Source organism: Scyliorhinus canicula, chromosome 23 (assembly GCF_902713615.1).
Source record: "Scyliorhinus canicula chromosome 23, sScyCan1.1, whole genome shotgun sequence".
Taxonomy (NCBI): Eukaryota; Metazoa; Chordata; class Chondrichthyes; order Carcharhiniformes; family Scyliorhinidae; genus Scyliorhinus; species Scyliorhinus canicula.
This window is the reverse complement of record NC_052168.1, coordinates 10,566,482-10,709,844: the sequence shown is the minus strand read 5'-3', so window position 1 is coordinate 10,709,844 and position 143,363 is coordinate 10,566,482. Positions and strand designations below refer to the sequence as shown.

The 143,363-nt window shown below is 49.3% G+C and overlaps 4 protein-coding genes across 7 annotated transcripts in view; 3 read left to right on the top strand and 1 right to left on the bottom strand.

The window, feature by feature from the left end:
* LOC119956628 (transient receptor potential cation channel subfamily M member 4-like) overlaps nucleotides 1-1,595 on the top strand; it is an 85,057-nt gene extending 83,462 nt beyond the window's left edge. Inside the window, exons 25-26 of the mRNA XM_038783968.1 lie at nucleotides 503-596; nucleotides 1,307-1,595. Of these exons, the coding sequence (XP_038639896.1) occupies nucleotides 503-596; nucleotides 1,307-1,338 (126 nt within the window). The 3' untranslated portion in view covers nucleotides 1,339-1,595. The remainder of the gene's footprint in view (nucleotides 1-502; nucleotides 597-1,306) is intronic.
* A 9,149-nt stretch (nucleotides 1,596-10,744) lies between these two features.
* Nucleotides 10,745-35,390, top strand: LOC119956456. 2 transcript variants are annotated; one of them, XM_038783723.1, is made up of 9 exons: nucleotides 10,745-11,233; nucleotides 12,876-13,092; nucleotides 13,843-13,920; nucleotides 15,443-15,526; nucleotides 16,087-16,158; nucleotides 16,887-17,188; nucleotides 18,727-18,921; nucleotides 22,462-22,593; nucleotides 35,187-35,390. In XM_038783723.1, the coding sequence occupies exons 1-9, from the start codon at nucleotides 11,058-11,060 to the stop codon at nucleotides 35,338-35,340; spliced, it is 1,410 nt and encodes a 469-aa protein (XP_038639651.1). In that variant the 5' UTR covers nucleotides 10,745-11,057; the 3' UTR covers nucleotides 35,341-35,390. The 2 variants fall into 2 exon arrangements, with proteins under 2 accessions (XP_038639651.1, XP_038639650.1); XM_038783722.1 differs by having other exon boundaries at nucleotides 10,746-11,233; nucleotides 22,462-22,602.
* Nucleotides 35,391-55,140: 19,750 nt separating this feature from the next.
* On the top strand, nucleotides 55,141-67,840 carry LOC119956299 (ras-related and estrogen-regulated growth inhibitor-like). The gene is made up of 4 exons (XM_038783383.1): nucleotides 55,141-55,617; nucleotides 62,319-62,375; nucleotides 64,091-64,164; nucleotides 64,438-67,840. Exons 1-4 carry the CDS (start codon nucleotides 55,509-55,511, stop codon nucleotides 64,915-64,917), a joined length of 720 nt encoding a protein of 239 aa, XP_038639311.1. The 5' UTR covers nucleotides 55,141-55,508; the 3' UTR covers nucleotides 64,918-67,840.
* Nucleotides 66,437-137,547, bottom strand: LOC119956298 (transportin-3-like). Of its 3 annotated transcripts, none has more exons than XM_038783381.1 (24): nucleotides 137,471-137,547; nucleotides 132,074-132,198; nucleotides 128,935-129,135; nucleotides 127,518-127,591; nucleotides 123,219-123,375; nucleotides 119,237-119,380; nucleotides 115,098-115,273; nucleotides 112,726-112,864; nucleotides 111,235-111,381; nucleotides 109,190-109,297; nucleotides 107,252-107,343; nucleotides 104,541-104,680; nucleotides 100,568-100,759; nucleotides 97,126-97,217; nucleotides 95,553-95,629; nucleotides 93,417-93,477; nucleotides 89,918-90,058; nucleotides 87,509-87,625; nucleotides 85,698-85,792; nucleotides 81,140-81,296; nucleotides 78,748-78,915; nucleotides 76,517-76,629; nucleotides 74,743-74,831; nucleotides 66,437-68,557 (listed from the first exon to the last, which is right to left on the bottom strand). In XM_038783381.1, the coding sequence occupies exons 2-23, from the start codon at nucleotides 132,188-132,190 to the stop codon at nucleotides 74,771-74,773; spliced, it is 2,769 nt and encodes a 922-aa protein (XP_038639309.1). In that variant the 5' UTR covers nucleotides 132,191-132,198; nucleotides 137,471-137,547; the 3' UTR covers nucleotides 66,437-68,557; nucleotides 74,743-74,770. The 3 variants fall into 3 exon arrangements, with proteins under 3 accessions (XP_038639309.1, XP_038639308.1, XP_038639310.1); XM_038783380.1 differs by lacking the exon at nucleotides 137,471-137,547 and adding an exon at nucleotides 137,344-137,456; XM_038783382.1 differs by lacking the exons at nucleotides 78,748-78,915; nucleotides 137,471-137,547 and adding an exon at nucleotides 137,344-137,456.
* Nucleotides 137,548-143,363: the final 5,816 nt, after the last annotated feature.

Here is a 143,363-nt window from a genome sequence, read left to right as displayed (position 1 = left end):
GCCCAACGGCCCATAAAGTCTACATCAATCCTTCGAAAGAGGACCCTACCTAGGCCCACATCCCTGTACCTGTAACCTGACAATTTATCACGGCCAATCCACCTAACCTGCACATCTTTGGACTGTGGGAGGAAACCAGAGCACCCGGAGGAAACGCACGCAGACACGGGGAGGAATGTGCAGACTCCGCACAGTCGCCCGAGATCGGAATCGAACCCGGGTTCCTGGCGCTGTGGGGCAGCAGTGCTAATCACCTTGCCGCCCTTCTCACGGAGGGGTATTTGCTTTCAGGCTTAGCGAAGGCGTTCCGCAAAGCGGTCACCCAATCTGCGTTTATTCCCCCCCCCCCCCCCCCCCCACCCCACAATGTGGTGGAGACCCCAGTGGGGGCAGCGAATACAGCACCTCTCTACCCGGCTCAGTGCCCTCACTTTGTTTGGTCATGGCCTCGGAATGTTTTGTTCTGCCCAAGGCGCTGTGTCAATGCGAGTTGTTGTTGTAGGTGGATTATTGCACCGAGGCCTTGAAGTGGCTGGCGGAATCCTTGCTGCAGAGTGACGTCATCAGGAACAGCAGAGCCCCGCCCACATTTGCAGGTACCGTAAATATCATAAGAAACACCGCTTTGCCGAATAGACCCGGTGAGATTTAGTTGCGTCGGTTTTATAATGATTTTGCCGGTGCGCGTCCGGGAATGAAAGTTTAATGTCCACATGACTGCCACGAGGAACACCCAGAAGAACAGCATGATAAGGATCCCATGCGCAAATTTGGGAAAAATATTTAAAATACGGAAGTCAAGATTAATCGAATTGGATTACCAAGTGTCCCTTCCCTTTACGATTGGCCGGGGGCAGACAGTGGCACCTAGCGGATGGGCCAATGGCACGAGTGTGGGGGGGGGGGGGAGTCACCGGCAGAGGTCATGCGGTAAAGACTCCGGGAGCGATGCAGCAAGGGAGTAGACATTCCGGAGAGGGCGCCGTGCTGCCCACACGGACAAGCAGAAATGCTTTGTCCATGCCCGTGCCACTGGGCACAGGCGGTTTAGCCTCTCCAATCTCACAATGCTGATGTGACATCCATAGAACAGCCTGCAATGCACCCGTGGGAAGCAGAGGAGGCCATTCAACCCCTCAAGTCTGTTCCGTCAGCCTGGCCCGCATCTTGTATATCTTTACAACTTCACCTGCCCCCGGTTGGCTCTGTCAACCTCACCGACCACAAGAACACATCAAGCGTAGTCGACGATTCTTTTGAATCATTCATTCACTGATTTAATGATTTTTTTTCCCCCCCCCGACAGGCCCTTCATCTGCGAAGGATAGTAAGCCGTAACGATTCGATCATGTAAATCGCCTCGCCAACGTTGCACTGTGAGCACCTGGATCCTCAAATTCGTCCTCCGATCACGCGCAACAAACTAAGGCTAAGTTTGAAACCCATGGGAGCGAGTTTGGAATTCACGATCCGAATATGATACTTTTCTTTCCCGAGTTGGAAACTGAAGTTCACAGCAGTTGCAAAGATTTCTGTGTGTGTGTGTGCTTGTGTGTGTACATGTGTGTGTGTACGTGTGCACATGTACGTGTGTGTGTGTACGTGTGTGCTTGTACATGTGCTTGTGTAGGTGTGTGTGTATACATGTGTACGTGTGTGCTTGTACATGTGCTTGTGTACGTGTGTGTGTATGTGTGTGTGTCTATGTGTCCGTGTGTGTGTGTGTACGTGTGTGTGTGTGCGGTGTGTGTGTGCGTGTGTGTGTGCGTGTATGTGTGTGTGCGTGTATGTGTGTGTGTGTGTGTACGTGTATGTGTGTGTGTGTGTGTGTGTGTGTACGTGTATGTGTGTGTGTGTGTACGTGTATGTGTGTGTGCGTGTGTGTACGTGTATGTGTGTGTGTGTACGTGTACGTGCGTGTGTGTGTGTACGTGTATGTGCGTGTGTGTGTGTGTGTGTGTGTACGTGTATGTGTGTGTGTGTACGTGTATGTGTGTGTGTGTGTACGTGTACGTGTGTGTGTACGTGTGTGTGTGTACATGTGTGTGTATAAACTGCTTTATAAACTGCAGACTCTGTGTAAAGGTGCTAAGTCCTGGTATTTTCATTTGAACAAGTAGAATGATTAATCTTTAAGGTCTTCACAATTTACTCCTCAGAGTGAAGACGAGTAGGTTGAGGGAATTTCCAGAATCCCCGGGACGTCTAGTTTTGTTTGTTCTTTTATTTTTGGCCTCCAGCCCCGTCGATGGTGACCCCTCCCATTCCCACCCCTGTGGCGGGTTCCCAGGCGGTAGAGGGTTTGGGGCAGCCCCATAGACATCTGCAGGACCAGGACAGCCCCACCGGCAGCCAATGGTGGGCCACCTCAGCGGCCATGGCCTGGGTGGGTGGCGGGGGGTGATCCCACCTTTTTGTTACATATGTGAGTTTCATACGATTGTTATGTTTTATGTTACATCTTTTGGTTTATCAGATTATCGTAGTTTTGCACTGTATCTGTAAAAGCGAGCATACGAATTGGGAGCACGAGGAGGGCCACTCGGCCCCTCGAGCCTGCTCCCCCGATTCAATAAGATCCTGGCTGATCTGATTGCAACCTCAGCCCCACATTCCTGCCTAAACCAGCCCCCCCCCCCCCCCGCCCCCCCGCCCCCCCCCCCCCGATAACCTTTCACCCTCCCCTTGTTTTTTTAAATAAAATTAAAGTACCCAATTCATTTTTCCAATTAAGGAGCAATTTAGCGTGGGGCCAATCCACCTACCCTGCACATCTTTTGGGTTGTGGGGGCGAAACCCACACAAACACAGGGAGAATGTGCAAACTCCACACGGACCCAGAGCCGGGATCGAACCTGGGACCTCGGCGCCGTGAAGCAGCAGTGCTAACCACCGCACCACCGTGCTGTCCCTTCACCCTCCCCTTGTTAATCAAGAATCTTTCGAGCTCTACCTCAAAATTATTCAAAGACTCTGCTTCCACTCTGAGAGAAAAAACTGTCCTTGTCTCTGTCTTCAATGGGCAACCCCTTATTTTTAAACAGTGACCCCTATTTCCAGATTCTCACATCAGAGGAAACATCCTCTCCACACCCACCCTGTCAATCCCCCTCCGGATCTTATGTGAGGCGAAATGACAGTAAACGTGGGCTGGGGCTGATCTGTTAAAGATATGAAGAAGGCTCAAATTGTGTTGATAGAAAGGGAAGTGCCAAATGTTTACTCGGGGACAATGACAGCTTTTTCTAAGTCCACAATGGAACTCCACAAGTCTCCTAAGACCCAGAAATGTGTTATCCATGTCAAGCTGTAAACACTTGTGTTGGAGTCTGTCCCTTTGATTCCAAGATGAAAAGCAGTGGTGATCAGAGATAGCGGATTAATGTTTCTACTTAGATACAAGACGCGTGTGCTTTTGTTGTCATGGAGAGGAGGGTAGAGGAAGCCATTTTGAGATCAGGTTACAGGCTTCCCTAAAAACACAGATATTAGAGACAAAGTGGAAGGTGCAATTTTTCTTGGGGAAGCTTCTGTACACCGGGAGATGGGGAACAAAAATAAATGGATGTCAGTCAGGCTTGTACATTAGACCGAGAAAATGCTGACTCTACCATGCAGCACACGGAATGCGGGTGGGAGCTCGGACTCTGTTTGCCGAGCAACTCATATGAGGAGTTAAAACAAGGCTGGAGGATTTGCCCAGCTGAAACTTGAGGGAGAATTCCCTGGAAAACTCTCACTGTGGAATATACTACTAGGAAAGAAAAATAACAGAATCTGGGCAACACTTTGGATTTATTCCCGGAGGTTAGATATCCACTTAAGAGACTGACTAACGTAACATAATTGGGGTTTTTGATTGTCATTAAAAGCAGAAAAGGGTAAACTGGTCAGTAGTTTAAAGTTTAAGTTGCCTATAAAAAGGATGTGTTTAATTAGTAGTGTCCCCCTTTAGTCATGGAAACAGCGAAAGCTATGTTATATCATGAAGTCTTGATTTGTCATTTCTCAGCTAAGAACTGGAAGTTTGAATTTGTTTTTAACCTGTTATCAAATCATAACAAAGTTCAATACACTGACATTAGTCATTCACTAACATTACACTAACATTACAGTCATAAATTAACACTACACTAGCATTATAGTCATAAACTAATATTAGTCATTCATTAACATTACACTAACATTACAGTCCTAAACTACCATTACACTAACATTACAGTCATTCATTAACATTAGTCATAAGCTAACATTACAGTCTTACACTAACATTACAATCATAAGCTAACATTACACTGACATTAAAGCCATTCATTAACATTACACTAACTTTACAGTCATCCGTTAACATTGCACGAACAAAGGGCAGCACGGTGGCCTAGTGGTTAGCACAACCGCCTCACGGCGCTGAGGTCCCAGGTTCGATCCCGGCTCTGGGTCACTGTCCGTGTGGAGTTTGCACATTCTCCCCGTGTCTGCGTGGGTTTCGCCCCCACAACCCAAAAATGTGCAGAGTAGGTGGATTGGCCACGCTAAATTGCCCCTTAATTAGAAAAAATAATTGGCTAATCTAAAATTTATTAAAAAAAATAAATAAAAAAAAAAACATTGCACGAACATTACAATCATAAACTAACATTTCAGTCATTAATTAACATTACATTAACATTACAGTCATAAATTAACATTACACTAACATTTCAATCATTAATTAACATTACATTAGCATTACAATCATTCATTAACATTACACTAACATTACAGTCATAAATTAACATTACAATAATTAATTAACATTCCACTAACATTACAGTCATAAACTAATATTACAGTCATTCATTAACATTACAATAATTAATTAACATTACACTAACATTAGTCATAAACTAACATTACAGTCCTAAACTACCATTACACTAACATTACAGTCATTCATTAACATTACAGTCATAAGCTAACATTACAGTCTTACACTAACATTACAATCATAAACTAACATTACACTGACGTTACAGTCCTAAACTATTACACTAACATTTCAGTTATTAATTAACATTACATTAACATTACAATTATTCATTAATATTACACTAACATTGTAGTCATATACTAACATTGCAGTAACATTACAATCATTAATTAATATTACACTAACGTTACAGTCATAAACTAACATTGCAGTGACATCACTGTAATAAAGGCACTCAAACAATAGAAACAAGCCTGAAATGTCAGCCAGATAGAACAATAAAACATAACTTAAATAAAAGCATATGACTAATTGGAAAACCTGCCAAAGAAAGTCATGAAAGAGTGAACAGACTAATCTCCAGAAAAGAGAATGTTAAGGGGTGTCCTAGACGTCGAGATAATTATGAAAGGTTTGATAAGATTTGTGTAGAGAAGATATTTTCAAATGTGGGGGGAGACCAAAATTATGGCCATAATTATGGAGAATTCAGGAACAACCTCTTTACCCAGGGAATGGTGTAAATGTGGACACCCGTGACTGTGGGACTGGTTGAGGTGAATAGTATTGACACAGTTAATGGAAAACTAGATAAAGACTATGCTGATAGGGTGAGGTGAAGTAGAATAGAAGGAGCAGAAACACCAGCATGGGGCCTTTTGGGCCAAATGGCCTGTTTCTGTGTTGTCCAGTTGTTCTCATCAAAGTTCAATTCAGATATGCAGCATATACGTTTCAGTTTCCCAGCAGGAGTTGAACCCAGAGAACAAGATCCTCATTTGACTCATGTTTCATTCTGGATTAACTGATCTCAGGTGGGATGTTGTTGGGAGAATTCCATTGGCCTCAGTAGCCCTGGACTAGCATGAAGCAAAATACATTGGTCAGGGGTCTCATCCTCTCATCGTGGTGAACCGACTTCTGGAAAGTTGTTTGTGTGTGGATAGCAGCTGAGGATATTGTCAGGTACTGAAAATTGCATTGTGCATTTTGTCCACCATACCACCATGTACCAGCAGAGAGAGTCTGCTTGGAAGAGAAAATAAAGAATCCATGTCTAACAGCTAACTCTAAAGGTGTCTGGCTGAATATATAACTGTTTCTGTCTCAAGAACTTCACAACTAAGTATTCCCCCAATGTAATAAGTAATCTGAGAGACACAAAGTAAAGGTTAAACCAAATGTAATTTAACTCTCCAGTAACGCCCCAGCTGGGGCTAACAACATTAGTGCCTCAGCTCGGGGACTAACAGGAGCTCCAGGCTGGGTCTGGGACGGGATTTAAGATGCTCAATAACAAATCCCAGCTGGACGGGCCTCCTCCGCCCATCACCATGGGAACCCATACTCCGCGAGCCTGACAGGGAGATCCATGAGTGATCCCTCCTTTTTTTTGGAAATGTTTTTTATTGAGTTTTCATATTTTATATCCAACAAATTACAAATGATTAGAAAAAACACGCAAAAATTAACATGTATATTTACAGGCAAGCATCTTCATAATAACAACTGTGGCCACCCCCTTTAACCGGCATACATATTTTACATTCCCCAATATGGCCGAGGCACATGTTTATAGGCATTTGTTTACAATTTGGTTTTGGGCCTTAGCTTGCCATCAGACTGTCGCTTGCGGCTTTGTCCTTCCTTTCTTTTTGGAATAATTTTTATTCAAGTTTTCAACAACAAATTTTATCACAACAGAGAAAAACAGTAACCGTTCCCCTCCAATACAAAAACAATAAATTAACAAGAAAAAGAAATAAGCATAAAACCATGAGAACAAACCCCCATAACGAACCCGTAGCCTCCCTCCCCCCCCCCCCCCCCCCCCCCCCCCGCTACCTTCCCCCGATTCCCGTCCATTTTCCCGATTCTTGGCCACCCAACTATTCTTCCTCTTGTTCGTTGGCCACAAACAGGTCCCGGAACAATTGCATGAATGGCTCCCACGTTCTGTGGAAGCCGTCGTCTGACCCTCGGATGGCGAATTTGATTTCTCCATTTGGAGAGATTCCGAGAGGTCGGACAGCCAGTCTGCAGCTCTGGGCGGTGCTGCTGACCGCCAGCCAAACAGGATTCTACGGCGGGCGATCAGGGAGGCAAAGGCAAGGGCGTCCGCCCTCCTCCCCAGGAATAGATCTGGCTGGTCCGAGACCCCGAAGACCGCCACTATCGGGCATGGCTCCACCCTCACCCCCGCCACTTTGGACATAGCCTCGAAGAAGGCTGTCCAGTACTCCACAAGTCTGGGGCAAGACCAGAACAGGTGGGCGTGGTTGGCCGGGCCTCTTTGGCACCGTTCATATCTGTCCTCCACCTCCCAGAAGAACCTATTCATACGGGTTCTTGTTAAGTGGGCTCTATGTACCACTTTTAGTTGCGTCAGGCTGAGCCTTGCGCACGTGGAGGCGGAGTTGACCCTATGCAGTGCTTCGCTCCAGAGTCCCCACCCTATCTCAATCCCCAGGTCATCCTCCCATTTCTTTCTTGTTGCATCCAGTACGGTGTCGGCCCTTTCTACCAGTCGGTCATACATGTCGCTACAGTTCCCTTTGTCTAGGATACTTGCGTCCAGTAGGTCTTCCAGTAGTGTCTGTCGTGGGTATGTCCTTGTCTCCTTTCGTAAGAAGTTTTTGAGCTCACCTCCACCCTATCCCCGTAACCCAATGACCCCTCCTAACCCTTTTGGTCTCTAAGGGGCAATTTATCATGGCCAATCCACCTACCCTGCAAGTCTTTGGACTGTGGGAGGAAACCGGAGCCCCCGGAGGAAACCCACGCAGACATGGGGAGAACGTGCAGACTCCGCACAGACAGTGACCCAGCCGGGAATCGAACCTGGGACCCTGGCGCTGTGAAGCCACAGTGCTATCCACTTGTGCTACCGTGCTGCCCTGGGTCTAGGCTACCCTGCCGAGGGATGATGTGAATTCACGGTTGCACTTTTTTTGCTGTTTGATGCAAACTTCTATGTCCTCAAACACCAGCGCCCAGTATGTTCTTGAACGCCCTATTGAACCGGCCGATGCCACCATTCGATCGTGGGCTGTATCAGAATGTCAGCTGGTGACGAATTCTGTCGTTTGCTCGGAGCTCCTCGTGCTGGCTGGAAACAGACTGCAGTCCATTGTCTGTAGCAATCGCCTCCGGCAAATCCCAGTTCGTGATCGACCTTGTGCAGAATGTCATTGAGTGAAGGTTATGGTTATGGAATGTGTTGTTACAATTTCTGGCTATTTGCCATGGAGATGGTGAAGCAAAAGATTCCCAAGGGGCCGATTGCATTTCTCCACATGTGGGAACTTGGTTTTGTTGGCCATGAGGTCAGTTGTAGAGGTAGGGGACACAGTCTAACAGATTTCTCACTGAGCCGACAAACTCACTTTGCAGTGAACTCTTCAATGGGGGTCTATTAGCCGGCCAGCAGTCTGATTGACGGGATTCTTGTTTCATCCGAAGAACGGCCAGATGTCCTTTGTAGCCAAATTGGAACGCGCGTGGGGGGTTTCAATGGGAAATCCCAATGGCAAACGACGGGAAGAGAGAATTCCACCTCCAGCGAACGGTGTGGTGGCCAGAAATCCATGGCTGGGGGACTGTGGAATCCAGGCCTGTATGCCTTAGATTGTGTGGACTGGTGAGGTCTTTGAGTTTAAAACCCATCTTATCAAAAACGTTTCTGTCCACGAGGCTTCTGCCTGGGGCCATGTGGAATATGAACCTGTCTAAAACCGGAATTACTGGGTTTGAAGAGAGTCTTCCACAGGAGTGAGGCATATTTGTAAAAGATACCCGTGGTAGAGTTTGTCGCTCAATGTAGATACTTCTGCACCAACCTCCACAAGGAGTGACACAGAGATGCTGGTCTCGCACACTGGGCTAAATCGCTGGCTTTGAAAGCAGACCCAGGCAGGCCAGCAGCACGGTACCAGCCTCCCCGAACAGGCGCCGGAATGTGGCGACTAGGGGCTTTTCACTGTAGCTTCATTTGAAGCCTACTTGTGACAATAGCGATTATCATTACATGCCCACAATCCCTACTACGCATTTCTCAGGATAACCTGGGGCGGGATTCTCCGTCTCGCTGCGCCCGTTTTCCTGCGCCGGCAGCCGGCCAATGGGGTTTCCCATTGCGCCCCCCCCCCCACCCCGCGCCGTGGGGGAATCCGCTGGAATTGGTGCGCCGCCGGAGAAGCGGAGAATCCCGCTGACAGAGAATCCCGCCCCTGATGTTTTACCATCTGCAATGGTTTATAGATGCCATACCTCACCCTCCTGAAGGGACTCCTCCACATGTCGAGGCGATGACGTCCTCTTCTTTGATGGCCCGCACACCTTTGCGAAGTGACTCCACTTTAAGGACGAGTTACATTTTGTTCCTCCAGCTGGGCGGGGTGCAGCGAATTCAAAAGGGTCCTTCCTCAATTGGGGCACATTTCTGTGGCTACCTGCCCAGGACGAGCTCTCTGGCATCTCTGATGGAATCAATATCATTGGAGCGTCACATTCATTTTCGGCCCAAGCGTTTTCCGAGAGTATTTGTTGCTGTATCGAATGTCGATATGTCACCTGTGAGCTGTTCCGATACTCAGTTGCCTTCAGTTCCAAAGCAATGTACAAGTACCACCTTCTAGTGGGTTAATTCTTGTGGACTATCCGCCCCTGAGCAAGCTAATAGGTGTTGAGCCCCGAAATCCATTGATCCCATGGCACACTGCCTATCTCTATGTTTAGCCAGGATTTTTAAACATATTACTGCAACAGATATATACACATTAACCCAGGCGTTTAATAACATTACTTCAACGGATATATATAAAATACAACCTATATAAAAATTTCCTCCATTCATCATGCATATGTGGTGGTTCGGTCACATGCGCAGTGACATCATCACGCCCTGTTTTTGGGTCCCAATCTACCGCACCTGCTGCAGGCAGAGAAAGGAAAATACACGGACTAAGGTAAGAGGGATAAGGGTCAAAACAGATGTGAAGCCGTTTGGGAAGAGGCAGTGGCCAGACAGGTTAAAATTGGACTGTCCACTACAAAACCAGAGGTCAGGCCACCCTAGCCACTTCATTTCCTGTGTTCTATACGCTATTGTAACACATCACTTCCTGTGTTCTATATGTGATTGTGACATATCACTTCCTGAGTTCTATATGCTATTGTGACACGTCACTTCCTGTGTTCTATATGCTATTGTGACATCACTTCCTGTGTTCTATAGGTTATTGTAACACATCACTTCCTGTGTTCTATATGCGATTGTGACAGATCACTTCCTGAGTTCTTTACGCTATTGTTACACCACGTTATGTATTCTACACGCTATTGGGACATATCACTTCCCGTGTTCTATATGACACATCACTTCCCGTATATTCTTTACGGTATTGTGACACCACTTCCTGTGTTCTATGCTATTGTGACACATCACTTGCTGTGTTCTTTATGCTATTGTGACACATCACTTCCTGTGCTTTATACGCTATTGTGACACATCACTTCCTGTGTTCTGTACACTATTGTGACACATCACTTCCTGTGTTCTATATGCTATTGTGACACATCACTTCCTGTGTTCTATACGCTATTGTGACACATCACTTCCTGTGTTCTATACGCTATTGTGACACATCACTTCCTGTGTTCTATATGCTATTGTGACACATCACTTCCTGTGTTCTATACGCTATTGTGACACATCACTTCCTGTGTTCTATATGCTATTGTGAAACATCACTTCCTGTGTTCTATACGCTATTGTGACACTCAGTTCCTGTGTTCTCTCAGCCATTATGGTACTTGAGTATCTTTCTATTCTTATGAGACTTGCTTCTGCTACTGTGAGCCATAGCTCTCCGTGTTGCTTGCCTTCCTGTGAGAAAGGGATCTTCCTGCGCTGTTGATGGAGGCATCCTTTACCAGAGCAAGTGCAGAAGATGTGAGGCAAGTTCATCCCCTGGTTAAATCGAGCGGATCTCTTCCGGGGCCACAGCCATCCCAACGCACAGCCTTGACGCGCCGGCCACCTCCACGCGCATCTGCTTCCTGCATCGTGCCCGCGAGACATTGAAGAATGACGGACATTGTCTTCAAAACGATCTGGCAATCAGACGAGCTGAGCCAGGTGCGGAATACCAGTCAGGAGCAGATCAGGTGCAAGGGGGACATGTCAGGGGTCAACCTCGAGCACACAAAGAAGGAAAAAAAATGGCTCTTCACCAAGAAGAAAAAGTCTGTCTCCTTCCACGGGTATTAAGCAGTTTATCGACTTACTCTGTTTGTTTGCTGTGCTCTGATTAATCTGAAGGACATTTGTGCAGGGCGAATAAAATACTCTTTTCACCATTACACCCAGCAGACATATGAAGTTCCTGCCATCACATTTCGATCGGTGGAGCAGGAATTCTGCGGAAACCGGACAATTCCACCCCTCGTTATTAAATCTCCATGTGTCCGAATAGCTGGTATAATGCACACCTGCCCCATAGCACAGGGCTAAAGAGCTGGCTTTGAAAGCAGACCAAGGCAGGCCAGCAGCACGGTTCAATTCCCGTACCAGCCTCCCCCAACAGGCACTGTAATGTGGCGACTAGGGGCTTTTCACAGTAATTTCATTTGAAGCCTACTTGTGACAATAAGCGATTTTCATTTCATTTCATTTCACCCTGCTTTCTTTTTTTTTGTTTTTTTTTTATAAATTTAGATTAGCCAATTATTTTTTCCAATTAAGGGGCAATTTAGCATGGCTAATCCACCTACTCTGCACATTTTTGGGTTGTGGGGGCGAAACCCACGCAGACACGGGGAGAATGTGCAAACTCCACACGGACAGTGACCCAGAGCCGGGATCAAACCTGGGACCTCAGCGCCGTGAGGCGGTTGTGCTAACCACTAGGCCACCGTGCTGCCCTCACCCTGCTTTCTTGAGGTCTCTGACAATCATTCCACTCAGGCAGGAGCCAATCACTACCCCTTGCTGGGCAGAATACGGCCTTTTGGGTCAATGAGTGTATGAGGTGGGAGGGGGTGATGGGTGGCAGGGAGGCTAGGGCACCAGCTCTCTAGGGTTGGTGAGGTTAGGTCATGTTGGGTCACAAGAGGGGGGGAAGCTGGAAGATTGAGTCAGTCAGAGAGTCGTATGAGGGGGGGGGGTGGAGTCAGAGGGCCGTTTGGGGAACCAAAGGGTTGGGGGGGGGGGGGAAGAGTCGGATGATTGGATGGGGAGTTGGAGGGTCATGGGGAATTGAAAGCTCGGGCGAGTCAGAAAGGTTGGGGGGGGGTGGCATTTGGAGGTCTGGGGTAATTGGAGAGTCAGTGGTAGTCAGAGCGTTACAGGGGGAATAAGAGGGTTGGAGGTATTGGGGGGGAGGTCAAAGGGTCAGGGGGAATTGTACGGTCCTGGGATGTCAGTAACTTTGAAGGGGAAAGGAGAGTTTGGTGGGGACGGGAATCAGAAATCAGAGGGATAATCTTCTGGAGCCTGTCTGCAGACTGGAAGACCTGGCCCCAATCTGTTTTAGGGATGTTGACTGTGGGATAACTATTGGCTGGGACACTGGGAAGAACTCCCTTGCTCATTTTCAAAATAATCTCACGGGACCCTTTACATCCACATGAACAGGCAAACAGGGCTTCTAATGACTCAACCAAGACTGCATTAGAATGTTAGCCTAGAATTTAGCTTCAGGTTCCTGGAGAAGGATTCGAACCCCATACCTTCTGACTCTTAGAGGTAAGCACTTTACCCTCACTGAACCATAGCTCTACCCTTACAACTGGTAGAATCTTGATCTCTTGCCCATTCTCTCACGACTGATAAGGGGGCGAGGGCCAAATTTGAAGGCGGTAATCTTCCGCAAACTATTAGCTGCCTTCATTTCTTTCTCCCTAGGACCGAGCGCAATAAGATAATTGATGATGCTCAGATCTCCTGTCCAGAGCTGAGGCGATCGGCTGCATCCACCAATGTGTCCGCCCTCAACTTATCCTGCGACAAGGAATCTACCGATAGTGCTGAGAGTTTAGATTTCAGGAAATGCCAGTCTCCAGTTGTGGGAGCGGATGGTGTGAAGGTTCATTTGGCCAGCAAGCAGCTCAATGTCAGTCCGGTAGGTGCTTTAACCTCACAGAAACAATTAAGAAGACCCAGAAATGGTGCCAGGGAAAGGCAGGTGGAAATGGAAAATATAGCATGAGGTACAAGCTTTAGATCGGGCCTTTGCGGGCCTCACCGTCAGACCCATTGCTGCAGACCTCACCATGTGTTTGTGAGGGTCTCGCAGTGATATCTGTACATGTAAGTAAGGTCCCAGGCGTGTATCTGAAGACTTGAGATCTGAACTGTGAAGACCTCAAACTGAGCCCAGAACACGTGAAAGCCTCACAGTGAGGTCTGTGTCTGAAGGCCTCGCGATGGGGTCCGTGCCTGAAGGCCTCGTGTTGGGTTCTGTGCCTGAAGGCCTCACAGTGAAGTCTGAGCCTGAAGGCCTCGCAGTGAGGGATGTGTCAATAGTGAAGGCCTCACAGTGAGGGATGTGTCAATAGTGAAGGCCTCACAGTGAGGGATGTGTCAATAGTGAAGGCCTCACAGTGAGGTCTGTGCCTGAAGGCCTCGCGATGGGGTCTGTGCCTGAAGGCCTCACAGTGAAGTCTGAGTCTGAAGGCCTCACAGTGAGGGATGTGTCAATAGTGAAGGCCTCACAGTGAGGGATGTGTCAATAGTGAAGGCCTCACAGTGGGGAGCGGGCAGGAGAGTGGGGTCGAGGCTTACGATCAACCATTGAATAACGGAGTAAGCTGGCGGGGCGACTGGTCTGCTCAGGCTCCTCTCTCTTATGTTCTTTCCTTGCGATTTGCAGTGCGCAATCTTCCTGCAGACGGTTCAGAAGAATAAAAACGCTACCAACTGCTTGAAGGAATACACCCGAAAACTAGAGGTAAGCAATAAACCTGAGCGAAACAGACCCAAAGCGGACACTTCAGTAAATACCCCGGAGTGACGACTGAGGGATACAAAGGCAGGTCTGGTAGGGAATTCAAAATCAGACAATTTATTTTAATTTATTCCAATGGAATCCTGGTTCGACCACACTTGGAGTAATGTGCTCGGATCGCAACGCCACGTTGCAAAGCAGAATAAAGAGACGTTGGAAAAGGGTGCAGAAACAGATTGACAATGGAACTGGTCATGGTCACGGCGTGCCGGTACAACAACAACTTGTATTTTTACAACACCATGGCACTTCACGGGAACACGATCAAATAGAATTTGAGATTGTGTCACATGGGGATTCAGCAGGATTCCGAGCCACGAAGCTTAATCACAGAGATCGGTTTGAAGGAGAATCTTAAAGGCAGAGAGAACGGTTGAGGGTCAGAGGGCGGGGATTCACGAGCTCCTAGGGCCTCGGAGGCTAAAGGCACGGGGACCGATTGAGGAACAATGATAATCGGGGACGTGTAAGGGTCCAGGATTGGAGGACAGCAGAGTGTGGCTTCCGAGAGCCACTGTAGATCAGCAAGCACATGGTGAGGGCGAGTGGTTGAATGGGACTTAGTGCCAGTAAAGGTAGCTGAGCATTATCAGAGGCTAGAAGACGAGTGGCCTCTGTGTGCTAATTCTCTCAGGAGCGGGCACATTATCTAACCTCAAAGAATGACCACGAAAATGGGGATGAGACGTAGGCTCAACAGAACGAGCAACCACAGTGTAGAGAAAGAGAGGATGGAGGGATATGGGAAGAGTTGGCAGTCAAAATTAATCAAAGAGGGATGGATTTGTTGGATCAAGTAGTCTCTTTACAAGATCTCCTTTCTTCCTAGGAGATGGATGCACAGATCATTCCAGACGGGAGAGTAGATGGGTGGGCAGTGTAAATGACTGGGTGGTCAGTGTAGTGTTCAATGGTTCAATTGTTCTGTGTTCGACCAAGCGAGTCTGCTAACTGATCTGTGCTCACTGTGCTTGATTGATTAAGTCTGGGTGTGAACTCAGAGAAAAGTAAACAGAAACCCAGAAGCCACCAGAATCGGAGCTGGAGCATGGAGCAGACATTTTAAAGCATTGTATAAACCTCTGTAGATAAACTTCCTGCACACCTAGTGTCATCTCTGCATTCATCTCAAGAGTATTAAATTCATAAAAGAGGCAGTGCAATAGGGTCAGTTAAGGGGAATGATAAACATTGAAATACAAAGCAGAAAGTTTTGTTAATAGAGTTAGTTCCCGGGTAGTATTTACATTGTAGCCTCAATGGTTTAGTCGGTAAATGAGTTGCCTCGTGTGGCATTGGGCTTCACAGCTCCTGGTTTGCCCTGGGATAATTGACGTCAACCAAATTGGTTTCTTTGCCTTAGAAATAAAGGAAGGGGGGAGTTCAGCCAGGAGATAGAAAGAAAGGAGTGAAGGGAGGGAATGATTGGTGCTTACTTAACTTGACATCTAATCATTGTCCATAGGGGAAACACAAGAAGCTGGAGAACTTACTGAACAAGCTGGAGTGTGACAGAAGAACCATCCTGTGTACTTCATTATTCCTCGAGGTACGGTGATGCAGCTAAAGAAAAAGACATGCATTTACGTAGCACCTGTCACAGTCGGCGGGCATCCCAAAGCACTTTGCCAGCAGTGAAACACTTTCAAAGTGTAGTCCTGTATCAAACCTCGGCCTGCTGGATTTACAGACGTATTCGGGCGGCCAAGTGACGCCTACGTCTGAAATAATTGGCACGTTCTGTTAACAACAAGTTGTATTTGCGTGGCTCCATCGCGGTCAAAGTCGACTCGCCAACCAATCAGCGGCCTTTTTCTTCTGTGATATAAAGTGTCGTGACCCGTTGAAGTTTGGCATTCTTGCATTTGCCCTGGTGAGTGCAAGATTGAAAACTTTGACGGTATGCCCCTCTTTTCAGCGACACTCGAACTCTGTGCTGGCAAGCGACCGAGCGAGATTGCTCGTTGTTGTTGCATCATTCAACTAGCAGCAACGCCGGAGATAACCGGCCGAGCTGGTTACTTGGTTGACAGGTCAGCTCGTCGGCTCACGGACCGGTTAGTTAAAGGTTTGATTGGCTGCCTAACCTGTTCCTGATTTTGTCACCAGGAAAATTGCAAACAGAAGGCCACGTTGGAAGTCGAGAAAGACATCTTGCAGCAGAGGCCACTGGCAGTTGAGGTACGTGAGAGGAAGTTGCTGGGCTCCGTACGTCCTATCTGTAAATGTATTCTGTCCGTAAAGGCAGATAGAGAGCCTGTTGTGACAGATGCCTGTCAGGAATGGCGGCCGTAATTTTCTGGTTGTTCTCGCTGGTGGGATCTTCAGGTTCCGCTGATGCGCCCCCCCCCCCCCCCCCCCCCCCCCCCCACACCCCCACTCAACCCCACGACGAGCGGCGTGGGTCGCTCCAGTGCAGCGCAGGCTCCCTGTCGGGGTTAGAATTCCTGCTCCTGAGGCCATGTTGACGCTGTCGAGAAACACGACGGCGTCAACACTTAGCCTCAGGATCAGAGAATCCCGCCCGGGGTCTTCCCTTTAAAACAGAGGTGAGGAGAACTTTACTCTTTAATGTCTAGCATTTGCTCCCCGCTCCCCCTCAAAGAACCGTGGAGACTGGGTCTGAAGATATTCCAGGCTGATTCAGACAGGTTTTTGATCTCTAAGGGGGTCCAGGATTGTGGGGGAATCGGACAGGAAAGCGGAATAAAGGCCACAGTCAAGTCAGACGCAATCTTATTGAATGGTGGAGCTGGCTCTTGGGGGCAAATGGCCTACTCCAACTACTATTTCTTATAGTCTTATGAGAAGAGGTGTTAAATAGCCTTTTACAGACGTACAGGCCATCCCATGTACCATGTAACGCTGTGAACATTTACCGAAAGTAAAGTCGCCTTCCTCTGTCCCAGGAGAAACTGATGAATCTGTGTCAGAAGGTGAGGGAGGATAACACGCAATGGCATGACATCCTGAGGAAAGAGTCGGAGGATAGGCTCACTGGAACATCCGAGAGGAAAGCGGGAAGACAACAAGGTCCGGGCAACCCGTCACTGCAAATGCTAGAACAGATTACACGGTCAATGAGTGACTTGAGACAGGTGCTCACATCACAGTTAAATGAAATAAAGGAAACGGGTAACTTGCCTGGCACCTCGTCCAATCTCGGGGAGAAAGAGTCAAACATCTCACCAATTATGCTGGAGAGTGTGAGGTAGGCCTTGTAGTGTTCAATGGTTTGATTGTTCTGTGTTTGACTATGTGAGCCCGGTAACTGATCTATACTCACTGTGTCTGATTTGTTAAGCCTGGGTGTGGTCTCTAAGCAAAGTTACCCAGTACCACAGAAGCTACTAGAAGGTGAGCTGTAAGCACGAATATTTTGTGTTTGCAGAGATATTTTAAAGCACTGTAAATAAATCTGTTGCGCACTTAAAAATGTCAATTCTGCATTACTCTGAGATATAACATTTTGATTTGCGGGGACACTGAGAGAGGTGGAGAGCCTGCAAGGGAGGTCAGAGTCAGAGGGACCGCAAAGGAGGCTTGTGTTGTAAGTGTGTAAGGGAGGCCTCAACTGGGAGTGCGAGGGAGGCCTGTGCTGGGAACTTGTGAGGGAGGCCTGTGCTGGGAACGGGTGAGGGAGGCCTGTGCTGGGAACGTGTGAGGGAGGCCTGTGCTGAGAACTTGTGAGGGAGGCCTGTGCTGGGAGTGTGTGAGGGAGGCCTGTGCTGGGAGTGTGTGAAGGAGGCCTGTGCTGGGAACGTGTGAGGGAGGCCTGTGCTGGGAACGTGTGAGGGAGGCCTGTGCTGGGAACGGGTGAGGGAGGCCTGTGCTGGGAACGGGTGAGGGAGGCCTGTGCTGGGAACGGGTGAGGGAGGCCTGTGCTGGGAACGTATGAGGGAGGCCTGTGCTGGGAACGTGTGAGGGAGGCCTGTGCTGTGAGTGTGTGAAGGAGGCCTGTGCTGGGAACGTGTGAGGGAGGCCTGTGCTGAGAACGTATGAGGGAGGCCTGTGCTGGGAGTGTGTGAGGGAGGCCTGTGCTGGGAACGTGTGAGGGAGGCCTGTGCTGTGAGTGTGCGAGGGAGGCCTGTGCTGGGAACGGGTGAGGGAGGCCTGTGCTGGGAACGTATGAGGGAGGCCTGTGCTGGGAACGTGTGAGGGAGGCCTGTGCTGGGAACGTGTGAGGGAGGCCTGTGCTGTGAGTGTGTGAGGGAGGCCTGTGCTGGGAACGTGTGAGGGAGGCCTGTGCTGGGAACGTGTGAGGGAGACCTGTGCTGGGAACGTGTGAGGGAGGCCTGTGCTGGGAACGTGTGAGGGAGACCTGTGCTGGGAACGTGTGAGGGAGACCTGTGCTGGGAGTGTGAGGGAGGCCTGTGCTGGGAACGTGTGAAGGAGGCCTGTGCTGGGAATGTTTGAAGGAAGCCTGTGCTGGAGCATTGTTAGACCGAGATTGTTAGATATTTTAGGTACTGTAATATTGTAAGTGGAGTTGAGATACAGATCAGTCATGATCTCATAGACACTTGAGCAAGCTCGAGGGGCTGAATGGTTCCTCATAAAAGACTGTGAGCGATAGAGGACTGCGCTGATATTCCTCCATGTGGAGAAGGGTGAAACCCTGAAGTCAGGACGGTTCGAGGACTATTGACAATGGAATCGCTGTATCTGAGATTTTATTGCTGGTGGGGCAAGTCCCCGGCCAAGCTCTGCTTCAGAATAATAAAACCACGCGGCCCTGTTTGTCCACAGGGAGAGTTTGGGCAATGTCATTGACAAGTATCAAAGCAAAACCGCCCATCAGCGAGACAGGCTGAAGATGCTGAGCCAGTTTGATGGCAAATTTGAAGCCTTTAACCAGCAGTGGGAACGTACCCAGCGGGAGCATCAACGCACAACACAGATGATCCACGAGCTGAAAAGAGAGGTGGACAGTATCGCCAACACGTGAGTTATTTCTTTCTTTCTATGTCAAGCTTTTCACCCTCTCTCCCCTCCGGTGCTGTTATATTGGCTTCTCCTGGACTAACACTTCCCAGTTCCTGTGGGTTCCAGTTAACAACCTCCCTTCCAGTCGGCAGTACATTGCTGAAAAAGGAGACAGGCTGTCAAAGATTTTCAGCTTGCACTCATCAGGTTGGACTTGCAAGAACACCAAATCTTAACATAAGGACACAGGACATAGCAGCAGGAGTAGGCCATTCGGCCCTTTGAGTCTGCTCTTTTCGGAGACTCCCTCGGACTCCCTCTTTGACCAGGTGTTTGGTCACCTGTCTTGATATCCTCCTTTCTCAATTGTGGGCCTCGCAGTGAGGCACTGGGAGCAGTATTGCACAGTTGACGATCACGTCCGGGTTTCCCGCGAGCCTTGCCAGCGAGGACGGGAAATTTGGCGCTCGGTTAAATCTCCCATTCACGGCAGCGGGAATGGAGAATCCATCTGCCGTGAACCGACGGCGAATCGTGCCGTGCAACCGACCCAGTCTGCCGAAAAAACACCCTTCTGTAACAGCCCTCGCCACCACCCCCCCCCCCCCCCCCCCCCCCCCCCCCCCCGGACCCACCCCCACCGGAGCCACCCCGCTGCCAGCGGAATGGTGCCCCACCCTCTCCCATCTGTGGCGGCGCTGGACGCAGCCAGCACGCGAGGTCCCCATAAGTTGAGAGGACACGTGTCCCACGCCGCCGGGGACGTGGCCCATCGGGGGGGGGGGCGAAGCATCGGGGGAGGGGCCTGAGGTGACGTCCTGAGGCCGCCCATACGGCGTGCGGCGTACACCCCGATTACGCTACTTTTGAGGAGGGGGAAGCATCGCGAAAAACCGGCGCCGCCTCCGATTCCCGGCAAAGAAGTGGATTCTCCAGCCAGTCGGCAAACGCAATTTCAGCGTCGGCAATCGGAGAATCCCGTCCACCCCGGTGGGCAGTTCCCCACCGTTAGAAATTCTGAGTTAGAATCGAAGATTCCAGATGGTTCTGACTAACTTAGCAGAACGGCTACCCGGGAAAAACTGGAAGGATTAAAACCAGCTCCAACTCCTGGATAGATACACTAACACCCTTGCCTCCCAACTCGACCCTCCAATTAATCTCTTGACCATCCAACCACCCTCCTGAACACCCCAAACTACCTTCCTGGCCTGACCCACCCTACTCCCTTACTCACTTACCTGCCACCCTTTCACCCCACTTACCCACCAGCACCCCACCCCCTCAGCTACCTACCGCCCTCACCCCCGTACATGCTCTCTGCAGTTTTTGGGACCTTTAAACCTATCAGAATAACATAGCACCATAAGATACAGGAGCAGAATTAGGCCATTCGGCCCATCGATTCTGCTCCACCATTCGATCATGGATGATATGTTCCTCATTCCCCATTCTCCTGCCTTCTCTCCGTAACCCCTGATCCCCTTACTCATCAACAACACCAGGGGGTGGATTCACCGATTCTGGTGCTATGTCCCCCACGCCGGCGTTGGGAACGGTGGCGTTTTACACCAGGATAGAATGCCCCCACAGTGCCCCCAGTCCCTAATAAAGTCCCCCTCCCCTTGCCTACGGATCGGCCCTCCCCTGACTGTAGCGGTTCTGGACTGACTGAAATATAAAAGTAGGAATGCTGCAGATTATTGGTGACCACATCTGGAGTAGAGTGTAAAATTCCGGCCTCATAATTGCATGAGAAGGAGCTCAGAGAAGGTTTACAGGATTAATTCCCAAGATGAGGGGCTTATCTTATGAGGAAAGGTTTTGAGCAAGTTGGGCCTCTGTCCATCGGAGGTTAGAAGAATGAGATGTCGACAGCACGGTGGCCTAGTGGTTAGCACAACCGCCTCACGGCGCTGACGTCCCAGGTTCGATCCCGGCTCTGGGTCACTGTCCGTGTGGAGTTTGCACATTTTCCCCGTGTCTGCGTGGGTTTCGCCCCCACAACCCAAAAATGTGCAGAGTAGGTGGATTGGCCACGCTAAATTGCCCCCTAATCTAAAATTTAAAAAAAAAGAATGAGATGTGATCTTATTGAAACATATAAGATCCTGAGGAGGGCTTGACAGGGTGGATATCGAGAGGTTGTTTCTCCTTGTGCGAGAGACGAGAAGCAGGGGACACAGTTTAAAAATAACCGGTCCTCGGGGCAGCACGGTGGCACAGTGGTTAGCACTGTGGCCTCACGGGGCTGAAGTCCCGGGTTCGATTCTGGGTCACTGTCCGTGTGGGGTTTGCACATTCTCCCCGTGTCTGCGTGGGTTTCACCCCCCCACAACCCAAAGATGTGCAGGTCAGGTGGATTGGCCACGCTAAATTGCCCCTTAATTGGAAAGAATGAATTGGACATTCTAAATTCATTATAAAAATAAAAAAATAACCGGTCCTCAATTTAAATCGGGGGCAAGGAGAATTTTTTTCTCTGAGGGCTGTGAGTATGGAATTCTCTACCCCAGACAGCAGTAGAGACGGTGACAATTAATATATATTTTTAAATATTTTTATAAATTTAGTGTACCCAATTCATTTTTTCCAATTTAGCCTGGCCAATCCACCTACCCTGCACATCTATTGGGTTGTGGGGGTGAAACCCACGCAGACACGGGGAGAATGTGCAAACTCCACACGGACAGTGACCCAGAGATGGGATCGAACCTGGGACCTCGGCGCCGAGACAATTGACATTTTTGAGGTAGTGGTAGATAGATCTTCAACAAAGAGGGGGGGGGGGGGGGGGGGGGCGGCGGCACAGTGGTTAGCACTGCTGCTGTACTGCAGCAGGAACCCCGGGTCAATCCTGGCCTTGGGTGACTGTCTATGTGGAGTTTGAACGTTCTCCGTGTGTCTGTGTGGGTTTCCTCCTGCAGTCCAAAGATGTGCAGGTCAGGTGGATTGGCCATGATCAATTGTCCCTTAGTGCACAGGGATGTGCGGGTTAAGTGGGGTTACAAGTTGCAGGGAGGAAACAGGAGCCTGGTGTTCTTTCAGAGGGTCGGAGCCGGCCCGATGGGCTGAATGGCCTCCTTCTGCACTGTAGTGATTCTATGAAATGAAATGAAAATCGCTTATTGTCACGAGTAGGCTTCAAATGAAGTTACTGTGAAAAGCCCCTAGTCGCCACATTCCGGCGCCTGTTCGGGGAGGCTGTTACGGGAATCGAACCGTGCTGCTGGCCTGCTTGGTCTGCTTTCGAAGCCAGCGGTTTAGCCCTGTGCTAAACAGCCCAGGGAGTCAAAGGTTACTGGTGGGGTTTGGCCATAATCAGATCAGACATGATTTTATTGAATGGTGTAGCAGGCTTGAGGGGCTGAATGGACTCCTCCTGTTCCTAATTCATATGTGTGGTCACGTATACAATAAAATATTATATCGGTGAGTGGCCAACTGTGCCCACACCTCAAGGAGAGGAAGTAAATGAATTTTACAAAGGTTTACACTGTGGTAACAGGTCAGCGAAGCTCATCACTGTCCCCCTTTCACATCTCTCCCTGGCATTAGCTCAAGGCGGATGTTTTCGGCCTTTGATCAGATCCAGGAAAACATCCACAATCTGGGCCACATCAAGCCGCTGATTGAGAATATTCAGAAGCTCCTGGAGCGGAGAAAAAACCAGCAGAGCATCGAGGAAAGGTACTTGAGGTCAGTCAAGCAGAACAATTGACAAATAAACTCGGTGACCTTCGTAATGCCTGAATCTTCTGTTTAAAAACTCGCTCCGCGTTCCACTGGAAGGGGCTAATACCAGACTGCTGGTTCCTTGGGTATAATCCTAAAACCGACAACAGACCTCGATTTTAAGAGGCTGGGGGTGGCTGGGTGCGTCATTGTGGTATTAACGTTTAATCCACTCTTTCCCCCTCAGCCGTCCCCACTGTGTTTTTTAAAATAAATTTAGATTACCCAATTTTATTTCCAATTGAGGGGCAATTTAGCATGGCCAATCCACCCACCCTGCACATCTTTGGGTTGTGGGGGTGAAACCCACGCAGACACGGGGAGAATGTGCAAACTCCACACGGACAGTGACCCAGAGCCGGGATTGAACCTGGGACCTCAGCGCCGTGAGGCAGCAGTGCTAACCACTGCGCCACCGTGCTGCCCTTCCCACTGTCTCAACAAATGTCCTCAAATAGGCAGGCTGAAACTAGGGTTGCCAACCACACCAGGATTGGCCTGGAGTGTCCAGGAATTAATAATAATCTTTATTGTCACAAGTAGGCTTACATTAACACTGCAATGAAGTTACTGTCAAAAGCCCCTAGTCGCCACATTCCGGCTCCTGTTCGGGTACACCGAGGGAGAATTCAGAACGTCCAATTCACCCGACAAGCACGTCTTTCGGGACTTGCAGGAGGAAACCAGGGCACCCGGAGGAAACCCACGCAGACACGGGGAAAACATGCAGACTCCACACAGACGGTGACCCAAGACGGGAATCGAAACCGGGACCGTGGCGCTGTGAAGCAACAGTGCTAACCACTGTGCTACCGTGCTGCCCAATTGAAGATCAATCTGCGAAAAAAATCGTCAGGACGTCAAAACAGATTGGGGGTGATTTTTTGTCATTTTTTTGAACATTTCTCTTTAACAGCTATAAAAATATTTAAAATGGCTGCAAAAAGTTTGACAGTCGAGCATCACCCAATTGGACAATCAGTCTTTTTCCCTGGGCCGCACGGCGGAGCAGTGGTTAGCACTGCTGCTTCACGGTGCCGAGGACCCGGGTTCAATCCCAGCCCCGGGTCACTGTCCGTGTGGAGTTTGCACATTCTCCCCGTGTCTGCGTGGGTCTCACCCTCACAACCGAGAATGATGTGCAGGGTAGGTGGATTGGCCACGCTAAACTGCCCCTTTAATTGAAAAAAAAGAGAATTGGGTACTCGAAATCGGAATTTTGAAAATTCAGCCCAGATTCCTGGGACCTGATCACTGCGATTGGTCAGGGCTGAAACCTGACCAACAGGATTTGCTGCCACAGGCAATGCCACGTATGTACACCAGGGGGCCAGCTGGCACCCAGCAGATGAAAAGCAAATAAAAAGACAATAAAGCATTTGTCAACAAGTTCCACCATGCAGCTCTCTCCCTGCACCTGGAAACAGTTCATGTTAAACACCTCGAAGAACTCAAAGGGATTACAGTCGTTGTGCAGGTTTCCCCAGGTGGGATTGGGAGAGAAAATGAAGGGATCTGGTCAGTATACTGATATCCCTCTGAGAGACTCCAGTCAGTGTACAGATATACCCCTGAGAGACTCCAGTCAGTGTACAGATATCCCCCTGAGAGACTCCAGTCAGTGTACAGATATCCCCCTGAGAGACTCCAGTCAGTGTACAGATATCCCCCTGAGAGACTCCAGTCAGTGTACAGATATACCCCTGAGAGACTCCAGTCAGTGTACAGATATCCCCCGGGGAGACTCCAGTCAGTGTACAGATATCTCCCGGGGAGACTCCAGTCACTGTACAGATATCCCCCTGAGAGACTCCAGTCAGTGTACAGATATACCCCTGAGAGACTCCAGTCAGTGTACAGATATCCCCCGGGGAGACTCCAGTCAGTGTACGGATATCCCCCGGGGAGACTCCAGTCAGGGTACAGATATCCCCCTGAGAGACTCCAGTCAGTGTACAGATATCCCCCTGAGAGACTCCAGTCAGTGTACAGATATCCCCCTGAGAGACTCCAGTCAGTGTACAGATATCCCCCTGAGAGACTCCAGTCAGTGTACAGATATCCCCCGGGGAGACTCCAGTCAGGGTACAGATATCCCCCGGGGAGACTCCAGTCAGTGTACAGATATCCCCCTGAGAGACTCCAGTCAGTGTACAGATATCCCCCGGGGAGACTCCAGTCAGTGTACAGATATCCCCCTGAGAGACTCCAGTCAGTGTACGGATATCCCCCGGGGAGACTCCAGTCAGGGTACAGATATCCCCCTGAGAGACTCCAGTCAGTGTACAGATATCCCCCTGAGAGACTCCAGTCAGTGTACAGATATCCCCCTGAGAGACTCCAGTCAGTGTACAGATATCCCCCTGGGAGACTCCTGTCAGTGTACAGATATCCCCCTGAGAGACTCCAGTCAGTGTACAGATATCCCCCTGGGAAACTCCAGTCAGTGTACAGATATCCCCCTGAGAGACTCCAGTCAGTGTACAGATATCTCCCGGGGAGACTCCAGTCAGTGTACAGATATCCCCCGGGGAGACTCCAGTCAGGGTACAGATATCCCCCTGAGAGACTCCAGTCAGTGTACAGATATCCCCCGGGGAGACTCCAGTCAGTGTACAGATATCCCCCTGAGAGACTCCAGTCAGTGTACAGATATCCCCCGGGGAGACTCCAGTCAGTGTACAGATATCCCCCTGAGAGACTCCAGTCAGTGTACGGATATCCCCCGGGGAGACTCCAGTCAGGGTACAGATATCCCCCTGAGAGACTCCAGTCAGTGTACAGATATCCCCCGGGGAGACTCCAGTCAGTGTACAGATATCCCCCTGAGAGACTCCAGTGTACAGATATCCCCCTGAGAGACTCCAGTGTACAGATATCCCCCTGAGAGACTCCAGTGTACAGATATCCCCCTGAGAGACTCCAGTCAGTGTACAGATATCCCCCTGAGAGACTCCAGTGTACAGATATCCCCCTGAGAGACTCCAGTGTACAGATATCCCCCTGAGAGACTCCAGTGTACAGATATCCCCCTGAGAGACTCCAGTGTACAGATATCCCCCTGAGAGACTCCAGTCAGTGTACAGATATCCCCCTGAGAGACTCCAGTCAGTGTACAGATATCCCCCTGAGAGACTCCAGTCAGTATACAGATATCCCCCGGGGAGACTCCAGTCAGTGTACAGATATCCCCCGGGGAGACTCCAGTCAGTGTACAGATATCCCCCTGAGAGACTCCAGTGTACAGATACCCCCCTGAGAGACTCCAGTCAGTGTACAGATATCCCCCTGAGAGACTCCAGTCAGTGTACGGATATCCCCCGGGGAGACTCCAGTCAGTGTACAGATATCCCCCTGAGAGACTCCAGTCAGTGTACAGATATCCCCCTGAGAGACTCCAGTCAGTGTACAGATATCCCCCTGAGAGACTCCAGTCAGTGTACAGATATACCCCTGAGAGACTCCAGTCAGTGTACAGATATCCCCCTGAGAGACTCCAGTCAGTGTACGGATATCCCCCTGAGAGACTCCAGTCAGTGTACAGATATCCCCCTGAGAGACTCCAGTCAGGGTACAGATATCCCCCTGAGAGACTCCAGTCAGTGTACAGATATCCCCCTGAGAGACTCCAGTCAGTGTACAGATATCCCCCTGAGAGACTCCAGTCAGTGTACAGATATACCCCTGAGAGACTCCAGTCAGTGTACAGATATCCCCCGGGGAGACTCCAGTCAGTGTACAGATATCCCCCTGAGAGACTCCAGTCAGTGTACAGATATCCCCCAGGGAGACTCCAGTCAGTGTACAGATATCCCCCGGGGAGACTCCAGTCAGTGTACAGATATCCCCCTGAGAGACTCCAGTCAGTGTACAGATATCCCCCTGAGAGACTCCAGTCAGTGTACAGATATCCCCCTGAGAGACTCCAGTCAGTGTACAGATATCCCCCAGGGAGACTCCAGTCAGTGTACAGATATCCCCCTGAGAGACTCCAGTCAGTGTACAGATATCCCCGTGAGAGACTCCGGTCAGTTTACAGATATCCCCCGGGGAGACTCCAGTCAGTGTACAGATATCCCCCTGAGAGACTCCAGTCAGTGTACAGATATCCCCCTGAGAGACTCCAGTCAGTGTACAGATATCCCCCGGGGAGACTCCAGTCAGTGTACAGATATCCCCCTGGGAGACTCCAGTCAGCGTACAGATATCCCCCGGAGAGACTCCAGTCAGTGTACAGATATTCCCCTGAGAGTCTCCAGTCAGTGTACAGATATCCCCCTGAGAGACTCCAGTCAGTGTACAGATATCCCCCGGGGAGACTCCAGTCAGTGTACAGATATCCCCCTGAGAGACACCAGTCAGTGTACAGATATCCCCCTGAGAGACTCCAGTCAGTGTACAGATATCCCCCTGAGAGACTCCAGTCAGTGTACAGATATCCCCCTGAGAGACTCCAGTCAGTGTACAGATATCGCCCTGAGAGACACCAGTCAGTGTACAGATATCCCCCTGAGAGACTCCAGTCAGTGTACAGATATCCCCCTGAGAGACTCCAGTCAGTGTACAGATATCGCCCTGAGAGACACCAGTCAGTGTACAGATATCCCCCTGAGAGACTCCAGTGTACAGATATCCCCCTGAGAGACTCCAGTGTACAGATATCCCCCGGAGAGACTCCAGTCAGTGTACAGATATTCCCCTGAGAGTCTCCAGTCAGTGTACAGATATCCCCCTGAGAGACTCCAGTCAGTGTACAGATATCCCCCGGGGAGACTCCAGTGTACAGATATCCCCCTGAGAGACACCAGTCAATGTACAGATATCCCCCTGAGAGACTCCAGTCAGTGTACAGATATCCCCCTGAGAGACTCCAGTCAGTGTACAGATATCCCCCTGAGAGACTCCAGTCAGTGTACAGATATCGCCCTGAGAGACACCAGTCAGTGTACAGATATCCCCCTGAGAGACTCCAGTCAGTGTACAGATATCCCCCTGAGAGACCCCAGTCAGTGTACAGATATCGCCCTGAGAGACACCAGTCAGTGTACAGATATCCCCCTGAGAGACTCCAGTGTACAGATATCCCCCTGAGAGACTCCAGTCAGTGTACAGATATTCCCCTGAGAGACTCCAGTGTACAGATATCCCCCTGAGAGACTCCAGTGTACAGATATCCCCCTGAGAGACTCCAGTCAGTGTACAGATATCCCCCGGGTAGACTCCAGTCAGTGTACAGATATCCCCCTGAGAGACTCCAGTCAGTGTACAGATATCCCCCGGGGAGACTCCAGTCAGTTTACAGATATCCCCCGGGGAGACTCCAGTCAGTGTACAGATATCCCCCTGAGAGACTCCAGTCAGTGTACAGATATTCCCCTGAGAGACTCCAGTGTACAGATATCCCCCTGAGAGACTCCAGTCAGTGTACAGATATCCCCCTGAGAGACTCCAGTCAGTGTACAGATATCCCCCGGGGAGACTCCAGTCAGTGTACAGATATCCCCCTGAGAGACTCCAGTCAGTGTACAGATATTCCCCTGAGAGACTCCAGTGTACAGATATCCCCCTGAGAGACTCCAGTCAGTGTACAGATATCCCCCTGAGAGACTCCAATCAGTGTACAGATATCCCCCTGAGAGACTCCAGTCAGTGTACAGATATCGCCCTGAGAGACACCAGTCAGTGTACAGATATCCCCCTGAGAGACTCCAGTCAGTGTACAGATATCCCCCGGAGAGACTCCAGTCAGTGTACAGATATCCCCCTGAGAGACTCCAGTCAGTGTACAGATATCCCCCTGAGAGACTCCAGTCAGTGTACAGATATCCCCCTGAGAGACTCCAGTCAGTGTACAGATATCCCCCTGAGAGACTCCAGTCAGTGTACAGATATCCCCCTGAGAGACTCCAGTCAGTGTACAGATATCCCCCTGAGAGACTCCAGTCAGTGTACAGATATCCCCCGGGGAGACTCCAGTCAGTGTACAGATATCCCCCTGAGAGACTCCAGTGTACAGATATCCCCCTGAGAGACTCCAGTCAGCGTACAGATATCCCCCTGAGAGACTCCAGTCAGTGTACAGATATCCCCCTGAGAGACTCCAGTCAGTGTACAGATATCCCCCTGAGAGACTCCAGTCAGTGTACAGATATCCCCCTGAGAGACTCCAGTCAGTGTACAGATATCCCCCTGAGAGACTCCAGTCTGTGTACAGATGTCCCCCTGAGAGACTCCAGTCAGTGTACAGATATACCCCTGAGAGACTCCAGTCAGCGTACAGATATCCCCCTGAGAGACTCCAGTCAGGGTACAGATATCCCCCTGGGAGACTCCAGTCAGTGTACAGATATCCCCCTGAGAGACTCCAGTCAGTGTACAGATATCGCCCTGAGAGACACCAGTCAGTGTACAGATATCCCCCTGAGAGACTCCAGTGTACAGATATCCCCCTGAGAGACTCCAGTGTACAGATATCCCCCGGAGAGACTCCAGTCAGTGTACAGATATTCCCCTGAGAGTCTCCAGTCAGTGTACAGATATCCCCCTGAGAGACTCCAGTCAGTGTACAGATATCCCCCGGGGAGACTCCAGTCAGTGTACAGATATCCCCCTGAGAGACACCAGTCAATGTACAGATATCCCCCTGAGAGACTCCAGTCAGTGTACAGATATCCCCCTGAGAGACTCCAGTCAGTGTACAGATATCCCCCTGAGAGACTCCAGTCAGTGTACAGATATCGCCCTGAGAGACACCAGTCAGTGTACAGATATCCCCCTGAGAGACTCCAGTCAGTGTACAGATATCCCCCTGAGAGACCCCAGTCAGTGTACAGATATCGCCCTGAGAGACACCAGTCAGTGTACAGATATCCCCCTGAGAGACTCCAGTGTACAGATATCCCCCTGAGAGACTCCAGTCAGTGTACAGATATTCCCCTGAGAGACTCCAGTGTACAGATATCCCCCTGAGAGACTCCAGTGTACAGATATCCCCCTGAGAGACTCCAGTCAGTGTACAGATATCCCCCGGGTAGACTCCAGTCAGTGTACAGATATCCCCCTGAGAGACTCCAGTCAGTGTACAGATATCCCCCGGGGAGACTCCAGTCAGTTTACAGATATCCCCCGGGGAGACTCCAGTCAGTGTACAGATATCCCCCTGAGAGACTCCAGTCAGTGTACAGATATTCCCCTGAGAGACTCCAGTGTACAGATATCCCCCTGAGAGACTCCAGTCAGTGTACAGATATCCCCCTGAGAGACTCCAGTCAGTGTACAGATATCCCCCGGGGAGACTCCAGTCAGTGTACAGATATCCCCCTGAGAGACTCCAGTCAGTGTACAGATATTCCCCTGAGAGACTCCAGTGTACAGATATCCCCCTGAGAGACTCCAGTCAGTGTACAGATATCCCCCTGAGAGACTCCAATCAGTGTACAGATATCCCCCTGAGAGACTCCAGTCAGTGTACAGATATCGCCCTGAGAGACACCAGTCAGTGTACAGATATCCCCCTGAGAGACTCCAGTCAGTGTACAGATATCCCCCGGAGAGACTCCAGTCAGTGTACAGATATCCCCCTGAGAGACTCCAGTCAGTGTACAGATATCCCCCTGAGAGACTCCAGTCAGTGTACAGATATCCCCCTGAGAGACTCCAGTCAGTGTACAGATATCCCCCTGAGAGACTCCAGTCAGTGTACAGATATCCCCCTGAGAGACTCCAGTCAGTGTACAGATATCCCCCTGAGAGACTCCAGTCAGTGTACAGATATCCCCCGGGGAGACTCCAGTCAGTGTACAGATATCCCCCTGAGAGACTCCAGTGTACAGATATCCCCCTGAGAGACTCCAGTCAGCGTACAGATATCCCCCTGAGAGACTCCAGTCAGTGTACAGATATCCCCCTGAGAGACTCCAGTCAGTGTACAGATATCCCCCTGAGAGACTCCAGTCAGTGTACAGATATCCCCCTGAGAGACTCCAGTCAGTGTACAGATATCCCCCTGAGAGACTCCAGTCTGTGTACAGATGTCCCCCTGAGAGACTCCAGTCAGTGTACAGATATACCCCTGAGAGACTCCAGTCAGCGTACAGATATCCCCCTGAGAGACTCCAGTCAGGGTACAGATATCCCCCTGGGAGACTCCAGTCAGTGTACAGATATCCCCCTGAGAGACTCCAGTCAGTGTACAGATATCCCCCTGAGAGACTCCAGTCAGTGTACAGATATCCCCCTGAGAGACACCAGTCAGCGTACAGATATCCCCCTGAGAGACTCCAGTCAGTGTACAGATATCCCCCTGAGAGACTCCAGTCAGTGTACAGATATCCCCCGGGGAGACTCCAGTCAGGGTACAGATATCCCCCTGAGAGACTCCAGCCAGAGTACAGATATCCCCCTGAGAGACTCCAGTCAGTGTACAGATATCCCCCTGAGAGACTCCAGTCAGTGTACAGATATCCCCCTGGGAGACTCCAGTCAGTGTACAGATATCCCCCTGAGAGACTCCAGTGTACAGATATCCCCCTGAGAGACTCCAGTCAGTGTACAGATATCCCCCTGAGAGACTCCAGTGTACAGATATCCCCCTGAGAGACTCCAGTCAGTGTACAGATATCCCCCTGAGAGACTCCAGTGTACAGATATCCCCCTGAGAGACTCCAGTGTACAGAGGGGTGCGGGACGTTTCAGCGCCAGGACTTTTCAGCGCCAGAAAAAAAAGTTATGACAGAATCTTTTTGGCACAAAGCAATTTACAAATCTGTAAGTTCATAAAATGAAATAAAACTCAAGTGTTAACTAAATGTTTTTATTGTAAAAGATCCACTTATAAATATCCAAAAACAGTACATTAAAACAATTTACAAATCTGTAAGTTCATAAAATCAATCATTAAAAGGAAAGTTCATTGGACATTCATTGGATATTCATTGGAAAAAACGCTTTTAGTTTGTTAAATTGTGCCCTATTGAACGAAGGTAGTCAATTTCATTCCTGCTACCATATTCGGAAACAATTTTCAATATCCTCTCATCAGCTTTTCTATATTTAAGTAATTTTAATTGAGGTTCATTGCCAGCTAAAAGTTTCTCGAAGTGCTCGTCTCTTCCCTTTTGAACATGCTTAAGGACATCAATGAACTTCCAGATAGTTGGATGTGACATTAACAGTTCACTTTTCAATCTCCTGTTGGCCGCCTCAGCATAGTTATTTGTTCTGTCATCCCCATCTAATGTTCTTTGATACATATTCCACATCTCGGTAGGAAATAAAGGACTTTGTCTGCCTGCTCCTCGGCGATTAGGACGGCCGATATAATTGTCTTCGAAATAGTTTAAAACCGGAATTAACTCCTCCGGTAAATTACCTGCTAAAGAATCCACGTGACTGTCAAGGTCGGCAACTGGCACAAAACATAGGGAAGTTATCATTTTCGAATGTAATGCAAAATCGGGATTGCTCTTATATAAACGCATGAGACCAAAACCAGTTATCTGCCTCAGTATATTTTGAGACAGATGAAAAAGGCAGCCTCTTACTTCTATGTTGGGGAAGGAGTCTTTCATGGCAGTAAAAGCAGCGCGTTCAAAATCACAATTGATAATGGCAGGTCCTGCATTTGTAATCATCTCTTTTACCATCGCAAATAACATCATATAGGTCGCATACTGTTTGTTTTGTAAAAGCGCGTACAATACAGGGTGAACTCCGTTATTTTTCCTAACCATGATGACATAAACTTGATAAAATAGGTGTGGTGCTTCCCCAAATGTTCCGTCCGCATAACCAAGTCGTGGAAGTTGCCATGTGTTCTAACCAACTCTCTCTCCCAAATATAATAATCCGTTCGTTGTTCGTACCACTATCCTTTAAACAGAAATTTTCCTCGGTTTCTGGGGTGGGTTTATACATCATGTATTGATGAGGTAACTGAAGCTCTTGAATCGATCTTGGATTATCGGGGACCTGATTAACTTCGTCTCGTTTTCTACGAATAATTTTTCGCATTGCCTGCCTGTTTGGTAACTGTGCCATACCTGCCACGGACATTTTTTCAATGCACTTGTTGATAATCGTACTTGGAGGCTCACAAGTCTTTTCAGCCCGGTCTCTCGCATCAGTTATGACCTTTTCCACTTCGATAGCAACTGCAGATGGGGGATGAGTATGTTCGTTGATCTTTTCGATCACCTCTCTTTCTAGCGTGTGAATGCGGGCCTTGCACCTACCATCCTCATGGCATCGCCAAAACTTAACTTGCTTTTGTTTCTTGCTTTCTTTGTCAAAACGATATATAAAACCTTCATGACAGAACTTCTCTCTGCCTCGCTTGCTTTTCACTGATTCAGCCATGGGTTTAAAGATATGGAACTTACCAAATTTACCAAAAGAAATTTACCAAATAACTAAGTAAGTATAAAAACTTGTTAACAAAACTCTAACTTTATCTAAACAGTAATCATAATAAAACTCCAACAAAATCTAAAGACAGTTAGAACGATGAAACGACCAAATAACTAAGTGTAAATGCTGGTATACCTGTGTCATACCTGTGACCATACTCAAGAATGATTTCTGAATGAATGAGCGCTGAAACGTCCTGGCGCTGAAATATTTGGCGCTGAAACGTCCAGGCGCTGAAATGGCGGCGCTGAAACGTCGGCGCTGAAACGGCGGCGCTGAACTGTCCCATTCCCCCCCCTGAGAGACTCTAGTCAGTGTACAGATATCCCCCTGAGAGACTCCAGTCAGTGTACAGATATCCCCCTGAGAGACTCCAGTCAGTGTACAGATATCCCCCGGGGAGACTCCAGTCAGTGTACAGATATCCCCCTGAGAGACTCCAGTCAGTGTACAGATATCCCCCTGAGAGACTCCAGTCAGTGTACAGATATCCCCCTGAGAGACTCCAGTCAGTGTACAGATATCCCCCTGAGAGACTCCAGTCAGTGTACAGATATCCCCCTGAGAGACTCCAGTCAGTGTACAGATATCCCCCTGGGAGACTCCAGTCAGTGTACAGATATCCCCCGGGGAGACTCCAGTCAGTGTACAGATACCCCCCGGAGAGACTCCAGTCAGTGTAGAGATATCCCCCTGAGAGACTCCAGTCAGCTTACAGATATCCCCCTGAGAGACTGTCATGGAAATCATAATAAAGACAAATTCCTCGAGGTTCGATTTAACAAAATTTATTTACACAAATATATTTGCGGAGAGAGTGTTCCAGCTGCAAAAGCCAGGGCATTGCTCTCTGAGTTTCGATTGAAGACAGCACATTTTATAGTCTGAAATGACAGCTTGGAGTAAACTGGCATGTTTATATTAAATAGACCTTGGAAAGTACGTAAGATGACATACGTAGTACGTATATTCTTGCCCTTGGTTAAAAACAACTCGAGTACATATTTTGTTATCTTTCAGAGGGCAATGTGTTTTCATAATAAGGCCGAAACCAGAATATTTCAGCAGTATTTCATTTATGTTACCTGATGTACTTATTTTCATTCAAAAGCAGTGTTGAACTATAGTCAAGCATTTCCCAGCATGCTTCAAAGTTGGTTTATGTTAATTTCCCTTCCACAGAGACTCCAGTCAGTGTACTGATATCTCCAGTGGGTGTACAGATATCCCCAGTTAGTATACAGATATCTCCAGTGGGTGTACAGATATCTCCAGTCATAGAACATACAGTGCAGAAGGAGGCCATTCGGCCCATCGAGTCTGCACCGACCCACTTAAGCCCTCACTTCAGCCCTAATCCCCGTAACCCAATAACCCCTACTAATCCTTTTGGTCACTAAGGGCAATTTATCATGGCCAATCCACCTAACCTGCACGTCTTTGGACTGTGGGAGGAAACCGGAGCACCCGGAGGAAACCCACGCACACACGGGGAGAGTGTGCAGACTCCACACAGACAGTGACCCAAGCCGGGAATCGAACCTGGGGCCCTGGCGCTGTGAAGCCACAGTGCTATCCACTTGTGCTACCGTGCTGCCCTGTCGGTGTACATATATCTCCAGTGTGTGTGCAGATATCGCCAGTTAGTATACAGATATCTCCAGTCAGTATACAGATATCTCCAGTCAGTATACAGATATCTCCAGTTAGTATACAGAATCTCCAGTAGGTGTACAGATATCTCCAGTCAGTATACAGATACCCTCAACAGTTTAAAATGACTCAAGAATGGGTGTGTGGTAGTAGAGCTCCTGACACTCAGGACAAGCCAGCAGGGAGCATTTGGGCGGAATGGCCTATTTTAATTTCTGTGATGCCACCCCCAGCCAGGGGCTGGTTTAGCACACTGGGCTAAATCGCTGGCTTTGAAAGCAGACCAAGGCAGGCCAGCAGCACGGTTCAATTCCCGTACCAGCCTCCCTGAACAGGCGCCGGAATGTGGCGACTAGGGGCTTTTCACAGTAACTTCATTGAAGCCTACTCGTGACAATAAGCCATTTTCATTTTCATTTTCAGTAGAATCTTGCTTCGCTGAGACGTAACAGGTTTCCCTCACTCTACATATTTCCTTTAAATTTCAGATCCACCAACGAGCGATCGAAGCAAGGTGCGGCATTGCAGCAAATGGTGGATCAGGCAGTGCTGCCATTGGTAGAAACGATTCGTAGGTGTCACCGTCCTTTTGTCTGTAGTGAGTGTAGCGGGAACTGCAAGCATAAGATGATAATGCCTTGAAGAGGGCTTTCTGCATTTAAATGTAAATTAAAAACAGTTTGCTGTCCCCATTAAGACTCTGCGTCATTCAGTCGAAATGCAAATATTGCCCCAAAAGTCCTGGAGCCAATCCCTGTCGTGTTAATCACCCTGGGGTAACACTGACTGCAACTGGATGCAGTTGTACTGGAAAGTAGACTCCAAACTGTGATGTTAGTTCAATACGTTTTATTGAACTTGTTAAGCAGTGCACACAGTTCGCTGTGGGTTTGACACTCTACTAATCTAAGCGTGTTTACTATAACTAACTAGACCAGACTAGCTCTGAGCCACGTGTAGAAGGTGACACCCTGACTGTCACTACAGTTGTCACTAGTGGAAACAGGACGAGTGCTGATGCCTCGTGTGTTTTATTGTGGGAAACCCTCTTCTAGTATTCTGCCCGGTGATTGGTTGTGTTCTGTCCTGTGTGTTGATTGGCTGTACTGAGTGTCTGTCACTGCCTGTCTGTATCTCATTATGTGCACGAGTGCATATCATGACAATCCCATGAGGGGTGGCTCAGTACGAGGACTCCTGGCTTTAAGTCAGAAGGTTGCGGGTTCAAATCCACCGAACGGTGAAACATTTTAGCTGGCGGTTTAGTGTCAGAGTTGAGGGAGTGCTGACCTGTAGCAAACGTCACACTTGCTGGTTGAAAGTTAAAACTGAGGTTAACATAGAACATAGAACGATACAGCGCAGTACAGGCCCTTCGGCCCTCGATGTTGCACCGACATGGAAAAAAAACTAAAGGCCATCTCACCTACACTATGCCCTTATCATCCATATGCTTATCCAATAAATTTTTAAATGCCCTCAATGTTGGCGAGTTCACTACTGCTGCAGGTAGGGCATTCCACGGCCTCACCACTCTTTGCGTAAAAAACCCACCTCTGACCTCTGTCCTATATCTATTACCCCTCAATTTAAGGCTATGTCCCCTCGTGCTAGCCACCTCCATCCGCGGGAGAAGGCTCTCGCTGTCCACCCTATCTAACCCTCTGATCATTTTCTACCCATTCATCCAAGACGTGAATAAATTCCATCCCGTTACTTCACAGAAAAGTCCTTCTTGGAAAACGCTGGACTATCTCAGCAGGTCTGACAGCGTCTGTGGAGAGAGAAGGGAACCAACGTTTCGAGTCTGGATGACCCTTTGCCAAAGCTTTGTGCCTGCTCATCCATTGAGGCTCCATCGGCAGTTAGATAGCAGATGATGTACAGAGATTTGAGTAAACAGGTCTCCAGGCACTGTTTAAATTCCCCAATTCTGCGTTGGTCTTGAATTATTTTTACTTTCTTTCATTGCATGTGGGCATTGCTGGCTAGGCCAGAACTTATTGCCCATCCCTAATTGCACCAAAGAATATACTGAGAATATGAGGTCATGTTGCAGTTGTACAAACTCTGGTGCGGCCGCATTTGGAGTATTGCGTGCAGTTCTGGTCGCCGCATTATAGGAAGGATGTGGAAGCATTGGAAAGGGTGCAGGGGAGATTTACCAGGATGTTGCCTGGTTTGGAGGGAAGATCATATGAGGAAAGGCTGAGGGGCTTGAGGCTGTTTCCGTTAGAGAGAAGAAGGTTAAGAGGTGACTTAATAGAGGCAGACAAGATGATCAGAGGATTAGATAGGGTGGACAGTGAGAGCCTTTTTCCTCGGATGGTGATGTCCAGCACGAGGGGACATAGCTTTAAATTGAGGGGAGATAGATATAGGACAGATGTCAGAGATAGGTTCTTTACTCAGAGAGTAGTAAGGGCGTGGAATGCCCTGCCTGCAACAGTAGTGAACTCGCCAACATTAAGGGCATTTAAATGGTCATTGGATAGGTATATGGACGATAATGGAATAGTGGAGATGGGCTTTAGAGGGGTTTCACAGGGCGGCACAACATTGAGGGCCGAAGGGCCTGTACTGCGCTGTAATGTTCTAAGGTGGTAGCGTTGCTGCCCTCTGCAGGTGACAACCAACGAAACAGACAAATCAGTCCTCACAACAAGTTTTGATTCAGTAAGCTTTTTATTTCACTCACTAAACGTACTTAGACAGTGACAGAAGTTTCAAGACTCACAACTTGAACTAAAAAAATACTACCCGACAGAGGGAACTCAGCCAGGCTCGCTCTGGAGGGTGCGCGCTGTGACTTTATAACCTCAGGCCTTGCCTTGCAAGTATTGTTCCCAGGGTTCTCGCTGCTGAATCTGGAAGCCTTTTTATAAACATAAAACGAAACATAGAATTTACAGTGCAGAAGGAGGCCATTCGGCCCATCGAGTCTGCACCGGCTCCTGGAGAGAGCACCCTACCCAAGGTCAACATCTCCACCCTATCCGCATAACCCAGTAACCCCACCCAGCACCAAGGGCAATTTTGGACACTAAGGGCAATTTATCATGTCCAATCCACTTAACCTGCACATCTTTGGACTGTGGGAGGAAACCGGAGCACCCGGAGGAAACCCACACAGACACGGGGAGAACGTGCAGACTCCGCACAGACAGTGACCCAAGCCGGAATTGAACCTGGGACCCTGGAGCTGTGAAGCGATTGTGCTATCCACAATGCTACCGTACTGCCCTAAAGGTTTTAGTTCTTAGTTTCTAGTTCATTTATATAAACAATCCTGTAGGCCTCATTCACCCTTTAGAGAACCTTGCTTTCCCTGTTCCAAAACAGTGTTATCAGTGAAAAGTTGTCGTTCTGTCTGTTCACATGAAATTCATTCTGCAGAGAGCATCTTTTACCATCATGCTTCATGGCACAATGTTAGCCATCTTTCCTACTCAGCAGTAGTGAGCTGCCGTGGACCGTTACAGTTCATGAGGTGTAGGTACACCCACAGTGCTGTTAAGGAGGGAGTTCCAGGGGGCAGCATGGTGGCGCAGTGGGTTAGCCCTGCTGCCTCGCGGCGCCGATGGTCCCAGGTTCGATCCCGGCTCTGGATCACTGCCCGTGTGGAGTTTGCACATTCTCCCCTTGTTTGCGTGGGTTTCGCCCCCACAACCCAAAGATGTGTAGGATAGGTGGATTGGCCACATTAAATTGCCCCTGAATTGGAAAAAAAATGAATTGGGTACTCTAAAAATAAAATTAATTTTTTTTAAAAAAGGAGTTCCAGGATTTTGACCCAGCGACAGTGAAGGAACGGTCGATATATTTCCAAATCAGGCTGGTGAGTGGCTTGGAGGGGAACCTCCAGGTGGTGGTGTTCCTAAGTTTCTGCTGCCCTTGCCCTCCTGGGTGGCAGAGGTGGCAGGTTGCCAAGGAATCTTGGTGAGTTGCTGCAGTGCGTCTTGTGGATGGTACACACGGCTGCTACTGTGCGTCGGTGGTGGAGGGAGTGAATGTTTGCGGATGGGATGTCGATCAAGTGGGGGCTGCTTTGCCCTGGATGGTGTTGAGCTTCTTGAGTGTTGTTGGAGCTGCAAGTGGGGAGTACTCCATCACACTCCTGACTTGTACCTTGTAGCTGGTGGACAGGCTTTGGAAAGTCAGGTGAAAGTTTCTCATGATAGGGTTCCCAGCCTCTGACCTGCACTTATAGCCACTGATTCCAGGGATGGTGGGACTGTCATATGAGGAGAGATTGACTAGGTTGGGATTGTTCAGAAGAATGAGGGGGGATCTCATAGAGACTTATAAAATTCTAACAGGATTAGACCGGGTCGATGCAGGGAAGATGTTCCCAATGGTGGGTGTGTCCAGAACCAGGGGTCACAGTCTGAGGATTCAGGGTAAACCATTTCGGACAGAGATAAGGAGACATTTCTTCACCCAAAGACTTAGACTTAGAACAGTACAGCACAGAACAGGCCCTTCGGCCCTCGATGTTGTGCCGAGCAATGATCACCCTACTCAAACCCACATATCCACCCTATACCCATAACCCAACAACCCCTCCCCCTTAACCTTACTTTTTAGGACACTACGGTCAATTTAGCACGGCCAATCCACCTAACCCGCACATCTTTGGACTGTGGGAGGAAACCGGAGCACCCGGAGGAAACCCATGCACACATGGGGAGGACGTGCAGACTCCGCACAGACAGTGACCCAGCCGGGAATCGAACCTGGGACCCTGGAGCTGTGAAGCATTTATGCTAACCACCATGCTACCATGCTGCCCTGCCCAAAGAGTAGTGAGCCTGTGGAATTCATTACCACAGGAAGTAGTTGATGCTAAAACATTCAATATATTCAAAAGACGTTTAGATATAGCACTTGGGATCAAAGCTATGGGGAGAAAGCAGGATTAGGCTATTGAGTTGGATGATGAGACATGATCGTGATGAATGGCGGAGCAGGCTCGAAGGGCCAAAAGGCCTCCTCCTGCTCCTATCTTCTATGTATCTATGGATCTTGTTATGGGCCAGGGTTGAAAGAACCCCAAAGTGTATCATGGAGTTCACCTGACCCACAACTTTTAATAGATTGTGGTATGGGGAGCACACGACCCATTCTACAGGTGTGGTACAGCAGAAATGGAAAAGTATTTTTTAAAGCAAAACAATGTTTATTCTATGAACTCAAGTTAGCCTTTTTAAAACATACTGTGAACATCTTAGCAACCATCAATTCAAATACAACCTCCAAAGAATACAACACTAGGTAATCCTTAATAAATGCATAAACATCCAGAAGCCAAAAGAAACACCTTTTAACAGAAGCACTTCAGGTTTAATTTCACTATTGAAAACATTTATAATTCTGAATTCACCAAATGATCAAGAGACAATTTTTTTCATGGCAGAGAGAACAGCAGTACACCTGCTTTGTCTGGCTTCAGCTCCAACACTGAAAAATGACACAAAAAAACACAGACACACCCAAGCTTTTCTCAAAGTGAAACTAAAAAGCAGAACCAGGGCTCAGCTCCACCCACACTCTGACATCACTGCAGTAACATGAGCAGCCAAACATTTCTTAAAGTGACATTCTATATACATGACTGGTCCAGTTCACTTTCTGCTTAATGGTAGCCTCCAAGATGTCGCTACAGGGGGATTCAGTGACGGTAATGCCATTGAATGTCAAGGGAAGATGGTTACATACCTGTTTTGTTGGAGATGGTGAATGCTTGGCACTTCCATGTTGTTTCCGTGGTTACTTGCCACTTGTCAGGTCAGGCCTGAATGTTGTCCAGATCTGCATGCTCGACGCAGACTGACTCCGTATTTGAGGAGTGGTGAATGGTGCTGAACACTGTGCGATCATCAGCATCTCATCGTCTCAGTCAGAGGCCTCAAACCCTTCTTCTAAAACTTCTTATAGAATCCCTACAGTGCAGAAGGAGGCCATTCGGCCCATTGAGTCTGCACCGACCCTCTGAAGGAGCACCCTACCTAGGCCCACACCCCCACCCTAGCTCCGTAACCCCACCTAACCTTTGGGCACTAAGGGACAATTTAGCACGGCCAATCCACCTAAGCTGCACATCTTTGGACTTGTGGGAGGAAGCCGGAGCACCCGGAGGAAACCCACGCAGATACGGGGGGGGGGGGGGGGGGGACATGCAGACTCCGCACAGACAGTCACCCAATGCCGGAATTGAACCCGGGTCCCTGGCGCCGTGAGGCAGCAGCGCTAACCACTGTGCCACCGTGCCGCCCCAGACCCCCCCCCCCCCCCCTGCCCCCGATCATAATCAGGTCATCAGTGCAGCAGCGAACGATTAATCGTAGACTTATCAAGCATCTGACTGGTTGAAAGTCAAAAAATGAAATCTTTCAGAACTCTCTGCCCTCAGATATGTTGGGAAAGAAAAAGAAAGGCCTACGTTTATCTGGGGCCTCTCACAGCTACTGGTAAGTCTGCCATTTATTGCCCATCTGTCTGTCTCCTTTGAAGCTGGAGGTGGACATTCTCGAAACTTAAATACCCTGTGTGGATACAGGGTGGCAGTATTGGAAATTCCACCCCCCCCCCTCTCCAACCCCCCCCCCCCCCCTCAACCCCCCCCCCCTCCAAACCACCCCCCCCCAAACCCGGTTTTAACAATTCCGTTCAGCTCACTCCTCGTGTTCACTGAGATTCCTGCCTTTAAATAGCATCATGAAAGGTAAGTTTACCTTTTAATTCACCTCGCAGATTTGATTCTGAGCAAGATCCTGAAGTAAAACATGAGCTGCCGTGTTTCAACATTAGAGTCCAGAGGCGGGTAACTGGAGATCTGATCGTCACTCTGTCTATCTCAATGTCCACAGTAACCGAGGTGTGAAAACCGGGGACTGATCTCATCCTCCAACCCGCTATCTAGCGAAGGGATAAAGTTCCAGCCACGCTCCAGCGCCAATTTCAATGTTTGATCACGGTCTGTGGTCATCGAGGAATGTCATATTTGTCACAACAAGTCCTCAGTATCACTAACAAGCACTTTCTTATCGAGGACAGAATCACCGAATGGTGAAGCAATGTAGGAGGCCACTCAGCCCATCCTGCCCATCTCTATCCAATTCATCAGGAGGTCCTGTGGGCTGCGTCCCTGCCTCTGGGCCTAGGCTCCAGGTTCAAGTCCCGCCCGGGGCCTTGATGGCCACAGAACGTGTATTCATAAAGGGGCCAAATGGGTTGAGAATCGGCGTGTGAATCCTTCCAATACGCCTGACGGCAGGCGGTAAGATCGGGAGAGTTTCCCGCTCAGCCACACCGCAGATGGCAATGAAACCTCTGAGGTATTTTGCCAAGGATCATCATGGACCAAAATAATGGAAATTAATGGTCGCCAATGGCCTCTTCAGGCCTGATACCTGGAGGAGGAGGATCCAATTGCCCAGGTTTCCCTGCCACTTTGTCTGTCGCTCAGATTGTTCCCCTTCAAGTATTTATCATCTCGCTAAGACAAGGAGAGAGAGAGGGAAAGAGAGAGATAGAGAGAGAGAGAGAGGGGGGGAGGAGGGGGGGGGGGAGTGTGAGTGAGTGAGTATGAGCGAGTGAGTGAGTAGGTTGGGATGGAATGAGTGGGAAGGAGGGAGGGAGAGTGAGTGAGTGGGAGGGAGGGAGAGTGAGTGGGAGGGAGGGAGGGAGAGTGAGTGAGTGGGAGGGAGGGAGGGAGAATGAGTGAGTGGGAGGGAGGGAGAGTGAGTGGGAGGGAGGGAGGGAGAGTGAGTGAGTGGGAGGGAGGGAGGGAGAGTGAGTGAGTGGGAGGGAGGGAGAGTGAGTGAGTGGGAGGGAGGGCGAGTGAGTGAGGTAGAGACGGAGTGTGAGTGAGTGAGGGAGAGTCGGAGTGTGAGTGAGTGAGGGAGAGACGGAGTGTGAGTGAGTGGGAGGGAGAGTGAGAGAGGGAGAGTCGGAATGTGAGTGAGTGGGAGGGAGGGAGAGTGAGAGAGGGAGAGACGGAGTGTGAGTGAGTGAGGGAGAGTCGGAGTGTGAGTGAGTGAGGGAGAGACGGAGTGTGAGTGAGTGGGAGGGAGGGAGGGAGAGTGAGTGAGGGAGAGACGGAGTGTGAGTGAGTGGGAGGGAGGGAGAATGAGTGAGAGGGAGGGAGGGAGAGTGAGTGAGGGAGAGATGGAGTGTGAGTGAGTGAGTGAGTGAGTGGGAGGGAGAGTGAGTGAGGGAGAGACGGAGTGTGAGTGAGTGGGAGGGAGGGAGAATGAGTGAGAGGGAGGGAGAGTGAGTGAGGGAGAGAGGGAGTGTGAGTGAGTGGGAGGGAGGGAGAATGAGTGAGAGGGAGGGAGAGTGAGTGAGGGAGAGACGGAGTGTGATTGAGTGGGAGGGAGGGAGGGAGAGTGAGTGAGGGAGAGACGGAGTGTGAGTGAGTGGGAGGGAGGGAGAGTGAGTGAGGGAGAGATGGAGTGTGAGTGAGTGGGAGGGAGGGAGAGTGAGTGAGGGAGAGATGGAGCGTGAGTGAGTGAGTGGGAGGGAGTGTGAGTGAGTGAATGAATGAGTGGAAGGGAGAGTGAGTGAATGAGTGAGTGAGAGGGAGAGTGAGTGAGTAGGTGAGTGGGTGGGAGGGAGGGAGAGTGAGTGAGGGAGAGACGGAGTGTGAGTGAGTGGGAGGGAGGGAGAGTGAGTGAGGGAGAGATGGAGTGTGAGTGAGTGGGAGGGAGGGAGAGTGAGTGAGGGAGAGATGGAGTGTGAGTGAGTGTGGGAGGGAGTGTGAGTGAGTGAATGAATGAGTGGAAGGGAGAGTGAGTGAATGAGTGAGTGACAGGGAGAGTGAGTGAGTAGGTGAGTGGGTGGGAGGGAGGGAGAGTGAGTGAGGGAGAGACGGAGTGTGAGTGAGTAGGAGGGAGGGAGAGTGAGTGAGGGAGCGACGGAGTGTGAGTGAGTGAGTAGGAGGGAGAGTGAGTGAATGAGTGAGTGAGAGGGAGAGTGAGTGAGTGAGTAGGTAAGTGGGTGGGAGAGAGGGGAGTCAGTGAATGAGTGGGAGGGAGGGAGATTGAGTTAGTGAGTGGACTGAGTGAGAGAGAGAGGGAGTATGAGTAAGTGAGAGGGAGGGAGAGAGAGTGTATGGGTGATAAGGAGAGAGGGAGGGAGAGTAAGTGAAAGAGTGAGTGAGAGGGAGTGAGGGGAATAATGTGAGTCAGTGGGTGAGTGGGAGGGAGGGAGAGTGAGTGAGGGAGGGAGGGAGGTGGTGTGTGAATGAGAGAGATAGATAGACAGACATACAGATAGATAGGTAATTGATGAATTAAAAAGTCATCCTGCCAACAGATACTAAACTGCGACCAGGCTACAAATAGAATCATCATTCATAACACACTTATCGGAAACCATTAAAATAAAGTATGTATTAATAATTAAACAATTATGAACATTTCTGTGTAAAAATAATGATATGTTGCAAAATGCTAAATTTCTTAATTTACAGGTTTAACATGAAAGATCTGTTACATTCCGCATTTTATATTGAAGTCCATCGGTCACATGTCGTTGGATCGAGTCAATTAAATCCTGGATTATTTACTGTATGTGCTGGGGTAATAGTTGAATGAGGGTAACGGTCAACCACCCCACAACATTGACCAAAAATATTCTTCATTTTTCATGTCCCTCGATTCTTAATCATTAAAATATTAAACACGAAGGGCAGCACGGTGGCCTAATGGTTAGCACAACCGCCTCACGGCGCTGAGGTCCCAGGTTCGATCCCGGCTCTGGGTCACTGTCCGTGTGGAGTTTGCACGTTCTCCCCGTGTCTGCGTGGGTTTCGCCCCCACAACCCAAAAATGTGCAGAGTAGGTGGATTGGCCACGCTAAATTGCCCCCTTAATTGGAAAAAATAATTAGCTAATCTAAATTTATTAAAAAAAAATATTACACACGAATTCTGACTCTATTTCATCGTGGATCCGCTTTCACCACTTCTTCAGAAGAGACTCGTGTTAAAAAAACGTTGTCATCTCCCCGTTGGACGATTATCTTAAACCTGTATTCTCTAATTACTCTATCATTTATAAAGACAGCACAGCTTCATTAGCACGGAGATTAATCTTCAATTGGGCGGCACAGTAGCATTGTGGATAGCACAATCGCTTCACAGCTCCAGGGTCCCAGGTTCGATTCCCGGCTTGGGTCACTGTCTGTGTGGAGTCTGCACGTTCTCCCCGTGTCTGCGTGGGTTTCCTCCGGGTGCTCCGGTTTCCTCCCACAAGCCCTGAAAGACGTGTTTGTTGGGTGAATTGGACATTCTGAATTCTCCCTCCGTGTACCCGAACAGGCGTGGGGATTTTCACAGTAACTTCATTGCAGTGTTAATGTAAGCCTACTTGTGACACTAATAAAGATTATTATAATTATTATTATCAGTGTATCCCAGTGAGAGACTTTATTGAACTGACTGTTGAGATGTCGGCTTACAGAGTCTGCCTCATGGCAGAGATCACCTGACTACGGAAAGCCGTATGTGACATGCAGGCCGAGTGCATTTCAAAATCCAAACAGTTCCCAATCCTACCACCAACGGGAGCTGCTTTCTCCTTATTTATTCTATCAAAATGAAAATGAAATGAAATGAAAACGAAAATCGCTTATTGTCACGAGTAGGCTTCAATGAAGTTACTGTGAAAAGCCCCTAGTCGCCACATTCTGGGGCCTGGTCGGGGAGGCTGGTACGGGAATTGAACCGTGCTGCTGGCCTGCTTGGTCTGTTTTAAAAGCCAGCGATTTAGCCCAGTGAGCTAAATCATCCCCTGTCGAGCCCCTAGTCACCACATTCCAGCGCCTGTTCGGGGAGGCTGATACGGGAATGCTTTGTGCTCTTCAGCATCTCTGCGCTGCAACACTCTCTTGACCATTCCTGATCTGAGGAGAGCAATCCCACTTCTCCAAGGAATGGTTTGATGAGGCAGAAAGTCCCTGGCTCTCTGCTTCGAGTTCTTCCTACCCGTGACCAGCCCCCATCAGCTTCATCGGGGAGGCTCTCTGAGGTGGGAGGGGGCAGCCATAATTTGGTGCTAAACGCGTAATCTCAATAAATGCATTTTGTGCTCGATTGGCTTCACATGGGTGCTGTCAGCCAGATCCAGACTGGGATCTGCAGCATGCTATGTTCCCTCATGTTGAATTCTCACACAGCAGGGGGGAAAAATACTCTTCCATTATATCATTCTAGGCTAGTTTTGAACTTAAGACCCAGGGTAAATATCTCCCATTGAAACCCACTGCACCATGTGGACATTGGCTGCCATGTTTCCGACTTTACACCAGTGACCACACTTACGCCATTGGTTGTCTCTTTGGGACGTCTTGAGGTCAGGAAAGGTTCGGTAGAAATGCGCGTCCATCCTTTAACCATGTTCCCAGGCTTCATTAGGGCCTCCTGCCTCGCCCGTGGCTACGGAGATAGGACATGGAGTAGAGATAGGGAGGCAGGAAGGTGTGGGGGAATGGGTTGAAGGCTCCTGCAGGGTGAGGGGGTTGGGGGGATGGGTTGGGGGAAGGGAAATGGCTTAAACTGATGTCTGCAAAGCACCTCATTCGGAAAGAGCCACGCTGGTCACGTTGGACAGCTGCAACTTGGACAGGGGTTGTCAGCCATCCCACATTGTCCATGGGTCTCCAGGAATTAAAGCATCGACCTCACCTCAAAATCGTGAGGAAAAATCCTGCAATTCCTCAGAAATCTAACTGGAAAACCATCGGAGATGGGGGGATGGGGGGGCGGGGTGGGGGGGAGCGGCGGCTGGGTCAGAGGTTATGAGGGGAAATCTCCAAGGATACAGCGAATCAGAGTTGGCAATCGTACGTCTGGTAGGATAGTATGAATCATAGAATCCCTACAGTGCAGAAGGAGGCCATTTGGCCTATCGAGTCTGCACCAACCCTTGACCAATAGAACACTCTATCTAGGCCCAATCCCCCACTCCCCCGTAACCCCATCTAACCTTTGGGAAATTTAGCGCGGCCAATTCATCTAACCTGCACATCGTTGGATGGTGGTGGTGGGGGGGGGGGGGTTGGGGGGGGTGAGGGAACCCACGCAGACACCGGGGAGACAGTGCAAACTCCACATTGACAGTCGCCCGAGGTCAGAATCGAACCTGGGACCCTGGCGCTGTGAGGCAACAGTGCTAACCACCGTGCCACCGATGGTTTAACCCACATGGTCATCCAATCAGTGAAGTTCAAGCACCCAAAACAAACAGTTTTAGACGCTTATTTCAATTATTTAATTATTTTAATAGCTGTAAGTTTTGGAAGGTTTGGAGTTTGTCTGTTTGGGGGGGGGGGGAATTTGGGGGGGAGGTGAGCGGGTGGCGCTGTGACCACCTGGATAGCTGACATGCTCTCCCAGCTCTCGCCTGGCCCCGAAACCTGCCACCTCTCCGTCTCCTTGTCGCCTCCTTGGTGTGAAAGGCCTTTACAGAACTTCCCGAGAAATTCTCCACATTCCTGCACTCATTACAGACAGCCCCATGTTGGACTCCTTCCAAATGGCCCATTGCTGCCGTCATTCTTATCTTCAACGGACACTCCCTGGGGGATCAGCCTGCACGGAAAAATATTCCAGAAGAATTGGGAACCGCGAACCTGGACTCATCTGTGAAATAATACGGAGCAGTCAGTCGCTGGGAGAGTGTGTCTGTGAATATTATTCAGTAGCTAAGAGCTATTTTAGTTCCCTGCTGTTACTGTACATACGTTGTACATAGAACATACAGTGCAGAAGGAAACCATTCAGCCCATCACATCTGCACCAACCCACTTAAGCCCTCACTTCCACCCTATCCCCAATAACCCCTCCTAACCTTTTTGGTCACTAAGGGCAATTTAGCACGGCCAATCCACCTAATCTGCACGTCTTTGGACTGTGGGAGGAAACCGGAGCACCCGAAGGCAACCTACGCAGACACGGGGAGAACGTGCAGACTCCGCACAGTGACCCAGCGGGGAATCGAACCCCGGGACCCTGGAGCTGTGAAGCCACAGTGCCAGCCACTAGTGCGACCGTGCTGCCCTAACATGCCTTAGTGTTAAAAATAGGCACCTTTGCATTTATATAGCGCCTGCCATGTCCTCAGCGTGTCCCAAAGCGCTTTACAGCCAGAGAAGCACTTTTTGCAGCATAGTAACTGTTGGAAATGCAGCCGGCCATTTACACACAGCAAGATCCCACAAACAGGAATGTGATAACGCCCAAATCATCTGTTTTTGAAAATGTAAAATCGCTTATTGTCACGAGTGGGTTTCAAATGAAGTTACTGTGAAAAGCCCCTAGTCGCCACATTCCGGCGCCTGTTCGGGGAGGCTGGTACGGGCCGTGATGTTGATTGAAGGATAAATATTGGCCAGGACACCAGCCTCATGGGAACCTTTACAAGAGGGCAGGAGGAACCTCAGTTTGATATCTCACCAGCAAGGTGGGATCTCTGGCAGTGCAGTACCCCCTTAGTACTGCAGGGGCAGTGTGAGCGGAGGTTACACACTCAAGTCTCTGGAATGGGACTCAAACTCAAAACTTTGATGATTTAGCAGAGCGCGCGCTACCTATTGAACCCCCTTCACAGCTACATATGTGAAAGGTAAAGTCGCCATAGTCCCGGATGACCGTGGGCTGCTTTCCCCTTTGAGGGGTCGGGGTGGGGGGGGGGGGGGGGGAGCTGACTGGTGGTGATTTAACCTGAGGATCACACACTCAGGCGAGGGGCGAGGTTGGGAAGACGGAGCCTTCATGGATTACATCAGCCCGGGCTGGAATTGAACCCGCATTGTTGGCATCGCTCCACATCACGAACCAGCCATCCAGCCCACTGGGCTAAACCAATGCCCTACCTGCATACGGACTAGGTTCAAAAAAGAAGCGATTATTGCACAACAGTGCACATTGGTTATAAAGGGACAATTCACTCCCACCTGGCACCAATATTGTAACTCTCAGGCTAGCTCGTGTGCAGCTCAGACAAAACCCCGTTATAATAATAATAATCCTTATTGCCACAAATAGGCTGACATTAACACTGCAATGAAGTTACTGTGAAAAGCCCCTCGTCGCCACATTCTGGCACCTGTTCGGGTACACTGAGGGAGAATTCAGAATGTCCAATTTACCTAACAAGCACGTCTTTCGGGAGGAAACCAGAGCACCCGGAGGAAACCCACGTGGACATAGGGAGAACGGACAGACTCCGCACAGACAGTGACCCAAGCCGGGAATGGAACCCGGGTCCCTGGCGCTGTGAAGCAACAGTGCTAACCACTGTGCTGTCGTGCCACAAAGCGGGCAGCATAATCAAGGATCCCTCCCACCCGGCTTACTCACTTTTCCAACTTCTTCCATCGGGCAGGAGATTCAGAAGTCTGAGAACACGGACGAACAGACTCAAAAACAGCTTCTTCCCCGCTGTCACCAGACTCCTAAATGACCCTCTTATTGACTGACCTCATTAACACTACACCCTGTCTGCTTCATCTGATGCCAATGTTTATGTAGTTACATTGTATATATTGTGTTGCCCTATTATGTATTTTCTTGTATTTTCTTGAATTCTATTTAATTCCCTTTTCTTCCCATGTACTGAATGATCTGTTGAGCTGCTCACAGAAAAATACTTTTCACTGTACCTCGGTATACGTGACAATAAACAAATCCAATCCAATCTAATCCAATCAGCCATCATTGAATGGCGGAGCAGACTTGATGGGCCAAATGGTTTAATTCTGCTCCTCTGTCTTATGGTCTTATGGAGTCAGGTTTGGAATGGGTGTGGAACCCAAGGAGGATAAATGGAGTCAAGTTACAAATCAGCTGAGATCTACTGAAGATTGGAACAGGCTGAGTGGCTGAGTGGCTGAGTGGCCTCCTTCTGTCCCATGGTCAAAAAAATGTTTCTGAAAAAAAAATGTAACCTCAACAGAGATTCCGAGACATGCTGACTGACTCACATAAACATTGTAAACATTGAGCTAATCTTTGCGGTTATTCATCTGTTTTGCAAGTTTTTTTTAAGAGTGGGTTGGTGAACTCAGCTTATATAATCTGGAAACATTTAGATCTAAATATTTGTGAGTGGCTTTGTAGAGGGAAGAGGCTGGATTCTCCAAAAGTGAGGCTATGTCCCCCACGCCGGCATAAACACGCTGGCGTTTCACGCCTGACTTTCCTTAAAAAAAAATTAAGAGCTATTCACCTACTTGCAGGGGGCTGGCAGGGCCCTGGAGTGCTTCTCACGGCTTTAGCTGCCGATACAGGACCCCGCACTTTGGGTCCGAGTCCGCGCATGCGCATGGCGGCCGCCTCCAGCGGGCGCGCCAAACCCGATGGCAGACTCAGCTGGCTGACCTGGACCAACAAAGAAGGTCCCAACAATCTGCTCGCGCCACTCCATGTAACCCGTCTAATCGCCACCCCGGCCGCCCATAAGGCCCCCCCAGTTGGTACTTGACCGCCCCGCCCCCCCCCCACCACTGAGTCCGCCGTCGCCGCGCGAGTTTCCCGACCGGCCTGACGTGGTTAGAAGCACGGCGTCGGGAATTCAGCTGGTCGGGACCGGAGCATCGCTGGGAGGGCCTCTGACAATGCCCCCCCCCCCCCCCCCCCCCCCCCCCCGCCAGACGCGTTGCGTAAATCGCACGCGATCCGGGCATAAAAGTGGATTCTCCGCCCCCGCGCCAAACGCCAATTCAGCACGGTGCTGCGGAGAATCCAGCCCATGGACTTTGGAATCAAATAGCCTCATAATTCTATCACCAATATTCTTGTCCAGAAGGTAAATTCCAGAGTATTTGGAGGGAGTACGTCCACATGGCCAATCCCTTATAGACTCGTTGGGCATCATGTGACTAAATACGACGTCAGCAAATCTCCAGGCTTGGCAGATCTTTTTCTCCCATTTTTCTTTGGGGCATTTATCTGCGTTTAATTCCCCGCCTAAAAGCAAGTTGTTGTTGGCTTAGCGAGGGGTAGGGAGGGGGTGAGGAACAATAATGTGTCACGTCGATTGACATGTTGGAGGCACAGTGGAGGCTAATGCTGAGTATTTCACAGAATTTACAGTGCAGAAGGAGGCCATTCGGCCCATCGTGTCTGCACCGGCCCTTGGAAAGAGCGGCCCACCTAAACCCACACCTCCACCCCATCCCCACACTTCCACCCTATCGGCGTAACCCCACCTTTTTTGGACACTAAGGGTAATTTAGCATGGCCAATCCACCTAACCTGCACATCTTTGGACTGTGGGAGGAAACCGGAGCACCCGGAGGTAACCCACGCAGATACTGGGAGAGCGTGCAGACTCTGCACAGACCGGGACCCAAGCCGAGAATCTGTACAAATTTGTCTTGAAAGAGTGAGCAGAACACTCTGAGAGTCTCAGAGTTAACCAGATGTTTCGGACAGTCACAGGTTATTGTATCACATGCCTGAAACTGCTTGGCTCTCATTCAGTTGTGATTCAGTTGGTGTGGCATCGTACACAAGTATCTACTCTTCACCTGTTCACCTGTAACCAAATGGGATGGGTGCCAGCAGAGTGTGAAGTTCTTGGGACAGAACCAGTTCCATATGAATCCAGAGACATTAAGAATTAGTGGCGCACAAACTGTTATTATACCTTCTGAGCAGACTCCCAAATTCCTGGTTTCCACTCCCTCTGCTGGTATATGTGTATACGGTAGCCTCAAGTGGACAAAATGCACAATGCAATTTTCAATGCACTAGGTAGTTGTTTATTTTAATTCATTGTCAAGCTGCGGCCGTTATTGCCAATCCCTGGTTGCCATATTGAGAAGGTGATGGTGAGCCGCCTTCTTGAACCGCTGCAGCATGAACCAGTTGGGCCGATGATGCAACCATCAATTCACACGAGACGATTAGTAGAAATGAACAGTGGTTTTAATCAGCTAGATCTGTGCCTGCCTGCGACTGCTCTGTACTGAGTGCCGCCTACTGGCTGCAGGTTTATATACCACCCCCGAGGGGGCGGAGCCACAGGCGCAGCCCACAGGGGCATCAACATAATACAGTAGTGAATTGTAGCAGCATACGTTCACCACAGCCGAATGGTCTGATATGAGCTGTAAATGCCCTGTAATACTTTACCCCCACTGCCATCTGACCCAGGGTACTGAGGCCCAGGATAACATCCCTCCGGCCACCTCTGAATATATACCTCAGCTCGGACTGGAGCCCGAACCCGGCCTTTCCGCGTCTATATTCCCCTCAGGAACACATTTACCAGTTGCGATGTCAGGGGTGGGGGGGGGGGGGGGGGGGTGGAGATATGTCCGATAAAGAAATGCGGAGGTGCTAGCGTACATCTGAGTTGCCGCGTTGCCAAGTAATTTGGTTTTAGCATCTTGCTCTCCGCTGAACTCTTGCACTCTGCTGAGCACTGCGCTCGCCTGCTGTGCTGCCTTTTACGAATGACTGGGTTTTTAAAAATTCCCCTGAGTCGGTCTCTGAGGCTAATGAGGAATGTGACAGAACATTAGAAAAGGAATGTCGCACTATCATTCCCACCCACTGTCACAAATCTTCCCTCCCCCCTCCCCACTCCCCCGCTTGGATGCGAAAGCCAGCTCTGTGTGAAACCTCTGCTCCTCGAACAGCAACAATCTACCACGGAGCACAGAAAGAGGCCATTCAGCCGATCATGGCTGTGCTGGCCCATTGAGTTCCACCCCTTGCTTTTATCCCCCGCTGCCGTGCAAAGTTTTCCCTTTTGATGCAAATATCTGTTCCCGTCTGTCCTTTCAAGCACGTGTTCCATAGAACCATAGAATCCCAACAGTGCAGAAGGAGGCCACTTGGCCCATCGAGTCTGCACCGACCCTCTGTAAGAGCACCCTACCTAGGCCCCCCTCCCCCACCCTGTCCACGTAACCGCACATAACCCGCACATCTTTGGGCACAAAGAGGCAATTTAGCGCGGCCAATCCACCTAACCCCCACACTTTTGGACTGTGGGAGGAAATCGGACTCGTTCTACCATGTTGTTATCAGACTCAGGGAGAACGTGCAGGCTCCGCACAGTGTTTGTGGCCGGAATTGAACCCAGGTCCCTGGCGCTGTGAGGCAGCAGTGCTAACCACTGTGCCAACCGTGATCACCATAACTTGTGTTAAAAAAGGGTCTCCTCAGATGCCCCTTCCACCCTAGTCCTTTTGTGATCAACTTAAATCTGCGTCTTCTGCTTAATGGTCCTCCTCCCTATCTCTATTAAAGCCTCTCATAGATATGAATGCTTCTATTAAACCTGCCCTTAGTTTCCACTACTCTCAGGAGAACAATTCCACACATAGACAAAGCCGAAACAAAATTTACCTCCGCAGGCCAGCAAAGAATTCTACGGTTCATGCAGAAGAATAAAAATATCCAAAACTGGACTGAAATTATATATGATGCATTAAATATTATTTATTATATATTCGGTCCTCTGTCCACTCTCTGTGGTCACTCTGGCTTTTAAACACTTCCCAGGGCAGCCATTTGGACGTACAGAACTTGGGTATTGCTGGAAAAAAACCAGAGGCCTGGATTCTCCAATCCCGCGGCAGAGTGTCCACGCCGTCGCGTTTTACGACGGCGTGAACAGGCCGACCCGACGACTAATTCTGGCCCCTACAGGGGGCCAGCGCGGCACTGGAGCGGTTCACGCTGCTCCAGCTGCTGATCCTGGCGCGAACTGGGCGTCGTGGGATCCGCGCATGCGCAGCGGCGCCGGCGCCAACGTGCACATGCACGGTGGCCTCCTTCACCGCGCCGGCCCCGACGCAACATGGCACAGAGCTACAGGGGCCGGCGCGTAGGAAAGGAGGCCCCCAGCCAGAGAGGCCGGCCCGCCGATTGGTGGGCCCTGACCGTGGGTGAGGCCACATCGGTGGCCTCCCCTCCCGGGGTCAGACCCCCCCTCCCCCTCCACAGGCCGCCAACTGACCCTTCCACGTCGGGGGTCCCGCCGGCTGAGAGCAGGCGCCGGCGGGATTCGCCGTTTTTACGACGGCTGCTCGGCCCATCCCAGGCCGAGAATCGGCGGGCCAGCCACGTAGAGTGGCCCCCGACCAGCGCCGGGCCAACCGTGCCGGCGCCAATGCCGCCGATTCTCCGCGGAGAATCACGTGCCGGCGTCGGGGCGGCGTGGCCCGATTCGCGCCCGGCCCGGCCCCGGGCAGAGAGAATCCCGCCCCCACTGTCAAAGCTTTTCCTCTTGCACTCATCAGGACAAAGTTGCAACGCCAATAGTAGAGGGAACAACAATTTGTGCTGCATGAGAAGTGAGTGCTGATTGATTGGCTGTTGGGACTCTGATTGGTAGAGACTTGGTCATGGAGAATGCATCAGGGAATGGTGAACTGCCACTTGGCTTTAATGTCCTGTGGAGACAGCACTGGTGGGAACTCTCCAATGCACGGACGTTCCTTTGGTAGGTGACCTAAGACTCTCTGACATACAGAAGGGTGCTGACAACAACATGGTAGAACGAAACACATGTACCGATATATGGCTACATTCCGACATATGGCTACAGTCCATATGTATCAATGAAAGCACATTGAACGTGTGATGCACAAACTCCCACGAGCATCAGTGTAAGCTCCTACCTAATGTTTATTTCAAGTTGCCCTGGTCCAGTTTTGGACTACGTTTAATACTGAATTGTGAAAATTACGAATGCAAATTCTTTGGGACCAAAGCAGACAGAATTGAAAATGCACGAGGGCAATGGTTTCTCTTATCAAACTGCGTCTTGATTTTGCAGACTCCCTCTGCTGGTACCAATGTGCATGGTAGTTTCGAGTGAACAAAATGATGATTGCACTTTTCAAAACGGTACGCACTATGTCAAAGCTCCAAACTGTACTGCGCATCGAGTTCAGATATAAAGAAAACTCACCCAATATATATGTTAATCATGTGCAGGCATGAATTTTAAGGTTTTCTTTCTAGTGAAAATGTTGACATTAGCAAAACAAGCCATGTTAAGCCGAGCCATCATTGGCTGACCAATAAGTCCATGAGTTATTTTGGCTGCAGCACTCCGACTTTGTGAAATGTGTGGCTTGAGTGTCTGGGTTCAAATCCCACTCCGGATTTGAGAACAGAAAATCAAGGCTCACACACCAGTGCAGTAGGGAAGGAGTGCTGCATTGTTGGAGGTGCTGTCTTTTGGGTGGCATGTTCATTTGACGGTTACGGGGGTAGGGCTGGGGGAGTGGGCTCTCTCGGTGGGTCTGTGCAGACCCCATGGGCTGAACTGCCCCCTTCTGCACTGTAGGGATTCTATGACCACACTTCAAATGTACTTCATTGGCTGTGAAGCGCTTTGAGACGTCTGGCGGTATACAAATGCAAGTCCTCCCTTTTATTTCTTGGGCCAGCAAAGTATGGAGTGGGCAGTAGGACCCAAGGGAGCTTGTGTAGAAACCGCAAACAACATACGTCAAGAGTGGAAATAGAGTGGAACTGATCATTAGGTGTTTGGTCCAAACTATTTAGCATCACATCTCCAGGAGAGAGAGAGTTGACACTGGCGGTAAACACAGAAGAGGCTGCGTCTGAAAGAGGGTCAGACAGGAGCTACTGTCCCTTCCAAACCCCCCTTGGCAAAGAACAAAACGGAGAATCACTCGGAGGCTCCCCTATGTTATAAACACAAGAGGTTGGAATGCACGGCAGAGGAGGCAGCATCCAGGTTCCTGTGAGACTGAGAGCTCCCACACCGTCCCTGCTCCACAGGTTCGCTGGCAACCCCAGCTGAAACTGCAACATGACTTCAAACTTCCAGCTGTCTCGCCCTCTGAAGAGAGCCCAGCATTTGGCTGGTTACAGGACTGTGAGAGTGGCCATACTGGGGCAAGGGGCGGTGGGCAAAACTGGTAAGATTGCGCCCGACTCCCCCCCCCCCCCCCCCAAAAAAGGCTTATGTTGTTTTGATTGTTATCCAGATTGTAGCCTCCACAATAGAAGAGCTGGTCAGAGATTCAATTTATTCCATAGGACTAGGATTACACCGTGTACTTGTGTGTGGAGCTGTTGTTTATTCAGCTTGGTAAGGGTTACGCTGTGTACCTGTGTGTGGAGCTGTTTATTCAGCAGGGTAAGGGTTACTCTGTGTACCTGTGTATGGAGCTGCTGTTTATTCAGCAGGGTAAGGGTTACTCTGTGTACCTGTGTGTGGAGCTGTTGTTTCTTCAGCAGGGTAAGGGTTACTCTGTGTACCTGTGTGTGGAGCTGTTGTTTATTCAGCAGGGTAAGGGTTACTCTGTGTACCTGTGTGTGGAGCTGTTGTTTATTCAGCTTGGTAAGGGTTACGCTGTGTACCTGTGTGTGGAGCTGTTGTTTATTCAGCAGGGTAAGGGTTACTCTGTGTACCTGTGTGTGGGGCTGTTTGTTCAGCAGGGTAAGGGTTACTCTGTGTACCTGTGTGTGGAGCTGTTTGTTCAGCAGGGTAAGGGTTACTCTGTGTACCTGTGTGTGGAGCTGTTGTTTATTCAGCAGGGTAAGGGTTACTCTGTGTACCTGTGTGTGGAGCTGTTGTTTATTCAGCAGGGTAAGGGTTACTCTGTGTACCTGTGTGTGGAGCTGTTGTTTATTCAGCAGGGTAAGGGTTACGCTGTGTACCTGTGTGTGGAGCTGTTTATTCAGCAGGGTAAGGGTTACTCTGTGTACCTGTGTGTGGAGCTGCTGTTTATTCAGCAGGGTAAGGGTTACTCTGTGTACCTGTGTGTGGAACTGTTGTTTATTCAGCAGAGTAAGGGTTACTCTGTGTACCTGTGTGTGGGGCTGTTTGTTCAGCAGGGTAAGGGTTACTCTGTGTACCTGTGTGTGGAGCTGTTTATTCAGCAGGGTAAGGGTTACTCTGTGTACCTGTGTGTGGGGCTGTTTGTTCAGCAGGGTAAGGGTTACTCTGTGTACCTGTGTGTGGAGCTGCTGTTTATTCAGCAGGGTAAGGGTTACTCTGTGTACCTGTGTGTGGAGCTGTTTATTCAGCAGGGTAAGGGTTACTCTGTGTACCTGTGTGTGGAGCTGTTGTTTATTCAGCAGGGTAAGGGTTACCCTGTGTACCTGTGTGTGGAGCTGTTTATTCAGCAGGGTAAGGGTTACTCTGTGTACCTGTGTGTGGAGCTGCTGTTTATTTAGCAGGGTAAGGGTTACTCTGTGTACCTGTGTGTGGAGCTGCTGTTTATTCAGCAGGGTAAGGGTTACTCTGTGTACCTGTGTGTGGAGCTGTTTGTTCAGCAGGGTAAGGGTTACTCTGTGTACCTGTGTGTGGAGCTGCTGTTTGTTCAGCAGGGTAAGGATTACTCTGTGTACCTGTGTGTGGAGCTGTTTATTCAGCAGGGTAAGGGTTACTCTGTGTACCTGTGTGTGGAGCTGTTTATTCAGCAGGGTAAGGGTTACTCTGTGTACCTGTGTGTGGAGCTGTTTGTTCAGCAGGGTAAGGGTTACTCTGTGTACCTGTGTGTGGAGCTGTTTATTCAGCAGGGTAAGGGTTACTCTGTGTACCTGTGTGTGGAGCTGTTTATTCAGCAGGGTAAGGGTTACTCTGTGTATCTGTGTGTGGAGCTGTTTATTCAGCAGGGTAAGGGTTACTCTGTGTACCTGTGTGTTGGGCTGTTTGTTCAGCAGGGTAAGGGTTACTCTGTGTACCTGTGTGTGGAGCTGTTTGTTCAGCAGGGTAAGGGTTACTCTGTGTATCTGTGTGTGGAGCTGTTTGTTCAGCAGGGTAAGGGTTACTCTGTGTACCTGTGTGTGGAGCTGTTTGTTCAGCAGGGTAAGGGTTACTCTGTGTACCTGTGTGTGGAGCTGTTGTTTATTCAGCAGGGTAAGGGTTACTCTGTGTACCTGTGTGTGGAGCTGCTGTTTATTCAGCAGGGTAAGGGTTACTCTGTGTGCCTGTGTGTGGAGCTGCTGTTTATTCAGCAGGGTAAGGGTTACTCTGTGTACCTGTGTATGGAGCTGTTGTTTATTCAGCAGGGTAAGGGTTACTCTGTGTACCTGTGTGTGGAGCTGTTGTTTATTCAGCAGGGTAAGGGTTACTCTGTGTACCTGTGTGTGGGGCTGTTTATTCAGCAGGGTAAGGGTTACTCTGTGTACCTGTGTGTGGAGCTGTTTGTTCAGCAGGGTAAGGGTTACTCTGTGTACCTGTGTGTGGGGCTGTTTATTCAGCAGGGTAAGGGTTACTCTGTGTACCTGTGTGTGGAGCTGTTTGTTCAGCAGGGTAAGGGTTACTCTGTGTACCTGTGTGTGGGGCTGTTTATTCAGCAGGGTAAGGGTTACTCTGTGTACCTGTGTGTGGAGCTGTTTATTCAGCAGGGTAAGGGTTACTCTGTGTACCTGTGTGTGGAGCTGTTGTTTGTTCAGCAGGGTAAGGGTTACTCTGTGTACCTGTGTGTGGAGCTGTTTGTTCAGCAGGGTAAGGGTTACGCTGTGTACCTGTTTGTGGAGCTGTTGTTTATTCAGCAGGGTAAGGGTTACTCTGTGTACCTGTGTGTGGAGCTGTTTATTCAGCAGGGTAAGGGTTACTCTGTGTACCTGTGTGTGGAGCTGTTTATTCAGCAGGGTAAGGGTTACCCTGTGTACCTGTGTGTGGAGCTGTTTATTCAGCAGGGTAAGGGTTACCCTGTGTACCTGTGTGTGGAGCTGTTTGTTCAACAGGGTAAGGGTTACCCTGTGTACCTGTGTGTGGAGCTGTTTATTCAGCAGGGTAAGGGTTACTCTGTGTATCTGTGTGTGGAGCTGTTTGTTCATTGAATTTACAGTGCAGAAGGAGGCCATTCAGCCCATCGAGATTGCACCAGCTCTTGGAATGAGCACCCTACCTGAGGTCAACACCTCCACCCTATCCCCATTACCCAGTAACCCCACCCAACACTAAGGGCAATTTTGGACACTAAGGGCAATTTATCATGGCCAATCCACCTAACCTGCACATCTTTGGACTGTGGGAGGAAACTGGAGCACCCGGAGGAAACCCACGTACACACGGTGAGGATGTGCAGACTGCACACAGACAGTGACCCAAGCCCGGAATCGAACCTGGGACCCTGGAGCTGTGAAGCATTTGTGCTAACCGCAATGCTACCGTGCTGCCCTGCGTGTGGAGCTGCTGTTTATTCGGCAGGGTAAGGGTTACTCTGTGTAACTCTTCCAGGGTATCTATTTGACAAAGACAGAGTCATTAGGGCACAGAAGGAGGCCATTCGGTCCATCACGTCTATGCTTGCTCTCTGTTGAGCAATCTCATTCAGTTGCGTTGCCCCCACTCTCTCACCAGGGCCCAGTTTATTTACCTCAAGTGCCCATCCAATTTTCCTATTCCGAATCATGGATCAGGGTGAAGGCTGCTCACTGTGTAACTGTCTGGAGTCACTGTTTGCTCAGCAGGGTAAGGGCTGCACTATGTAACTGTGCAAAGTTCCCGTTTGTACCCCAGGGGAATGAGCATCAAACCATATTCCTCTTGTTACTCTACTCGGCTTGTTCCTGTTGGGCTTCCCGTCATTCCCCCCCCCCCCCCTTCTCTCTGCCCAGCTTTCTGTCCTTGAGGCAAGATCGCGGAGAGGTTAGTAATTGAAGTTTGCAGCCAACTTTCGCAAGTAGTTAAGCAAATATTGGAACTCCTGCTGCAGGCTCCCAGGCCTGTCTAAACTTCATCCGGTCTGTGGTCTGGCTTTGAGAACCCAATACTCCCCCCCCCACCCCCCGCCCCACCATGATTAATGTCCTTGTTGCTGCGGTTTTAGGTTAAATCTGGACAAAATCAGGCTGTCACAGACTTTCTTTTCAAGAAAGCAGTGGGAAGTGGAGAGACTGTGTGCTGTTGTTAAAAATGAGATGGGGGGTGATGTGTTGGGTACTCTGGATCTGTGGAGACTGCGTTTACCTCAGCAGTAACACATACAGGCTGCCAACACTTGAAATAGTACAACACTATTTTATTAAGCTGGAAACTGTTGAACATACTTTCACTGTGGGTCGACACTATGTTAGATTAAACTGAAGACCTATGCCTATCCTAACCAGTCTACACTATCAGCACATGGTGAAGATCTGTGCTACAAGCTGTGAGCTCTGTCCTTCTGAGAGGCTGCATCCCGAATGAGCGGGAAAACTGACGCCCTCTGTCTTTATAGTGAGTGCGCCCTAACTGGTGATTGGCTGCGGTGTTCTGTGTGTTGATTGGTCTTGCAGTGTGTCAATCAGTGTGTGTCTGCACCATGATATACCGATGTGTATATTATGACAGGGGTGGGGGTGGAGACAGTAGCCAATACCACAAGAACCGGCTGGTTCAACTGGGAACATTTGTATTGATGTAGCATCTTTTGCACCTTTTGAAACATCCCACGGTGCAGCGGCAGAGTGGTTAGCCCTGCTGCCTCACGGCGCCGAGGATCTGGCTTCAATCCTGGCCCTGGGTCACTGTCCGTGTGGGGTTTGCACATTCTCCCCGTGCCTGCGTGGGTCTCACCTCCACAACCCAAAAACGAAGTGCAGGGATTGGCCACGCTAAATTGCCCCTTAATTGGAATTTTAAAAAACAAAATGCCACTGCCATTCCTTCACAGGAGCTTCATTCGATAAAACCTCACAGGGAGACAGATTGGAGCAGGAGCAAAAAGCTTGGTGAAAACGCACAGGTCCAGGGAGCATCTCGAAAGAGGACGTGGAGGCAGAGGGGCTCAGGGAGGAGATGTCCAGATTTCGAGAGCGGAGCAGGCCCGGTGGGGGGGGGGGGGGGGGGGGGGGGGGGCGCAGCCATCAATGGAGAAGTATTTAAATGGTGGAGGCACGAGAGGACGGAATTGGAGGAGTGCAGAGACCTCGGAGAGTGGCAGGAGGTGATGAAGATAGGGAGGGGTGAGGCTGCAGAGAGGTTTGACAACTTCAAACTGAAAAACATAAACACACAACCAGCGGGCCCAAACCCTGAACACTTGGGGCAGCGAGCTCTGTGCACATTAGCAGAAACAAACATTTTTAACCCTGGGGGTTAAATAGAGATTCATTTCAATGGTACTTTGCAGACACAAGTCAGGGTGGAGAAATGTAGTGGGGTTTTGGTTTAATGTTTTAAATTTCATTTGTGATTTGCTTTTTGCTTCAGGCGGTATCCCTTTAAGGAGCTGCCCCTTTAATTTGTCCCACTGATTTAGTTTAATTAGTTATTTGATTTATCCAAAATAGGAATGTGGTGGTCATATTACTGAACTAGTAATCTGGACTATTCATTCAGAAGTCTGTTCGTTCGAATCTCACCATACCATTTCAAGAATTTCAAATCGGATGTGATGACTGAAGGAATTTTGGATATTATGGGCTGGATCCCCGTTTCAGGGGCTGTGTCCCCATGCCGTCGTGAAAACTGTGGCCTTTCACACCAGAAAAACTGGCGTGAGAAGGCCACCTATTCACAGCCCTGCAGGGGGCCAGCAAGGCCCCGACGTGAAGCTCGAAGCTCCAGCTGCCGATACGGGCCCCTGCACTTTCGGGTCAGAGGCCGCGCTGTGCTCCATGGCGGACTCAGACCGCGGAGCTGGACTGCGTAAAGAGTTCCCCCGGATTGGCCGCCCTCTCAAAAATACCCTGGTCCCGTATGAGGCCCCCCACCCCCCCCCATCCCAGGCTTCCGATCGGCTTGCCCGCGACTATGGCGGCCGCGGACTGAGTTTGCAGCCGCCCCGCGAGTTTCCCAGTCGCCGGGACCATATTAGAAATACATCGTCGAGACTTCGTCCAGTCGGGGCGGAGAATAGCGGGGCAGGGAGAACGTGCAAACTCCACACAGTCACCAGAGGCTAAATCCGGTACCAGCCTCCCCGAACAGGCGCTGGAATGTGGCGACTAGGGGCTTTTCACAGTAACTTCATTGAAGCCTACTCGTGACAATAAGCGATTTTCATTTCATTTCATTTCAAATCCTTGTCACCCAAGGCTAGTCCTACATCAGTTGGAGTTTGGAAGGACGAGAGGCGATCTTATTAAAACAAATGATCCTGAGGGATCTGGTACAGGGTGGACTGTGAGGATGTTCCCCCTGGTGGGGGAGACAAGAACTAGGGGGTCACGGTTTAAAAATAAGGGGTCTCCCAATTAAAGCACAGGTGAGGAGGGATTTCTTCTCCCAAATGCTCCTCAGTTTTTGGGATTCTCTCCCCCAGAGGCAGTGGAGACTGGGCCATTAAATACACTCGGGGCCGAGTTAGACGGATGTTTCATTGACAAGGCTGGGATTATGAGGGACTGGAGGAAAGTGGAGTAAAGGCCACATTCAGATCAGCCGTGATCTTACTGACTGATGGAGGGGCTGAATGATCTTCCCCTGCTCCGTTCTTTTAAAGATAGCATCATGCTAACGTTTGATAGGTTGAGATGAAGAGGCGGCTCAAGCTGCAGACAAACGCCAGCATGGAGCTGTGGGGCCGAATGGCCTGGTTCGAGTTTCTTTCGGAGCGTCAGTGGCTCACAAAGTGGTTAAAATGACGCTGGGCACAGGGGACAGCTTTGCAGACAGGGGAGAGGTCACAATACAGCCCTCTGCATCACATCTGACACGCATACTTTGTTTTTCCAGCAATCACCGTGCGCTTCATAACGAAGAGATTCATCGGAGAGTACGATCCGACTTTGGGTGAGTATGCACAGAGCGATTTCCGAAAAGACCCCTTTCAAGAGGACTGTCCTGCTGCAACGGTGTGATTTAGTCGCAGCGTTACATTTATAGATCAGCGGTGCTTTTTCCTCTGCATATCTGTTACGATCCATGAATGCAAATGTCTAGCCAAATTCGGCTATCTACTTCACTCTGCAAGATTGCCAAATTATCTCTCAGACATGCAGCGTGTGTGTGTGTGTATCTATCACTGTGAAACAGACTGGTATAGCCAAAATGCCTGTCGCAGCCTGTGCTGGCATGCAGGGAAGAGATTGACAGCAGTAATATCTCACCTTCATGCTGAAACCTGATAAAGCTTCACGGGCATGAGTAACAATCTGTCCGGCAGGCAGGAGATGTTAACAAAACAATAAGCGAGTACTCTGTGGCCTCATTGGTGAGAGTCAAAGGCATGGCAATGACATACAAAGTGGTACAGCACCTGCTGGGCTCCTATCTCAGTACATATCAGGCTTTAATCTGCACAGGCAACTCTACTTGCCTGGACGAGTGAAGCTTGATACCATCCTGCGGTCCACTGCTGCCTCACAACGCCAAGGATCCAGGTTCGATTCCAGCCTTGGATGACTGTCTGTCTGGCGTTTGCATGTTATTTCTGTAGGTTTCCTCCAGGTGCTCCGGTTTACTCCCACAGCCCAAAGATGTGCCGGTTAGGTGGATTGGCCGTGCTAAACTGTCCTTGGTGTCCAGGGATGTGCAGGTTAGTTTACAGGGAAAGGGCGAGGGAGTGGACCTGGGTGGAGAGCTCTTTCGGAGGGTCGCTGCAGACTCAATGGGCCGATTGGCCTCTTTCTGCACTGTAGGGATTCTGCGGCAAAACAGCCCACCCAACACCCACTTGCCTCCCCCGCCCCACCACAACTAACGAACAGTGGCAGCTGTGTGCACCATCTACAAGATGCACTGCAACAACTCACCAAGTTTCTTCAACAGCACCTTCGTATCCTGTGACCTCTGCCACCTCGAAGACCAAGGGCATCAGCTGCATGGGTACATATATTTTTTTTCTTTCGAATACATTTATGGTATCCAATTATTTTTTTTCCAATTAAGGGGCAATGTAGCGCAACCAATCCACCTACCCTGCACATCTTTGGGTTGTGTGTGTGTGGGGGGGGGGGGGGGGGGGGGGGGGGGAAAGAGAGACCCACGCAGACATGGGGAGAACGTGCATCCTCCACATGGACAGTGGCCCGGGACTGGGATCGATTTTGGGTCCCCAGCGCCGTAGGCAGCAGTGCTAAACACTGGGCCACCGTGCCATTCTGCTGCATGGGAACATAAGCACCTGGAAGTTCCCCCTCCATGCCACTCACCATCCGGACCCGGAAAGAGAGAATCCATTGCTGAATTTCTCACCACTGGGTTTATCATTGACTAGAAACTGAACTGGACCCAACCATATAAATACCGTGTCAATAAGAGCAGGCCAGAGGCTGGGGATTCTGTGGTGAGTGGCTCACCTCTTGTGACTCCCAAAGCCTTTCCATTGTCTGCAAGGCCCAAACCAAGGGTACGCTCTCCATTTCTCTAGATGGGTGCAGCTCCAGCTTGATTGGTACTCCACCCACCCACCACCGATGCACAGAACTGCGGCCTTGGAGCAATGCAAATGAGGATAACCCGCAATTATTGTCTGACCTGCAACGAATGTTTCTGCTTGTCCACAGAAACAATATACAGACACGTGTCCTTGGTGGATGGGGAGTGCGTGCAGTTCGAAGTTCTCGATACTGCGGGACAGGTAACGTAATCCAGCCTTGCAAGGTCATTTGCATCACTTCCAAAGAGCATTCAGATAGACCAGCAAAGAAACAAATTTTCTATTTACGCGGCTTTATGATCTCAGGATGTCCCAGAGCTTGACACGGTTTTAGGCGTAGTCACGAAAGCCCAGCAGGAAATTGGCACAGTAAGCTCCAAAAAACAATGAGAGAATGATCTGATATTCTGCTGCTGTCCCCCCTCTCAAAGTGCACAAAAAGGGAATAAATGCCATTTTCTTTTATTTGCAAAGGAAGAAGATGCGATGTTAATCGAGGAAAAGATCAAGTGGGCCGAGGGCTTCATCATTGTCTACTCTGTGACGGACAGGTGCAGCTTCGATGAGGTTCTCAGGCTCCGGTTCTTGATCAGCCATGTCCACTCGGGCTTGAAGAGGGGTCACAGCGACGCTCCTCCCCCCGTGCTGATAGTCGCCAACAAGAAGGACCTTCAGTACGACCGGATGGTGACCACGGAGGAGGGCGATGGCATCGCCCAGGCGCTCAAGTGTCCATTCTTCGAGATTTCGGCCCGGGACAGCTACGAGGAGGCGGTGGCCGTCTTCAATTTGCTTTACCGGGAGATGGCGACCAGCGGAGCGCTGTCTACCTTCCGGCGGAAGGTCTCCTCTAAGCTGATGGACAAGATACCCAGAATCCCCTCGACCGCCACCATGAGCTTGCCCACACGGAGTTTCAGCTTGAGTTCTGTCAAGGATTTCTTAACCGACTAGTACTTTGCACCTTGGGGATTGGCTTTCCAAAAAGACTTGTCTTTGTATTTCAGCGCAGGCAATGCTTGACAGCTAATGAAGTACTTTTTGAAATGTAGCCATCGTTATCATAGAGGAAACACAGCAGACAATTCTTGCAAAGCGAGTTTCCACAAACAGCAATTTGAAGCAGTCACGGGCTAACTACAGGCCAGAACACTCAGAAGAAATCCTCTACTCTTCTTTGATTGGTGCCCTGGGATGGATCGTTCACTCAAGATGGAGCCCCAATTCTGGGTCACTGTCCGTGTGGAGTTTGCACATTCTCCCCGTGTCTGCGTGGGTTTCACCCCCACAACCCAAAGATGTGCAGGTTAGGTGGATTGGCCACGTTAAATTGCCCCTTAATTGGAAAAAATAATTGGGTACTCTAAATTTATTTAAAAAATAAAAAATAAAAAAATAAATAAAAGATGGAGCCCCAATTAACATCCTGACTGAAATTTCGATTCTTTGCCGTCAGGCAGACTCGGCGCCCCCCTTCCTTCATTGGAGGGAACCAATGGGCCGAGTGACCGCCTTCTGTACCGCGTTGACTATAACGGAGGGCTCTTTCTCTTCTTGCAAAAAAAAAAAAAGAAAATAAAGAAAAAAGGATATCGAGAGCTTCGACAATCCTGTCAAACTGCCGTAATATTCTGGGAGTGGCTTAAATATTGTCGTTCCCCCCCCCCCCCCCCCAATATTAGCCAGATAAATTCCACACGTGGAATGAACCAGATGGATTTTTGTGCCAATTCTGCAGTTATGATCACTATTGCCTTGCCCCCCCCCAGGGAGAGCCCACAGATTAGACCAATGAATTTTAGGGCCAGTAGAAGCGTTGACGAGGGGGTAAACTGACCCATTCTCTCTCCAGAATGGAAAAGTCGGAAAGGGAAGGGGGCCGCAGACATAATCTGCTCTTGAGGGTAAAGGCCGGCATAGAGTGGTGGGGTCGAAGGGGTTGCTTTATTCTATGTGGCTTTAGGTATGCAATTACGTACTGGACTGGTTTACGCTGAGAGGGAGGAGAGGTAATCTGCAGGGAAGCATAATTATCAAATGTAATTTGTACATCCTTGTATATATGCTGAGCACAGTGGGAGGCGGTGGTGAGTGGTGGGGGGTGGGAGAATAATCGGATAGAAGCAGCCCTTTTTCTGGTTGCATATTACACACGGCCCATACAGGATTTCTCACACTGCCGGGGGGGGTGGGGGTTGGCCATTCCCAGATGAGAGTTAATCCAACTGCACGAGTGAGGGAGAAAGGGACATAATCTGATTAAGGGATCACAACTCATTATAAGTACTAACATGGGGGAGAGTGAAACGAAAAACTTAAAACATGTAAAAAAAAAAGTTACCAATGTAACTGGGGGGGGGAACATAGCAGATTATCAGATATATTAGTTATCTAGTTGAAGAGAAGAGGAAGCTCCCCTAATGGCAGGATGGAATAAAATATTCTTGGACTAAAAACAGACACACAAGCAGCGACAATTTATTCCAAAGTTTAATATTAAAAAATGCTGTACACTGGCACATATTCCGTCTGTACCACCACTAACCACAGACAAAATGACTCGTATGAATCAGACAACACGACACACAAGTGTTTAAATTAACTCACAGTTGATACGACCGCACAATACACCAAGAACAAGCCATCTGCATTTAACACCTTTCACCTTTGAACTGCTGCAAAAACTGAAAAAATAATTGTTCTGAATTTGTTCAAGCCAGTTATTAAAAAAAAACAATTAAAAAAAAAAAAACCATCCCCAGCTTTGCGTTACTCTTGCCCAGATTCTGTGTTGGCGTTCCTGGTGGAGTAATGAGCCCTCAGGTTAAGGTGATCCCCTGCTGTAATGCGCAGGATAGTAGCCGCAGATTGTTGCACAATCCTTGCCGTGCCGCAGGACTAGTTGCCGTGCTGGTGTTGCCCAAACGGATGTCAATGACCACTGCTCCGCCCATATGGGGGCCCTTTGACCTTCCACCGGGGTTTAGAGGCCCAACGGCTCTGGTCCAGGACCTGGTGATGGGGTCGAAAATAGATTCACGGCCACGGCACGCTGCATCCTTTACCCTGTTGAGTGCCAGCACTAGGGAGTACTGTGCAGGTTCCGCCAATGGCAAATTGCCACGGTGGACTGACGTGGGTGAACACCTGCACAGAGACAAGGGCAAAAAATGCAGCCCTCCAAAAATAACAGCACGGAGATCGATTAAAACCTTTACTGGGGTAAGCAAGTGGTTTTGAGTTTCTTTTTTAAAAAAAATAAACGTAAAAGGCCTGCGTTTACATTGCAATCAGTGCCTGTTGCATCTGCTGTACTCATGACAGAGGGCAACAGAATCTCAATGATACAGTCCTTAAATAATGATGTGCCCTCAATGCAGGAGAATAATGTTGAGGATTGGAGAGAGGGGTGAGGAAATTGTTCAGTGTAAATAATCCTTAATCTATCTAGGAGGTATTTTTGTGATTGAATATCCCCCTCTCCACTGAGAAGGTTGGGGAGAAAGCAACAAATTTGCATTGGTATGGCTCCCAAAGGAGCCAGAGCTCATCGACACAGCGTGCTCTGTCATTCAGTCACTTGCCTAGTTAAGTGCAGCGACCGCTCGGCTCCCACAAATACTAAATGTAATTAATCACCAGTTAATAGTCACAGTGGAGGAGCTTGTGAGAGGGATAATGGCTTCAAGGGGAAACCATTGAGCTTGTGAACATTGCTGTGGGATTTGTAGTGTCCACCTCAATTGGCGGAATTCAGTTTGATGGTCACCACTGAGAGAGCCCTCCAACGTAGCCCTCCCTCAGCCCAGGCTGAACAATTCAGGTCCCCGGAATGATGCCCAAGCCCTGATTTAAGGTGAAAAGGGTATGAGCAGAGCCAAACTGCTGATCAAGGTGTCCAAGTGGGGAAAAGTTAAGTCATGTGAAATGATCAGACCACGCAGCACTGGATGAGCACCCAGGCCAACCCCAACCGAATCTTTGCATGTCCCCAGAGAAACCCATATCAGTGCAAGAGACGCAAAATGGTGGGAGATTCAGCTTGGGGGGGAAACAATGCCGTCACCTTTTTAACGGATGGGGATGACAGTATGGCACTAAACAGGATAATACTTGGCCCCTCCCCAACCAACATTATCCACCTGAACAGTGAATTTTACAGTTAAAATCACACCTTATTTTAACACTATGTATATTCCAGTGCTTCTTTGAGTGAATACTGTGCAGTTTATACAGAATAGTCCCAGTCATCTGCAGTCAAACCCAACACGTCACTGCGCTATGGAGAGCGGCCATTTCAGACATCATTATTAAAACAAGGTGCAGCTGTAAGACAACTCCATTTGATGAATTTTCATCTGGATTGAGTGAAACATGATACCATCCTCGTGTTTTTTTTTGTCGAAGCCAGGGATCAGATATCTCCCCCTTTCCCCACCCACCCCCATTCGTTTACACAGGCCCTTGTGGAATCCAACCTCTCAGGGTTGAAAATACTCTCCTCCCTTCCCCTCCTGTTGAGTGAGCGGCGAGCAATTTATTCCTCTCTCTTTTAACGGTGTCTCTGTGTCCAGGAGAGAGACTTTGTACATAACTAGAGGGGAAAACAGATGGACAGAATTAGCAGATGCCCCAAATTCTCTCATCTCCTCCCATCTTACAGTTCAGAAAGAGGCCATTCGGTCCCATTGGTCATCATTGACATTTATACTCCCCCCCCCCCCCCCCCCCCCCCCCCCCTACCCCCGAGCCTCCTTTAACCACCCTTCATCTCATCCTATTGACACATCCTTCCTCTCTCGCCTACTTACCTAGCTTCCTCATAAATCTATCAATAGTACTCGTCTCAAGCCCTCAAAAGCGGCAAGTTCACATTCGGAGCAATCTCTGGGTAAAGACATTTCTCCTGAGTCCCCGAATGGACTTATTCCTTATATTCATGATCCCTAATTTCACCCCCTCTCCACTTTCACCTGAAAATGAAATGAAATGAAAATCGCTTATTGTCACGAGTAGGCTTCAATGAAGTTACTGTGAAAAGCCCCTAGTCGCCACATTCCGGCGCCTGTTCGGGGAGGCTGGTACGGGAATCGAACCGTGCTGCTGGCCTGCCTGGGTCTGCTTTAAAAGCCAGCGATTTAGCCCAGTGTGCTAAACCAGCCCCAGTATTTTGCCCCTCTTGAGGATCTTGACCCTCGTGGAGATGCTCAATAAAGTGGCGAGCAAAATAGGGGTGGGGTGGGGGGTCAAGGAGTGGGAACCGTGGCTGGTTTTCCCTGTTCTCTAACCCTGAGCAGCGGGTCCCACTGTGGCACTGCCAGCCAGCTGTTGGTCTAACTCTGCTACAGATCCCTGCCCAAGTGCTACCAACCCCCAGTGGTGCCTATTCTCACCCTTGTGGGGCACTCAATGTGCAGCTTTAACTTAGGCCAGACGGATAAGGGTTCAGTTATTACAATATATTTTCTTCCATTAAACCACCAAACAAACATCAGGGTCTTTGCAAACACCAATCAGCCGCAGCAGGATAGAACAACGTTGATGCCAAAGAGGTCAGACAAATGGCAAGCGGTCAAGAAACACAAAACGAAATGTGCGGAACAGATCGAGAGCCGGGAGAGGGAGGGGTTAACTGGACCCGGACCAATGCAGACATCAAGTAGCACGCACCTACAATTCATTACATTATCAGGTTGAAGATTTGGTTTTAACAAAGTTAGGAAGCTAAAACTTTGCATTTGCAACCAGCCACCGTGTATTCCAACGGCACACTGTATATCCTGACGTTAACCTGCACAGGATGTCCAGTCTTATGACTCAATTTGAACCCTTGATACCTGCAGCGAGGTATTCCTAATACCCCTCCAGCCCTCACCCCGTGGTAAATGACACTGTAAATCCTCAACCACCTACCAAAGCCGCTAATCCCCAGCAACCATCACAGAGCTTATTTCACAGGAACACAAGACTTTCCAATACACCAGCAGGAGGGCAGCTCCAGCAACACTCAAGGTTCGATACCGCCCAGGACAAAGGAGACCCCCCCCCCCCCCCCACCTTACATCCACCCTCCACCACAGATGCACAGTGGCAGCCGTGTGTACCATCTACAAGATGCACTGCAACAACTCACCAAGGTTGCTCCTTCACTGTTGCTGGGTCAAAATCCTGGAACTCCCTCCCTAACAGCACTGTGGGTGTACCTACACCACATGGGCTGCGGCAGGTTCAAGAAGGCAGCTCACCACCACCCACACGGGGCAATTCGGGGCGGGCAATAAAAATGCCGGCCTTTCCAGCCAAGTCCCGTGAAAGAGCCTCAATACAATTCACCCCCTCGTCTGTTTTTGGGTACATTTTCTATCACTTCATTCCTACCTCTTCTATCAACCACACTTGCACCTTCACTGCTACTCCTTATTCAACTCCACATCCTAATGACCAACTCTGCAATAGCCAAACTCTATTCTAAATCCAGCCAGTTCATATTCTCATAGCTCAGAGCTGTGGCTCATGATGCTTTCAGCAGTTAGGAAGGCAAATGCAATGTTAGCATTCATGTCGAGAGGGCTAGAATGCAAGACCAGGGATGTACTTCTGAGGCTCTGGTCAGACCCCATTTGGAGTATTGTGAGCTGTTTTGGGCCCTGTATCTAAGGAAGGATGTGCTGGGGCCTTGGAAAGGGTCCAGAGGAGGTTCACAAGAATGATCCCTGGAATGAAGAGCTTGTCGTATGAGGGACGGTTGAGGACTCTGGGTCTGTACGCGTTGGAGTTTAGAAGGATGAGGGGGGATCTTATTGAAACTTACAGGATACTGCGAGGCCTGGATAGAGTGGATGTGGAGAGGATGTTTCCACTTGTTGGAAAAACTAGAACCAGAGGACACCATCTCAGACTGAAGGGACGATCCTTTAAAACAGAGATGAGGAAGAATTTCTTCAGCCAGAGGGTGGTGAATCTGTGGAACTCTTTGCCGCAGAAGGAGGCCAAATCACTGAGTGTCTTTAAGACAGAGATAGATAGGTTCTTGATTAATAAGGGGATCAGGGGTTATGGGGAGAAGGCAGGAGAATGGGTATGAGAAAATATCAACCATGATTTGGCGGAGCAGACTCGATGGGCCGAGTGGCCTAATTCTGCTCCTATGTCTTATGGTCTTATGCAGCGCATTTCCCCCCCATCCATCAGAAAACCAGAGCCCAGTCAATATGACCTTTTCCAGTCACTTAGCATGAACACAAACCTTTGAGTCAATGGTCACACCCCACAGCAGTGGGAACAATCAGCCAGGTCAGGAGCGACCAGGCTGGGTGTTGGATAACTGCACAGTTGACCATCAGGAAGCTTTGGGAGCCAAGCAGGGTTCGAGACCCCGTTTCCAACGCATGTTGCTGATGTTCTGATGAGGGAAATCATCCCGTAAGGAGGCAATGTTGCTTGAAAACAAAACACCAACCCCTTCAGGCCCACAAAGTTAACACAGGACTAACAGGGCGGGGGGGGGGGGGGGGGGGGGGGGGGGGGGGGGGGGGGCATCTCTAGGACAGGCACATCTGAAATGACACCTACCTACTTCCATTCTCAGATTGAGGCAGAACTAGAATATAGTTTGCCACAGATATAATTCACAAATACTTGCTGTTATTTGTTAATAAAGAACGGAGTGATTTTACTGACTGGAATGTGAATAGATCTCACCAGCAGGCAAAGACAGATACATAAATAGGCATTTTTCAATAACTGGAGCTAGTTGAGGGGTCATCATTACCCAATTGTTCCTCAGGGTGCAAGCGCTGTGAATCAGAGCTTTCTTTTCCCACATTTAAAAGCTGTTTGAGAGCCCCAGAACGTTTTGGAATCAGGCAGCAGCTTATTTATGGCTTGGTAGCTGCTGACGAGATACATTTATGCATAGCACGGTGGAGAGGGCTGCTCCCTCCGCTCTCCCTTTAGCCTTAATCATAAACACGACATGGTGACACAGTGGTTAGCACTGCTGCCTCACAGTGCCAGGGACCCGGGATCAATTCCGGCCTTGGGTGACTGTGTGGAGTCTGCACATTCTCCCTGTGGTGTCTGTGTGGGTTTCCTCCGGGTGTTCCCGTTTCCTCCCACAGTACAAAGATGTGCAGGGTAGGTGGATTGGCCGTGATAAATTGCCCCTTAAGTGTCCAAAGATTAGGTGGGGTTATGGGGATAGGGCGGGGATGTGGGCCTAGATAGGCTCTCTCAGAGGGTCGGTGCTGATTTGATGGGCCGAATGGCCCCCCTCTGCACTGAAGGGATTCTATAATAAACACATGTCCAGAGGGACATCATTACAGGAGACGGAGGATTGGGGGAAAGCTGGAGTGATAGCCATAGTTTTCCCAATGGCTTTGTTGGCTAAGAGCAGTGTCTAACCCAGTTGTACCAAGCAGATTCGATAAGGAGCTCGGATAGCTATTCTGGATCAGTCAGTGAGGGTGACAACTGACCAACCTAGGGTCCGGGATGGAGAAAACAGGTCTGTGCTCCCGACCTTTGCTGCAAACGACCTGTGTAACAGGCCTCAGCGAAGATGGTGGTCAGGGTGGGCTTGATATCACCACAGTTGGACAGCTTTGTCATAAGCTCTTAAGCGAAGAATGGCAACTTTGTGCAATGTACGGGGCACCCGTCAAATGAAGGAGGCAGGGTGAGAAACCGAACAGGCTTCACTGTATCCCATTGCATTCTGGGGAAAGTTCACATCACATATTTCTACCGGCTGGAGTGAGATTGGACACAACACGGGTGACGGCACCAGTTAAACAGGACATCTGATCTGAAGCGCCACGATCCTCATTTGCAGCTTAAATCACGAAAATACTTCACAGGCCAAACAGATAAGTGGGGAGGGAGAGGCGCGCCCAAGGTCACGGGAAATGCCAGCTTAATACTGACATTTCCAATCACGGACTGAGTGAGACGTGCACATACACACACTTTCCAACAGGATAGCCATCAGGGAGCCTGGCTGATTTTTCCCTTTTCCTTGCCTAAAGGCACTGAGCACTATTATAGCAACTCCCTCAGCTCCCCCGCTGAGATTCAGCTGACTTGGCACTGGCTTCGAGACTCTTAATCTGTGTGGCCTTCAGCCACAGCAAACTGTGGATTTAACCACAGACATCATTGGGATTCATGTGGGTACCTCACAAACTGTGACTGATGTGAGTGTTAGCGAACACATAATGCATCTCAGCTCCCTCTTCGTGTTAAAACCTGCAATTCTGAGCTGGGCTTTAGTGGTGGCACGCCTCTTGCAACCCACGGAACGTTTGGATAAGATTCCAACTGACCAGAACGACCCGCTGGCCACTTCTGAAGTTAATATTTGTTAAGCTTCCTGGATGCCTTGCGTGTTTACATCCAGGAGTCATTAACTGCTAAGAAGGGTTAGGAGACAGGAAGGCAGCTCATTGGGTTGGGAGGGGGTTTAAATGGTTGAGGCAGTGGTGCGGAACACTGCTGCTCTCTGTCCAGGGCAACCGCACGGCAGCGGCCACAAACCCACCCTCCGTAGATGAAAGAGATGAAGCGACTTAGCACAGAGTGCCTGGCCAGGGGGAGTTAGAGCCATGACGTCACAAACAGACCGAGTCAGCTGACCATACAGTGGGCATGCTGCCGACACCATTGTGCACAGGCTCATCGGAGTTCCCTTGCTTAGTAAGAATAGGACAATACATTAAAAATTAGTTTAAGGGAGCAGCACGGCGCGCACGGCGCCGAGGTCCCAGGTTCAATCCCGGTCCCGAGTCACTGTCCGTGTGGAGTTTGCACGTTCTCTCAGTGTCTGCGTGGATTTCACCCCCACAACCCAAAGATGTGCAGGGTAGGTGAATTGGTCTTGCTAAATTGCCCCGTAATTGGAAAAAATTAATTGGGTACTCTAAATTTATTTTTTAAAAATGAGTTTAAAATGACTTCAAAAACAGAGATTATAGAGGCCATTCAGCCCATCATGCATGGGTCGGTCCAAAAAATAAAAGAGCTATTTAGTGTTATCCCACTGTCTAGCTTTTGCCCCACAGCTCTGTAGGTCTCTCTACCGCAAGGAAGCATCTAAGTATTTGTTTTTAAATACAGTGAAGATTTCGGCCTCGATCACTTCTTCCAGCTACGAGCTCCAGACCCCATTGCCCACCTGTGTGAAAAGATGACCCAACTCGCCTCTAATCCTCCTCCAATTGTTTTATATCTGTCATGGGGCTGGTTTAGCTCACAGGGCTAATCGCTGGCTTTTAAAGCAGACCAAGCAGGCCAGCAGCACGGTTCGATTCCCGTACCAGCCTCCCCGGACAGGCACCGGAATGTGGCGACTAGGGGCTTTTCACAGTAACTTCATTGAAGTCTACTCGTGACAATAAGTGATTTTCATTTTTTATTTCCCTGGTTAATGCATAATGAGATCCTTCCTACCTCCTGCATCTAGGACCCTCAATTTTGCACAGGTCAACTCTGCTTGAAGATAAAGGTTCCTGTTGATTTGGAGACGTCCCCAAGTACCTCGCTGCCGGCCAGATTGGCGATATAAATTATCCGACCATCAGGAGCAACTCAGGGGCCAATGAAATGTATGTCACAGCACCATCGCCTCCGACGGGAACCCACAAGGTCACACGGGCGTCAATTTTCCTGCTGTGCTGACATCCAAGGATGTCGAAGGCCATTTCGCTCCTGGCAGACGGATGATTTCCACAAGCCAGGCTGGATAAACACTGCTGCACATGCTGTGGGAAAGATACTTACATTATACCTCCTTGGTAAGTTGGTGACGCTATCTGTAGAACCCGGAGAATTCCATTAGGGACCAGCCTATCATTGTAGCATCTTCAGCACTGCAGGGAGAAAGATGGCGAGTCAGTCGCTTAGTTTTTAAAAAGAAGTTCCCTTCTGTAAAATCCGATCACCAAAACTTTTAACCTTTACTTAGACAAATACCTTTAACGCAACAAAATCTGCCCAGGTGCTTTGTCAACTCAGACTGCGTGATGTGGTGGAGTTTGGGGGTAGGGTTGGTTGGTGACCGAGGTATGGGCCAGACAGACCAAGTAGACCATTTGAGCCAGTGGTTTTTAGGCAGGATTTTGGAAGTGCAAAGAAAGACTCGCATTTATAATTAATGAATAATCTTTGCTATTGTCACAAGTAGGCTTACATTAACACCGCAATGAAGTTACTGTGAAAATCCCCTAGTCGCCACACTCTGGCGCCTGTTCGGGTACACAGAGGGAGAATTCAGAATGTCCAATTCACCTAACAAGCATATCTTTCGGGACTTGTGGGAGGAAACCGGAGCACCCGGAGGAAACCCGCGCAGACACGAGGACGACGTGCGGACTCCGCACAGACAGCGTCCCAACCTGGGACCCTGGAGCGATAGTGCTAACCATTGTGCTGCCGTGCCGCCCACCTTTCATGGCCATCAGGTGGCTGAAAGTGCTCTCCAGCCATTAGAACATTTTGAAGTGCGAGTCACCGTTTGCGATATAGAAAATGTGGCGCCCAATGTTCGCACAGCAACCTGATAACAACAAGATGAACTGTTTCTGTTGCGTTGGTTTAAGGATCAGTGTTGACTGGGAGGCAGAGAAAACTCCCCTGAGCCTTTTTGAAATTAGTACCACGGGGTTTTTGATGTCCACCAGAGTGGACAACTGGGGCCTCAGTTTAACATCTCATCCAATAGGCAGCACCATCGACCTTGCAACACCCCCTCATTACTGCACTGTTCAGCCAATTGCAAAAGCCTTAACCTCAGTGTGGGTGACATCGCAGCAGTGACCAAGTATCGACCCCAGCATCCCCATCTCAGCCATTCATTTTTAAAAATAAATTTAGAGTACCCAATTATTTTTTTTTCCCAATTAAGGGGCAATTTAACATGGCCAACCCACTTACCTTGCACATCTTTGGGTTGTGGGAGTGGAACCCATGGGGACACGGGGAGAATGTGCAAAGTCCACATGGAAAGTGATCCAGGGCCGGGATTCAAACCGGGGCCCTCAGCGCTGTAGGCAGCAGTGTTGACTACTGTGTCACGTGCCGCCCCCGCCTCAGCCATTCATGAAATAAACTCAACTTCATCCACAGGGGAGCCTTGAGGATACAAACACATGTACACATACTGCACACTTCAAGACCATCTTCGTATCACTGGTGCACCTTCGGGTGAGGTTTTAAGCCATGTCCGCAGGTCGACACAGAAAATCCTATCACTCCATTTGAAGATCAGTGAACATTCCTGGTGTCCTGGCCAACATTCCTTCACTAAACGCCACTAAAATAGATTATCTAGTCGTTTATCACATTATTGTTTGTGGAGCCTTGCTGGGTGGCAATCAGCTGCTGCGTTTCCTTACACGGCAACTTGAGAGGTCCCTTTATTGGCATTGGTATGTTCAAATGGTGCAAAATGCGTTATTTAAATGCAAGTGCTTTCATCATCTCCCACAGAATACGTGTGAAAATAATATTGATGCGGAGGTGCAATTCCCGACTGGTTAGTAATACTTGTACGTACAACATGACCTGCTTGTGGAACTCCGTCACTTGCTTCTCTGTCGCGGTAATAGCTCCAGCTGTCAGCTCCTTCGGGAGGGCTTTCAGAGCTTCCTCCAGCCACCGGCAGAACGTCTGGTTTCGGATAGACAAACAAAGCATGTAATTGACAAGAGTTTGGATGGATAGGTGCAAACAGTAATTTGAAACAGGGATCACAGGCAGTTGTATTCTTGCTCAATACAAACTTACCAACCTCACACAGGACCGACAAACGAAAGATTGGTTTGGTTTATTTGGAGATGTAGCTCAGCAGGCAGATTTACTATAAATATTCAACAGCTATTGGTAACATGCACTGCAGCTGCAACCCCTGCACACCACATAGAACCCTGACTCGGGACCACCGAAAACGGGGGTGTGGGTGAGCGACTTCGAGGAATTCTTTAAGTTGGAAAAAATCAAGTTCGCCTTGAGGGGGGATTTGGAGGGGTTTGCCCGGCGATGGAAACCGTTTATCAACTTCAAGGAGAGTTAAGAAGTCAGCAGGGGAGGGGGAGGGACTTTGGGGTTATAAAGGAGGCAGAGTGCGCGGAGGGTAAAAGGCAGGGAGGGTGGAGCGTGGGAGTGTTCGTTATTTATTTGTTATGTGATGTATATATGCCTTAATAAAAACATTTTTAAAAAGAACCATAGAATCCCATAGTGCAGGAGGAGGCTATTGAGCCCATCGAGTCTGCGCCAACCCTCTCAAAGAGCGCGCTACCTAGGCCCACTCCCCCACCTAATCTTATGATCATACAATTTAGTGCAGAAGGAGGCCATTCGGCCCATCTAGTCTGCATCGGCCCTTGGGAAAGAGCATGCTACCCAAGCCCACACCTCCACCCTATCCCCGTAACCCCACCTAACCTTTTTTTTGGGGGGGGGGGGGGGGGGGGGGGGTGACTAAGGGTAATTTAGCATGGTCAATCCACCAAGCCTGCACATCTTTGGACTGTGGGAGGAAACCGGAGCACCCGGAGGAAACCCACGCAGACACGGGGAAAAAGTGCAAACTCCACACGGACAGTCACTCAAGGTCGGAATCGAACCCGGGTCCCTGGCGCAGTCATGCAGCAGTGCTAACCACTGTGCCACATGCTGCTAGCTAAACGGAAAACCCCTCCGGACAATGTCTGCTGGCCACATGGTTTACATCCTAGCTACTTGCTGAGTAGCTCTCAAAGAGTTATCACGACACAGTTCACTATCCTTTGACATGTTTCTTCTGCACGACGTGAACACCCGAGTAGCCTTCAGTTATGTCGAGCAGGTTGCAGCCATTAGTGGTACTGTTAGTGTTACACACCACCAACAGATTGCAACGTGCATGGGAACATAGACAGGCCATTTAGTCTCTCCAGCCTGTGCCACCATTCAATTAGATCATGGCTGATTTGCATGTTAACTCCATCGACACACCTTGACTCCGTACCCCTGGAGCCAGCCACAACTATGAGAAATCAGGCTCGTTCACTCTCCCTCCCCGGGCGAAGGCTGGCCCACAAGTGACGTCAGTAACACATCACGTGGAGTGGACCATACGAGACGTCACTGTTGCTTGGTTACAGGGCAGGATACCATCAGCACACAGCGGGACTAACCATTGCAGAATGAGGGAAACACCCGAATCAGGGTCCAATTTTAACTCAAGTGGTTGGGTTTTGAGCGAGTCAAGGATGGGCTCCAGGAGAGTGCGTACAGGAGAGGACTTGGAGAGAAGACATTCATCACCACCACTTCCAATCCCAGTCCCCGAGGGAATTCAGTGTCGACTTCACTGGCCCTGCCAGCTCCTTGTACAAGACAAAACTAATAATAGGAAAAATGCTGGAAATGTACAGCAGCTCCAGAAAGGGATTACTGTGTACAGTTTTGGCCTCCTGACATAAGAAAAGACATAAGTGCATTACAAGCTGCTCACAGAAGGTTCGGTCAGCAGATTCCAGGGATGAGGGGTTTATTGTGTGAGGAAAGGTTGGACCTGTATTCATTGGAGTTTAGGAGTCCCAGAATTCTAGATGAGCCCACCACCCCTCTGCAACCACGTCTCGACACCCTGGGCTAAGGTCAGCAAATGTAGCTCAGATCCAGATTGTGCACCTTAGTATTGATGTACACGGCGCGTTTATCCACTAAGCCAGCAAGGGGGGGTGGAGGTAGCCAAAAATCATGCAAGTATTAAGCCGCCACCTGTCTCCCATTACATACCTTACGGTCAAAAATGCGAAGTTCCCACATGACGTCGGCCACATTTCCCAGCATGCTTGGCACGAGGTAGAAACAGCACGCCTGGACGAGCTGAGCAACCAGCAGCGCCCCGCTCTCTCCCAGAAATCCGTGGACCAGGTTCTTTCGGAGCTCAAAATCTTCTTTGTGCTGGAACGTGCCAACAGATAGCAAATTACCCCACAGCCTGTTGATTAAAGGCAGCCTCCACGGACGTTTGGCGGCACTTGGGCCAAGTCGAAGGAGGAGGTGCTGGTTTAAAAGGTCACAGCAATGAACAACCATGAGCCCAGTGTTCTGTCGATAGGCACCAGTGCGTAATATGAACGACTGTCAAGGTCACAATTTCAATTACTGTAAATGAGGAAGACCAAGGTCATCGATAACAATTTGTATTCAGATATCCATAGAGTACCTAACACAGTGAAACACTGCATGTTGCTCCTCAGCAGCATCACAAACAAAATTCGGCAGGCTCCCTCACATAAGGAGACATCGTGACAACGGTCAGTTTGAAGGAGTGTTTGAAAGGAGAGTGAGGTAGGCGGCTGGAGAAGTTTAAGGACGGCGACACAGTGGGTAGCACTGCTGCCTCACAGCGCCAGGGACCCGGGTTCAATTCCAGCCTCATGTGACTGTGTGGAGTTTGCACGTTCTCCCCGTGTCTGCGTGGGTTTCCTCCGGGTGCTCCGGTTTCCTTCCACAGTCCAAAGATGTGCAAGGTTAGGTGGGGTTACGGGGAGAGGGCGAGGGAGTGGACCTGGGTCGGGTGCTCTTTCAAAGGGTCGGTGCAGACCCAATGGGCTGAATGTCCTTCTTCTGCACAGTAGAAATTCTACGGTTATATTAGCAACATTAAAAAAAAGCGTCTTTCTTTTTTTATTTAAATGAAGCAAACTTGCAATTAAAAAGTTGCTGCCACCACTTCTCTTCTCAGCTATTGCTAAAATTTAGGTGCACGAGCTGACTTTCACACAGCAAGATCCCACGATGAACAATAAAATGAATTAACAGCTAAATGGGTTTGGGGTGGGGGTTAGTGAAGGGATAAACAGCGTCTGGACAGACGCTTTCCTTCACTACAGAATATTGTTACGGCCTCTTTAACAGGCATTCAGATTTAACGCTTCATTTGAAAGACAGCACTGATTTTCTTTAACCTTTCACGGGACATTGGCATCGCTGGGCAAGGCCGGCATTTGTAGCCGTCCCTAATTGCCCTTGGACCTAATGGCTCGCTCGGGAAATTTCCGTGGGGCAGTTAAGAGCCAATCATATTGCTATGGACCTGGAATCAGGTACAGGCCAGACTGGGTGAGGACGGCAGATTTCCCTCCCTAAAGGGACAATGAAGAAAAAGATGGGCTTTTATTTTTTAAAAAATAATAAAATCTTTGTCGCAAGTAGGCTTACATTAACACTGCAGTGAAGTTACTGTGAAAATCCCCTCGTCGCCACATTCCGGCACCTGTTCGGGTACACAGAGGGAGAATTCAGAATGTCCAATGAACCTAACAAGCACGTCTTTCTGGACTTGTGGGAGGAAACCGGAGCACCTGGAGGAAACCCACGCAGACTCCGCAAAGACTGTGAACCAAGCCAGGAATCGAAACCGGGTCCCTGGCGCTGTGAAGCAACAGTGCTAACCACTGTGCTACCGTGCCGCCCATTTTCAAGGTCACCGTTATGGAGACCAGCTTACAATTGCAGGTTTCTTTTTTTTTTTTAATTTAGATTACCCAATTATTTTTTCCAATTAAGGGGCAATTTAGCGTGGCCAATCTACCTATCCTGCACATCTTTGTGTTGTGGGGGTGAAACCCACGCAGACACGGGGAGAATGTGCAAACTCCACACGGACAGTGACCCGGGGCCGGGATTCGAACCCGGGTCCTCAGCGCCGTAGGCAGCAATGCTAACCACTGTGCCACCATGCTGCCCCCAATTGCAGGTTTTTGATTTTTTTTAAATTAATTGAATTCAAATTAACGTAGCCCGGTAACACTAACCACTATGCCACTCTCTCTCTCCCCCCACTTGTTTTTGGCACTGGAACATTCCATCAGAACTGGTACTTTAGTATCAGCCTCGGCTGCACAGCTCAAGCTCTGAAGGTTATGGTCACTCTGAGCTGGGCAGGTGCACAGGGAACATCTCGGCCAATACAAAACAAAGCAAGGCTCCCTTTTACAATGCAAATGTGCACATCAATCAAAGGAAACATAAGCCAGTCAGAGACGATGGGGGGAGGGGGGGGGGGGGGAGGGGGGATAGGTGCAGCCGCTGACCAAGCCAAATGGACAGAGTCGGCGGCTAAAAGAAGGCTGTGGATGGAGGTTTGGACTATCGCACCCCCCCCCCCCCCCCAACCCACCTTATTGACTGTCGCCACGTGAACCAGATCCTGCAGGAACTTCATCACGCTGGAGTTTGCGTCGCGGTGGTTCAGTGTTGTTGCTGCCAATGCACACTGAATAATTAAGGACATCACTGGGCTTTGAATCAAAACAATTGGACTTCGCTGAATGAACCTGCGGATACAAAGAGGCAGGTTAATTTTAATGAGATTTTAATTCCTGTTCGTTCTTTGCGTGCTCTCCTGTCCTTTGCTTAAGTAACTGTTTCCTTGCTGCCCAGTATTAAGTTTACAGTGCCTCGCACAATGATCATTTCATGTGAATCGAACTGGAATATCCGTGGACTATTGAACTGTGTGGGTCATCACAGTAAGGCATGTCCCCACCATCATTCAATGTCCCCTCGTATGACGGAGCAGGAACACTGGACAATCTGTCACCACCTTCGCCCAAGGATACTACAGCCACTGCTCCCTGCACAGAGACCAACTGAATCAGTATAGACCATAGATTCAGTGCATGACCCAATGGCCCGTATGGCTCAGTATCAGTCTGGGTAGCAGATCTAGCGCACAAGCCATCAAAGGAAGTTACACAGCAATAAATTAATGGTCCGTTAACTTAAATCTATGGCCAATAGATAATGAAAGTGCTGCAGGATCAAAGTTTAACAAGGTGAACTTTGCAGGTTTGAAGCCACCCAAAACTCTGCTGTCTGTGCCTTAGCTGGCACCAGGCCCTGTGCTCCACGGCCAACACTGGCTCCCAGGTCAAGCAACAGAAAGAATACAGCGCAGGAACAGGCCCTTCGGCACTCCCTCGATTTTAAAACTGTCGTCCTCTCGTCCAAATCCTCTATGTCCTCATTTCCTCCCCATCTCTAATCTCCTCCAGCACTAAAACCCCTCCGAGATATGTGTGTTCATCTGATTCTGGTTTTAATCGCTCCACCAGCGGGGGCTGTACCTTCAGATACCCAACCTCTCCAACCTCTCGACCACGCTTTCCTCCTTTACGACGCTCCTGATCCACTCTTTGGTCACCTTTAAGCCATCTGAACGAATACCTTAAGTGGCCCGGTGTCATACATTATTTAACAACGTTCTTGTGAAGTGCTTGGGAAGTTCTATTATGTCAAGGGCAGTATATACTGAGAAGTTGCTGCTGAATTTGTTAAATATCAAACTAGATGCTGTCTCCCTCAGGTCAGTGCACCGTGTGCTGTGATACTGAAAAAAGAAAACAGGTAGGGCCTAGAGGCTTGATTGTGCTCATCATACCACCGCGGGCCTCTTCACTCCTGCAGCCTGGGATAGAGATGGGGAACAGGGAAGGGTGTGCAGAGGGAGACGGAACCGAATCGAATCAGGATTTCGAATTATTTTCCGGTAACAACCCCCACCCACATGAAGAAGTCTGCGCATGGTCAGGGGTCCACGTGACGTGAACGTGGGAGCGCTGCGTTTTCGCAAACTCCGCCTCTGCTCATCTTTTAATCTATCGTTTCGTCTAGATGCACATTTCTGACTTTTGGCTCGGGGGCCTGTGCTGTATCACAGGAAGTTCTTTTGGTGAGGAAAAGCCGAGAAGAAAATGCTTCAATCCTGGTTTTGCTCCCATGGCGTTTGGAGGGAGCTGGGGGGGGGGGGGGGGGGGGGGGTGCGGCCCAGCCAGGAGTGCCGCAGTTGTTGCTGAACGGGCTCTCGTCTCGGAGGTGTGGCGTGTTTCGGGTGATGTCACCCCCGTCTCGTTGATGACGATGAGGAGTGGAGCTGGGGCAGGGTGAAAGGTGGGTGGATATGGTTTGTAAGGTCAGCTCGGTACTCATTGAGGATAGCCCCTCCCAGTTAGAACTAATCTGTTTTGGGGTTTTTCCCTATTGGACTTCGACATTCTTTGAATCAAGACTCCAAACATGTCTTTATCTTAATTTGGCCAGGATGGAGTTTGTACCCTGGAGAGATCTGACTCCTTCTTGAGGCTCAATTTTTCCTTCTCCTTCTTCTGTTTGGAGTTCCAAATAGTTGGAAATCCTGATTCGATTTGGTTCCGTCTCCCTTTGCACACCCTTCCGTGTTCCTCCCCTGGGCTTTCTGTGGTGGTCGGGCAGTAGAGGTGGGAGGTTGCTCTGGGTTTCCGAGCTGGGCTGAATGTCCCCTCTCTGGAGGTTTGCTTTTCTTCTCAACATCTCTTCATTCAGGTGAGCATGATGTTGGTCTTCTTATCCTGATCCGGCCTGGTGATCGGGGGAGCGGGAATGGTCTCTGTGTTTGTGCCGGGGAGGAGGGGGTCGGCCCCATCCTATCAGCGTCCCTCATTTCTGGGGGTCTTGATGATTCTTCCTCTTCTTGGGGAGGAGTCCCCCCCCCCCCCCCCCAAGACCGGGGCTGGAATAATCATCCTCTTACGGTGCGTTGCTTTGGATGGGGCCGGAAAGATGCAGGCGTGACTCGAGTGAGGGATTGTTTTTTGGGGTGTGCTGGAGGCCCTGGGGGTGTAGTTTTTGTGTGTGTTGGTTGGTGCTGGGCTAGGCCTGGGCCAGTGCTGTGGCTGTTATCCTGTTACCCCATGGGGGCTCGAGATGTCCCTCTCCGAGAGCGCGGGGGGGGGGGGGGGGGGCTGGGTTTTGTTTCCTTGTCGCTCTGGCGTGCAGGAGTCAGGGGATGGGTCAAGCTCTGTGCCTTGGTGGACATCCTGTAATTCCCTCTAGGGAGATGGGCCCCTCCATCTTTTGTTAATAACGTGGCCTTCTCTTCTTGTCTGATGTGTTGTCATCTGATGGGATAGCCAGGTGGGTCAGTTTCTTTGCTCTTTTTCCCTTTTGCCTTGGGAGGCCTGGTGGATTTCACCATAGTGTGAACATACTGTTAACTGCTGTTGGTCCTCGCTTCCGCTCCTTCAGTTATAGTTGTGGTTCTGCGATGGGCAGAGTTTGAGATTCTGTTACGTGGTATGCCTGTAACTCCCCGTAGACCTGGGGACTCCGTGCTTTTTTGCGAGGGCGGGTACAACAAATCCGTTCCTTGCTCCTACATGGATGCAGATGGTCTGGGATCCGGGACGAGAAAGCTCCGCTGGATTATTGAATGATGGCATCAAGCCAATTGTGATGTTGTTCTGCTGCTCCATACCAAAGGTAAAGCCGCCATAGTCCCAGGTAATCTGAGGCTGCTTTCCCCTTTGAGGGGAGAGAGCTGACTGGTGGTGATTTAACCTGAGGGTCACCACACCTCAGGCGAGGGGCAAGGTTGAGAAGGCGGGGCCTTAGTGAATAACCCCTCTTCCATACTATGCTCATCTGGATTAAGCTGTAGCACCCCCCCCCCGCTTTGGGTGCTATTATTTTGTAACTTTGTCGCGCTATTTTGTTAAAAAATTTAAAATTCCAATAAACATCATTTTTGAAAAAGGTCTGCGCATGGACATTGTGAGGAAAGCAAAACTTCTTTGCAAGACACTCACGGTGGCCACATTGACTTGGCTCACACACGCGCACACACGAGATGAGGTACGGTCGATCTGTCCGTCAACAAGTGCCTTGAGGTGGAAAAGGCCGAAAGCTTTCAGCCCAAACTAAGGGTTAAAAGCTCTTCACCAACACGGAGATCACTCCATAAGTGCGAGCAGATTAAAATGAACAGAACTTGGCCTCGCCAGTGACCCCCCGAGGTCCACAGAGGCTTAACAGATTCCAAGCAGCCGCTCCATTTCCCGGGAAACCAGACATTTGCGACTGTGATGGAGAAACTCTCCCCAGGATTATTTTTAGAAGATAAATACTTTGGGAAGGCTGCAGACGTCAACGTGGGAATTGATCAGTGCCACTTGGGGTTGAGTGGAAAGTTGTTATTCTCATCTTCAACCCCTGACCCTGCGTACCATTCTGGTGAGGTGCAGGGAGGGGGGGGGGGGGGGGGGGGGGGGGGAATCAGAGGCAGGGAAGGAAGCTGCTTATATAAACGATTGCCGTCATCAGATTTTTTAAATCACATTCTGACCCTGAGTGAGGAAGACATTGAAATGCAGCATGTGCCGAAAACGTGACACCGCGCACACTCTACACTCACCTCCCCCGGTCCAGAACCCAAATCTGAATGCTCACAAAAATGTTGGACCTTGATCTCTACAATAACCTCCCCCTTCGATCGTCCAAACCAGACCTATAAACTGTACCACTGGCTGTTCCTAGTCAACTGGACCCAGACTGAAAATTTCACTCACACTTTACTAAACACAAATAAGGACTATTAGAGGGATCTCCTCGCACTGCTCTGAAACGCTTCCAAATTGTCTAAACGCTCCCGAATTTGTGAATACATTTTCATTTCTTTGGTAATAGTGCACATTTACTTAGGAACCTATGGGTTCTTATTTCTTATGTGAAAGCGAGAACAGGTTAATGAGTTGGATGATCAGCCATGATTGTAATGAATGGCGGAGCAGGCCTGAAGGGCCGAATGGCCCCCCCCCTCCGCTCCTATTTTCTGTGTTTCTACATGGAAAGTGGATAAAAAGCAGAAAATTCCTTTGCCGCCGTCAGTGAAAGTTGGCCCACTACAGCAATACCCCCTCTACCTTGTTGCCAAGCGAAAGAGATCATCCACAGTGTCAGGATGGTTCTGGAATCCTCTAGGTTCTTCCAGCAGCTGGAATGTCGGCCCACAAAATGCCTGAAGAGAAGAATTGCAACAAAATCATTTAAATTACGAGAGCCGTGACAATTCAAAGCTCCACCATTTGATCTGTGGATAAAGACACTGTCCTGTAGTCCAAGAACATACAGACCAGCGAGTCCCGGTCAGTGCTGAATGAGCCAGAATCGATGGTTGGCTTCCATGTCCTTGAAGTGAGGCCGGGCGAGCAAGGGTCAGCCAAGAGATCCTGACTAGTGCCTAGTAACTCCTGGCGGGCAGCAGATTCGACCGTGCTTGTCGGCTTGTGTCCCCATGGGAGATCAGCTGGCCAACAGACATTTGACAGAGGTCCCCAATGACACCTCCCCATCCGCAGGAGGCGAGAGTGTGCTGGCGAATGGTATAAAACCGTATCCCAAGAAGCAGCCCGTGATTTCTCAGAGATATTAGTATATTAAAAAAAAAAAATAATGTTTGGTTCAAGGTGGCGAGTGGGAAATGGCAACATTCCACTGGAAGCAGTACCATACTTTTGATCTTGAAACTTGGCCATCCATTTAAGCAGCCATAGATTTGAGGATTATAGATTCATAGATGCTTACAGTACAGAAGGCCATTCAGTCTGTGCCGGTCAACAAGGATGTGACTACACTTATCACATTTTCCAGTGCTTGGCCCAAAGCCCTGGTGATTATGGTAGTGCAAGCGAATATCTAAATCAGGGGTGGGCAAACTTTTCCGTGCAAGGGCCACATTCAGAAATTCACAATTTTAAAGGGCCCGCATAGTATATTAAGTAAAATAATTACTTCACCCGGTTATGATTCTGGGCGCCTCATATAGAACATAGAACAGGCCCTTCGGCCCTCGACGTTGTGCCGAGCCCTTCTCAAGTCAACGTATTCACCCTATACCAGTAAGTAACCCAACAGCCCCCCCCCCCACCATTAACCTTAAAAGAAATAATAAAAAATGTTTTTAAAAAAAAAATGGTGGGCCGCATAAAGACCTTTGGCGGGCCGCATGCAGCCCGCGGGCCGTAGTTTGCCCACCCCTGATCTAAATGCTTCTTAAATTATATTAGAGTTTCTGACTCAACCACACTTTTGGGCAGTGAGTTCCAGACTCCCACCAGTCTCTGGGTGAAAGAGCGTCTACCTCTTACCTTGCATACATCCTGGTTATTGACCCCTCTGCTAATGGAAAAAAGTGCCTTCCTATCCATCCTATCAATGCCCTTCATAATCTTATACACCTCTTTATCAGGTCCCCTCTTAAGCTTCGTTACTCCAAAGAAAACAGCCTCAATCTTTCTTCATGCAGATGGGTGGGATTGCACTGGAGCGGGTCCAGAGGAGCTTTCCAAGGATGCTGCCTGGGCTGGAGGGATCACAGTTTCCCTAATAATAACATATAGCGCAGTGGCAAAATATGGCTATTTCCCAGGTTTGTTGGCGAACCCAAATTAGACATTTCGTTCTTTCGCCAAGACGTTGACCCATTCGATGACCTCGAGTCCTCTCTACCTTCATTTTAAATAAAAATATGGAATGTCCAGACTCTGAAACTGCTGGCCGCTTCTTATTCGGAATGTCACATTTGGATCACTGCGACTAAGATGGGATCACAAGATTGGACATGTTGAGACCACCTAAGGACATGGCTCCATTGAGGGTCGGCCAGGATAGATTGAGACAACTGTAATACTTTTACTTCTCATAAAGGGATGCACGCAAAAGGCCGGCAACTAACCTGCATCATCTCGAGCAGACCCTGCGTGCAGCTCTCCTCACTGCCGTACTCGTCCACTAGAATGCTGCCGAGGTACAGGAAACAGGAGTGCTGGTGGGACTGGTACACGCTCACCATCTTGAGAGTGGGGCAGGGAAAGGAGACACACACACACATACAGAGAAAGAAAGGCACAAGATAATTATAGCTCACTCACCCAGGCCATAGCAAAAGGGTCACTTTACGCTCGCACACAGAATTGCACTGTTCCCTGAACGGTTTCAGTGCCCTATTTTGAGACTTCGGCCTCTCCGTATTAGGATCCCAGATCAGACCCTAACAGTTGCGAGGATACTGGACAGAAACCCCAATACGTCATTTAATTTGTAAGACGGTGACGGAAGGAAACTTCGCTCCAGGAATGATTTCATGCAAAAATAGGGATGTAATAATCTTTATCTTTAGGGTGGCACTCGGCGCAGTGGTTAGCACTGGGACTATGGCGCTGAGGACCCGGGTTCGAATACCAGCCCCAGGTCACTGTCCGTGTGGAGTTTGCACATTCTCCCTGTGTCTGTGTGGGTTTCACCCTCACAACCCAAAGATGTACAGGTTAGGTGGATTGGCCGCGCTAAATTGCCCCTTAATTGGAAAACAAAAATTAGGTGCTCTAAATTTAAAAAAATCTTTATCTTTATGGTCACAAGTAGGCTCACATTAACACTGCAATGAAGTTACTGTGAAAAGCCCCTTGTCGCCACACTCCGGCGCCTGTTCGGGTACACAGAGGGAGAATTCAGAATGTCCAATTCACCTAACAAGCACGTCTTTTGGGATTTGTGGAGGAAACCGGAGCACCCGGAGGAAACCCACGCAGACACGGGGAGAACGTGCGGACTCCGCACAGACAGTGACCCAAGCCGGGACACTGTGCTACCGTGTCGCCCAAACAAACGTTATTACTAACACAGTGTTACTAATGTTAACCTCAAATAAAATAGCTTACAATCGCCAATCAAACAATGATTAACAATACAATGAAACGCTCCTAACTGCTATCTTTATCTCCACTCAAGCAAAACCCATTTCAGGTCAAAATCGACTTTTAAATATGGTTAGCAAGCACAAGGTTTCCGGCTGTACACTTGAATAGACTGTTTGGAAAAAGAGAGAGAGAGATAGAGACAGAGAGATCTGGTTAGGAAACAGCCCATAGCTTCTTGTCTGCGTCAGACCACTGCTTAACCTGCTAGCCTTATTAACTGCTCCTGTCCTGTTTACTGGCAAATCTTTAATTCACTGTTTTGAGAAAAACTGCTCCTGTTCATAGATGTATCAAAGCTCACTGATTTGAGACCAGCTGCTGGTCTGGTGACAGTCAAATATTTTTAAAAAAAATTTTCTTTCCCCAATTAAGGGACAATTTAACGTGGCCAACCCACCCATCCTGCACATCTGTTGGGTTGTGGGGGTGAGACGCACGCAGGCACGGGGAGAATGCAGAGTCAAATTTTTAACTGAATGGAGACTCCAAAACCCAACACGGACTGCTTCATCCCCTGGCTACGCCCGTAAACTACACCACCTTACTAAAACTAAACGCATGTCCCTAATTATCAAATCCGCAGGTAACTTTCTTAATATAAACAAAATTCCATTAGCCCAACCTCAGCAAACAACATCCGTGGCTGGAATGAATTATCTTACTTTTACAATGCTTTAATTGCACCTCTGTACCCAAAATGTCGAGCTGCCTTTCAAACCAGGATTGTTAAAAACATGACTGTAGCAGTCTAACACACACACACTAACCCAGGCTTTTAGCCCTGACTGCACCGAATACATGTAATACAATATATCGGAAATTCCTACATTCCTTATATCTGTCACAAGGAAGTGTGACCCGGACACGGTTGGCATTTCAGAATGGCAAGACAGGGCCCTGAAGACAATATCATCACGGTACTTAGAACTGGAGCACTAAGCGCACTCCAGTTCCTCCATTAGGGCAGAGCAGGATAATGGTAACCTTCAAATATCCACCAAATGTGGAAAGTAAGCCAGCACGGAAACGGCCAACCCATCATCTAGTTATTATGTTGAAATAAATCAGAAAGAGAACCAGAAACAAAGCAATACTTTTCCAGTTTAGTTTCAGACCTATAGGTTTCAAAATACTTTTGTTCCTTTATTCACTTCCCTAACCCTTTACAGGTGACCAGCAATTGGCAGCGCATTTGTCCTTGTGACCAGTGTCTACACAACCACCTTGTTGTTACATCATCCAGTGTCCAAAACGGAAAAGGATTTTGTTCCGCCCGTTTCAGAGGTACCTTCTCTCACTCTGTGCTTCAAGAAGCCATCACCCTGTTATTCGTCCCACGCAATACAGAACCAAACAGATGGACTAATACATGCGCGGACACAGACCTGAGACACCAGGGGCTGAATCAACATAGCAGACCCTTTCCCCACACATCTGATCGCAAAGCGCAGGCATCGGCAGCAACGTTCCGCCATCCGATTATCAGCCTGGTGCCTGTACAGGGTTTCTGAAATCACTGGCCAGATCTGCAATGGAAAAAATATAATGAAAGTCTGTTCAAGGGGGTGGGGGAAAGCGCTTATTTGGAAACACAAACCCATTCTCCCAATTCCCAGTCTGCAATTAGCTATTCGTCTAAATGAACTCTGAAATGAGTGCGCTTTTCAAAGCAAAGGATTTTAGAGCCAAGGAACTTTGCCTAGCCGCCACCAGCACCAAATGCTCCCAGGCGCAATACAGCACGCATTAAACTCTCTCCTCATATCTACAAGGAGCACTTCTAAATCAGATGCAGCTCCATTCACTCTATTATACACTCGCATTCTGGGGCAAAGTTAGGCGCAGCATCCCTCTAACCTGTCCCACCCTCAGGAGAGTTATCACCAAAGCATTTATAACATTTCCATCCGTGTAGCTCATGTGGACATGGTCAAGTCTGGTGGCGACCAATGGCCCCATTTTATTTTGTAGCCCCACACTGGCTGGGAGCTCATACATCTGGGATCAGGAGAAAGAGGTGACTTTTGTTCCAGCAGTGTGGCCGAATTAAAGACTGAACCTCGGAGATTAAAGTACAATGTGTGGCCAGCCTGATCATACAGGACTCCTTTAACACGTTAGGATGCAAAAGAAATAAAAGAGAGAGGCTTTTAGCAGGTAAAGGGAGCAAATCAGCAGAGGTCTTAGAGAAGTATAGAAAGTGCAGGGGGGAAATTTAAGATAGCAATTAGGAAAGCAACAAGGGGGCATGAAAAAGCACCGGCAAATATGATGAGGCAGAATCCATTAAGGATAAGAAGATAAACAGGAAATTAGGGACCAATGGGGAAAACTGTACTTGGAGCTGGAGGGCATTGGTAAGGTGTTAAATGAATATTTCACATCCATTATCACTCGGGTGATGTCGGTTCTGAATTGGGGGAGCGGTTTTGAACAATTTGACATAGGGAGTGAGGAGCTATTGGAGGCTTAAAAATGGACAAGTCCCCAGGTCCGGATGAGTTGCATCCCAGGCTGCTGTGGAAGGCAAGGGAGGAAACTACAGGGGCTCTGACCCAAATTTTTAATTCCTCTCTTGCCACAGGGGAGGCGCCAGAGGATTGGAAGACATATAATGTGGTTCCACTTTTCAAGAAGGGTGGTAGAGATAAACCAGGGAATTACAGACCAGTGAGTCTCACATAGGGAAACTATTGGAGAAAATTCTGAAGGAGAAGATTAATTTCCACTTGGAGAGGCAAGGTTTGATTTTGATTTGATTTATTGTCACATAAACCGAAGTACAGTGAAAAGAAATTGTCTGCAGCCGAGGGAACGTACACAGTACATACATAGCAGACAAAAAGAATAATCGACAGAGAACATTAACAAATGGTACATCGACAAACAGTGATTGGTTACAGTGTGGAACAAGGGGTCAAACGAAGCAAATACATGAGCACGAGCAGCATAGGGGGTCGTGAATAGTGTTCTTACAGGGAACAGATCAGTCCGAGGGGGAATCGTTGAGGAGTCTTGCAGCTGTGGGGAAGAAGCTGTTCCTATGTCTGGATGTGCGGGTCTTCAGACTTCTGTACCGTCTGCCTGATGGAAGGGTCTGGAAGAAGGCAATGCCTGGGTGGGAGGGGTCTCTGATAATGCTGTCTGCCTTCCTGAGGCAGCAGGAGGTGTAGACAGAATCAATGTGGGGGTGGCAAGCTTGTGTGATGCGTTGGGCTGAGTTCACCACACTCTGCAGCTTCTTACGATCTTGGGCCGAGCAGTTGCCATACCAAGCTGTGATGCAGCCGGATAGGATGCTCTCTACTGATCAGGGATAGTCAGCATGGCTTTGTCAGAGGGAGGTCATGCCAAACAAATTTGATTACATTTTTCGAGGAGGTGATCGGGTGTGTAGATGAGAGTGGCGCAGTTAGTTGCTATGGGTTTCAGCAAAGCCTTTGACAAGGTCCCACATGGGAGACTGAAAGAGAGGTAAAAGCACTTGGGATCCAGGGTAACTTGGCAAGTTGGATTGAAAACTGGCTTACTGATAGGAGACAGAGGGTGGTGGTAGAAGGGTGTTTGTGTGAGTGGAGGCCGGTGTCCAGTGACATACCACAGGGATCAGCGCTGGCTCCCTTATTGATCGTGATGAATAAATAAACGATATAGATGAGAATGTGTGGATGGTAAGTAAGTTTGCAGACGATTCAAAGATTGGCCGAGTGGTTAATGATGAGGAAGGTGGTATCAGGTTGCAGGAAGATAGACGGGCAGATCAGGGACAGATGGAATTTAACCCTGAAAAGTGCGAGGTGACACACTTTGGAAGGATTTGGAAGGAGTAACAAGACTCAATGAATGGCAGGACACAAGGAAGCTCAGAGGAACAGAGGGATCTTGGAATGTTTGTATACAGATCCTGAAGCCAGCAGGACAGGTTAATAGGGTAGTTAAGGTGGCATATGGGACACTTGCCTTTATCAGTCGTGGCATAGATTATAAGTGCAGGGAGGTTACATTGGAGCTATACTATAGGCCACAGCTCGAGTAGTGCGTGCAGTTCTCGTCGCCTCATTATAGGATGTGATTGCCCTGAAAAGGGTGCAGAGGAGATTCACCAGGACGTTGCTGGGATGGAGCATTTGACCAAGAAGAGAGGCTGGATAGGCTCAGGTTGTTTTCCTTGGAGCAGTGAAGACTGAGGAGGGACCCGATTGAGGTGGAGTGATATGGACAGGGAGGGTAGGAAGCAGCTGTACTCCTTAGTTGAAGGGCCCATAACGAGGGGGCATAATTTTAAGGTGAGGGGCAGGAGAGTGAGGGGATTTGAGTAAAACAATATTGGCCCAGAAGGTGGGGGGAGTCTGGAATGCTCTGCCTGGGAGGGTAATGGAGGCAGGAAACCTCACAACCTACTTGGATGAGAACTTGAAATGTCATGACATTCAAGGTTATGGGATTAGTGTAGATTTAGTGGCGTTTTGTCGGTACAGACTCGAAGGGCTGAAGGGCCTCTAGGAATCAGCTTTATTGGAGCAACCGTTGCTCTTGCAGCTGCTTGTCCCTGGGAACGAGCAGTTAACCAGAGGTCGGCACCCAGGGCAAAACAAGCCCTCTTCCCCCTAATGACAACGTGCAGATGGGAACAAACGGGGTGAATCCAAAACATGAAAATGATGGGAGAGTAGAGCGTGCCAAAGATGAGCTGGCATGCCAGGTAAGCCTGGTGAAGGGCCACACCCAGAACATGACCTTCTTGCAGATGCTGCCTGACCTGGCGTGCGTTTCCAGCATTTCCCTTTTGATTTCAGTTTCTTGGCAGGGAAACATCCTCTTTTCCAAATAACAAAGCTTCCCTTTTGTGACCTTTTGGCAATGACGACAGAGCAATTTTCTTACCTCCTGGATAACCTTCTGGCAGGGGTGCGGTCTCCCTTCTCCCACAGTAGCGTTTGTGTGCCTGTCAGCGCAAGAGGAGAACAGGGGTGAGGGGAGAATGGCTTCAGATTGTGACAACATAATATGTCAAAAATAAAACTAACGCCAGAAAATTAGCGAACCTTGCAATTTGATTCTTTGTGGCTAGTTTGTCATGTTAAAAGCTACAACTTTACATTTATACCTCACCTTTTATAACCTCAGGATATCCCAAAGTGTTTTGCGGCCAATGAAACACTTCTTTAACGCTGTAACCAATGTGCACAGAGTAACTGTCGCAAATAGCAATGTGCTAACGATCAGATTGTCGGATTTTAGTGACGTCAATTGAAGGATTGAAATAGGGAAATAGTGCCCCATTCTTTGAATATTCGCAGAATCTTTTAGATTCCAGACGGTACACGAACATCAGTTTAATTTCCCAGGTGAAAGGCAGTACAGCACACTCCAGTATTGTCCTACAATGCCAGCCTACATTTTGTGCTCAAGTGTCTGAAATGGGGCTTGACCCCAATATCTTCTGACTCCGAGGCAAGGTCGTTGCCCATTGAGCTCCAACCGGCACCAGAGTTCGATGTATCATAGAATTTACAGTGCAGAAGGAGGCCATTCGGCCCATCGAGTCTGCACCGGCTCCTGGAAAGAGCACCCTACCCAAGGTTAACACCTCCACCCTATCCCCATAACCCAATAACCCCACCCAACACTAAGGGCAATTTTGGACACTAAGGGCAATTTATCATGGCCAATCCACCTAACCTGCACATCTTTGGACTGTGGGAGGAAACCGGAGCACCCGGAGGAAACCCACGCACACACGGGGAGGACGTGCAGACTCCGCACAGACAGTGACCCAAGCCGGAATCGAACCTGGGACCCTGGAGCTGTTAAGCGACTGTGCTATCCACAATGCTACCGTGCTGTAGCAGATAGGTAGGAAATTTGTTTCATTGGGATAGTCGCAGGGCCCCAGGCTTAATGCTCTGGGGACACGCGTTCTAATCCCAGCACAGAGCTGATGGAATTTAAATTCAATTAATAAATCTGGACTATTAAAATTAAGCTATAGTCTCAGTGATGGTCCTTCTCTCGTTTCTGTCACCTCGCTTCAGTACGATACATGCCCAGCTCAGGCGTGGCACAGGTAAACGGCTTTATGATCTGCCTTAAATATAACCTCAGAGGAAAACCTTCTTGCTTCATCAGTGAGATCTTTTGCGCACCAGCCATAGACACTCACAATCAGACTTACGTTTTGGTGCGAGTTATTACAAAATGTGGGGCAATTGTGTACTGTGGCGATGCTACACAGAGTTGAAACTACATTTCACAGAGGACCCATATCCAGAAGACAGGTTATTTTTTAAAAAGTCAAGCGGTCTGGCTGAATCCATTCCTGAGTTTCAGAAGGGTTGAGAAAATATCTTGGCCAAGTGGGTTGTGGCAGCACGGTAGTACAGTTGTTAGCACTGTTGCTTCACAGCGCCAGAGACCCAGGTTCGATTCTCAGCTTGGGTCACTGCCTGGAGTCTGCACGTTCTCGGCGTGGGTTTCCTCCGGGTGCTCCGGTTTCCTCCCACAAGTCCAGAAAGACGTGCTTGTTAGGTGAATTGGACATTTTGAATTCTCCCTTGGTGTACCCGAACAGGCGCCGAAATGTGACGACGAGGGGATTTCCACAGTAACTTCATTGCAGTGTTAATGTAAGCCTACTTGTGGCACTAATAAAGATTATTATTAGACTCGATGAGCTAAATGGCCTCCTGCACTGTAAATTCTATGATTTCTATGTAAATGTTAGGCTGGTTGTGTTTTTCTATGACCACTGAAGAGACAGTCTTGACTGACTTATCCCTATGTAAGTCTGGAGAGCCAACATACAACTAGTGAAGGCCATCTATCATCTCCTAAAGAATCTTTCTAGACGGGTCGGGAGCTAAGGGCAGCACCTCATAATAAGAGAAACCCCTCCATGAGCCGGCTTGGTTGCCAGCAAGGTTTTTTCACCCGAGAGTGAAGGGTTAAGGGATGAATTTAGTCAGGTGCACTGACCAGACTCTTCAGGCACAGAGACAACAAGAAACAAAGAGGCTGTACCTGAATATCGCTGCCAGTCTATCCAACCACACTGCTGGGTCTGCCGTGATTCCATTGGTCTGCTCTGACGTCAACAGCTTTGAAGAGATACAAAAGCGGGAGGTTCAACACTCGCCTCACAACAGCACAACACACCAGAAGCACAACAAACACAATTTAACCCAGGTCTTTGGGAACGGGAGGGTGAAGGAGTCACTAACGGAACTCTCACTATACCACCCTCATCCATCAGAAATGTGGCAAATCCCAGCATTTCCCCTTCATATCTGGACAGGGTTGCTTCACTTCCTTGTTCTCTCCAGGTAAGCCGGAGAGAAGCAGGAAAGGGTGGGAAATGCACCGTTGGCAGCAAAGGCGAGCGGGCCACAAATCATAGAACCGTTAGAATCCGTACAGTGCAGGAGGCGGCCATTCGGTCCATTGAGTCTGCACCAACCCTCTGAAAGGGCACCCTACCTAAGTTCACCCCCCCCCTATCTTCGCAACTCTACCGAACCTGCACGTCTTTGGGCAGTAAGGGGCAATGTTGCATGGTCAATCCACCTGAATCAAAGGAACTTTTGCAATCCCCCTAGGTTGATACACTTAAGAAGGCACGGTGACGCAGTAGTTAGCACTGCTGACTCTCAGCGCCAGGGAGCAGGCTCAATTCAGGCCTTGGGTGACCGTGGGGAGTTCCACTTTCTCCCCGTGTCTGCGTGGGTTTCCTCCGGGTGCTCCGGTTTCCTCCCACAGTCCAAAGCTGTGCAGGTTAGGTGGATTAGCCGTGCTACATTGCCCCTTAGTGGGGGTTAGGGGGTTACGGAGATAGGGCAGGGGAGTGGGTCTCAGTAGGGTGCCCTTTCAGAGTATTGGTGCAGACGCGATGGCTGAATGGCCTCCTTCTGCACTGTAGGGATTCTATGGTTCCATTTGAGTCAGTCTGTAAAAGCTGGCCAGCCAATCTCAATTCTCAAGAGTTATTTCTACCTAATCAAGGAGAAGGAGCTAACTCCTTTAATAAAATTGCAGAGAGATGGTGTGTGGTGGTAAAGTCACGGGCCAGTGGTTCAGAGGTCCAGGCTAAAGTCCAGGCTAAAGGGGCTGGTTTAGCTCACTGAGCTAAAATCGCTGGCTTTTAAAGCAGACCAAGCAGGCCAGCAGCACGGTTCGATTCCCGTACCAGCCTCCCCGGACAGGCGCCGGAATGTGGCGACTAGGGGCTTTTCACAGTAACTTCATTGAAGCCTACTCGTGACAATAAGCGATTTTCATTTCAAGTTACGAGGGCGCTGGTTCAAATCCCACGACAACTGTTGCCGGAATTCAATACAACCAATAAAATCTTGAATTGAAAGCAAGTCTCGGACCTTAAAAATATCACGGATTGTTGGAAAACTCCATCTGGTCTGGCCTACCAGACCCTCAGCAATGTGGCCAACTCTTAACTGCCATCTGAAATGGCCGCCCAAGGCACTCGGTCCAAGAGCAATTAGGAGCGGGCAACAAATTCTGATACTTGCCAGCGATGCCCACACCCCGTGAAAGAATAAATATGTACATTAAAAAAAACGAACATCGCAACGTTCCTTACTTTCTTTAGAGCCATGACTTGCATGGAGCAGAGTCGTTGGAAGGTCTCTCCGATTTTGTCTGATGGCATCCGAGCCAACACCAAGGAGATGCCTGGTGAGAATGAAAGAGTGCTCATCACTGTATAATAGGGCTGCAGACATCACCCCCATCGGAGCAGAACATTCCACGCGAGACAAAAAAGGGTCGTGGTAACAGGCCTACAAAAGAGCGTCGACCCACTCTTCGACTTTGCTTCAAGAGGCATCCTCTGATGCTAAACCCAGTTGGCCATTCTTCACATGCCAAGTGTGAGTTGGCTACCTAAACACGGCGCAACACAGGCCTGCCAACAGGGCTCAACGGGCATCAGACAGGAGCTGGACGGCGACCAGATTTCTATCCCCCTTCCTCACCCAGGGATCCTAAGACTAATCGAGTCAGCGCTGACTCAACCAGGATCCGCCAAAACAATCCAGGATGCGGCTCAGTAATAATACCCTGACTAAATTCAGCTACAAATCTTGAAGCAATATCAATTCAGAAATTGTGAATTAGAAGTGGGGAAAGAAAAATAAGGAATAGGGGAGTGGGAAAAGAGCGGGTGAGGAAAAATGTGACGGAGGGAAGGAATAAAAGTGATATTTCAGTTTTACAAGTCCAGGCCATGGTTTATCAGATCCAAAAGCTGTGAAAGGGGAATGTGACCAACATAGCATTTTACTGGATCTATCCTCACAATTTTAACAGATTTTTGCAGGGATTTAGGGGTCTTAATAGGAACACCATCAATTCAGGAATGTTGCTGAACTCAACAAATTACAGTTCCAATTTATCTAACTCGACGCTAAGTTTGCTTAATGGGCGTGCTTTCCCAGAAATAGGCCAACAGGTCCATATCCCATCCCCAGTCACCATGCAGGTCTGGGACTTTGGGGGCGAAACAGGCTTTACCTGTACCTATGGAGATGCAAGGCACAGCAGAGGTGAACCTTGGATCTTAATTGTGGTGAGCAAGACAATCCTTGGAAGGGGGGGGGGGGGGGGGGAGAAGACCTCAGAGGTTGTTGTAATAGATGGCAGTGCAAGTTGGGTAGGAGCAGTAACTCGGATTACAGTGAAGCGGGCAGGAGAGGTCCACCTCAACACACAAGAAACGTTCAGCAGCTACAACTGGAGGTTGTCCTTCTGGACTTGATCAATTTGGAGAAAGCGCCTTGAGATGCTGCAGCTTTATGAAGCCCTGGTCGGACCACACTTGGAATATTGTATCCAGTTCTGGTCACCTCATTATAGGAAAGATGTGTCTGCTTTGGAGAGGGTACAGAGGAGATTTACCAGGATGCTGCCTGGGCTGGAGGGCATGTCTTATGAAGAAAGGTTGAGGGAGCTAGGGCTTTTCTCACTGGAGCGAAGAAGGCAGAGAGGTGTACACGGTGATGAGAGGCATGGATAGAGTGGATAGCCAGAGACTTTTCCCCAGGGCGGAAATGGCTGTCACGAGGGGACATCATTTTAAAGTGACTGGAGGAAGGTATAGGGGAGATGTCAGAGGTCGGTTCTTTACGCAGAGACTGGTGGGTGTGTGGAATGCACTGCCAGCAGAGGTGGTGCAGTCAGAGTCATTAGGGACATTTTAGCGACTCTTAGACAGGCACAAGGACAGCAGTATATTGAAGGGGTGCAGGCTAGGTTGATCTTAGATTAGGATAAGCGGTCGGCACAACATCGTGGGCTGAAGGGCCTGTACTGTTCTATGTGCAGCATTTAAGATGGTCACAGATCATGTTGAAAACAACCGGATGTATTTGTGTGTCTGAGTGTCTGTGTGTGGGTGCGTAAGGACAGTGTTGCCCCATAATGTAATGCGACAGCGCGGCAACTGAGTCGAGGGTCAACAACGCTCCAGAAACTAGCGTGGAATGCAAAATAGTTACCAAATAGGCTGAGCGAAAGATAATGCAGGGAATAAAAGCAAAATACTGCGGATACAGGAAATCAGAGATAAAACAGAAAAGGCTGGGAAAACTCAGCGTGTCTGGCAGGGTCCATGGGGAAAGCAGGGGTGGGATTTTCTGGCTGTTCCGCCGATGCCGACTCCCACCGCTGTGGGTTCACCGACGGCAGAGGGTGACAATAACAGGAACCCCGGTTGACAATGGCAGGACAGAAAGATTCTGCTGCCGGGAAACACGGCGCGGCGGGGGGGGGGGGGGGGCGAACACTTTGCCCAGAGTTAATGCTTCGAGTCCCTATGAAGAGTCACTCTGGACTCGAAACGTTCACTGGGTTTCTCGCTCCTCAAATGGTGCCAGACCCGCTGAGATTTCTCGGATTTCATTACAATGCAGGAAATACGAGTGACACTCAACCCAACAGGTTCCGGTGATGAGAAGGAGCCTGAGTGTGTTTCAGATTCATGACCAGAATTTAATCCAATCCTGATGAAAGACCATCAACTCGGAAAATAGAAGCAGGAGGAGGCCATTCGGCCCTTCAAGCCTGCTCCACCATTCAATATCATGGCTGATCCTTCAATTCAATACCGTATCCTGCCTTCCCCCACTATCCCTTGATCCCTTTCGCCACAAGAGCGAAATATAATTCCTTCTTGAAATCACACAACATTTTGGCCTCAACTACTTCTTGTGGAAGTGAATTCCACAGATTCACCGCTCTCTGGATCAAGACATTTCTCCTCACCTCAGTCCTAAAAGGTTAACCCCTTATCTTCAAACTAGGACCCCTAGTTCTGAACACCTCCACCATCGGGAAACATTCTTTCTGATCTACCCTGTCTAATCCTGTTAAAATTTTGTAAGTTTCTATGAGATCCCCTCTCACTCTTCTAAACTCCAATAAATATAATCCTAACCGACTATGACAGTCCCGCCATCCCAGGAATCAGCCTGGTAAACCTTTGCAGCACTCCCTCCATAGCACAAACATTCTTCCTCAGATGCGGACACCAAATCTGCACACTATACTCCAGGTGTGGCCTCACCAATGCCCTACACAATTGCAGTAAAACAACCCTATTCCTATACACAAATCCTCTCGCTATGAAGGCCAACATACCATTTACCTCCTTTACTGCCTGCTGTATCTGTGCGCTTACTTTCAGTGACTGATACAAGAGGACACCAAGGTCTCGCTGAGTATCCATCTCTCTGAATTTACACCCATTGCTGCCGAAGTGGATAACTTCACATTTCACTTTCCACAGAAGCTGCCTCACTGGCTAAGCGTTGACAGCATTTTATGGTTTTACTTCCTATTTCTAGCCACGGTAGTAATTTGTTTCCACTTTGACGGCAATCTGAAATAAACATCTCTCTCGTGGACAGACGCAGTCATCTCACATCATCCACAGCCGCGCTCACACTAGTTAGGGGAGGTCCCGAGTGAGGCGTGGCCGCTTTATGCTGCTTACCAAGGCGACAGACCTCCGGCGCGTACTGTACCTCGGAGAAGTCCGATGGAGGAGTCGTGCGAAATGGGGAGGGCGTCCAGGGACGAGGCGACCTGCAGCAGCCCCTCGATGTGCTGGGTCATGGCATCGCTGCACATGGCGCAGACGTTCTGGATCGAATTGGCTGCGGCATTCGCCAATTCCTTCTGCTTCAAGCGTTGGGTCAGGAAATTCAGCACCAGGTCTGAGAAGGGAAACAACTGACTGTCACTCCTGGATCATCAACCACAATCTTCAACAGCGCTGAATAGGGGGGACTTTAGGCTGAGAGGCGAAACGCACTGCTGTTGAGTCCAGAAGCAGCAAGTTCCACATTCAGTCTGTGCTGCGTGCCGTGGTAAATGATAAGAACCAGAGAAGCCGAGTGCTGCAAATGGCCTCAATGCTCCTGGACTGTGGGAAATGGGAGAGGATGGATAGAAAGAGAGATAACAAGCAACTTGCACGGTGCCTTATCCTTTCTCTTGGGATGCCGAAAGGGCATTACATATGATTAATTTCTGGAAATTATGGTTTGTTATGTAAGCAAATATGGCAGCATTTAAATGCAGAGGCGGTATGAGGGCTGGCGGGCTGATCTGCTAATCTTAATGTTGGGCAGAGATTATGAGGCAGAATACTTTGAGAACTCAACACTGTTAGTCTGCAGCACAATTAAGAAATTCACGCAAAGGGCGGTACAGAAGCTTCAAATGCTGCTGTATACAATGTGCAGCAAGCAGATAGAACATACAGTGCAGAAGGAGGCTATTCGGCCCATCGAGTCTCCACTGACCCACTTAAGTCCTCACGTCCACCCTTCCTCCGTAACCCAATAACCCCCTCTAACCTTTTTGGACACTGAGGAGCAATTTAGCGTGGCCAATCCACCTAACCTGCACGTCTTTGAAGCACCCGGAGGAAACCCACGCAGACACGGGGAGAACGTGCAGACTTTGCACAGACAGTGACCCAAACCGGGAATCGAACTTGGGACCGTGGCGCTGTGAAGCAACAGTGCTAACCACTTGTGCGACCGTGCTGCCCTTTCAATTCCTCGCATGGCAATCGCCTGCTCGACCATACGTCATCGGGGAAACACAGCTGAGGACTGGGGGTAAAGAGGATGGAAGTCACCGTAAGGGGCACTGAGGGAGAAAAATTCACATAGCGTGTCCAGGAAAAAGTTTCCAACCAATTAGTGACAAACTCAACGAGAGGAGATGCAATTCTAGACCTAGGCTCGGGGAACGAAGAAGGGCAAGTGGGTGGAGCGACAGTTGGCGACCATATCGGAGACAGTGATCACAATTCAGGTAGATTCAGTATTAATGTGGAAAAGGGCAGAGATAAATCAGAAGTAAACATTCTGAACTAGGGGGAAGGCAAATTTTGTCGAAATAAGAAAGGTCTTGGCTGAGGTGGGCTGGTCTGCACTGCTAGAGGATAAATCAGTGGAAAATCAGTGGGAAGCACTAAAAGGTGAGATCCTAAATGTACAAAGTAGACATGTCCCCTCCAAAAATAACAGTGGTACTGCCAAATCTAGACCCCCCCCCCCGGTTATCTAGAGGAATAGAGGGGACGATTAAACAGAACAAGCGTACGATAGGCACAAAGAACTAAGCACTGCTGATAGCCTAGACAAGTATAGAAAGTGCAGGGACAAAGGAAATCTAAGAGGGCATGAAAAAAGATTAACAAGATTTTAAAAAACCAAAGATGTTTAACCAATATATTAATGGTAAATGGTTAGTTAAGGAAAAAGTGGGACCTATCAGAGATGAACTTGTGTGTGGATGCAGAGGCAGTGGGAAGAGTTTTAAATGAATATTTTGTCTCCGTACTTACAAAGGAAATGGATGGTGCAGGTATAGTAGTCCAGGAGGAATACAGAGATACTGGATGGGATAATTGTAGAAATGAAATGAAATGAAATGAAATGAAAGAAAGAGGACGTGTTCGAAGGGTAGGAATCTTTGAAAGTTGATAAGTCACCCAGTCCAGGTGGATTGTTTCTGAAGCTGCTGAAGGAGGTCAGGGAGGAGATGGCAGATGTTGAGGATGAATTTCCAATCCCCACTAGACACAGGGGAGGTTCCGGAGGATTGGAGAAATGCATAGGTCGTTCCATTGTTTCAAAAGGGATCAAAGGAAATGCCGAACAATTATAAGCCAGTTAGTCTTACGTCAGTGGTGGGCAAATTAGTAGAATCAATCCTGAGAGATAGGATTAACTGTCACATAGAAAGACATGGACTAGTCAGGGATGGTCAGCATGGATTTGTTAAAGGAAGGTCTTGCCTCACAAATTCGACTGAATTCTTTGAGCATTTGAAACACCATAGCATACAAGGCTACAGATGAAGTGCAGAATAGATGAGTGTTTGATGGCTGGCACAGACATGATGGGCCGAAAGGGCTCTTTCTGTGCTGTAAGACTCTATGACTCGATGAGGAATAACAAAAAGAGTTGATGAAGGTAGTGCAGTGGATGTGATGCACATGGATTTTTAAAAATAAATTTAGAGTACCCAATTATTTTTCCCAATCAAGGGGCTATTTAGCGTGGCCAATCCACCTACCCTGCAAATCTTTGGGTTGTGGTGGGTGAGACCCACGCATACATGGGAGAATATGCAAACTCCACATGTGACCCGGAGCCAGGATCGAGCTGAGGTCCTCAGCAGCGTGAAGCAGCAGTGCTAACCACAGTGCCGCCTCGGTGAACATGGATTTTAGCAACGCAGTTGTCAAGATCCCACGTGGCAGACTGGTCAATAAAGTAAAAGCTCATGAGATTCAGAGTAATGTGGCAAACTGGATAAAAAGATGGCTTAGTAACAGGAAACAAAGGGTAATGGTCGATAGCTGCCCTTGCAGTTGAAAGTTGTTTCAAGTGGTGTTCCACAGGATTCGGCATTGAGACCCTTATTGTTCGTGTTAGATATTAACGATTTGGACGTGAACGTGGGTGGCACGATTGGGAAATTTGCAGATGACACAAAAATTGGCCGAGCATTGGATAGTGTAGAGGATAGCTAGAATGTCCAAAATGATATAGATGGGTTGGTGGAGCGGGCGATAAAGTGGCAGATGGATTTTAACACAGGGAAGTGTGAGGTCATACATTTAGGAAGGTCAAGAGAGTTCTAGGGAGCACACAATAAATGGGAATATACTAAGAGGAGCAGATGAAGTGAGAGAGCTTGGCGTACAAGTACACAAGTCCCTAAAGGCAGCAGTAGACAAGGTTGTAAATAAGGCATGTGGAATGCTCTCCTTCATTGGCAAAAGGCAAGGATAAAATGTTGGAACTGTATAAAACACTGGTGAGGCCACAATTGGAATATTGCGGGTATTTCTGGTCACCACATTACAGGAAGGACGTTATTGCTCTGAAGAGAGTGTAGAGGATGTTGCCAAGGTGAGAAAAGTGTAGCTACGAGGAGAGATTGGATAGGGTGGGGTTATTTTCCTTGGAACAAAAAAGGGGTGACTTAGTAGAGGTGTACAAAATTATGAGGGGAAGAGATCGGGTGGACAGGATAATGTTGTCTCCCTGGTGGAGAATTCTAGAACAGGTGACATAGATTCAAGGTAAGTGGCAGAAGGGTATGAGAAAGGATTTTTTTTTTTTTTTTACGCAGAGGGTCGTGGGTGTCTGGAATTTGCTGCTCGAGTTGCTGGTGGAGGCAGAGACCCTAAATATAGATCTACACCTTAACTGCTGTAAGCTACAGGGCTATGGGCCAGGTGCAGGAAAATGGGATTAGAAAGGGCACCTGGGGCTAGCAGTGACCAGATGGGCCGAATGGCCTCCTTCTGTGCTGTAAGTTTTCTCTGGTTCTGAGGATCTAACACAACATCCTCAATGAATCAAGCCTGGTATTGACTCAGAAGCAACACATCTCTCTCACACACACACAAGACAAGCAGTGGCCCGGGGTGGAGGGAAAGAGAAGGGGAAAGAACTCCATACTGACCTAGACACTGCACATTGTTGTTGATGTATTCTCCCATCTCACCCAACAACTGCACTCCAGAATGCTGTACCGCTAAGTGTGTATTGTCAGGGAGGCTGATCACTGCCTGAACGACATCGCCAAGCTTCTGTTCCTTTTCCCTACACGAAAAGAAAAGAGATCAACATTCTTCATTTCAAACATCGCCATCGTGCACACTTGCAGATGAGTGGAGCAAATGGAGTTCATCTGACCATCGCACCTGACACTCAAACACCTTTAACTAATGCTCGAACAAGCCTCTTGAGCAGACTTTTATTTACGCTTTGAAGGGAAGTCATATGGACCTCGAAACATGAACTCTTTCTCTTTTCACAGATGCTGCCAGACTGGCCGAGTTTATCCAGCATTTTCTATTTTTCAGATTTCCAGCATCAGTAGTATTTGGCTTCTATTTTATTGATGCTCTGCAGCCTTCCAGCACCTTCCCCCTCTTTCAACAGGCTCTGCTTTCCAATCCCACAAAGTTGCCTGAAGGTGCTGACTCACTGAAATTAAATGTAAAATGAAATGAAAATCGCTTATTGTCACAAGTAGGCTTCAATGAAGTTACTGTGAAAAGCCCCTAGCCGCCACATTCCGGTGCCTGTTTGGGGAGACCGGTACGGGGATTGAACCCAAGCTGCTGGCATTGGTCTGCTTTACAAGCCAGCTATTTAACCCACTGTGGTAAACCAGCCTGGAGGCCATATCAGAGTGTCTTTAAGACAGAGATAGATAGATTCTTGATTAATAAGGGGATCAGGGGTTATGGGGGGGAAAGCAGGAGAATGGGGATGAGAAAAATATCGCCCATGTTTGAATGGCGAAGCAGACTCGATGGGCCGAGTGGCCTAATTCTGCTCCTATGTCTTATGGTCTTACGGACTCCTGTTGGGGTGTCACTGCACAAGTGCTTGCACCCCTTCAGTATTCCAGCCAAGAAGCCATCATCCATACACAAGGCTGGACATTGAGCGGAGGCAGGATATTTGATCACTGGCAGTCCCACTATAAGGTCCAGTGCCATTTTCACCAACAGTGCTACTTTCTGCAGTACCGCCGGTTAACAGTCCAAAGTGAGAGACTGAATGAACTGTGTCCCTTCCAACGTTAGATGCAGTATGAAATGAAATGAAATGAAAATCGCTTATTGTCACGAGTAGGCTTCAATGAAGTTACTGTGAAAAGACCCTAGTCGCCACATTCCGGCGCCTGTCCGGGGAGGCTGGTACAGGAATCGAACCGTGCTGCTGGTCTGCTTTAAAAGCCAGCGATTTAGCTCAGTAAACCAGCCCCAGTAGGAATCAAACTAAAAACATTCTAATCTGTGTGGCGCTGGGGAACCAAATGGGCTGAACTTTGGAATGACGGGTTATTCCAACCATTAACAAATGACTACAATCAAGCATCTACACACACACACACACACACACACACACACACACCCTCCATTTCATGCACCATTCAAACAGCTGCGTATCCTCGGCTTGTTCACTCTCAGATTGGCGGAGGACGATGATCAGAAAACGGTTTGTGATTCTGTCATGTCAACTGTCCACACGGCACATTCCAAATGTTGTCAATGTTTGCACCAGTAAGAAGCAACGTATGAATCTTCGCAGACTTTACTTCCCATGCGGCCGAGAAAGGCGGTCCAACAACAAGCGTCCTCTCGCAAGCTGACGTGCCCAACACTGAGGCGAACACTGAGGCGGCAATCACTGGAAGCCAGCTCCGGACATGCCCAACAACAGGCCTGAAGGCAACCGCTCTACCCGGGCTCAGTTGCAGTTGGCGACTCCCAGGAGGACGACGGCAATATTTTTAAGGATGCCCTCAACGCATCGCTGATGAGGTCAAGCATGCCTGTCGATCCATCGAAGACCCTGGCTTGCGACTGACCAAAATGGAAGGCACCGAACGCATTGACGGCATTCACCGGGAACGTTCAGAGGCCGAGTCAGGGTGTTGGAGGGAGTAGAGGAACCTCCAAACAACCGGTCCACCCGGTGCTGTGCTGTTCTACGTTCTATCAGAATGACAGGGAGTGGGATAGCTTGATCTTGGTTTCGGACAAGGCTCGGCACAACATCGAGGGCCGAAGGGCCTGTTCTGTGCTGTACTGTTCTATGTTCTTAACCCTTTGAGCACCATCTGTCCTGTACATGGCTCTGGAATCATCAGCCATCTCCGAACCCGTCAAGCCCAAGTGGAAGCAACTCATCTTCCATCCGGGGGACTGCCTAAGAAATGGACTCTACCTCACCTCCAGTGCCACACCCGAGAACGGAAAAGAAAAATTTTAAATGGGAGAAAGAGTGGGAAAAATCTCAGTCTCCCGTTGCTATCCCGGACCTTCGCCAGTGTGCTTGGATGTTAGACAAGGCCGGGGGGGGGGCTAAGCTGACACACCATCCCTGGTTGTCACCATCTGGGTTTGCATGTTTGGTGACCGCCCGTAGCCGTGGAACTGTATCCCACAAGAAAAATCATGCCTCAAATTCAGCAGCTCCCCCACAGCCCAAAAGAGATGAACGGCTTGGTGGGAGGATGCTGGATTTATTTGGGAGTTGAAATTAACCACTGGCTCCTTCCTCCCAGGACAGGCTGGAGTAAAACCAATTCAATATCTCACTGCATTACAGTGGGCCCAGCGTTGCTGCGAGCAGCCCCACACATTTCACACTCACGGGTTTAAGTTTTTCACCAATGCCGTCATGATGAAAAGCACCGCTTCCGTCTCCTCCCAGGCTGGGCTGCCGTCTTTCAGCGTGGAATACAACTGCAAAAAACAAAAAACAAAACAATACAACTCAAATTCACCGCATTCATTCACAAAACTACTCGAAACAAAACACAGAGTGGTGGGACAAGGAGGTAAATGGATGAAAACGCACTTTTTGGACTGATGCCAGTTGCTTGGAGTGTGGACTTTAAAATATATTTGTTCTTAGGTTGTGGGCGTCACTGGCTGGGCCAGCATTTGTTGCCATCACCAAGTCCAGGTGCTCTGGTTCCCTCCCACGGTCCGGGGATGTGGAGGTTGGGTGGATTCTCCACGCTAAATTACCCCTTAGTGTCCAAAGGTTGGGTGGGGTTATTGGGTTGTGGGGATGGGGTGGTAGTGTGGTCTTAAGTAGGGTGCTCTTTCAGGGGCCGGTGCAGACTCGATGGGCCGAATGGCCTCCTCCTGCACTGTCAATTCTATGATAACTGCCCCTGAGCTGAGTGATTTGTTCTACCATTTCAGAGTAGGACAGTTAAGAGCCAACCGCACCCAAACACCTAAACCTAGACATGTGGACGGTGAGTTGAAATGGCAGCGAAAGGTAGGTCTGGGTCATGCTTGTGGACGGATGGGAGGTGATCTGCAAAGTGGTCACCCAGTCTGCGTTTAGAGTAGATCGCATTGGGAGCAGTGCCCTCAACTACATTGAAGGAGGCTCACGTGAAAGAGTATGAGGCCCTTGATGGTGAGCAGAGAGGAGGTAACAGGGTTAGGGCAGGGGAATGGGCCTAGGTTGGGTGCTCTCTCGGAGAGTCGGTGTAGACTTGATGGGCCAAATGGCCCCCTTCTGCACTGTAGGGATTCTATGGAAGATGGGTGGTGTTGGGGGTGATAGAGGAGTGCATCACGGTATCCTGGAGGGATTGCTCCCTGTGGAATGGTGACCGGCGGAGTGAGGGGAAGATGCGTTTGGTGGCGGCATCTTGCTGGAGCTGGTGGAACTGGCGGGAGCTGGTGGGGTGAAAAGTGAGGACAAGGGGGACCTTATCCTGGTTCTGGGAGGGAAGGGGTGAGAGCAGAGATGTGGGAGATGGGCCGGACACGGTTGAGCGCACAGTGGCTGGGAAACCATAACTAATGAAGACAGGTCAGCAGTACCGGTTCGGAAAGTGGCATCATCGGAACAGAGGCGACAAGGAAATGGGAGAACGGGATGGAGTTCTTACAGGATGTGAAGAGCTGCAGACGAGGTACCTATGGGAGTCAGTGGGTTTGTAACGGATACTAGTGGACAGTCCATCACCAGAAATTGAGATGGAGAGGTCAAGGAAGGGATGGGAAGGATCAGGGTGGACCATATGAAGGTGACAGAGGCTTGGATGTGATGGGAGCATGCGGCACAAAAACAATTGTTGATGTACCGAAATGAGAGGGGAGCGGATCAGAATAAGACTGGAACAAGGACTGTTCCACATACCCCATAAAGAGACAGGCAAAACTGGGACACACAGGAGGACCCATAGATAGGCCTTTGGTTTGGAGGAAGTGAGACAAGTTAAAGGAGAAATTGTTCAGTGAAAGGACAAGTTCAGCCAGACGGAGAGGAGTGTTGGTGGGTGGGGATTGTTCAGGCCTTAGTTTGAGGAAGATGTGGACAGCCATCAGGCCATCCTGGTGAGGGTTGGAGGTTGGAGGTATAGAGGGATTGGACATCCATGGTAAAGGAGGCGGTTAGGGCCAGGGAACTGGACGAAACAGGGTACCTCAGGGTAGCAGAGGGATAACTGCAAGGTTGGGGTGTCTGAATGAATGTGTTGAAAGTCTCTCCTCACTCATTGGCTAATATTTCGTTCCTTCTGGCTGCATGGACCAATGGTTGGGTCGGCTGCTCCTTACTCACCCGTGAGAAGAACTCTGACGCTCCAATTAGGAATATAATGTCTTTCAGAAGATCGGAGACCCGTAGTCGGAACTCAAAAAAATCATCCGTCTCGTCCAGAACGCCCTCCTGTTGGGGAAACAATTTAGTTTGTGTCATTACTAGAGTCTGCACCGAGCTGATTCCCCTGGACGTCAAAACTGGGAAACAATCTCAGCACCTTTTCTGACTTCTCTGTTGGCCGATTGCATTTGGAGGCGGGGGAAACACCAACTTTTCAGCCTTCAACAGTGTCTTTTATGTTGGTCTGTGCCTTAACTTGATCTTTCAAAAAGATATTTCCTACTCCAAGTGTTAACATTGGGGAATTTCGATTTCCATGAATCCAGTGTTGTTCCAGAGCACACCCAGGTGGGATCAGCTCCCACAGAAACAAAATAATACCTCCTCAACGCCAAGTCTCACCAATGTGCCTCAGCGCAAACCCAACAGAGCGTCCATGACGGTACCACTATGATCGTATACCATTTCCCACACCCATCCTGTGGTCCCCCAGCACGTTTGCCAATTTGATGTCAAATCAGAGGTGGTTTTGTGCAGTGGGCCTCAAGCGCAGAAGGAACTAGGCTAGGTGGGTCGGTGCAGACTCGATGGGCCGAATGGCCTCCTTCTGCACTGTATGTTCTATGAGACTAAACTCATTTCACCGGAGGACTTTGTAGTTAACAGTTCTCACCCCGACACTCTGCACTGGATTGGAAACACAGAAAACAGGAGGAGGCCATTCGGCCCTTCGAGCCTGACGCAATCATGGCTGGTCCTCTGTCTCAATTTTATCCTCCGGCGCTCTCCCCTTACCTCCTGGTGCCTCGCGTCAATTTTGAAATCGGTCAATTTCATTCTGAAATATATTCAGTGACCTGTGAATTCCATCAGGGGAATACCACCCCCTGAGTGAAGAATTCCCCATCTCAGTTCGAAATGGCCTACCCCTTATCCTGATACTGTGAGCCCTTGTTCTAGAAACACCCCCACCCATGACAGGAGGAGCAACATTCCTGCATCCAGTCTGTCTGAATTTTATCCTTTTCAATTAGATCTTCTCTCATTCTTCTAAATTCCAATGAATACAGCCCCAGTCGGCCCAATCTCTCCTTTGAACTGACATTTGAGAAGGGAAAGGTTAGCGCACACATCGCACCGCTCATTTACTCTTCAAAGGGGAGGATGGCATGGTGGCGCAATGTGTAGCACTGCTGCCTCACGACGCTGAGGACATGGGTTCGATCCCGGCCCTGGGTCACTATCTGTGTGGAGTTTGCACATTCGCCTGTGGCTACATGGGTCTCACCCCCACAGAGGAATGCAGGTTAGGTGGATTGACCATATCGTTTTATTAAAACAGTAAAAATATATACAATGCGAAACGGTACAAACACTAATTTTGTGTTGGAGAAACAGGGCGCCCTCGTGTGTGTGTGTGTGTGTGTGTGTGTGTGTGTGTGGGGGGGGGGGGGGGATGCACTGATTATTACAACAGTTCACAATACTTTTCTACAAAAAAATAACAAATGGTACAAGCACTACATTTTGCGCTGGAGAGACCAAATCCCTCGCCTCTGTACCAACAGAAGGGAAAGGTGGGGAGGAGAGAGGGGAAAGGAGGGTGGTGGGGAGGGAGGGAGTCGGGGCGTTGGTGGAGGACGGGCCCAATAGGACACTGCCTGAACTATCTATGGAGGCAGAAAAATAAAAGAACCAACTAAATTGCCCCTTAATTGGAACATAAATAATTGGGTACTCAAAATGGAAAAAAAAAATCAAAGGGACATTAATACTGAGCGAATCCCAGATCCTGCTGTTAATTCTCACTTGACTACAATATCCCTTTCCCCAAGTTCTTCAATGGAACCTTGAAAGTAATTAAAAGGCATTGGACAATCTTGGCAGAGGTAATTAGTACAGAAGATTTTACACTTTCTGGATTGTCCTTCACCCCTTTCTAGCTGCTATGGGATAATTACGCACTGACCAACTTGCACGCTTATTTATCCAGGGCCACATACGTGATCAGGGTCCATTTGGGAGTGGAAGGTGAGAGACTGAGTCAGTCTCTGGAAATACGGTCGGAAGATCTGGTTCACCGAGGGATCCTTCATCTTGTGGAGAGTTTCTGCCAGCCGATACCAGAAATTGAACGTGATCTCCGCCACCTGCACAAATACGTTGGGTTAGAAAGACGAACAGCGATCAAGGCCAACTTTATATTTTACTTCAGCGCAATTTCAGAAACGTTTGTATGATAGCTAACCACGAGAAATCAGAAGGTTTCTCACTTTTCTTATCAAGAGCAAGAGTACGGCCAAAACAGGCTCGTGGCAATTTAGATACAAAGTTAAGCTCACCCTACCTTAAGAAAGCTCACGTTTAAATAGCACGATCTCAGGACCTAAGTGCGATACAGCCAATAAGGTACTTTAAAGTTTAGTCACTGCTGCAAAGTAAGAAATGCGGCAGTCAACCTGCACGGAGCTAACCTCACACAAACAGCACTGCCATTTGCACAAATAATCTACTTTAGTGATGCTGATTGAGGGATAACATTGAGGAACACCAGGGAGAACTCCTCATAATAGTGCGATGGGATCTTTTACATCACCCTAGAGGGCTGTCGTAGCCTTGATTTGAACATTTCATCTGAACGACAACACCTCTGACCGTGCAGTACACTCACTCGGCAAGGGGGGGCCTGTTTAGCTCAGTGGGCTGGACAGCAGGTCCGTGAAGTCGAGCGAGGCCAGCAGCGCGGGTTCAATTCCCGTACCGGCTAAGGTTATCCATGAAGGCCCCGCCTTCTCAATCTTCGTCTGAGGTGTGGTGACCCTCAGGTTAAACTACCACCGGTCAGCTCTCTCCCCCCCCCTCAAAAGGGGGAAAGCAGCCCTATGGCCATCTGGGACTGCGGCGACTTCACACTCCCTCAGCACTGCAATAGAGTGCAGAATTTGTGCTAAAGTCTCTGCTTGAGACTTGAGCCCACAATCACCTGGCTTAGAAGTGGGGGCTCGGCAGGAGCTACCCAGGGTCTAGTTTCATTCCGTGACTGCCGTTTAACTTTGAGAAGGCTTCTGCGGATGGTTCGCAGGAAGGAAAGGCGCGCCCGAGGGCAATAATGGAGCACAATTCAAAAGCAGTGAACTGGACGAGCTCAGGTCTTGGTCTCGTCCTTTGCCTGACTGTATTTTTTTTAACAGCGTGTTTAATCCAACACTTTGGCCTCAGGAGTAATGGAATGCGCAGAGAACTGAAACCCACACAGGAGCAGAGAATCCAGCTGACAGGCAGTCTTAACCAGTCTACACTAACATTGGTTTGAAAGTGTCGTTTTGAGTTCCAATTATTTTGTGGAGCCATGCATGCGCGGGAACATGAAGATGCCGACTTGGGCATGCCCGCACGGGGAGTTCTGATTGCTGTGCGGTTTAGAAGGATCTTTGGTCTCAGCATACGGGTATGGCTCCCTGCGCGGACTGGGCTGGTGGCGAGCATTAACTGACCTCGTACTGCTCGTGTCCGACACAGTTTAAGATGAGGTTGAGTGTTTTGAGGTCGCCCAGTCCCTGTCCCGGTGAACGGATCACCATCTCCAACAGCGTCTCCGCCAGCTCAGTGAAGATCCGGCAATAATTCAGAGCCCTGCAACACATCAAACCTCAGGTCAATGGGTACCAATGACACCAATGGGCACCGAGGCTCCCCCTGCTGGCCCGTAGGGACTTTGCAAGGAGGCTATAAACACAAGTTAGATACACGCTCTGTGCAATCCCATCAAGTACTTTCACAAGTGCAGTTGCAATATTGGTTAGATACAAATTAAAGTCCCCTTTCCTTCACCCCAAGAAATGTATCGTCAATCCATTTGCTGTGCAAATCTAAAGTGGCTTTTCCAATTCATGTACTAACCATCTGAGTGCTGTTTTAAGTTGAACTAGGGGCATTAAAATGTATTTGAACAGGATTTAAACATGCTGGAGGCAAGGAGGAGTCATCGTTACCTGCTAAGGCCTCTGCAAATTCTTAGAACTATATTGACAGAAATAGGCCATTCGGCCCAACCAGTCTGTGACAGTGTTTTTGCTCCACGAGCTTCCACCCACCCTATTACATCTAACACCGATCAACAGAACCTTCTACTGTATTCCATTCTTCCTCGTACGCTTATCAGGTTTCACCCTTCAGGGCATCGATGCTATTTGCGCCAACTGCTCGTGCACGAGCAAGCTCAGCATTCAAAGCATTCACTGGGTAATGTGCAGCAGCTGCCACTGAGATAGCATCAGTCAGTGCCACCCTGATACAGCCCTGGAAGGTGTTGGTGCATGGTTCGCTGGATGGCAGGGCCACTTTCCCGCTCTAACACTACGCTTGAGCTTCTGCAGTCGGCAGGCAGAATGTTTTAAGCATCGATGGGGAGCTGGAGACTCCTGATTCTTGGAAGTCATCTTTCGTGTGAACAAAAAAAGGAAAAATGTAGCAAAAATGTAATTAAGCCAAACAAATGCCACAGCAAACAGACAGCAGAATGATTCAGAATATAATCAGATCACACAATCAAAGCTGTTTATTTTGAATGAACTATTCTCATTTAATTTGGGTCAAGGCCGAAGAGTTACTAGCAATGCTTTGTGGGAGTAATTTGTGCTGGGGTTATGGCTCCAGTGCTTGTTGTGTTCAACATACCCAGGCTTATGGATAGACTTCCCGTGCAATTCCTGACTGTGCATCAAGGCTGCATGGCAGCACAGAGGTTAGCACTGTTGCTTCACAGTGCCAGGGCCCCAGGTTCAATTCCCGGCTTGATCACTGTCTGTGCGGAGTCTGCACGTTCTCCCCGTGTCTGCGTGGGTTTCTTCTGGGGGCTCCGGTTTCCTCCCACAAGTCCCGAAAGACATGCTTGTTAGGTTAATTGGACGTTCTGAATTCTCCCTCCGTGTACCCGAGCAGGCGCCGGAGTGTGGCGACTAGGGGCTTTTCACAGTAACTTCATTGCAGTGTTAATGTAAGCCTATTTGTGACAATAAAAATTATTATATGCACCCGCTTGGGCAACACAGTAATGGCCTGAGTCAAAATCCTGGAACTCCCTCCATAACAGCATAGTTTGTGCACCTTTTTAAAAATCTGTCATGGGATGTGGACGTTGCTGTGGATCTGCACTCACATGCAGGCCAGACCAGGTAGATTTCCTTCTCGAAAATACATTGTCTTTATGATAATGGTTTCATGGTGACATTTGTCCTGCCGGGATTCAAACCTGGGTCCACAGAGCATTACCCGGGGTCTCTGGATCAGTGACAACACTCCTACGCCATCGCCTCAATCACCAGTTATGTTGCTTTACATTGCAGAACTGTTTAAATAGGCTCTGTAGATTTTTACTGTAGACCATAAGACATCGGAGCAGAATTAGACCATTCGGCCCATCGGGTCTGCTCCGCCAATCGATCATGACCGATATGTTTCTCATCCCCATTCCCCTGCTTTCTCCTCATAACCCCATATCCCCTTATTAATCAAGAAATCCCCTTATTGTTTTAGGCGCTGTTACCTACAGCGTGCTGTTTAAACAGACTCTGTAGACTGCTTGTTGTATGCTGCTTAAATAGACTTTGTGTTGCTGTGCACTGTTACATTTTGCTTTTTTAGAAACTAGACTGCTTGCTCAGAGTGCTGCCACAAGTCCCAACTCCCCTACAAATCAGTAACTGGGAGTGAGTTCAATAGATACACTGCCGAAATACAGACCTGGATGAGATCAGCTTATCCAGCACAGAGGAGAAATCAAACCTGGGCTGTTTTTGCTGCCCCCCCCAAGACGTTCCGACATTACCCCAGTCAAAGTCGAGCGTGGAACCCAACTATAACGTACTTGTCCATGTCCTCGCAGGCGACTGCAGTATGGTAAGCCTCCTCCAGCGCTGTCACCCCTTCCTGTAGCTGCAGAGCCAGCCGGAGACTCTCCTGCAAGCCCTCGACCGCGTACAGTGCTGCACACACGCAGTCGCTCGCCACCTCGTGCAGGTTTGAGGACGTCTGGCTGTGCCTCTGAAATTCAGGGATAATTGCGGTTTTAGTGTTTCCCCGAGCGTGTCAGTTCCATTACCACCAACGTTATATCCCATTCAAAAACAAAGAGACTTGCATTTACCGTCCACCCGAGGGCATCTCAAAAACATTCCAAAGCATTTCACAAACAGTTACACTCAAGCACAGTCGCTGTTAAGTAGATAAACATGGCAGCCAACTGGTTGTGAACGAGCGTCCACACATCTACAGTGAGATGAAAGGCAAAGTTAGTCTGTTTTTTCTGGTTCAGGCTAATGAAGGAAACCAGGAGACCGCTCGTTCCTCTGTGAACACCATGCCAGTATTTTCAATACACAACTGAGCCAGCAGTCCATGCAGTCAGTCAGGTCTCACCCAAAAGGCAGCAGCGTTCACTCAGTACCAAACTAGAGCATCAGCCTTGACTTGGTGCTTAGGGCCCGACCTAGGATTTGCAAAGAGGCCAGATTATGCTCCAGTGAGAAACCGGGTCGGCATTAAGAAAACACAACAGGCCCCGAAGGTTCAGGGGGCAGCCCCTTGCAGGATGATGTTGGCGTATCAACTGGGAGGACCCACGGTTGAACTCTCACCCTGTCCTGTTCCTGATCAGCTCACACACTCTTCTGGATAAGTTACTGGGTGGCAGGAACCCTGGCAGACTTTGCCACATCACTAGCCTGGGCACCAGGGTGTCCCCGACCTGATATCAATGCGTCAGCCCAAACCAGAGATTGAAGAAAGTGCGTTGGAACCTGGAGGGAGTTCGTGCTGCGGTGAGCAATTCTGTTACTGCTTGGAGACTACTGGAGGGGATCCACCGCTAATTTCCAAATGGAGACCCTCCCTTGGTTCTCGGGGCCACCCAGCGATTGCCTCCCTGCCTCTGTTTAAACCCCCCCATCCCCAGGCTTTGCCCACGAGTGGGAACAGGAGGTCAATCCTTCATTTATGCGGTACAACTATCCAATTGCTGATCAATGTCTCCCCCTTGCCTCCCCCCCTCCCCACCAAAGTGACATCACCACATGTTGGGTCCTACACCAGCCACAGCCCCCCCCCCCCCCCAACCACCTCTGCACAATGCAGATTTTAAACACACTCTTTTCCTTTAGATCCTCGAGTGGGGACGTTCCTTTATCAGAGGACAAAGCACAATGTTAGCGGCAACGTCAATACAGACGAATTCAGTGAGCTCTGGAACGCTGATACAATCGCCCAAAATTAAACATTCCAGAGGCCAGACAAAGGCCAAGGATGATGTCAATGGGCACAGGTTTCCCAGGTTGGCTGGGAAAGGTCACCAGTATGGCAACGGGGGAGAAACTGATCACAGGAAAGGGGAAAGCTGGCCTGGTGAGCTTGTAAATCTGCCAGGTGCAGCAATTGGGCCACAAAGAACAATACGTCTCAGCTTTGATTCCCAGGCTATGCCGGGTTGGCTGGATCACTCCTGGAACAGGAGCTCCTGGTTCCAGCAGCTTGCAGGGGGGGGATTTGGGGGCTGGAATCTGCAACACGGATTTGTTCCACTTCTGGTCACTTTTTTTATAATAAATAATTTTATAATAAACTTTATTGTCCCCAAGTAGGCTTACATTAACACTGTAATAAAGTTAGTGAAAATCCCCTAGTCACCACACTCCGGCGCATGTTCGGGTACACAGAGGGAGAATTCAGAATGTCCAATGAACCTAACAAGCACGTACTTCGGCACTTGTGGGAGGAAACCGGAGCACCCGGAGGAAACCCACGCTGACACGGGGAGAACATGCAGACTCCACACAGGCATTGACCCAAGCAGGGAATCAAATCTGGGCCCCTGGCGCTGTGAATAAACAGTGCGACCCACTGTGCTACCGTACTGAGAGAGTACTGGGTGAAAAGACCATCCAGTTCTGCTGTAACACACTGCACGGTCAGCCTGTGAGAATAACCAGCCTCGACTCTCACATGAAGACTGAGCACACACGTTATGAGACACGACACAAAGGACAGAACCGTCAGGAGAGGAGGGAAGGGTACTTTGTATAACTGGAGCCAGTGGGACTAACAGCTCAGTATAGCGGAGTGTAATAAACCCCTATTGGAGTTACCCTCCCAAAGAGTTCATTCCACTTTCTCCCTATTTTCACGCATTCTCAGCACGATGATTCTTGGAGTTTGTCCTCGAGCCCCCTTCCTCCTGCAGTTAGCTCACCGAAACGCGTGCTTCAAGCCCGAGTGTTAGCACATTATTTGACTACAGTGGGCATCACAGTCCTCAGCCAATGTTAATGCATGTTCACCTTCAGGCAGGAGTCAGTGAATAGTTTATCAGAAAATTTCCCTCCACTCCCCCCCCCCCCCCCCCCCCCCCCCCCCCCCCCCCGCAAGGTCTCCCCTCTCTAACTAGAGCTCAACAAATTTCTTCCGGTTCAAATCCATGGTTGGTCACCCAATGGAGGATAAGTAGCTAAAGGTTTAAGGCACTATCAATACAGGTGTGGCCGACGTGGCTGTAGGCAATGTTAAGCTCAGTACCAACCAAGTAGGATTAAAAATTACTACAGAGGCCGAGGAAATATTGTTAAGAGCGACGCCAAAGGGCAGGAGTTCCTCCCCAAGCTGCAGGACATGGACGGCTTAATGCCAAGTGGAAGAAACATCCCTGGCCTTATAGGTTCTGCCATACCAACCAGAAGACTCCAAGTTCAGTCCTCAATCTATGCAGCGTGACCAGATCGCACATAGTTTGGGTGCTACAATCATCCTGACACCCATACTTTGTGTCTATGGAACTTACTTCGAGCAATTAAGGATGGGCAACAAGCAGGTATTGACTTTCCCGCACCTACCGTCCCAGAGGCTGCAGGATAAGGTCATGTCGAAAGCGGGAGTGGGGGAGGGGAAGGTATCAGAAATATATAAGGAGCTCATGGAGTGGGAGGGAGCCCCGATAGGGGAGGTGAAGCAGAAGTGGGAGGAAGAGCTGGGCGGGGAGTTGGAGGTTGGGTTATGGGAGTCAATGCATCCTCGTTGTGTTCCAGGCTTAGCCTGATGCAATTTTAGGTGGTCCACAGGGCACACATGACAGTGGCCCAGATGAGCAGGTTCTCTGGAGGGGTGGAGAATAGGTGTGGGTGGTGTGCGGGTGGGCCTGAAAATCATGTCCTTTTGTTTTGGGCATGTCCGAAGCTTAGGGGATTTTGGCAGGAGTTTGATGTCATGTTGGAGGTACTGAAGGTAAGGGTGGTTCTGCGTCCAGAGGTGGCGATTTGTGGCGTGTGGCAAGATCCGGGAGTCCAGGGGGCGAGAGAGGCTGATGTTTCGGCCTTTGCCTCCCTGGTAGCCCGGAGACAGATTTTATTGACATGGAGGGACTCGAAATCCCTGAAGTCGGGGGTGTTGGTTAGTGACATGGCTGGGTTTCTCCGGCTCGAGAACATCAAGTTTGCCTCGAGGGGATCGATGCTAGGGTTTGCCCAGAGGTGGCAGCTGTTTATCGACTTCGAGGAGGCATGGGGAGTTGGGTGAGTTGGGGGAAGGTTGGTGGGGAATTGGAATTGGGGAGTTGTTTCCGTAAGTTCCCTCCTGTGGAGGGAACTGTGCAGAATAAAGTATAGATAAATTTGTGGACGGTCTGGAATTATCTTCAATCACAACCAAAACTCTTACGTTGTGACTTTGGGCGACTGATTAGCTGGGTTTTGTTGTTGGCTTGGCGTATGGTTGCTTATTTTGTTAAAATTTATAATACAAATGCCTTACTAAAAATATTTTTCAAAAAAGAATGGACAACAAACGGTGGCAACGCCTACATCTGAATTTTAAAAACCAGGAACGGTCGGAGGAGGCATGGAGGGAACTGTGCAGAATAAAGTATAGATAAATTCGTGGACGGTCTGGAATTATCTTCAATCACAACCAGAACTCTTACGTTGTGACTTTGGGCGACTGATTAGTTGTTGAGTTTATACTCACAAGGATCTGGAAGAGCGCCACCAGTAACTGGCTGTTGGCAATGTGATCAGTGTGCAGGATGCCCAGGTTAATCCAGCTCATGAGGCATCGGAAGACTTTAATCACCAACTTTTCATCATGGCTGCAACGTTCCATGTAGGCTGTCTGAAAAAGTCCCGGGTACAAAGTCAAATTTCACAAGACACTGAACATCAATAGGACTCACCTGCACCGTTCAACACCTTTCCTCCCGGGGAGTTAAAGAAAAAGCCCTAGCCTAGAGCAAGGTTCATTAACCTCTGACCTGACTCCCAAGGCTGGTATGGTGCAAACATACTATTTACTGACGGAGAGGAAAAGACCATCCTCCGATCCATCCCGCCTCTCTCTGAACAAGTACAACATCATCCATCGCAGTTTTTACACATCAGCTGAAATCAAGTGATTACCTGCGAGCTGCAATATAGAGGGAAAAGCTGAGAAATTCTTCCCCCCCCCCCCTTCGAGGATCAAACCTATTTCAGTCTCCCATTAACCTCAAAGACCACACCGAAGAGTTATACAAAATGCAACAGTGAGACATCAAAGCTGCAAATAGTAGATCTCTTTGGATAAAACACACCAGTTTTGTTTTGCACAGGTCACGAATCCTGTATTTTAATTCAATCCAGATACAGCACTTTGTCGCCAAAATCGAGGTGGCAAGGTAGCACAGTGGTTAGCACGGTTGCTTCACAGCTCCAGGGTCAATTCCCGGCTTGGGTCACTGTCTGTGCGGAGTCTGCACGTTCTCCCTGTGTTTGCGTGGGTTTCCTCCGGGTGCTCCGGCTTCCTCCCACAGTCCAAAGATGTGCAGGTTAGGTGGATTGGCCATGATAAATTGCCCTTAGTGTCCAAAACTGCCCTTAGTGTTGGGTGGGGTTACTGGGTTATGGGGATAGGGTGGAGGTGTGGGCTTAGATAGGGTGCTTTTTCCAAGAGCTGTGCAGACTTGATGGGCCGAATGGCCTCCCTCTGCACAGTAAATTCTATGATTCTATGAAATGAAACTGCCAGTACCCAATGATGCTTCCTTATGTGCCTGAGGTTTGTTTAAGATGCATCGCTGGAGCCACCATTTTACAGAAATGTGACGAAAGAGGAGATGCTCCCATAACAGGGTGTGCTGGTGCCTGAAACCATGAGGAGCTTATTGAATGGTCAACTGTAGGACTTGGGGGCGGGGCTGGATTTTGGGGTCACGAGCTGCAGAGTAACAGTGGTGGTGGAGTTTAGCAACTGCTTAAACCCTTGAAATCCTTGCACCCCCTACAATCTCCACTCCCGTGTCATAAAAATTCTGTTTTAAAATGGATGTCACTGGCAAAATTTCTGGGAAGCACCGTTCTACAGGATACTGCGAGGCCTGGATAGAGTGGATGTGGAGAGGATGATTCCACTTGTTGGAAAAACTAGAAGCAGAGGACACAATCTCAGACTAAAGGGACGATCCTTTAACTCAGAAATGAGGAGGAATTTTTTCAGCGAGAGGGTGGTGAATCTGTGGAAGTCTTTGCCGCAGAAGACTGTGGAGGCCAAATCACTGAGTGTCTTAAGACAGTGATAGACAGGTTCTTGATGAATAAGGGGATCAGGGGTTATGGGGAGAAGGCAGGAAAATGAGAAAATATCAGCCATGGTTGAATGGCAGAGCAGACTCGATGGGCCGATTGGCTGAATTTTGCTCCTATGTCTTATGGTCTTATTAACCGATGAATTAATAAAGGACACAGTTCCCGGTCGCTGTCCAATGATTCCTGCAGAGTGCCTTGGCATTTGAGCGTCTAGTAAAATCGGGACAGAGCTGAACTGTGACATTCACTGGTTGGAAAGTCTGGCAACATTTCACAGCTTTCTCCCGAACCTGATGTACTACTACTGGGCGGCGAATGTGGAGAAGGTGCGGAGCTGGGTCAGAGGGGTTGATTCCCAGTGGGTCAGAATGGAAGAGAGTTTGTGCAGGGGGTCAGGGCTGAAGGCACTAGCAATGGCCCCGCTCCCAATAGCTCCGGGGAAATACTCAGGGAGTCCGGTAGTAATAGCCTCATTGAAAATCTGGAGGCAGTTTCGCCAACACTTTGGGTTGGCGGCAGGGTCGAGGGAAATGCCGATCCGGGAGAACCACAGATTTGAGCCAGGGAGGTGGGACGGAAGCTTTCGGAAATGGGAAGAGAAGGGGATTAAGACCTGTTTCCTCGGGGTCGATTTGCAGGATTGAGGGAGCTGGAAGCGAAGTATGGGCTGGAGCAGTGTTTAGGTATATACAGTTTCGGGACTTTGCCAGGAAGGAGATACAGAGCTTCCCGAAGGAACCGGCCTCCACGTTGTTGGAGGAGGTGTTGGCGGCAAGGGGACTGGAGAAGGGGACTGTGTCAGTGGTATACGGAGCTATGTTGGAAAAGGATAAGGCACCACTGGAGGGGATCAAAGCGAAGTGGGAGGAAGAATTGGGAGAGGTTATAGAGGAGGGCGTCTGGTGTGAGGTGCTCCAGAGAGTGAATGCCTCCACCTTGTGTGCGAGGTTGGGGCTGATACAGCTGAAGGTGGTATACAGGGCACACCTCACGAAGGCGAGGATGATGGCGTGACGGGGGGACCTGTTGGAATACTTGACCCATGAGAAGGTTAAGTTTGAACTGAGGGGAAGCTCGGAGGGCTTCTACAAGTCATGGGCACTATTTCTTATGCACTTTCAAGAACTGGATAACAGGGCAGCACAGTGGCCGAGTGGTTAGCGCAACCGCCTCACGGCGCTGAGGTCCCAGGTTCGATCCCGGCTCTGGGTCACTGTCCGTGTGGAGTTTGCACATTCTCCCCGTGTCTGCGTGGGTTTGACCCCCACAACTCAAAAATGTGCAGAGTAGGTAGATTGGCCACGCTAAATTGCCCCCTTAATTGGAAAAGATAATTGGGTAATCTAAATTTAAAAAAAAAAAGAACTGGATAACATCGAACATTAGTTGGGGGGGGGGGGGGGGGGGGGGCTGTGTATGTTGAAGATGGCTATGGGTAATCCCTGATTCCTTTTTTTTTCTTTGTCATTTGTTTATGTTAACATGCGGGCTGAGGTCTGGGCATAGTGGGAGGATGGGATCGTTGTTACTGTTATGGGGTTTGAGATATTTGTTGTTGGTTATTGATTGTTGTTGGGTGTAAATTCGGGAGAAAAATTGTGAAAAAGGCGAATAAAAATATTTAAAAAAAAACATTTCACAGCTTAACAAGAGCAGTTCATAGTATTCATAGAATTTACAGTGCAGAAGGAGGCCATTCAGCCCATCGAGTCTGCACTGGCCCTTGGAAAGAGCACCTCCACCCCATCCCCATAACCCCACCTATCCCTTTTTTGGACACCAAGGACAATTTATAATGGCCAATCCAGCTGCACATCTTTGGACTGAGAGAGGAAATTGGAGCACCCGGAGGAAACCCACCCAGAACGTGCAGACTCCGCACAGACAGTGAACCCGAGGAGGCAGCACGGTGGCGCAGTGGTTAGCACTGCTGCTTCACGCGCCGAGGTCCCAGGTTCGATCCTGACCCTGGATCACTCTCCGTGTAGAGTTTGCACATTCTCCCCGTGTTTGCGTGGGTTTTGCCCCCACAACCCAAAAGATGTGCAGGGTAGGTGGATTGGCCAAGGTAAATTGCCCTTAATTGGAAAAATGAATTGGGCACTTTAAATTTTTTTTTTAAAAAGACAGTGACCCGAGCAGGGAATCGAACCTGGGATCCTGGAGCTGTGAAGCAACAGTGCTAACCACTTTGCTACCGTGCCGCCCGTTCAGCAGTTATGTGGACCAGGTACCCGTGTCTGTGGAACTGCGCCCCAAAACGTTAGCACATTAAAGGACTAATGGCGACTGGTTAGGGCTTCAGATTGCTTGATTTCTTCTGCACAGAGGGACACGTTGGATATAAAAGTAGCACAGCTAGATGAAATGCCGCACCCACAGTGGCTCACCAATAAGCCGATCACCATGCTGGCGTGGTAAGCCAAGTCCTCAATGACCTCCGTCCTTCGGTTGGTGCCAATTCGGAGCGAGCGGCTGTGCACCTCCTCTGGGAGCACCGTCAGAATCTCCAGCAGGAATGGTAGCGCAGATTCATCATTGCCGTACCTAGGAAAACACCGCATGAGGTGAGATCAATCACACCTGCTTCAAAACAAAGGTCTGGGGACACAAATACAAAAGCAAAATACTGCAGATGCTGGAAATCTGAAATAAAAACAAAACAAAACAAAGAAATGCTGGAAATACTCAGCAGGCCAGGCAGCGTCGAACAGCGAGAAACGGCGTTGACATTTCATTCAGCACAACAGGATCGGATGATCTGTTGGAAACTCAACTTGCCCTGAAACATTAACTCTGGTTCTCTCCTTAGATGCTATCTGACTTGCATTTTTCATAGAATTCAGTCAGTGCAGAACTAGGCCATTCGGCCAATCGAGTCTGCACCAACCCTCAGAAAGAGCACACCCACCCAGGCCCACTCCCCCACCCAGTAACCCTGCCTAATCTTTTGAACACTAAAGGGACAATTTTACCGTGGTTAATCCAGCTAATCTGCACATCTTTGGGCTGTGGGAGGAAACCGGAGCACCCGGAGGAAAGCTACGCAGACACAGGGAGAACGTGCAGACTCCGCGCAGTCACCCAAGGCCGAAATCGAACCCGGTCACTGGCGCGGTGAGGCAGCAGTGCTGATTGCTGTGCCCGCCCATAGTTTTTATTAATAAAGCAGGTCTGGAGAATCTGGGGAAGCAGGTTGCAGCCTAACAAGCCATCCTTTTACAAGCCTAAACAAACCGCCAGATGCAGAACCGACAAAGTCCAAATCTGGCTGTGCTAAGAGACGAGCTGGACCTTCCCGAGAACCTGACACCAACCAAACCTATTGGGGAAAACAGCGCCTCAATTGCGAATCAAACAGAGTGAACCTTGGATCGCTACGTCGACTCCGGTTAAGATAACCACCAAAGATGATCACATCCAAGAACCAGCAAGCGGAGAAAAGGCGGCAGCTGAGGTTCGACAAACACACAAGAGAACGGCCAACTCTGACGCACTGACTGTCGTGGTTGACCGATTGCTCATTGATGGTTAATGTTACATTGTTTCTTGTATCAGGGACTTTGATTTAAAGGGGGAGGAAATGTGTATTCGTAGAGTTTCCTCACGAGCAGCCTTGGAGCTGAACAGCGGCACTTTAAGAGAATGATTACGTGATGCCATCGGCCTTTGGGCAGTCTAACATCACAGCCTGTCGTGTTAACGTCTTCTAAATAAAGCTCTACGTTTTGGTTGAACCAAGGCCTGCAGTTTCAATATTGAAACCACCGCAATTTATTTTTTTAAAAACGTATTAAAAATGGAAACCGTGTAGTGGTAGAGTTTGGCTAGGTTGATGCAACTAGTGCTTCTGATATGTTGAGAAGTCTAATAGATGTTTACCTCAGGCAAGTTGGTAACAACAGAGAATAGAATGTCAAAGGTTTGAGTATGATGCTGGAAGTTCAAAGGAGAAGGTTTGTCAAAGGAATAGGGCAGCACGGTAGCATGGTGGTTAGCATAAATGCTTCACAGCTCCAGGGTCCCAGGTTCGATTCCCGGCTGGGACACTGTCTGTGCGGAGTCTGCACGTCCTCCCCGTGTGTGCGTGGGTTTCCTCCGGGTGCTCCGGTTTCCTCCCACAGTCCAAAGATGTGCGGGTTAGGTGGATTGGCCAGACTAAATTGCCCTTAGTGTCCGAAAAAATAATGTTAATGGGGGTTGTTGGGTTACTGGTATAGGGTGGATACGTGGGCTTGAGTAGGGTGATCATTGCTCGGCACAACATTGAGGGCCGAAGGGCCTGTTCTGTGCTGTACTGTTCTAAAGGTGTGTGAATTTTACAAGTGCATTCTAAAATGTGGACTCACAAAATGAAGGTAGAGTAATTTCTGAGGTTAATTCAGATAAGGGAAGATCAAAAGGAAAAACTGTATATCAGGAGCAATTTCAACCTATGCAAGTTAGCCGTTTTGAGAACTCGGCTCACGGGCAGGGAAAAGCTGTGTGAACTCCCAGCAGGCTGTGTGAACCCCCAGCCGGCTGTGTGAACCCCCAGCCGGCTGTGTGAACCCCCAGCCGGCTGTGTGAACCCCCAGCCGGCTGTGTGAACCCCCAGCCGGCTGTGTGAACCCCCAGCCGGCTGTGTGAACCCCCAGCCGGCTGTGTGAACCCCCAGCCGGCTGTGTGAACCCCCAGCCGGCTGTGTGAACCCCCAGCCGGCTGTGTGAACCCCCAGCCGGCTGTGTGAACCCCCAGCCGGCTGTGTGAACCCCCAGCCGGCTGTGTGAACCCCCAGCAGGCTGTGAGAACCCCCAGCAGGCTGTGAGAACCCCCAGCAGGCTGTGAGAACCCCCAGCAGGCTGTGTGAACTCCCAGCAGGCTGTGTGAACTCCCAGCAGGCTGTGTGAACTCCCAGCAGGCTGGAGGCACTGTTGGAACGACCAGTTGTTCTACCCTATGTCAAAAGCAACCCCAAAAGATAAACGTGCCCAGTGAAATAACTATTACTGGACTTTGCTTATCGTTTAAAAAAACCTATGGGATGTTGTTTGGGGGAGGGGATTTGCTCTGAAGTTGGGGAACTACGTGGATTTTGAACTGCGTAAATTTAGGTATACACCTTCCAGTTAGTTACCTAGCGTTTCTAGGTGTCTTTGGTGTTGCATATTTCATTGGTTAATAAACATTTATATTCTTTAAAATCATCACAAAGACATCTGGGACATCCTCCTCTGGCTTTGACATCTTTCCGTGCATTATATCAAATTGTAACCAATACAGTCGAGAACAGGTGTTTCAACTTTCCCGTCTGGGATTTGGAATATCTTGCCCTTTTACCATCAGCTGTGCTCTGGTCACGTGATTTTTTTTCTCTCAGATGTTAATGTTCTTGTTGCCTGTCGATGATTTGACAATTTTATGCAGGACGGTCACAAGAATAAGAAATTCTGACCCGACTACGGTGTGGGAAGAGGGTAATCCCTCCAAGGTTAGGAATGCAGCATATCACTGTGCACACTTTGGAGAAGTTTTCACTGCGTCTATCCCGGAATGCTGGATGGGGCAGTGCAGAAGGAACTATAATCTGACATGTTCGTGCTTCAGGATGGGGGCACTTGCGAGAACTTCATAACGTGAGGGGCTGGTTTAGCACAGGGCTAAATCGCTGGCTTTGAAAGCAGACCAAGGCAGACCAGCAGCACGGTTCAATTCCCGTACCGGCCTCCCCGAACAGGCGCCGGAATGTGGCGACGAGGGGCTTTTCACAGTAACTTCATTTGAAGCCGACTATGAAAATAAGCGATTTTCATTTCATTTTTTCATTTCACTTTGAGAAAAATGCGTTGGCCAAAAAGACAAACAGCAAATTCATGCCAAGCTAGTATCAAGGAAGTGTGCAAAGTTGAGTGTGAGAATCTCACTCCTTCCAGCATCTCCAGGTGCCTGCTCACAGCAAATTTCAACATTCCGCTGTTCTTTAAACTACACCGGCGCAGTTCTGGGCAACCATCAGAGTCGGGGGAATGGAGGAAGATGGCAATTCAAACAGGAGCCTCTTATCATCAGATAAAGTTTATCAAAAAATAGGGGATTATAGACTTTTAATGGAAGGTCAATGTGGCCCATGTGTCGAGGACAATTATTGTAATCTTGTGCACAGGTACCGCATACTTCCTTGGAATCAGCTGGACCCAATGACAGGTCATACAGGCCATTCGCTGCTGGATTACCCACATTGTCCAAGAAATAAGGATTTGTGATTGCCTTTACACTAAGGTTCCTGATTTCCTCTGTGGTATAAACGCAGGGGGAACGGTTTTAATTTATTAATTCGCAGGATATGGGCGTCACTGGGCAAGCCATTCCAAGATGTTGGCGATGAGCTCCGTTCTCGACTTACTCGGATATTTCCGAGGGCAGTTAAGGTGTCAACCACATTGCTGTGGGTCTGGAGTCACAGAGAACCGACTGGGTAATGGTGGCAGATTACTTCCTCAAGGGATATTAGTGAACCAGGCGGGTTTCATGGCGACTGCAACTGACCCACGGATTTATTCCCGATTTATTTAATTAACTGAATTTAAATTCGCCAGCTGCAGTGGTGGGATTTGAACTCGTGTTTCTGAATCATTCACCCAGGCCTTTGGTGGTCCGCAACTACAAGGCAGCCATATCGCCATTCCATTACAGCGCAAGAACACACTCACTTCTCAATTAGGGTCTGGACACAGCTCTTCCAGGATGTCATCTGTATGGCGAGATCTGCGACAGCGAGGGCTAGCTAGGATCAAAAACAGGAAAGATTGTTGATAAAAGCATCACGAGGGAGAGAATATTTGGGCTTAATCATTGGTGCATTCCTACTGCACACTCAGCACACAATCACAAGCATTGCACTTTGTGATTTGAGTTGCTTTTTGAACGTGACTGGATCCAACAACCTACAACAGAGTGACCGGCTACGGGCAGCACGGTGGCGCAGTGGTTAGCACAGCTCCCTTACTGCGGCGAGCTCCCAGGTCCGATCCCAGCTCTGGGTTACTGTCCGTGTGGAGTTTGCACATTCTCCCCGTTTGCGTGGGCTTTGCCCCCACAACCCAAAGATGTGCAGGGTAGGTGGATTGGCCATGCTAAATTGCCCCTGAATTGGAAAAAATTAATTGGGTACTTTAAATTTTTTTTAAAAGAGTGACTGGCTGATAAGGTATATCAATGGTGCTTGCAAAGGAGCTAATATTCTATTCAACAAAACCAGGTGGTGACGGAGAGAACTAGAGGCGGATTGGTACATACTTTTATTTGCAGAGATACACATTGCAGGTGTGCAACTCCAAACCTCAACCAACACAGTTGCAGTCTGTTCATGTTCAGAGCCCAAGTGACTCCCGTGTTAATCCACCACCCGAACATCATTAAATACCCAATTACTGGACAATTAGAAATGATCAAGTACCATTAAAATTCAGGCTACCGCCGAGGAGACTAACGGAACCAATTCAAGGGCACAGACTGAAAGAGAAAGTGTAGCAAATTGGATTTAAAATCTATCTAATGGAAGGGCAGGTATTACTTAGAGCACGGAAAGCAGGCCATTCTGTATCGCAAGTCCACACTCCCCACAAACCTCCACCTCCCCATTTCATCTAAACTTGTCACTAAATCCTTCTATTCCTTTCTCCCTCTTGAACTGATCTAACTTTCCCCATCTATGCTGTTCATTTATTGCCCACCCTCATCTGCCCTGGCTTGTTTGGCCATTTCAGAGGTCAGTTAAGAGTGAACTGTATTGTAGGTGGATTGACCACACTAAATTGCCCCTTAAATGGAAAAAAAAACAGTACAGCAACTTAAGTCTCTTCTCTTTTTGTGGGTGGGGGTGTCCGTTTCTAGGATTGAGCTTCACCAAAATGTACCTTAGGCTCATAGAACCTGCTATCGCGACATATTGTTGAGAAATGGCAACAGAGAAGGGCTACTGTCACTTGGCGAACTGCACCCCAGTGCGTCAGTGATGGAGAGAAACGGGGCGGGAGGGGAAGATTTCTCCGGGACCCAGAGGTGGAAAGGCCACACTCTCACTCGCTGAAGCATCTGGTTAAGTGTTGAGCTCACTCCTTGCTATACCTGTGTGACGATGGCCTGGGATAGGTCCTTCAGGCTCTCCAGGTGCGTTAGCAGAGAGTCGCGGAGCGACGAGTGCATCTCCGGGGGCAGCTCGTAGAACGAATACTGGATTTTCATCTTCATGGTCTGGGCGGCAAAGTAGCACGACTCGATGTCGCGCTGGAGTCGCAGCAGCTGGTCAGAAATCTGCCACGAAAACATCTGTCCAAGAAGAAACAAAAAGACGTTGGTTAACGTTTTCATTGACAGCAAATTGGGAATAAAACGGATATCTTCGGAAGATAGTGGAGGCTGTGAGCTGTGATTTATTCAAATGTGTGTTAGATTTCTTGTTATGAAGCGAGGCAAGTGTAGCTTAGGAGACGATGACTTTGGGACCGACCTATGGCTCCCAGCCCTCTCCATCACTCAGGGTTTTCCTCATCTCCTGTTTGAGTCTGCTGTAGACCATTTGAGACACGTTGATTACTGCGATTAATCAGCAACTCCATTATCGCTGAGTCATGTCTCAACCAGGATGAACCTTGAACCTCTCCCATCTGGCAAGCACTAAGATTTCGATGCAACCAGAATCTGGGCATTTCCTGGATAAACTGCTTCATGTATTGATGGGAATTGATAATCCAGATTCAAAAAGGCAAAGACTTCAATATTGTCTCGTGCCTTTGTGATAAGTCAATTCAGATAGTCCCCAGTCCAACCATCACTTACACTACACAACCATCTTTGGAAGGAGGTAGTGTCCAACCCAGATTTAATTTGATGTGTGCGGAGAGATTAAACAGTTTGGGCTTATACTGGCTGGAGTTTAGAAGGATGAGAGGGGATCTGATCGAGGTGTATAAAATACTAAAAGGCATTGATAACGTAAAATGTTCCCCCTTGTGGGTCAATCTCAAACGAGAGGTCACAGATGTAAGTTGAGAGGCGGTAGATTCAGAACTGAGATGAGGAGGGACTACTTCTCGTTGTGGGTGGTGAATTTGTGGAACTCGCTGCCCCATAGTGCGATGGAGTCCGAATCATTGAATGGTTTCAAGAAGGAGATAGATTGGATTGGATTTGTTTGTTGTCACGTCTACTGAAGGACAGTGAAAAGTATTTTTTCTGCGAGCAGCTCAACAGATCATTAAGTACATGGGAAGAAAAGGGAATTAAAAAAATACATAATAGGGCAACATAAGGTATACAATGTAACTACATAAGCACCGGCATCGGATGAAGCATACAGGGTGCAGTGTTAATGACGTCAGTCCATAAGAGGGTCATTTAGGAGTCTGGTGGGTAAGAAGCTGTTTTTGAGTCTATTTGTGTGTGCTCAGACTTCTGTATCTCTTGCCTGATGGAAGAAGTTGGAAGAGTGAGTAAGCCGGGTGGGAGGGATCTTTGATTATGCTGCCCCAGGCAGCAGGAGGTGTAGGTGGAGTCAATGGATGGGAGGCGGGTTCGTGTGATGGACTGGGCTATGTTCACGACTCTCTGAAGTTTCTTGCGGTCCTGGGCCGCGCAGTTGCCATACCCAGGCTGTGATGCAGCCAGAAAGGATACTTTCTATGGTGCATCTGTAAAGGTTGGTAAGGGTTAATGTGGACATGCCAAATTTCCTTAGTTTCCTGAGGAAGTATAAGCGCTGTTGTGCTTTCTTGGTGGTAGCGTCGGCGTGGGTGGACCAGGACAGATTTTTGGAGATGTGCACCCCTAGGAATTTGAAACTGCTAACCATCTCCAGAAATAGATATATTTCTGATAGAAAATGGTATAACTCAAGTAAATATACTGTATGGGTAGGCACGGTGGCACAGTGGTTAGCATTGCTTCCTTACAACCACAGGGACCTCGCTTCATTTCTGGCCCTGGGTGACCGTCATTGTGGGGATTTGCACTTTCAGAGAATCGTAGAATTTACAGTGCAGAAGGAGGCCATTCGGCCCATCTAGTCTGCACCAGCCCTTACAAAGAGCACCCTACTCAAGCCCACGTATCTACCCAATCTCCATAACCCACCTTTTTTTTTTAAATTTAGAGTACCCAATTCATTTTTTCCAATCAAGGGACAATTTAGCGTGGCCAATCCACCTCCTCTGCACATCTTTGGGTTGTGGGAGCGAAACCCATGCAAACTCCACACGGACAGTGACCCAGAGCCAGGATCGAACCTGGGACCTCGGCGCCGTAAGGCCGCAGTGCTAACCCACTGTGCCACCGTGCTGCCCCCCATAACCCCCTTTTAACCTTTTTGGACACTAAGGGAAATTCAGCATGGCCAATACATCCATCCTTCACGTCTTTGGACTGTGGGAGGAAACCGGAACACCCGGAGGAAACCCACGCAGACACGGGGAGAACATTCAGACTCCGCACGGACAGTGACCCAAGCCGGGAATCGAACCTGGGACCCTGGAGCTGTGAAGCAACTGTGCTAACCACTATGCTACCGTGCTGCCCTCCCCGTGTCTTGCTCCCTGTGTCTGCGTGGGTTTCCTCCGGGTGCTCCGGTTTCCACCCAAAGATGTGCAGATTAGGTGGATTGGCCATGCTAAATTACCCCTTAGTGTCCAAAGGTTAGGTGGGGTTATGGGGGCAGGATGGGTGATTGAGCCTAGGTAGGGTTTCGGAGGGTCGGTGCAGGCTCGATGGGCCGAATGGCCACCTTTTGCACTGTAGAGATTCAGATTCACACAGCGATGGTTGTGATCTGGAATGCACTGACTGGGAGTGTGGTGGAGTCAGATCTAACCGAGGCATTCCAGAATCCAGCCACGCTCTGAACATATTCTCGTGTTGGGATTCTGCTTCTTCAATATTAAAAAAAAAATTAGAATACCCGATTCATTTTTTCCAATTAAGGGGAAATTTAACCTGGCCAATCCACCTACCCTGCATATCTTTGGGTTGTGGGGGTGATGCCCACGCAGACACGGGGAGAATGTGCAAACTCCACACGGACAGTGACCCGGGCCGGGAATCGAACGCGGGTCCTCAGAGGCACAGGCAGCAGTGCTAACCGCTGCGCCACCGTGCCATCCCTATGTCAATATAAAGCAATAATTTCTGATTGATTGCAATATTCAAAGCACTAAACACAAGCCTGGCTCATGCACGTACGATTAGGTCGCAGCTCACTGATGCACCTACTTACCGACTTCTGGAATTCGCCCAGCCAGGCGGAGGCTCTCTCTTTGCCCTGTGGGTCTGGATGATGGTACAAGGCTTGAACCGCTTGATAGACCGAATCTAAACTGACCTCCCCTTCCATCCTGTGACCTGGAATCCAAAAACCAGCTAGATCAGCACATGACTTGATGCAAACCTTTCATTCTTTCAGTGTACGAGGCCCCACGTGTATACACAGTAACTAACAGGTACAACGGGAAACCAGGTGCGTACACAGTAACTCACACAGGTACAGCAAGATTCCCGGTGTGTACATTAACTCACACTTATTCATTGTGGCCGGAGACTTCAACAAGGCCAACCGCAAGAGTGTACTGCCAAAATTCCACCAGCGCATCTCCTTTCCCACCAGGGGCGACAACATTCTTGACCACTGCTACTCAAAGATCAAGGGCGCCGACCGTTCCATCCCCCGATCGCACTTTGGGAAATCAGACCAATAAGACAGTGCTCCTTCTCCCAGCATACCAGCAGAAACTCAAGCGGGAGAATCCAGCTAAGAAGGTCGTGCAGTGCTGGTCCGAGGAAACAGAAGAGCTCTTATGTGACTGCTCAGAGACAGCGGACTGGTCCATATTTAAGAACTCAGCGACCAACTTAAATGAGCATGCCGCCACCGTCACAGACTTCATCAGCAAATGTGTGGACGATTGCGTGCCAAAGAAAGCAGTACGTACGTTCCCCAACTGGAAACCATGGCTCAACGCGAGATTGACTCCCTACTGAAGGACAGGTCTGAGACGTTCAAGTCAAACGACCCTGACCTATACGAGAAATCCAGGTACGACCTCCGCAAAGCCATCCGAGATGCCAAGAGAGAATATCAAACCAAGCTTGAGTCACAGACGGACTCTCGGCGATTGTGGCAAGGACTAAACAACATAACGGGCTACAAAGCGAATACGAGCAGTATCTCTGGCAGCAGCGGCCTCCCCGATGAACTCAATGCATTCTATGCTTGGCACGAGGAGGAAACCAACAATCCGCTGTCAAGTGCCCCAGCAACTCATAACTCAACCATACCCACCGAGGTCAGATTGGCCTTCCTGAAAGTGAACCCTCGGAAGGCGACTGGCCATTATACCGGTGCCATAGAAGAACCAGGCAACTTGCCTCAATGACTACCGTCCGGTGGCCCTGACGTCAGTCGCAATGAAGTGTTTCGAGAGGTTGGTCATGAAGCACATCACCTCCATACTCCCAGAACGCCTTGATCCACTGCAATTCGCCTACCGCCGCAACCGGTCCACAGCAGATGCCATTTCCCTAGCCCTACACTCATCCCTAGAGCATCTCGACAACAAGGGATCCTACATCAGACTCCTATTTATTGACTACAGCTCCGCCGTCAACACCATAATCCCAGCCAAGCTCATATCAAAGCTCCAAAACCTAGGACTTGGCTCCTCACTCTGCAACTGGATCCTCGCCTTTCTGACCCACAGACCACAATCAGTAAGAATGAACAACAACCTCCTCCACAATAGTCTTCCACAATACCGGGGCCCCGCAAGGCTGCGTATTTAGCCCCCTACGCTACTCCCTGTACACACACGACTGCATGGCAAAATCTGGTTCCAACTCCATCTACAAGTTTGCTGACGATACGACCATAGTGGGCCGGATCTCCAATAACGACGACAGAATACAGGAGGGAGATAGAGAACCTAGTGGAGTGGTGCATCGACAACAATCTCTCCCTCAATGCCAGCAAAATTAAAGAGTTGGTCATTGACTTCAGGAAGCAAAGTACTGTACATACCCCTGTCAGCATCAACGGGGCCGAGGTGGAGATGGTTAGCAGTTTCAAATTCCTAGGGGTGCACATCTCCAAAAATCTGTCCTGGTCCACCCACATCGACGCTACCACCAAGAAAGCACAACAGCGCCTATACTTCCTCAGGAAACTAAGGAAATTTGGCATGTCCATTTTAACTCACACCAACTTTTGCAGATGCACCATAGAAAGCATCCTATCTGGCTGCATCACAGCCAGGTATGGCAACTGCTTGGCCCAGGACCGCAAGAAACTTCAGAGAGTCGTAAACATAGCCCAGTCCATCACACAAACCTGCCTCCCATCCACTGACTCCATCTACACCTCCTGCTGCCTGGGGAAAGCGGGCAGCATAATCAAAGACCCCTCCCACTCGGCTAACTCACTCTTCCAACTTCTTCCATCGGGCAGGAGATACAGAAGTCTGAGAACACACACAAACAGACTCAAAAACAGCTTCTTCCCCTCTGTTACCAGACTCCTAAATGACCCTCTTATGGACTGATCTCATTAACACTACACCCTGTATGCTTCATCCGATGCCGGTGCTTATGTAGTTACATTGAATACCCTGTGTTGCCCTGTTATGTATTTTCTTTTATTCCCTTTTCTTTCCATGTACTTAATGATCTGTTGAGCTGCTCGCAGGAAAATACTTTTCACTGTACCTCGGTACACGTGACAATAAACAAATCCAAATCCACAGGTACGACGAGAATCCAGGTGTGTACATATTAACTCACACAGCTACAACAGGACTGCCAATGAACAGTAACTTGCACAGCTACAAGACTGGAGTCTGTACACAGTAACTCACACAAAATTCCAGCTGTGTACACTTGCACACACGGGTACGAGAATCCAGGAATGTACACAGTAGCTCACACAGCTACAAGGCTCCAGGTGTGTACTCAGTAACTCACACAGGTACAACAAGACTCCAGATGAGGACACAGTAACTCACACAGGTACAACAAGGCTCCAGGTGTGTATACAGTACCACACACAGGTACAAGACTCGAGATGAGTACACAGTGACTCGCAGAGGTACAAGGCTCCAGGTGTGTACACAGTGACTCGCAGAGCTACAACAGGAACATCTTTAGTTTTAATGAGCAGCGTTTTTTGGGAGTGACCCGAGTTAGTGGCTACTCCAGCTGCCAGATCGCTGAACCTTAAGAAATATCCAACGCCAGGCTGCAAATCAATCAGAGAGGTGTGATTAACAGTTTATGATATTATCAAGCCCATTGTTTGAATTAAATTCTCATGGTCCAGAACTATTATTAGCAATGTCAATATTAAAGGCTGCCATTGATGGAGCTCAAATTATTGACACGGCCACAGTGCCAAGGCATGATTGCTAACAGAACAAAACCTCTCTCTGGTCTGATAAACAATAGACCTCATGACCGCAATAAGCTTGTGACAAGCTGCCAAGTGTCACTCTGTGTAACTTGTACAGAAGGAGCTGTCTCCTCTCCTTCACAAGACTTTCATGTGCTTTCCATTCAGCCTGGTAATAGGAAGGCAGAAAAGGGCTGTAGTTCGCAATGGATATTTAATGAATAGTGTCAGAAGAAGAGAGACAGAGTAAATCATCCTAGAGTCTGAAAGCAGCAGCCACTTCTGTTATGCCTGAAGGTCAAGTTCTGCTCCACTCAACATCACAGCAGCTCATCCCATCTACAGAGCATAGCCAGCTTTCAACATTAGGAATTTGGGGCCACATTTAAACAAACATCTGCTGGAAGGAGTGTGTTGGGCAAGGACAGCATCAAGTCAAGAGGCCACACAAACTCACCATCTATGCTCCCAACACAAAGAACTGCCCACTTGGGCAAGCTGTGAGAACATTGGAGACAAGGAAGAGTGCAGAGATAATGCTCTCCCATCTCCAGAGAATCTGGAAACCCCCTATTTTTAAAACCGTGCACCCCCCAGTTCTAGATTCCATCATGAGGGGAAACATTCTCTCAGTGTCTACCCTGTCAAATACTTTCAGAATCTTTTTCGGCTTCAATATGATCAGCTCTGATTCATCGAAACTCCAATGAGTATAGGCCCAACATGCTCAACCTCTCTTCATATTCAACACCTTCATCCCAGGAATCAGCCTGGTGAACTGTCCTCACAAACAACCCTCAACCCGACCACAGACAAGCAGCTTCTGTGGCTTCAAGCCCCTTGTCATATCTAATTTACCAACCAACATGGATGCTCACGGTTGCCCGGGGCTTTTGGTGGTATATTTCCATCCTGTCCTTATATTTTATCCCTTTTAAGTTTTGGTATCATCCAAATGAATCTGCTCCAAGGTAGAAGAAATAAGAGATACAAAAAGCAACGCTGAACTTGTTCACCGGCTGTGCGGCAGCCGCCCCAGCCGCATGATGCCCTCCCCACCGGGACCACCATACAACAGCTAGCTCACAGTGACCGTTCAAGTGACCATCCCAAAGCAGCCGTCCCAGTGACCTTTCCACCACGACCAGCCCAGTGACCGCACCACAGTGACCATTCCACGCTGACCAGCTCAGTGACTGTTCCACAGTGACCATTCCACGCTGACCAGCTCAGTGACTGTTCCACAGTGACCGCTCCAGTGACCATACCACAGTGACCATTTCACAGTGACCGCTCTATGACCATTCCACGGTGACCATCCCAGTGACCAGTCCAGGTTCCAGTGACCGTACCATGGTGACCACCCCCCTGACCAGCCCAGTGACCGGTCCATGGTGACCACCCCAGTGACCACACCAGGTTCCAGTGACTATACCAGTGACCGCCCCCCCTGACCAGCTCAATGACCGTACCAAGGTGACCACCCCAGTGACCGCTCCAGTGACCACTCCAGGTTCCAGTGACCACCCCCCTGACCAGCCCAATGACCGTACCAAGGTGGCCACCCCAGTGACCGCTCCACAGTGACCACTCCAGTGACCGTACCAAGGTGACCACCCCCGTGACCAGCCCAATGACCTTTCCACAGTGACCACCCCCAACCAGCCCAATTACCTTTCCAGTGACCCCCCCCCCCCCCCCCCGACCAGCCGAGTGACCATCCCAGTGACCGTTCCAGTGGTCGCTCCAGGTTCCAGTGACCGCCCCCCCCCCCTAACCATCCAAGTGACCATTCCAGTGGTCGCTCCAGGTTCCAGTGACCGCCCCCTGACCAGCCCAGTGACCGCCCCCCCCCCCCCCCGACCATCCCAGTGACCGTTCCAGTGGTCGCTCCAGGTTCCAGTGACCACCCCCTGACCAGCCCAGTGACCGTTCCACAGTGACCACCCCCCCTGACCGTTCCAGTGGCCGCTCCAGGTTCCAGTGACCGTATCACGGTGACCGCCTCAGTGACCATCCAAGGGTGACCATCCCTCATGGGCTCTCAGTGGGAGGGGGTGTTGATCACCAAGGTAACGGCAGCTATGGGTTGGCGAGGGGAGGTTACTCACACCCCCTTTTCTTGAAAGTTCCAGACGTTTCCATACGCTTTGTGAATAATCAGAGATTGAGGGGTAACCGCAGGCTGAGGCTTGTGCTCCGCCCTTCCCCGGTTATCCCTCACCCTCCCCGCCTCACCCTCTCCTCCTCCACCAGCGCCGCCAACACCGACAATCACGTCGCCGCCTGATGACCTCAGGGAACGGGTGACCAATCCCCGCCCCGCCACTGGCCCCGCCCCCTCCCCGGCTCCCCTCCCATTGGCCGGACCGTCTACCCTCCTGCCGCCTCATTGGTGCCTCCGCTTCCCCTATTGGTCGGCCGGTCCGTCAATACCGGCCCGGCACCGCCTACCCTTTCGATCATTGGAGGGACCGGCCGGTCTCGCTGTGCGGTTGGTCAGGCCGCACGTCAATCAGTGCGGACCCCGTCCACACGATATCCGCCCCGCCCCCACCCCGCGGAGGATTGACGCGACATCCGCCGCCTGACAGCGGCTGATCGGACTGCGCACGCGTGGGCACCACCGCCCCGCCCCTCCTCAGCTGTCAATAACACCGGGGACTCGCGGGCTCCACCCGGCGGCAGTGCATGGAAACGCAGCCATTTTTGGATCTGGAAATCCCTGAACATCTCCCCCCCTCCCCCCCAAACAATTATTGCCCAGAGCTCTGGCCAGGAGGCGGTGGGTTTAAACAAATGTCCATCAAGGTACCATTGGAGCAGTGTGGCACAGTGGGCAGCAGTGCTGCCTCACAGCTCCAGGGTCCCGGGTTAGATTCCCCGCTGGGTCACTGTCTGTGCGGAGTCTGCACGTTCTCCCCGTGTCTGCACGGGTTTCCTACCACAATCCAAAGATGTGCAAGTTAGGGTGGATTGGCCGCGCTAACTTGCCCCTAGGTGGGGTAGCGGGGAGAGGGTGGGGGGAATGGGCCTGGATAGGGTGCTCGTTCAGACTAGATGGGCTGAATGGCCTTTTTCTGCACTGTCGGGATTCTATGGATTCAAATGAGGAGAAACTGTTTCTAGGGGCTGGATGGGGGTCCAAAATCAGGGGGCACAGCGGCGCAGTTCTGAGCACTGCTGCCTCGCAGTGCCGAGGTCCCGGATTCGATCCCGGCCCCGAGTCACTGTCCGTGTGGAGTTTGCATTTTCTCCCCGTATCTGCGTGGGTCTAACTCTCACAAGCCAAAAAGATGTGCAGGGTGGGTGAATTTACCATGCTAAATTGTCCCTTAATTAGGAAAAAAAAGAATTGGGTTCTTTGGGCAGCACGGTAGCATAGTGGTCAGCACAATTGCTTCACAGCTCCAGGGTCCCAGGTTCAATTCCCAGCTTGGGTCACTGTCTGTGCGGAATCTGCACATCCTCCCCGTTTCTGCGTGGGTTTCCTCCGGTGCCTCCCACAGTCCAAAGATGTGCAGGTTAGGTGGATTGGCCATGATAAATTGCCCTCAGTGTCCAAAATTGCCCTTAGTGTTGGGTGGGGTTACTGGGTTATGGGGATAGGGTGGAGGTGTGGACCGTGGGTAGGGTGCTCTTTTCAGGAGCCGGTGCAGACTCGATGGGCCAAATGGGTAAATTCTATGAAAATTTTAATTTATTTTTAAAAAAAGAAATCGGGGTCACAGAGTTTATCAGCAGGAGAACTTTTTAAAATCCAGTTTGTAGTTATTATCTGCCTGTAGTCTGCTGGAGACAGCTTCAATAGTAACTATTAAAAGAGATTGGATACATACTTAAAAGAGGAAAAATTGGCATGGCTAGGGGGTAGATGCAGTGGACTGGGACAACGGGCTGAATGGCCTCCTTCTGTGCTCTAACATTCTATGATAGGTGATTTTTCTCATCACAGAACTGGATTTTGCATTCCCCCCCCCCCCCCCCCCCTAGGAACATTTGGGGAGGGGTGTTGATGGTGAGCGCCCCAGAATTTTTGTGCAGATTGGAGAGTGGTAGGGCCAGGAGTGGGTCGTCGAAGGGGGTACCCTGCTGGTTCCAGGGCTCAGCCTGGGCACAGCGAAATCACCCAAGCTCGTTGTATCGCCAGTTCCACTTCAACGTGCTCCATTCCCTGGAGCTTCCCGTAGTCGGGGAATGTTAACTTGCCTGTCCCTTCTCCCGGACTCACCTGTAAGACGTTGCATTCTATAGTTAGAACCTTGAATAGCTGCCATCTTCCTTTTGTGCCACTGTGTCAAGTGAAGTGGAAACTCTTCAAGCTGGTGTATAAAACGAGAATGCTCGTTCCCCTGTGGCTCCCACTACAGCATGTTTGAAATATTTTATTTTGTGGGTGTGGGGGGGGGGGGGGGGGGGGGGGGGTTTGAGGGAGTGTTTGATGCGTGTTGAGAATTGGGGAAAATTAGGATTAAAAAAACAAAGTAAAACAGGGAGTTGATTAGAAGCAGATATCCGGAGAAATGCAAATTCATCTATCAGTGGAAAACAAGTATTTTACATGTGTGACTGGAGAAAACAATGTGGCTATAGATTCAAAATTGGCTTTGCTGTCGGAGACAGAGGGTGATGACTGACGGCTGCTTTAGTGACTGGAAGCCAGTGTCCAGTGGGGTACCACAGGGATCTGTGCTGGGCCCCCTATTGTTTGTCATTTATAAAAGCGACATATATAACTATGTGGGGGGTAGGATCAGTAAGTTTGCGGACGACACAAAGATTGGCCAGGTGGCAAACAGTGAGGTTGACTGCCTTGGGTTACAGAAGGATATAGATGGGATGGTCAAATGGGCAGAAAAGTGGCAGATGGAATTTAACCCTGAAAAGTGTGAGGTGATACAATTTGGAAGGAGTAACGAGACAGGGAAGTATTCAATGAACGGCCTGATACTGAGAAATTCAAAGGGTGGAACAAAGGGACCTTGCAATGTTTGTCCATAGATCTCTGAAGGCAGAAGAGCAGGTAAATAGGGTGGTGAAAAGGGGATATGGGACACGTGCCTTTATCACTCGAGGCATAGATTACAAAAGCAGGGAGGTCATGTTGGAGTTGTGTAGAACTTTGGTGAGGCCGCAGCTGGAGTAATGGGTGCAATTCTGGTCACCACATTACAGGAAGAATGTGATTGCACTGGAGGGGGTGCAGAGGCGATTCACCAGGATGTTGCCTGGGATGGAACGTTTAAATTATGACGAGAGGTTGGATAGGCTTGGGCTGTTTTTGCTGGAGCACAGAAGACTGAGGGGTGACCTGATTGAGGTGCACAAGATTGAGGGGCATGGGCAGAGTGGACAGGGAGCAGTTCCCCTTAGTTGAAGGGTCAGTTACGAGGGGACCCAAGTTCAAGGTGAGGGGCAGGAGCGTGGTGGTGCAGTGGTTCGCACTGCTGCCTCACGGCACCGAGGTCCCAGGTTCAATCCCGGCTCTGGGTCACTGTCCGTGTGGCGTTTGCACATTCTCCCCGTGTTTGCGTGGGTTTCACCCCCACAATCCAGGGTAGGTGGATTGGCCATGCAAAATTGCCCCTTAATTGGAAAAAATGAATTGGGTACTCTAAATTATATTTTTTAAATTAAAAAATACAGTCTATTATAGTCCATATTGTGTGTTTTTGTCTTTCTTTTAAGTTGATAAATATTCTTTATTAATTGTTCACACAACAACAGGACTGTTCCTCACTGGGCTGGACCCTGTTCCTCACATTATACCAAAGCAAAATATCACGTACACCACCACGAACCGATGTTCCACGTTACCCTTCTGGGTTTTCGGATACTCTCGCGTTCAACATCAGCCGGTTCGTGACGTGACTGGATCAGAACAGGACCAGACATGGCTTTACTGCCCCCCCCCTTGCTGGCAAGTGGGCAGATGCACACATCCAACAAGAACAGAATTGCTGGCAGGGGGTGTAAGGGGGGCTGTGCCCCATTCCTTCCCTCAGTGTTTTCCATGGTATGAAGACATGTTTACTTTGCTTGTTCTGGGCAGAGGCCGAGCAAGCTATGTCCAACAGTTCTGGTGGAGGCACAGACCGCAGCAGGGCGGCCTGCCGTGTCGTTTGCCGTTCTTTTGGTGGCTGGTGCTTGGCGTGAAAATAGCAACCATGGGACCTAGCTTTGGGTGCCATAGCAAGGGGCGTCATGGGAAGAGAGAGATAACTTAGAGAGAAGGCCCAGAGAGAGGGTTCAGGGAGAGGGTCCAGGGAGAGGGCCCAGAGAGAGGGTTCAGGGAGAGGGTCCAGGGAGAGAGCCAGGAGAGATGGTCCGGGCCCAGGGAGAGGACTCAGAGAGAGAGCCCACAGAGTGGGCCCAGGGAGAGGGTCCAGGGAGAGGGCCCAGAGAGTGGGTCCATGGAAAGGGTCCAGGAAGGACCCAGGGAGACAGCCAGGGAGGGGGTTCAGGGAGAGGGCCCAGGGAAAAGGGCAGAGGAGGTCCATGGAGAGGGCCCAGAGAGAGGATCCAGGCAGAGGGCCCAGAGAGAGGACCCAGAGAGAGGGTCCGGGTGCAGGGAGAAGGCCCAGGGAAAGGGCGAGCAGCAGGGCAGAAAGAATTCTGTTCTTTTCTGGTGCGTGCACGTGTTAAATGCAAGGGTATCCCAAAATCCGCAAGGGCAACTTGAAACACCAGTTTGTAGTGGTGCAGCATGGTAGCACAGTGGTTAGCACGGAAACTTCACAGCGCCAGGGTCCCGGGATCGATTCCAGGCTTGGGTCACTGGACTCCACCCCTTTTCTTGGCCCTTTTCCGCTTATTATGGGCGATTTTCTCCTGTGAGGGGCAGAGGGCATTGTGAACGACATGCTTGATGGGTCAGGGGTGTCTCTAGCAGGAGGCATGTGTGGGCACCACACCTGGACATGAAGGGGTTGTGCTGGTGGGTGCCAGGGGGTTCTGAGGAACAAGCACGAAGATCGGATGTGGGGCGGGGGCAAGATGTCAGCCAGTGATTTTTGGGTGGGTGTTCGGGAATTTGAGGGGTAGCAGGCGGAATTGATGCCAGGAGAGGTGGTAACCTACCCTTGCAGCTCAATGATGGTTGTTGGTCTTCTTGACATTGGATGGAGGTCTTCCTGGTTATGCCGCCTGCACTGACTGCTCCCAGAAGGCATTGTGGACCCTGCTGCTGGCCCTCCGACCCCCCTCGGGGGAACAGGATACCTCGCCTGTCATTCACAGGCTGCCATGCTTGTGTGTGACTGGGAGCAAGTCGTGAGGGAGCGCTTAAAAGCAGCTCCCACTTGTTAGCGGTGAATCAAGTCAGTGAGATAGCCAGTGATGACAAGAAGCTTGTGGGGGGCTCATTTTCGGCACTAATTGCTGTTGAATACGGACCGCGATCTTGCCAAGTCGGCCGTCCAGAAACACTCTGCCAAGCGCGCCCAAAATGGCACTTAGAAAGTTTTCTGTCAAATCGCGTCCAATATTTATTTATTTTCTTTTTAAAAAAAATTTTGATTACCCAATTATTTTTTCCAATTAAGGGACAATTTAGCTACTCTGCACATTTTTGAGTTGTGGGGGCGAAACCCACGCAGACACGGGGAGAATGTGCAAACTCCACACGGACAGTGACCCAGAGCCGGGATCTAGCCTGGGACCTCAGCGCCGTGAGGCGGTTGTGCTAACCACTAGGCCACCGTGCTGCCCTGTCCCATATTTATTAACCACCCACCGATACAAAGGGCTGAGGATTCAGTGCTTGGCAATTCTACAGACCTTTCCTCTAGAAAATTTGCAACTTCCACACCGCGGGTTATGGCCGTTGATACGAAGAGAAGGGGGGCCGTTTGAATAGAGTACTGAGTTCAGCTGTCTCTGTTGAGTTTAGGGTTTCTCTCATGTGTGATTCATGCCCCGCCCCATTTACCCTACCAGGGAGGTTGAAAATTGATGCGGGACTTGTGGATCTGGGTCCCACCCACCATTTAAAAAAAAATAAATAAATAAATTTAGAGTACCCAATTATTTTTCCAATTAAGGGGCAATTTAACGTGGCCAATCTGCTTACCCGGCACATCTTTTTTGGGTTGTGGGGGTGAAACCCACAGACACGGGGAGAATGTGCAAA

Coding starts and splice junctions, on each gene's coding strand:
- LOC119956456 (XM_038783722.1), top strand. CDS start 11,058: ATGACGGACATTGTCTTCAAAACGATCTGGCAATCAGACGAGCTGAGC. Junction 16,159..16,886: donor AGAGGCCACTGGCAGTTGAG/GTACGTGAGAGG, acceptor CCTCTGTCCCAG/GAGAAACTGATGAATCTGTG. Junction 22,603..35,186: donor ATCGAGGAAAGGTACTTGAG/GTCAGTCAAGCA, acceptor TTTAAATTTCAG/ATCCACCAACGAGCGATCGA.
- LOC119956299 (XM_038783383.1), top strand. CDS start 55,509: ATGACTTCAAACTTCCAGCTGTCTCGCCCTCTGAAGAGAGCCCAGCAT. Junction 55,618..62,318: donor AGGGGCGGTGGGCAAAACTG/GTAAGATTGCGC, acceptor TTGTTTTTCCAG/CAATCACCGTGCGCTTCATA. Junction 64,165..64,437: donor TTCTCGATACTGCGGGACAG/GTAACGTAATCC, acceptor TTATTTGCAAAG/GAAGAAGATGCGATGTTAAT.
- LOC119956298 (XM_038783380.1), bottom strand. CDS start 137,377: ATGGAAACGTCTGGAACTTTCAAGAAAAGGGGGT. Junction 129,136..132,073: donor TGGGCGAATTCCAGAAGTCG/GTAAGTAGGTGC, acceptor CTTCTTGGACAG/ATGTTTTCGTGGCAGATTTC. Junction 74,832..76,516: donor TTCCACAAGCAGGTCATGTT/GTACGTACAAGT, acceptor TTCTCCCTGCAG/TGCTGAAGATGCTACAATGA.